At 43.4% G+C, this 144179-nt stretch overlaps 3 protein-coding genes, 1 non-coding gene and 1 pseudogene across 9 annotated transcripts; 4 read left to right on the top strand and 1 right to left on the bottom strand.

Annotated features, from left to right (window-relative positions):
- The first annotated feature begins 4990 nt into the window (after positions 1 to 4990).
- LOC121457242 lies at positions 4991 to 5098 on the top strand. Its single transcript, XR_005975735.1, has one exon. It is a non-coding gene; the product is annotated as a U6 spliceosomal RNA (small nuclear RNA).
- Positions 5099 to 5382: 284 nt separating this feature from the next.
- Positions 5383 to 5503, top strand: LOC121457190 (annotated as a pseudogene).
- Positions 5504 to 8500: 2997 nt separating this feature from the next.
- Cdkn2aipnl (CDKN2A interacting protein N-terminal like) lies at positions 8501 to 15928 on the top strand. Its single transcript, XM_041663899.1, has 3 exons — positions 8501 to 8799; positions 11150 to 11249; positions 15604 to 15928. The coding sequence occupies exons 1-3, from the start codon at positions 8561 to 8563 to the stop codon at positions 15613 to 15615; spliced, it is 351 nt and encodes a 116-aa protein (XP_041519833.1). The 5' UTR covers positions 8501 to 8560; the 3' UTR covers positions 15616 to 15928.
- Positions 15929 to 24099: 8171 nt separating this feature from the next.
- Ube2b (ubiquitin conjugating enzyme E2 B) lies at positions 24100 to 38537 on the bottom strand. Its single transcript, XM_041664311.1, has 7 exons — positions 38480 to 38537; positions 38094 to 38162; positions 35814 to 35894; positions 33285 to 33310; positions 29561 to 29650; positions 26722 to 26810; positions 24100 to 25366 (listed from the first exon to the last, which is right to left on the bottom strand). Exons 2-7 carry the CDS (start codon positions 38135 to 38137, stop codon positions 25238 to 25240), a joined length of 459 nt encoding a protein of 152 aa, XP_041520245.1. The 5' UTR covers positions 38138 to 38162; positions 38480 to 38537; the 3' UTR covers positions 24100 to 25237.
- Positions 38538 to 42294: 3757 nt separating this feature from the next.
- Cdkl3 (cyclin dependent kinase like 3) lies at positions 42295 to 138158 on the top strand. Of its 6 annotated transcripts, none has more exons than XM_041665080.1 (13): positions 42295 to 42442; positions 42916 to 43095; positions 49901 to 50095; positions 58165 to 58343; positions 59420 to 59532; positions 62568 to 62707; positions 66610 to 66698; positions 67688 to 67829; positions 67919 to 68247; positions 69955 to 70048; positions 72145 to 72307; positions 73343 to 73440; positions 137872 to 138158. In XM_041665080.1, exons 2-13 carry the CDS (start codon positions 42931 to 42933, stop codon positions 137935 to 137937), a joined length of 1773 nt encoding a protein of 590 aa, XP_041521014.1. In that variant the 5' UTR covers positions 42295 to 42442; positions 42916 to 42930; the 3' UTR covers positions 137938 to 138158. The 6 variants fall into 6 exon arrangements, with proteins under 6 accessions (XP_041521014.1, XP_041521017.1, XP_041521016.1 ...); XM_041665083.1 differs by having other exon boundaries at positions 42913 to 43095; XM_041665082.1 differs by having other exon boundaries at positions 42295 to 42537.
- Positions 138159 to 144179: the final 6021 nt, after the last annotated feature.

The raw sequence follows: 144179 nt of genomic DNA, 5'->3' as shown, positions 1-144179 counted from the left end.
AATCCTGTGGATTTGGCTGCTGGAGTAGAGGACAGAAGGTGGTGGCCCTCCATTTCTGTGCACCAGTGTAACTACAATTCATGACTGAAGTCCATGACTGGAGTCTCTCTGCTCTTCCAGAGGACTTGGATTCAATTCCCAGGACCTACATGATGGCTCACAGCTGTCTCTAGGTCCAGAGGATCTGATCCTCTCTCATTGTCTTTATGGGCAACAGACATAGTGCACATATACACACAGGTAAAACTCTCAGATACATAAAATAAAATGAATTTATAAAAATATGTGTATTTTTAAAGCTCATTTAAATGGGTCTGTCAATCACCCACACAGGAAAGCTGCCCATTCCATGACCATCACCACCATCACCATGACCATCATCATCACCATCACTATCATTATCACCTTGACCATCATCATTACCATCACCATGACCATCATCATCACCATGACCATCAACTTTGCTCTCACCTCTCACCACAGGCATTGGAGATCTGGCCCCAATAGCATGGGCTAGAAGAGGGTATCATATTCCATTATAGATGGTTGTGAGCCATCATGTGCTTGCTGGGAATTGAACTCAGGACCTCTGGAAGAGTAGCCAGTGCTCTTAACTGCTGAGTCATTTCTCCAGACCTGGCATCAGCCTTTTTAAAGCGGGATTTGTCAAAACATAGTAAAGGCTTTGAAAGTGTACACCTGCTCTTAAATGGAGAGAAACCAAATTTGTCAGGAGGAAAACACTCACTAGGTAACCATAGAAATGTAGTTGAAATTATGAATCACAGAGGTCTTGATAATGATGATGGTCATGGTCATGGTGATGACAATGATAATGGTGATGGTGATGATGATGATGGTCATGGTGATGGTCATATTCATGGTGATGGTAATGATGATGGTCATTAGTGATGGTGATGATTATGGTCATTAGTGATGGTGATGATGGTGGTCATTAGTGATGGTGATGATGATGGTTATGGTGATGATGGTCATATTCATGGTGATGATGATGGCTATGATGATGGTCATGTTGATGATGATGGTGATGATGATGATGGCGATGGTCATGGTGATGATGATCGTGATGGAATGGTTATAGTCTTGGTTATGATGATGATGGTGGTAGTAATTCCAATTATTACTGATAACATCATTATTGTCACTATTTTCTGCAGTACTAGGGGTTGGGCATAAGGCCTAGTCTATGAATCTCTGTTCCCAGTGGCTGGTGCAATTTTGAAGGCTGTGGAAACTTTAAGAAATGGAATCTAGCTGAAGGAAGCAGATCACTAGAGATACACTTTTGAAGGTTTTTTTTGTTTTGTTTTGTTTTTTTGTTTTTGTTTTTTTTTTTTTTGGCTTCTGGTTTGGTCAAGATGTGAAAAGTTGTTGCTACTACAAGCTACCACTGTCAAGAACCCATGTGTTATGCTTGGCTATCCCTGCCATAATGGACAATCCATGGCTCATGCAACCAAGAGCCAAAACAAACCACTCTTCCCAAGTTGGTTCTGATGAGTATTTTAACCATAAGGACAAGAAAATAAACCTATAAAAAGTTCTTTACAGACAAAAGAGGGTGGTCTTCCCTGACTCTGGCAGATCAGAGGGGCCCATTTTTCCCTGGGGCACCAAAACAAGGCAGGAGCTGGGCCTTAGTAGGACTGCTGCACACAGTTAAATAAGGCAGGGTTAATGGTAATGATAGACCTTCATTGTTAGCTTGTGGCTAGGGCAATTTGACTCTCTAATTGACAGTTGTAAGAAGCTTCCCTTCTGCCCTTGAGCACAGGCTCACTAGCCAAGCAGCCCCTATTTGGCAGCCAGCTGGACAGCTTCTTGCCAGCAGGCTGCTTTGAACACTTCACGGATGTCTTGAGAAAGCTACCCTGCGACCACAGCTGCTTGCTGCCAAAGTACTACTCCAGCTCCAAAAGGCACTGCTCCAGTTACTTCTGTTTCAGAGAGCTTGCACCAGATTCTTTGCCACAGCAAGCCTTGGTGAGGTTGTTTTTACCCAGGCTAGAGGGCCTAGAAGAAGGCTTGTGATTGGTATAGACATGGTCTTTTCATCTGAATTGACTGTAGTGTGATTGGTGCAAAGACAGTCTTTCATTTGCATGAAGGATTATGCCACACTGTGAACACTTACCTACCCCCTCTCTGGCAGAGTAAGTAGGCTGTTCAGTATACTTTTGAGTTAGCCAAGAGATCCCCTTCTGTGCTGCCCCCTGGTGTTGTGACATTAGGCCCATTAAAAGGCTTTTCTCTCTTTTTAAAATTATTTATTATTATTTTATGTATGCTGGTATTTTGCATGTCTGTATGTCTGTGTGAGGGTGTTGGATCTTGGAGTTATAGACAGTTGTTAAATGCGTGTGGGTGCTGGGAATTGAATCTGGGTCCTCTAGAAGAGTAGTCAATGCTATTAGCCATGGAGCCATCTCTCCAGGGTCTCACTATGTAGCTGACTGACCTGGAATTTACTATGTAGACCACGCTACCCTCATGGGCACTCATAGCGATCCATGTGCCTTTTCCTCATGAATGCTGGGATTAAAGGCATATGTCACCACACCCTGCTTATTATTTTTTAACTTTAAACAAATTTAATACATATTTACATGTATGTGTGTATATGTGCATGTGTGTTTATGCCATATATGTTCAGATGTCCTTAGAGGCCAGAAGAGCGCATCAGATACCGTGGAGCTGAAGTTAAAGGTGGTTGCAAGTGCACCGGCTTGGGTGCTGGAACTGAACTTAGGTCTTCTGAAAAAACAGCAAGTGCTTAACCACGGAGCCATCTCCATGTCTTCCACCTTTAAACTATTTTATTTATGTGCATATGGGTGTAAGAAGTAAGCCTTCAACCTGAACAGTCTCTAGCTGCTGAAGTCTGGAGCAGCAATAAGCCCCCCCTCCCCTTCGAGTCTTATGGTTTGGGGTTGCAACCCTCTGGGCTTGCCATTTCAGTTCCCTGGCTTTGGTTATTCAAGGACCTGGGAGTTTAAACATTAGGAGAGCTTTACATAACCTCTTCAATAAAAATTTTCATCCAGGTAGAGATAAAGGGACTCATCAGCCAGCACCTATCTATGTCTGCCCCGAACAGCGGGTCAACACCCATTAAACACTCAAAGGAAAGTGTGGGCCAAGGGTTCCACATGGTCAGTGTACCGTCAAGTGTGACAGCTATATACAAAGGCAAGTGTTTAATTCCCTGCACTCAGGAGGCGGCAGTAGGGGGATCTTTATGAGTTTAGGCTCAGCCTGATCTACATAGTGAGTTCCAGGTCATCCAGGGCTACATAGTGAGACCTTGTCTTAAATAAAACTTAAAAAAAAAACTTTTCTGTAATGCTAACACTTGAGAAGCTGAGGCGGGAGGATTTATAATAATAATAATAGCAGAATTTCATTAAGCATCATTACATTGACTTTTTTTTTTCTCTAGTCATATTTAGTTCAAAATACAAGTGACAGCTCATGCTGGAAAGGACGTGGAGCAAGGGAACACCCCTCCGTTGCTGGAGGGAGTGCAAACTTGTACAACCACTTTGGAAACCAATATGATGGTCTCTCAAAAAATTTGGGAACTGATCTACCTCAAGACCCAGCTATACCACTCTTGGGCATATAGCCAAAGGATGCTCAATCATATCATAGGGACATTTGCTAAACTGTTCATAGCAACTTTTTTCATAATAGCCAGAACCTGGGAAACAACCTAGATGTCCCTCAACTGAAGAATGGATAAAGAAAATGTGGTACATTCACACAATGGAGTAGTACTCAGCTGTTAAAAACAATGGTGTTATGAAATTTGCAGGCAAATGAATAAAACTAGAAAAAAAAAACATACTTAGTAAGGTAACCCAGACCCAGAAAGTTCAAAACTTTGTATTCTGAAGAAGCCTATGTGCAAAATGCCACCAAATGGCAAAACCAACAGTAAACAGTTTGACTGAGAGAGCAAGATGAGCTTCTAATGTGTCTCCTAGAATCAGTTCAGGGTTTTCATGCTTGCAACCCAAAGAGTTGGTGAGACTATTTCAGGAGATAATCTTGGGAGAAAGAGGAAGATGAAAAAGAAAAGGAGTAGGAAAAGGAAAAAAGAAACACAAAAAACAAAAACACAAAACACATGGTTGGTGAAGCCTAAAATTCAGTGGAAGACTACATAATCAAATGTGGTGGTATTTACCTGAACCCCCAGCTCTTGGGAGGTAGAGGTACCAGGATCAAAAGTTCAATATCATCCTTGACTATACAGTGTGTTAGGGATAACTTGGGCTATATAAGACCCTGTCTTAAAATAAAAAATTAAACTTAAGTTAGTAAAGGAAGTAGGAGTTATTATATTTTGTTTTTGAGACAGGATCTTACTAGAAACCCCTTTCTGGCTTAGAACTTCATGTGTAGATCAGGCTGCCTTGAACTCACAGAGATCCATCTGCCTCCACCTCGTGAGTGTTGTGATTAAAGGGATGTTTGCATATTAAATTTTCAAGTATAAATAAGACAAAACCAGCTGGGTGGTGATGGTCTATGCCTTTAATCCCAGGACTTGAGAGGCACGTGGATCTCTGTGAATTTGAGGCCAGTCTGATCTACAGAGCAAGTTCTAGGACAGTCAAGGCTATACAAAGAAACCCTCAAGAAGAAGAAGGAGGAGGAGGAGGAAGAAGAAGAAAAAGAAGAAGAAGAAGAAGAAGAAGAAGAAGAAGAAGAAGGAGAAGGAGAAGAAGAAGAAGAAGAAGAAGAAGAAGAAGAAGAAGAAGAAGAAGAAGAAGGCCGGGCGGTGGTGGTGCACACCTTTTATCCCAGCACGTGGGAGGCAGAGGCAGGCGGATCTCTGGGAGTTCAAGGCCAGCCTGGTCTACAAGAGCTAGTTCTGGGACAGGCACCAAAGCTACAGAGAAACCCTGTCTCGAAAAACAAAAAACAAAAAACAAAAAAAAAAGGAAGAAGAAGAAGAAACCATGTGTTGGCTTGGGCAGCACACTTGCTAAAATTGGAACAATTACGGAGATGATTAGCATGGCCCCTGTGCAAGGGTGGCATGCAAATTTGTGAAGTGTTCCATATTTTTGACTTGTTACTAAGGATGCTTCTTTCAAAGCTGATAATGCTGAACTATCTTAAGTGACATGTTAAGCCTACTTTGTTCGTTGATGTACTGGAACTTAAGATCATGTAAGAAAAAGATGTATTACTGCTTTTCCTACTTTGATCATTTCCAGTGAGTAAATAGATGTTTTGAATAATAAAAAAGACAATGAACCAGATGGTGTAAAAGATATATATGGAATAACAAACAAAATGGGAACAGGTATGTACGTCTAATGGCTCATGGGACATAAAAATACACTCCTTCTGCAGCCCACTGGGCCGACTAGGTTCTTCTCATGGAGCCCTGTGTTGCAAGCAGCAGCCTGCTTGGGAGTGTTCAGCTTGGACCTTGTTTGGGTTGCCCCGAGGGGCCTTTGAGATAGAGTTTTCTGGTGAATACGCACGTCTCTGAGCTCCTGTTGTTCCTACTCTACGCTCCAGACCTGATACAGGGGACAGTTTCACACAAGACAGGTCATCAGGTCCATCTGCTTAAGCTTCAGAATAAGGAACATGTGTTTGAGGCTCTGGGGAAGGCCAGGTTCAAGTTCCCTGGCCACCAGAAGAAGTAGGGCTTCACCCAGTTTAATACAGACAAATTTGAAGACATCGTAGCTGAGAAGCAGCACATCCCTGATGTCTGCGGGGCTAAATACATGCCTACATGTGATTCCCTGGACTAGTGGAGGCCCTGAACTCCTGAGGGCTACCGCTGTGCTGAGTTCCATATTCTGCCAATCATGTTTGCTAATAGCTCTCACATTCAAAACAGACAAAACAGACAAACCAACCAACCATAAAGCCAGATGTAGTGGCTCATGCCTGCAATTCTAGTACTTGGTGAGTGGAGGCAGAAGGATCAGTATTTCAAAACTAGCCTCGGCTACAAAGGGAGTTCAAGGCCATCCTAGACTACATAAGACCCTGTCTTTAAAAGTGTTCAAGAGCACACACACACACACACACACCACAACAGTCACACAACATTTAGGAAGCTAAGGCAAGAAGGTTGAGATTTCTAGGACACCCTGGGCTACAGAAAGAGAGCCTCATCTCAAAAACTCACTAAATAAAATAACAGCAAAACAAACTACACACATACAAAGCCTAAATAAATGGAGAGATACATTATTACCATGTTTGAAAATTAGGAGATTTAATATTGATAAAAATGTTAATTCTCCTCAAATTAATCTGAATATTTAACACAATCCCACATGAAATACTAATAGACTGTTTTTCTAGAAGTCAATGAATAGATGCTAAAATTTATATAAAAACTCAATGGCATAGAGGAGCACACTTAAAATATTAGCACTGGGGAGGCTGAGGCATAAGGATTTTTTTTTAATAGACTTTGATGTTTTGTCCCGCACATATGTCTGGGTGAGGGTGCTGAGTCCCCTGGAACTGGAGTTACAGACAGCTGTGAGCTGCCATGTGGGTGCTGGGAATTGAACCCGGGTCCTCTGGTAGAGCAGTCAGTGCTCTTAACTGCTGAGTCGTATCTCCAACACAGAGTTAGAAGAATCTTTTTTTTTTTTTTTTTGGTTTTTCGAGACAGGGTTTCTCTGTGGTTTTGGAGCCTGTCCTGGAACTAGCTCTTGTAGACCAGGCTGGTCTCGAACTCACAGAGATCCGCCTGCCTCTGCCTCCCGAGTGCTGGGATTAAAGGCGTGCGCCACCACCGCCCAGCTGAGTTAGAAGAATCTTAAGTCTGTGGCTTGTGTTGCTAAAAATGAAACATCAAAGCAGTTGTGGATGGTTGTAAGCCACCATTGGGTGCTGGGAACCAAGCCCAGTCTTCTAGAAGAGCAGCCAGTGCTCTCATCTGCCGAACCATCTCTCCAGGCTGTGTCCTAGTTTATAATCAATCACCTCAGTATACAATCAAGGGGCCAAGAATTTAGCTCAGCTACCCCTAAACAATGTTTTTAAGAGATGGGGGTCTCTGTGATAAGGATGATTGCAAACTTCCAGACTCAGGTAATTCTCCTGCTTCAACACATGGAGAAGCTGGGACAAAAGGTGTCTGCCATTATGACTGGCACACTGAATGTTTTCAAAGTCTGGTTTGCTGAAGTTAGAATCAGAATTTTCTGGAAGCTTGAATCTGAGTATCCAGGGTTGACCTGGGGATCACCATTGCAATAGGCTTGCCAGGCATGTCCCCTGCTCCGTGGGAACTCGGCTTTGGTTGCTGGCATCATTGGATCCCTGATGGCTGGGGAGAAACTGCTTCTGTCTCTGGGTTCTCATGTTTGGCTCAGGTGCTACTTGCCAGAGGGTGAGCAGCATGCCTTTTTGAGATGAATGGGATGTCACCCAGCATGGTACTGGTTCTTACGCTACCCTGGCATTCGTGGACTGTGTACGAGATGACATTTCTACTTGCTGGGGTCCTGACACTGAAACAGAAACTGCAGAAGGGAGGAAAGTTGTAGCCCAGACCGTGGTGGAGGGGAAGCATCTGTAATAGAAATATTATATAATGAACTCTTACTCTGGGGCCCATTCACCAAATTAAGACCTTCACTGGAGCTTGAGACCCTTGATTCTCGGCTTTCCTTTGTACCCAACTGCACATTTTATATTTTCACATTTATTTGTTTATTGTCTCTCTTCTCTTCTCTTCTCTTCTCTTCTCTTTATTCTGTCTCTGTCTCCCCCCCCCCCCCCGCCTCCCCCGTGTGTTTGTGTGCACGCGCGCGCACGAGTGTGTTGTGTAGATACCCACGTACCACAGCTTTCATGTGGCGGTCAAAGGACAATTTTCAGGAGTTGGTTTTCTCCTTCCCCATGAGATTGAACTCAGTGTTCTTCAGGGCTCCACCACCATTTCCATACCTCCAAGACTGGGGCAGTCCCTTGTTTCTTCAGATTTGTGGCAATCTGACTTCTTTTATGATTTGCCAAAGTCCCATTTACTTGGGCAATTCTTTCACTACCGTCTATCTCCCTCACAAAGACCTTTACAGCGGGACATCCTGGGCACCGAAGTGCCTGGCAGGTACTCACTGGGTGGATGGCTCTGCAGGAAGATAGGGCACAGCCTGAGACCACAGTGGATCCATAAAAGAGAGGCCATCACTCCCCAGGGAGATTAGTAGAATGAAGGGCAAGCCTCAGCTGTGGCTGAGGATAGAGTTGCCTTGGGAACACTCCAGGGCAAAAGGAGCATTGCAGGGCCCCAGGGGGCACCCAGTTGCCGCCTGGGTGCTTGTGGTCCTCAGTTTCCCCCCCGCAGTTGTCTGCAGCGGCCCTAGCAGCCCTGGGTCACACTAAGCCTCCGTGCCCCTCGAGGGCGCTCCAAGACAGACCTCCAGAGCAGTCGCGCTCGGTCGAGGCCGTTCTAGCCGCGCGGCAGCGGCAGGGGCGGCGCGGGGCGTGTCGGGAAGGCGGCGGGCTTGTGCGATCTTCGGTGGTGGCGGCGACGAGAGCCATGGTGGGTGGCGAGGCCGCCGCGTCAGTGGAGAAGCTAGTTTCCGGGGTGCGGCAGGCGGCCGACTTCGCCGAGCAGTTCCGCTCCTACTCGGAGAGCGAGAAGCAATGGAAAGCGCGCATGGAGTTCATCCTGCGCCATCTGCCTGACTACCGAGACCCACCCGACGGCGGCGGCCGTCTGGACCAGCTGCTGTCCCTCTCCATGGTCTGGGCCAACCACCTCTTTCTGGGCTGCAGGTGCGGACCTCCGCCAGCCGGCTGTCCCCGTCCCCATCTACGGACCCCACATGGGCCATACCCCACCCCACGCTGAACCCGGCCCAGCCTCCTACGGCCTTGGCTGCTTCCCGTCTTAGCAACCCCTCGGGGAAGACGTAGCTCTTCTCTGAGCCTCGCTCTCTTCTGGTGACTGGGTGGTTGTAATGACTGCAGCAGTTAAATGATGGAGAGTGCTATGCAGGTGGGCTCGAGGATGGCTGAATTGCTGGGGTCATTTTTTATTACTTTTTATTATCCCGGAAGATTGCCTTTGCAGAGTGTGTTTGAAGTCCATTAGTTCCTGTCACCCACTTAGCAAAAGTGCAGACCGAAGCTGAGACTTCCTCCTCCCCCTCTAGATGAAGACACTAGCAAGAGGATGTGATATATCGCACCATTGGCTGGTGGTTTTCACCGCTAAGACAGGATGTAATCTTTGCCTCTTCATTTTCCTCTTTGCTTTCCTTCTTAAGAAAGGAATGGTACTTTCTTATTGCTGTCCCAAAGCCCCCAGGACCTTTGCGATCACACCAGGAGGCCAAGAGCGAGGGGGGGGGGAAGCACTAGGTTTTTGCACTCCTTTATGGTTTTTTATTTAATTTTCATTTTTAAAAACTTTTTTTTTTTTAAATATTTATTTATTTATTGTGTATATAATATTCTGTCTGTGTGCATGTCTGCAGGCCAGAAGAGGGCACCAGACCTCTTTAAGGATGGTTGTAAGCCACCATGTGGTTGCTGGGAATTGAACTCAGGACCTTTGGAAGAGCAGGCAATGCTCTTAACCACTGAGCCATCTCTCCAGCCCTTTAAAAACTTTTTTAAGGCAGTCTCCTTTTAACTGAGGCTGACCCTTCAGTTTATTATATAACCCAGATAGTCCTGGAATTCCACATACTGAAATTATGCGTGCATCTCCAAGCTCTTATAAAGGCTTCTAAAGTTTCTTTAAGTTGTGTTAAAATAGGACCGCCTGACTCATCTGATTTTTGTATCCTCTAGCTGGTCACATGGCCCCTCCAGGACAAACCACTTGGTTTGCCTTTTGGGTTTTGTGCTAGGGATGAAGCCCAGGCCCTAGCACCAAATAGGTACTCTACCTCTGAGTACCTCCAGCCCTGAAGGTACTTGGTTTCTGATATTTGTTAGAAGGAGATGTGGGGAAGCTGTGCCCGACATGCACCACCCACGTATGCCCACCCTCGTATGCCCACCCTCCCTTTGCCTTGTAAGGTGCCCTCAGAAATCGTAGTTTACAGGAGCCAAGTTCAGACAGATAACTGAGCTGAACAAAGGAACGAATGCTGTTATTTTCATTAGACCAATACTCTCTGTGTTTTAAAAATAAGTTTTTGGTGGGCAGTAGTGGTGCTCGCCTTTAATCCCAGCACTTGAGAGGCAGGGACAGGCGGATCTCAGTGAGTTCGATACCAGCCTGGTCTACAAGAGCTAGTTCCAGGACAGGAACCAAAGCTACAGAGAAACCCTGTCTCAAAAAAGAAAAAAAAAAAAGTTTTTGGCTCTCAAATCTCATCCATGAATATGTACTACCACCAGATGTATGATGCTCTGTTTTTCTAATTTTATTTATTTACAGCTTTTTTTCAATTTTATATGGATGCGTGTTTTGTCCACACATGTGTCTGCCCCATGTGAGTAGCCTGGTGACAGTGGAGACCAGGAGAGCACTGGGTTCCGTGGATCTGTAGCTGCAGATGGTTGTGAGCCAGCATGTGGTTGCTGGGAATGGAAATGGATGGATCCTTTGGAAGAGCAGCAAGTGCTCTTAACTGCTCCTGTTTTGTAATTAAAATTTTTTTTTAAAAAAATTTATGTGTATAGATATGTACCGAGTATCCTCAGATGCCAGAAGAGGGCATCAGATCCCTGAGAACGGAAATTATAGCCATGTAGGAACTGAACCCAACTCCTCTGCAAGAGCCTTAAGTGTTCCTAGCTGCTAAGCCATCCTTCCAGTCCCTGTGTTTGTAATTCTTCAAACTTCGACCATCTTGGCAGTCTGCGGGCCTCGTTCTGTACCCACAGGCGGGGAGAGCCACTTGTTGACCGTGTGCTGAACATTGTAGTTTCCCCTGAAGTATCAAACCAGCACCTTGCAGATCATGGTGTGTATCTGGAGTCCCAGGTACTGAGAAAGCTGATAGGAGCATTGCTTAAACCTCAGATGCTGTAGTGTGATCTAACTAATGTACAGACAGTTCTGTAGTCTAGGAATTGCGTTTACAGTCTAAGAACCTACACTCTGTTAGCAGCCCCTAATGACAGTGCGTCTTCCCAGGTCTTCACCTTCCTGCTTTTTATTGTGCAGTTACAGTAAAGACCTTCTGGACAAGGTGATGGAAATGGCTGATGGGATTGAAGTGGAGGACCTGCCACAGTTTATAACCAGAAGTGAATTAATGAAAAAGGTAATGAGTAGGGGTGACAATCCCAGCTTTGACCCTGTGCTGTGTTTTGTGCACTCTTGTTTCCCGTTTCCTCGCAGGTTGGTCTAAACCTTTTCATAACTAGACAACAACTCAGCGTGATAGATTATGCGTTGTTGGTGGAGTAACACGCAGGCTCAATCTCTTTGCACTTTTCTCTTGGTGCCAGGGACTGAACCCAGGTCCTTTATACTAGATAAACTGGGAATCAGGAAGGCCAGGGACTGAACCCAGGTCCTTTATGCTAGATAAACTGGGAATCAGGAAGATCCTCATTCCTCCAGCTGTCCCACTCCTGAAGGACTAAGTGGACATAGCACAGAGATTTTACACACCTGTGTTTGTTGCTGCACTGTTCACAGTAAGCAGCCGAAGTATCCATCACTAGACGAGTGAATATGGAAATGCCGTCCACATACACAGTGAAATCCTAGTCAGCTGTGAAGAAAAATGAAATGGGATGTTCATGGATAGAAATGGAGGTCATTATGTTGAACAAAATAAGCTAGAACTCAGAAAAACAAACATGTTTTCTTTCATAGGTAAAATGTAGGTTTAAGGGCATGTATTGTTTTTGTGTTGATAAGAATGGAACCTAGAGCTTTGTGTGTGCTAGGCAAGTGCTCTACCCCGTGCCGTACAGACTCTTTCCACACAGGCTCCTGCCCAGGCTGACCTTGCCCTTTAGCTAGGCAGGCTTGAGCTTTCAGTTCTCTTGCCTCTGCCTCCCTGATGGCCTGGATGCCAGATTTCTGCCCCCAGGAACAAATGTTTTACTTGCTATTTATTTATTTATTTATTTATTTGTGATAGGATCTTGCTCTACAACCCTGGCTGGCTTGGAACTTGACATGCATACCAGGCTGTTGGCAAACTTCATACGATCCTCCTACCTCTGCCTCCCTAGCTCTGGGATTATAGGACTAAGTCCCCAGATTTGGCCTGTTTTGCTTTATATATATATATATGTATCTGGCTTAGAGTGCTAAAGTAAGAAGTACTTCATTGTAGACTAATTCATCCAGGATCTCTGCTTCAGCAGGTCAGGGCTGGACCAGGTTGTGGGGACTGTCTGATTTGCTGATGAGGAATGTGGTAGGGTAGTGTCCAGACAGCACAGCTGTGCTCTAGTCTTCAGGGCTTAGTCTTAGGGCTGTGGCCTTGTCCTCAGTGAGCTTTGTCCTAGAGTCTTAAGTCTGGATCCTGGATCCCTGGGGCCAGGAAGAGGCAAAAGGAACTTTGGAGATTGGGGCTGTCTGTCCCAGCTAAATGCCCCAGGATTCATTCTTCCCACATCTGTCCTGGTCTCTTCAGGCAGAATTGCTCCCTTGTTTTCTAAAGTCCCTTCGATATCTGTCTAGGCCTTTTATATACAATTTCAAATTACTTATTTGGGTAGAGTGTAAGATTTACTGCTAAGCATGATACAGAAAGTAGTATAGCCATGTAGGAGCCACGATGCAGGGCCTGCTGTGATATCACAGATTGGGTGATGACCTACCTTTCAGCCTCCAGATCTTCAGATTTACTTGCATTAAACTTGGTAAAGCCCCACTTCTGTGAAGTAATACGGGTTTTTTGGCAGCTAGTGAACTTGAACTTGATCTTACGCAGGGCTTCCATCACATGCTCCTTATTCTTAGCTTAGTGCAGAGGGACATGATGACCTAGCCAGTGTGAACCCAGGCCACTGTGTTCCGGGGTTTACCGGAGGCGGCTTAAGTATCTGTCTGGAGCCTGTGAGCCCCATTACAGAACAAGTCAACATCTTGTTGATACAAATAATGGGGAAAGGGTGGATTCATGTTCACACGTGAAAGCCATGTTTGTTCAAACATACTTGACACTCCATGGCTTTGAAGGAGACAATGTGTGGACACAAAATGGGAATTCTTTCACTTTTGTCTTCTGCCCTAAGTCACAGTCTTGGGCCTGTGAGGTGACTCAGCAGAAAAAGGTGTTTGCTGGCAAGCTTGATCACCCGAGTTCAGTACCTGGCACCGACATGGTGGAAGGAACGACCTGACCTCCTGAAAGTTGTCTGCTAACCTCCAATCATGTGCTGTGGCCTGCACGCATACATGAACACTCTTGTGGAAATAAATAATAGCAGTGTAAACTAAACAAGAGATTCCTCTTGGAGGTTGGGGATGTGGCTCAGTGGCAGAGTGCTTGCCTAGGTTTGGTACTCTCTAGGAACCCCAGCAAAATGAAAATTTCTGTAGATAAGTCATCCAGCAGCTGTGACTGGTTTGCATGCATTGAAAACCATCTCTGAGTCCTCTGTAGAGCTCCCCGGGGTCTTCCAAGTAGTATGTCCTTCTTTTCATATCAGATAAAGCTGAAGAGTAGTAGACCAGACAACTAGAAGCCCTGTCATTGTGCCAGCCAGAATTGATCCTCAGCTCTAAAATTAGAGTTTAGTTGGGTTTTAGAGTTCGCTGGCATGTGGAAATGAATCACTTAACATTGTTGGCACCTTGAGGCCAGATAGTGATGATGACTCTCTGGAGTAAAGTTTTAAAAATACATTTTACCCTCCTGCAGCTTTTGGCCAGGTGAACCTTTGCCTGTCCAACCCTCTTTTTTTATTCTGAGGAGTGAGTATGATAGGTGGGCTTTGCTCAACAGTTGGAATGTGTGCTCTTTTCTGAAAGAGGAGCATTCAGCATAGTATAGTGTGCAAACGCCGTGGCTATCTAATCACCAGCAGCCCCTGCCACTGAATCATCACGCCTTTAATCTCAGCACTCTGGAGGCAGAGGCAGGCAGATTTCTCAGAGTTTGAAGTGAGATTGGTCTACATATCTAGTTCCAGGTTAGCTAGGGCTACATAGAGAGACCCGGCCTGAAAAAGAACTAAACAAAACAAACCTAGAATGATTGACAAAGATGCTATCATTGTTGGTGCACAGACATTGTTAATGTCATAATTTGATTCTTCCCATGAGGAAAAACAGTTGTGTGAAAGTGACCACAGGTAGCAATGTGAAAATCGGAAAAGCGGGTGTGCCTGCATGTCACGAGGTTCTTCTGTGCTCTGTGCACAGTCGCAGCCAGCACTGAGGCCATATTTTCACGAAAGCCATAATCAGACATGGATGTCCATAGCTTTAATCCTAGCACTCAGGAGGTAGAGGTGAGATCAGGGGCTCAGGGTCATCCTTGGCTACAGAGCCAGTTGAAGACAAGCCTGGGCTATGCAGATCCTGTTCAGGGAGAGGGAGAAGGAAGAAAAACTAGATCTGATTCCAGGGGTCTAGTCTTGTAGTCCTGAGTCCAGGATAGTTGGATCACCTGACAGCACCCTCTGGAGAAGACAGTAGTCTAGGTCTATCCAGTTGAAAATCTGAGCAAGGGGCTGGAGAGATGGCTCAATGGATAAGAGCCCTGGTGACTCCTCCAGAGGATCCTGGTTCAATTCCCAGGACCTGCATGGTGGTTCATAATCTTCTAGAACCCTAATCCCAGAGGCTCTAACTCCCTCTCCTGACACCTCCTCGGGCACCAGGCATACACTGGTGCACAGACATGCAACACCTATCTATATACATGATAGAAAACCTGAGTGAGATGGCTTGGGATGTCACCCCTGGACTGCAGGTAGTTTCCTTGGTCATACTGCATTCTCCTGAGAGAAAGACTGGTATTTTATCTTTGCTGAGGATTTTTGGTTTAGCTAGAAAGTAGGTCATACCTTGAAATCTCTGATTACTAAAAAGACTTTGTTGATTCACTCACACTCTCAGTGTCAAGGGAACCCATTCAGACCCAGGGTGACAGTCAGTGCTTTCTTCACACCCTCCTTGAAAGGTTTCTAAAGCTAGGTTAAATTACCACAAGTGCTAGCGAGCACCTGGAAGGGATCTGTGGGCTCCGGGTCACCACTGTTTGCAGACTCACTTTGACAGTTTCTAATCGTGTGAACTCCAAAAATATGTAACCTTCACATCTCCTAAGTGCCCTGACTCAGTGTGGAGAGCTGCAAATTACTACCTGAATGTGGCCGTGTTGGATTTAGAACAGTGAGTGTCTGTGAGAGCAGAGGCCGGTGGCAGGAGTAGCATTTTAAGTATTTCTGTAATCACTTTAAATGGTGAACACTTAGAGACAGCAAGCCTCAAGTCGGGGAGGTGAGGTTCTGGTTTCCAAGTGGATCATGCGGTCAGTGTTTAGCTGCATTTTCTTAGGTAGTAAAATATTAATAATTTCTGAGTACACTTGCCATCTGGGTCGAGCATAAATATTCCATTGCTGCTTTATTTGAATGTGTGAAAATAAACTTGATTCATGGGACTCAATGGCTGTCTAACTTTCTCTTCTCTTTTTTCCCCAGCATCAAAGCTAAGGCAGATGTACCACATTTCCTCCCCTGGGGACAGACTTAGAAAGGAGACCAGGGTGGAGGTGAACCATGGCAGCTCTTGAGATTTCTGGTGTTTGCAGCACAGAAGCAGCTGGAATGGAAAGGGACGTGTCTACAAGTGCTTCAGAGAAGTCTTGGTTCTTCCAGAAGCTGTTGCTGTGAAGTGCAGTACATATGCATATTCGTGTGTTTATTAAATGGCGGACTCTCCGAAATTTTGTCTGCATTGTCCAAGCCAAACTTTATTTGAAATGCCTTTTATGTTGGTATAATAATGACAGTGATTTTTTTTTTTTTAGCAGAGTACCTTTAAATGTAATTCTGGGTTTTGCCCCACCCCCTTTTGTCCTTCTGAGGCAAGCCAGATTCTCCTTATTTCGATCTAACCCACTCTGTACTTGTTCCTCACTGCCAGTTGCCACCAAAGGACTGTGCATTAACCAGCTGTGTCACTGGAGCGCCCCACTGCTGGCCTCTCAGCAGTGTGCAAGAAAAGGGAATCGTGCGGCAGCCCTGAAGTAGCCGAGCTAGCTCATAGGAAAGAGGACACTTACACAAAAGCTTCTGATCTCATCTTAGACTTCACCGAGGGCCAGAGATGTAGCTCAGTGAGAAAGGGCTTGCTTAGCATGCTTGAGGTCCTGGGTTTGGTCTCCATTATTACAGAGAGACAGAAAAAAATAGCTAGATAAAAATTCCTGGAAGTTTATACAGCTTTGTCCCGCCAGCTAGCTGATTTCCAGACTTTCTAGGTCTCCCGGGCTGCTCGTGTGCTTATTTTCTCTGTTTCTGGAAGGCTTTCAGGATAAAAAAACTGCCTTGCACATTGCCTCTGGATTATATTACAGTCATACTTTGCTTAGATGATGGTGTTGATATTCTACCTGACAGCTGATATATCTGTTCCAAACCCCCTTCCAGATCCTTCTATTGAGTCTCACCATTAGATGAAAGATACCTGAACTGTGGGTAGCAGTGGAACAGTGTGCCAAGCAGGACTCATCAATGGCATGCCCATCATGGTCAGTAAGACAATGGGGTCTGCCTTGGCTTATCTACTGAGTACAGGAAATTGGACACCCAGACGCTGGGGCCAGTGGTGTCCAGCCCCAGAGCAGTGGGACAACATTCTTATTGGTGGCTTGAGATGAAGGCCACATCTTTGTGTGGTTCCTGGCTCCAGACCAAGTGACCAGGATGGATCAGGGGTCAAGATCATTGACTGAAACCTTGGAAAAACTCCAGGCACTGGAGACCAGGGTGCCAGTCACAGAGGCCTGGGCAAGGTAGTAACTATCAGAACTGAGCTATGTGCTCACTGACTTAGCTTTATCTCACCTCAAACTCAGCCTCACCTTCTTCCATTCAAATCATTTGTCAGATCTGTGAGGCTTAAAAACAAGATGAAAAATTGTGATAATTCACTTTAAAATGCACTTTCTATAGAGTGTTGATTTTATTTTCTGTATTCAATCCCCAATAAAACAGCTTTTCCACTGAATGAAGTTCGAGTTGTGTGGTTGTTCTCATGCCCTTCAATATACTTCCTTACACGGAGGTAGCTGGACACCCAGAATCTTGGCAAGTGGAGCTGGTTGCAGGCATAAAGTTTTGGGGTCAGCATAGCCTTCTGTTCTCTGTTCCTCCCTCCAACCTTCTCTGTTTTGCTTTTCTTTGTTTTTGGTGCTGATTACCAAGCCCAGAACCTCATATGCTAGGCAAGGGTTCCAACATTGAGCTAAGTCCCCAGGCCCCAGGTTAATGTTCTGATTGTAGTGAGTGAGTTTTCTCCCTTTCCTCAGCTAAGCTGCCTGCCTTTCTTCTCATCTTTTTACCACCCGTTGGCTGACTCACCTATAAAATTAACCTGTATTTTATCCTTTATGTATTTCTTCCCAAAACCTTGAAGTGAAAATGTGTGAGATTGTGCAGACCCTTCCTGGGAGAGGACTTTCCTGTGAGCTTGTATCAGGCTGGAAGAAATGAGCACTGACTACAGATGAGAGGTGCTCAGGTTGGTCGTTCTATACCCAGGAAATCGCTCTCTCCCATATTCCTGAGAAGCCTATGGTGCAGTACAAGCTAGGGATGTGACTCAGTAGTGGAAGCCCTGGGTTTGAACCCTTACACCACATGAACCGGATATGGTGGTGCATCCCCGTAATCTCAGCACTAGTGAGTTTAACTCCTGTTCAGGCCATTCTCAGCTGATACTGAGTTCAAGGCTAGCCTGGGTTGCATGTGACCTTGACTTAAAAAAAAATGCACCTGCTGATATTAAAGGTAAGGAAGGTAAGGATTCCCTCTGAGCTTTTCTAGGATTGACGTGGACTGGCTCACCTATCTGCGCAGTGGCAGAAATAACTGCCTACTGGCGAATTCTTTGCAACATGTTGTAATATGTTGCCCTGTCTGAAGTTAGATTCCTGTGCTGCCCACCTGAGCTCTGAAGGATCTTCTGGGCACTGGTGAAGATAACAAGGTGAGTGAGCCTGCTGTCTAGGGGACAGGCCTGTGTGCTTTCATGATAGCCAGCAGCCGGGCTACGAAGGCTAGGGCTTAGAAAGTCCTTCTCTGTGGCCTTCCAACCTCAGTTGCCTGGGGGAACGTCACCATTGTCACTAGGGGTTGAAGACCCATCTCGGTCCTTCTCTGGTTTAAAACTGTTATTTTTCTTTCGAGACAGTGATTCTCTGTGTAGCCCTGGCTGGCCTGGAACTCACCATATATACCAGGCTGGCCTCAAACTCACAGAGATCCACTTGCCTCTGCCTCCCGAATGCTGGGATTAAAGGCATGTGCCACCGCTGCCTGGCTTAAATTTTTTTATTTTATGTGTATGGGTATTTTGTCTGCATGTATGTCTGTATACCACTTGCATGACTGGTGATCTTGGAGGTCAGAAGAGGGTGCTGGATCCCTGGATCCAATCTCCTGGAATTGGAGTTACAGACAGATGTGAGCCATCATTGTGGGAGCTGGGAATTGAACCCAGGTCCTCTGGAAGAGCAGCAAGTTCTCTTAACCACTGAGCCAGCCCTACTTCCCTTTAGGGGCAATTAAGAGGTCATCCTTATGCTGTGTGGGGCTGGTGACAACAGCTTTGCTGTTAAAACCGACATCAAAATGTGTTCCTCTTGGGCTGGATTCTCTCTTCAGTCTGACCATTTTTGAGTCTTGCTATATGGCCTGGTATTCCATCTGCCTTAGCCTTCCATGAAGTAGGGAGACACAGGCGATTCCTAAAAGGTCCATTCGGTTCTCCACAGTGAGTGTGACGGCAGACACGTCCCATTGCCAGTGCCCTTGGTGGGGACATCTGGCAAATCGGACTCCCCTTATTGAAGGACTCTGTGAAACCACGTTTGCACATGCCTGGCACTGCTTCCGTCCTGTCCTGGGTTTCCATTGAGGACAAGCTGGAACATGTTGGAACCAAAGCTTTTGACAAACTTGGGTTCACACTAAAAAAAAAAAAAAAAGCAAGTTTCCACAGAGGCCCTGCTCTCCCACCCCATCCCAGGGCTGCAAGAGAAAGAACCTTTCTCTGGAGAGATAGTAGCATGCATGTATGTGGCCTCAGATACTTGAGAGGTGAGACGGACAAACGGTGGGTGGTACTGAGCAAGAGGCCAACAACCAAATACAAACCCCGGGAAGTGGCAGACCGTGGCTAAAGCTCTCTGGTGGCCACTTGCAGCCTCCAGCTCCTAACTTAGGCTTCTTGAGACCAGAAAGTCTGGGGTTTGAGCTCCTGCCCCACAGCATGCACTGCCTGAGACAGGGGGCCTGTCCCACACAGTGCTGCAAAACACCACATTCCCCTTCACTCTGGCTAGAGTTCTGGGCCGACCTGACTGTTCAACCACCGGTTTTCAGTATCTCAGGTGTTATGTTGGTGATTTGTGTTTCTCGCTCTTCTTTGTATTGATCTTTAGAACTTGTTAAATTTTGTTGTTGTACTGAGTTGGAGCCCCACTACATAGCCCAGGCTGGCTTGGGACTTGCTATATAGACCAGGCTGGCCTCAGAGAGATGTCTGCCTCTGCCTCCTGCGTGCTGGGATTACAGGTGGGTGTGCATCTTGAACCCCCCCAAAATCCTCTGCTGTCTTCTGTTTCCTGTACAGGCCTGTGCCTGCAGAGGCTAGCTGCAAAGTAAGCGATCCTCACTGTCCTTTGGTATTGCGTGTTGCTGCTCTTATCACCAGATCCTTGATGCTGGCTGTGGCAACTTCTCAAGCTGTTCCAAGATGAAGATCCAGTTTGCAAAAGAAATTATGTGGCTGGGAATGAGTGCCAGCCTAAACTGTATGAAGCCCTGGGTGCATCCCCACCAATGTGTAAGCCAGGTGTAGTGGTGCACACCTATAATTCTAGCACTTAGGAGAGGAGGGCAAGAGGATCAGACATTTACGGTCATCCTTGACTATACACTAAGTTCAAGGCCAGTCTGTGTTATCTAAGACTGTCTCAAAAAGCAACAAAAAAGGTGCCAGAAAGATGGCTCAGTGGTTAAGAGCACCGGCTGCTCTTTCAGAGGTCCTGGATCAATTCCCAGCACTCACATGGTGTACTGTTAATTGTAACTCCAGTTCAAGGGGCTCTGATGATCCCTTCTTGACCTCTGCAGGTATCAGTTGCACAGGCATTACAAAAACATCTGTGCAGGCAAAATACCCATACATAATGCATCATGATGGCACCGGCTATTACTGGCACTTGGAAGTTTGAGGCAGGAGGATTCTAACTCTGAGGCTATCTTGGACTATATAGAGTTCTAGGTGTGCCTGGGCTGTAGAAGACTGTTCCTAGCACACACAACCCAATAAATGTGTGATAACAAAGCCAGGAGTGAGCATTTTGCCATCAACCCCCAAGCATCAGTGTTGGTCATGCTTGTGACCCCAGGGAAGAGGCCTCTCTCTAAAGGAAGCCCTTCAGTTCTCATTCTGCCTGATACCCACATCTTTGTGTGCACACACGGGAACATTTCCAGGACAACGCTGGACACAGCTCAGTAGGATGACAGCTTTTCTTCTTTGTTTAGTTTTTTGAGATAGGGTTTTTGTGTAGCTTTTATTGTCCTGGAACTTGCTCTGCAGACCAGACTGGCCTTGAGCTCAGAGATCTGCCTGGCTCTCTCCCCCAAAGGACAGTGATGACAGATGCATGTAGCTGGAGCTGGTGACCGTAGTCTCTGCCAGTGTGTGAGTTATCAGGTCAAGCAAACACATCTTTTTCTATGGAAAGGGAGAGTATCTCTCAGGCTTGGAATGAGGTGGTAGGTGAGAGGTTTCCTGTTCCTTGTTTTCTCTGAACCAACTGTTACAAAACTTCCAATTATGTTTTCTAAAACTGACTTTATACGGACCAGCCAGAGCTCCAAGTCTCTTTATCTGACACTCTTTAGGAGCACCACTGTGCCAATTCAGCTGGTGGGCAGTGATATTCTTGGCCAAAGACCCTGTTTATAAAGGGGTAACTTTCTCCTCTGGGCTTCAGAAAGGCGGCAGGTGTGGGAGAGTCTTTGCTCCTCAGAGTTCTGCTGAAACAGCAATGTCTTCCTTCCAGCAGCTTTGAAGACACAGTGACGTCCTCCTCAGATGCTAAGGATGGTGACTAGTGAGCTCACAGACAGGCTCTGATCCATAGTTGAGGGATTCACTTCCATCTAAGCCATGAGGCATAGTGTGTGGGGGTGGCTGGGGATCAAACCCAGATCTGTGTACTTGCTCCAGCAGATGCTCTACCACTGAGCCACACACCCAGCCCAGAGGTGTGGTGTTGTGACCATGTAAGTTCTTTCTCTAGTAAGCTGGGCTACCTGCTCTCAGCAAGTCACTGTCTGGTAAGTGCCAGAGCGTCAGTTATGTAATAAATGGCAGTTAAGTTCATCCAAGTCTGAACCTTCTGTATACCAGAGAGGGTGCCTGGAGCGAATGCTGAACTGTGTGTACTGCTGACACACCCATTTGTAGAGGACACAACTAAAATCAATTCCCTAGCTATCCTATGAGCAGAAGCAGCTTTAAAACCTCAAGGCTTTACTATTTTTCAGTTATTGTAACGATGTGAAGAATTTACTAAAAATGGCACTTGTCTTCAGTGACGTCTTCTTTCCTCAAAGGGTAGAGGTGGAGGAAAGGCCAGTCTTTTCAGTCACATGATTTCTGGGATCTTTGCTGTCATATACTGACTGGGACAGAAAATTATCTCTACTGGTAGATAGGAGCTCATTTTCTCCCTAACTGGATGGGAACTAAGCTTAACCCCGGCACAAGTTTCTCTCCTACAATTTCGCACAACTTCTACAGCTTGAACTACTCGATTTCTATTCACACATCTAACCCATGTGACACATCCCATGGCTAGACACAATAGAAAGAATTGTGAGCCACACTGTCTGCTTCCAAACTTAGGAAAACTGAAACACCAAAGCATCCCAGGGCTAGGTAATACAGAGTTCATGGATAGAATACTTGCCTAGCATGCCCGAGGCCATTTTGATTCCCAGTACCTCAAAATTTGAGTTCAGATGATTCTTTCTGGAGACAGGGTCTCTGTGTAGCCCGGACAGCCTCAAACTCATGATAATGATCCTGCCTTAGTCTCCCAAATACTGAGCTATATACCCATGTTCTTTTAAATCTTCATGTGTGTATCTGTGTCCACGAGTGGTGGTGCCCACAGGTCAGAGGCTTCAGGACCCCTCAAGTTACAGGTGAGCTACTTGGCATGGGTGCCAGGAACTGAACTCAAGTCCTCTTCAAGAGCAGTGTGTTCTCTAACACTGGGCCACCTCTCCAGCCTCCGGTGTGCCACTCATTCATATAGTGCTCATCTGGCACTCAAGGACCCCAGTTTAAGCCTCGGTTCCCCTAGAACACAACATACTGAGTAGGTGGGCACTTCGTTTACTGAGCACAGACAGACCATTACTCTCAGCTTTATTACTTCCCACCCATGAGTTTGTTTACATCAGTCCTCAGACCTTAACCTGATTTTTTTGTGTTTGTGTGAGAGCACATGTACCAGGTTGTGGCTAGAGGTCAGAGGACAGTTTGTGGAAGTCAGTTCTCTTTCTGGGGTCCCTGAGAACTGACTCTGGCTTGGCATCAAGCACCTTCACCCCCTGAGCAATCGCACAGACAGCCTCTGGAAGGTACTTATATGAATGGAACCATTTTGTTGTGAAGGGGCTAAGGTTGAGGAGCTCCAGACAAGGGGATTTCCTGGAGGGGTAAACAGTTCATTGAGAAATTGGTTCTTTATAGAGAGACCAGGTAAGTTTCTCTAGCTAGACTTTTGACATGGGGTATGTGTATGAAGGTAGGAAATGACAAGGAAAACCTTTCCACTGCGAAGTCTCTGTGTAACTATTTATCAAGTTAAGTTTTTCCCCAAAAGTGAAATTCCCCTGGATTTTCCTTAATGGTTCCAGAGTCAAACTCCTCCAACAGCAGCTCATTTTCAGCTGCTGACCTGAATTGAGACACCTCATCTCTGTGTACTTAGGTCCCTGACCTGTAATGAAACGAAAGTTCAGGAACAGTGCCATAGGGACTGTTCTCTGCCAGCCATTATTGGAAATCCACATCACAAGTGCACCTAAACCCCTATGCAAATCTACATCAGTAGTAGTTCTAGCTCCTTGTTGTACAAACTATCTAGAGAGTAAAAACAAACATTTCTGTATGGTAAAGGCTTATCAGCCTGGCCATGGTGGCACACGCCTCTGATTCCAGCACTTAGGAGGCAGAGGCAGGTGGATCTCTGTGAGTTCGAGGCCAGCCTGGTTTCCAGAGAGAGTTCCAGGACAGGCTCCAAAGCCACACAGGCTCCTGGTCTTGAAAAACAAAACAAAACCAAAACCCTGCAGTGCTGACACAGTATCCAGGACAGTTTAGCTCAACAGGAGGATCCCTCACGCTACTGCTTATTTACAGTCTGGTCACTGGAGGAAAAGAATTTGTTTTAGAGCTAAATGGCAGAATTATCACACGTGGGGTGGCCTGGAACTCACTGCGTAGACCAGGCTCAAACCCATGATCCCTCCCCTCCCCCAACTCCTGAGTATATGTGCCACTACACTCTGCTTAATAGCTTGACATTCTTCTGTATTAATTTTAATCATGAGCTTTGGATCCTCCTGGAGCTGGAGTTACAGGCAGCTCGGAACTGTCTGAAGTGGGTGCAGGAAAACGAGTTCGAATTCTTGAGGAAACAGTACATGCTATTAACCACTGAACCATCAGCCCCACGGAGGAGTAACTTCTAAAGGGAAGAACCAGTTCTTATCCATCCCCGTTTTAAACTTTGCTCGTGAGCAGAAGACTTAGTCATTCTGCAACCCAATTTTCCAACGGAGAGGTTACCAGAGAACATCTCTAGAAGGCTGGTATGGATGACAAGAAACTCAGGCTCACTGCAATAGCTGTTTCAACTACTAGAGAGACTACACAAGTGGTTCAACAGAATTTACTTGTATATTTTCCATTTTCTATACTATTTGAAGGCATAGGATAGCTTTGTATTAGCTTTCTACAATACTGTGTTTTAAATCTATCCAGTAAACTAAGATGCAGTACAACTTGTATACAACTGAGGAGGTGAGAAGCAACTTGGCAGGCCCTGGTGCTCAACAGTTCCAGAATAAACAGGTAGCGCGCAGCTGCATTAAAAGGTAGTTTGCAAATATTCAAGTTACACCAAGATTCTTTCCAAATCTCTGCCTTGCTCAAACCAACACAACTGGCCATTGTTAATACTGCGGCCTGGCGTTTGGTAAATGGTGATGGCTTTACTTTCTTAATCAAAAGCCTGTGAAGGTGCTGCCACACTGCAGAGAACGTCAGCTCTGCTCGTGGGCTCGTGGGCGAGTGCCAATTGTGAAGTCACAATAGGTACAGTTTAACATGAGAAACGCACGTTAACAAGTGGCCCAAATACAGAGCTGGACAGAATCAGACCAGTAAGTCTATAATTAGTTAACTGAACTAACAGAAGTACATTCAAAATAAAGCCGGAGATCAGAATTGGTTTTAGAATCAAATTTGCAGACTTTCTTGATAAAATAGAAGTATGATCTTCTGCAGTTGGAAATGAAGCTCTCAACTGGCGGAGAGCTAGAGACTTCTCAGTCCCTCCTGCACAGATAAGGAAACAAGTGACAAAGTCTCTTGCACTGAAGTTATGTATTTTAACAGCTTTACATGTAATATTCATATATAAAAAACTTTAAGTGCTTTTCTCCAATTTAAAAATCTAAAGAATTCAAAAATAAGGCATTCAATATTTGAAAAAAGTACAGATTTACAAAATGTGTATATTCTGTCATGAAAACTCCACACCAACATTATACACTTGGAAAAAAATACAAACAGGATATATTACAAATTTATGCAGCAATAACTTAGTTCACACCATGCAATAAAAAGTACATTAATCAAGATACACAAGCTTTTGTAGGTTCTAAACTGAAGGACTTTTTCTTTTTTCTCTGCAGAATCCTTAAAACCCGTGGCACTTAAAACTGGCTAGCCTTTCTACTGGGAGGTAAATTATACACAACAACGATGAAAGATGAACAGACCAGGTGTCTATTATGAATCATTCCAGCTTTGCTCAACAATGGCCGAAACTCTCTTCTCATACTCCCGCTTGTTTTCCTGATAAAGCTGTGCTGCTTGGCTATTCGCTGGACTGTTTGGATTCGGTTCATCCAACAGAGACTAGAAGAAAGAAGAGAATGCCTTTCAGTTATGTGTTACATTAATAGGGATCAAATGAGGACAAAAAATTATTCAAAACAGAATTATTTGGAAGTTCCTAAGCCATCTTTTAGGCCTCAAAGCCATGAGAAATGGCATGAAACAGGTTTCTGCTGCTCAAGAACATAAGCTTCCAAAACATCTCCCAGTGCCTTGAGACCTCCCATTTCAAGGAAATCAGCCAAGTACAATATTCATTAGCATATAAGAACTTCCTCACCAGGAAATAAACTACAACACCCATAATACCTTAGTAACTGTTATTTTCATTATTTGTTTTTGGGTGTTGTTCAGGTCTCCAGCTTACTAGGTGCTTTACTACTAACCACACCCCCCAGGCCTAAACATTACTGTGGACACTCAGCAAATCTATAGGCAAGCCTTGTTCCTTTGATAAATGAAACACACTTAGCAAGAAGGGAATAGAATAGTAAAGGTGACCACAGCGGGAAGGGAAGAGCAGAGAGTAATAAGCAACTTAAGGTAATGGTTGCTCTTCTATGTAGAATATACCTTTAAATACATGGAACATGGAAACAGAAGTGGATTATGGTGGACAGCTGTGGGGGGAGGAGGATACAACATACAGGGATGGGACAGAAGGACAGAGGGTAAGCAGGACAGACAGGTAGTAGGGAAGTAGGTATGAACAAGGGTCAATGAAACATCATAATGATGTTCTCTAGAGATGAGAACTAACAGTAGAGGAAAAGGCTCAGGAAGATGGACATAAATCGAAAGATCTTTTGTTCCCCTCAAATCAGCACAGCTACAACAGCCTCCCCAGACTCACTGGTCAACAGCTACTACCCTTTTTACAAACAGACTTTCCTGGATGGGACAAAACAGGCCACAGTTCTTTCTTTGATTTGGCAGTTCCTAGAGGTCCCTATGGTTTTCTAAGCAATCATCTTTACTCCTCCCTCCCCAAGATACTATGTGGGCATGAGTAAGTCTGACCTGTGACAATGTATAGCATGATTAAAAACAGGTTGTGACTAGGCACGGTGGCACATAAGCCTGTACCTGCAGCACTCAGGAAGAGAGCCCAGAGGATCAGAGGTTAAAAGTCATCCATGGGTCAGTCAGCCTAGGCAACAAGAGACACCACCACCGCCAGAGCAAACAAGCTGTGGATTAGTCCTCATATGTCAACTAAGGAAAGTGCAGAACAGTCCAGGCCCTTGTCTGAGTGCTGCATTAAATCCTGGGCACAGGGTGGTGGTTTGCTTCCTTGGTTGTTAGTCTGCTCTAAGTAATTGGTTGTGACCCACAGACTGTGGAGAGGTTGTGATGCTTCTGCAACACACACTTACCTGAATTGAAGTTAAGATGGAAGAGACATCGTATGTGGGACTCCATCGGTTCTGCAGAATATCTAAACATATGCTACCATCAGCATACACTGCAAAGACAACACTCAAGTTAGTTACCACTGACTCATCCTAGTTAAGAGAACTTGTCAGCAAACACAAAACCGGACCAAGTCACAAGCTCTGAACATCAGGCAGTAACCAAAACTCTTCTGTCTTATAGGAAAATGTGTTCTGAAAAGTTATGTCATTATCTGGCTCACTTCAGAAGGCCGAAGAAGAGACTTTCTCAAAGCACAATATACACTAATCACTTCATTTCAGGTCCAAAGCTGTAGGTCAGTGGTCAAGTGCCTGTTTCACAGGTGCAGAGCCTGGGTTCACTAGCCAGCACCCACACAAAACTACCCCACCCTTCTTAAGTCTCAAACAGCGTTCTTTAAAACCCCATTCCTGGAGCGTATTCTCAGAAGATTACCAAAAATACCTAAAAGATTTATTTGTAGGATGTTCGCAATTACATTATCTATGAGAGAAAAACAGTAAATTCTCTTGTGGTACAAAAAAACGGTCTGGCTAAACAACAGCACACCTGCCTGGAGGTGGAGCATTTTACAGTCATAGGACAAAGTCCTGGGTTAGGTTTCTGGCATCATCAGAATAGTAAATGATGACACACGCATGGAACATTACTACTAGTACAGTCATCATAAACGGCATCTATATTGTGTTTGTAATGAAAACAATGGGTTTTTGTTTATAGACAGGTTCTTACTAAGTAGGCCTGGTTGGCCTTGAACTCACAGAGATTGGCCTGTCACTGCCTGAAGAAAAAAATAAAAATTACATCCAGTAGTTCCACATTTTGGTTTTTAAAAAAGTATATAAGTACCTTCACTTTGAGTAAATGAAGTAACAAGTATTTGTAAAATCATGTCAAATTATTAGCAGCTAAGGCTGATAGCTGACCTTTACTCTTGCTTGTAATACACCTCATCCCCCAACCCCTGGTCACACACAAGTAGAAGGCAGCGGTGGCAGGAAGTTAACCAAAAAACTTTTAACCACCTGGGATATACTTTCTACCCTCCTAGGCCAATGTTACAGATACTGCCAATGTACGGGATTTCATTCTTTTAGAAGAGTCTCATGTAGCCCAGGCCTGCTATGGAGCCTAGGAGAGCAGTGAGCTTCTGATCCTCCTGCCTCTCTCTACCTCCCAAGTGTTGAGATTATAAGCATGTTCTACTACTCCTGGCAGTATTGCCAAACTGAAATACCCCAGTGACCACAATATTCTCTATAGCAACAGGGTTAAGGAGTGTGAGTGGGTATGTATTTGTGTGTGCGCGCCTGCCTTTCCTCAGGGCTCCATCCTAGGGCTTCTCTTCTATCCCCATTATTCATCTCTAGGTAATCATATCTACTTTCCTGGCCTCACCTTGTTCTCTGTGTACTCAGTATTACTAACAGTTAAACTCAGTCCAGATCTTTTGGTCTAAAAGTAGAAGTCAGCCGCTTCTCATCAGCTCTATAGAAGCAAATGTCATACTCAGAACAACATTTGATAATTTTAAAGTTTTGAACTAGTTTTGATTTTTTTAAGATGCCAAAAGAAACTTGAATCCAAATGTCCATCAACTGATTAACAGGTAAACAGAATATATCTAAATAGTAAAATAGTAAAACATTATTCAAGCAACAGAGACAAATGACAGCTCAAAGGCTGGGGATACAGTTGAACCACAACAGACAAAAGGTTTATGTAGATGAAAAGTAAGTAAGGGTCATGTGTTAAGAATCCATTAACACAAAACATTCAGACTGTTATCTCACAAGAAAAAGGAAAATTGGTCATTTTGATGGTTTTACTGTGCCTGTGACTATATTAAAACCCCACTAAATTGTGTAATTAAAATGGACAAGTAGGCTGGGTATACTAGCACTCAGGTGGATCTCTGAATTCAAGACCAGCCTGATCTACAAAAAAAGTTCCTGTCTTGAAAAAACAAACAAATAAATAATAAATAAAAACGGGCAAATAGAATGGCAAACACTGTATGTATATCTGTCTGTCTGTCAACCCAGGACTGGAGATGTAGTTTAGTCTGTAGAGTGCTTGCCTACTGTGTAAACTTGGAGTTTGATCCCTAGTACCACTTAAACTGGGTGTGGTGGCATCTGTATGTGAGCACTCAGACCTGCAACCAGGAGATCCCGAGTTCCAAGTCATCCTTGAATATATACATCAAAATGAAGGCCAGCGTGGCTATGAGATCCCATCATTTATCATTTTACTCATTTGAGTGTGCACACGCAGAAATGAGTGTTCATCAAGTAACATGTGTGGAGGTCAGAAGATCTCTCTATCACGTGAGTCCTGGGGATTGAACTCAGGCTGACAGACTTGATGGCAAGGTACCCTTACCCACTGAGACGTTTTGAAGGCCCTAAAATCTGTATTTTTATTTTGGAAGACAGAGTCTCATTGAAGTCCAGGCTGACTGTGAAGTTGCTAAGTAGCTAAGGATGGCCTTGAACTCCTGATTGCCCACCCTCTGGCTTGAATGTGATGTTTTCAGAAGCCAAATTTCAGGGGAAGTTTATGTTCTTTAAGCAAATAGATGTTTAGTACTTTTAATTCAGATGTTATTAAAATTACTTTACCTCAGACATGGAACCTTGTTAGGATTCTAGCAACAAAACTGTGGCTAACACGGGCATGGAAGCAGTATCTGAAAACAGATTCTAACTCTAAGAATAAGCTATACCCAGGGGGAGGGACAAACCCTCCAGCACCCTTTTCCCATCACTGAAAAAAATCTAAGAAGCTGCTACTTACCATTTGGATGAAACATTTTGGATAAAAACCTAACGGTTGGTGGTTTATTTGGATATTCTTCAGAAAATTCTATTACTAGTTTAAAGGTACCTAGGTAGAAAACAAACCAAATTACAGTAAAGACAAACATTACTTTTAAATAAATCTTAATTCCATATCAGATTTTGCACAACCACACATTAGCTGGAGAACTCTTAGCATATAAAACATCTAACATACTTCTGTGTTAGACTGTGGACAAGTGATGCTGGCAAGCACTTGGAGGACATGCATTTTCATGGGCTACTACAGAAGTGTGGGAGTGGTAACGGTCACATTTAGCTGACTAACTGATTGGGGGTGCATGATTTGTGTGTGCAGATGGGCATCGCACCAGGTTATGTGTGTGTGGAGGTCAGAGGCCAAATTTGTTCTGAAGTTAGCTCTTTCCTCCCACTTAAGTAGCCGAGGATGGCCTTGAACTCCTGACTGACCACCCTCTGGGAGTAAACTCAGGTTGTCAGTTTGTGGGGCCAACTCCTTTACCCTCTGAGCTATCTCACCAGTCCCGAATGTCTTATTTTTGAAAGGCTACTGGGCCAACTACTAAAATTTTAAAAATTCACACTTAAGGAACTAGAAAGTTTACAGCTTAAAAGGAGGGTGCCAAAGGATTCTGAGAGCTGATTACCAACTGCAAAGGACAGCTTAGGCCTGGCTGCTGATAGGAAAGGTACTTCTGTCTCCTTTTTTTGAACATGCTAAAAACAAACTGGCTAGTTTACATCTTTACTCCTCATAGATTGGAACACAATCTCCATTTTGTTACTTTTTGTTTTGTGGTTGGCTGGAAATTTGGGTTAGAGACTAAAGATAGAAAGAAGTCAAATAAAGCTAAGCCTTATTTCTTATGTGCACATATATTAATAGGGGTAACTGAGACAGTTAATAAAGCTAGCCTTAACTACTATGCTGAGGATCAAACCAAGGGCCTCATATATATCTCAAGCATATACTCTTCACTGACCTACACCTCCAGCCCTTACATATTTGAAGTTTACATTTTAATTTTTGCAATTTATAAAAACAGCTAGACCATATACAATCTCAAGCACAAGTACGGGATAGTTAATCTTAAGGTTTTGGTCTCAAGACCACTCAGCAGTATTAATCCCACTACGGGCAAGGAGTGAATTCATGAAACTGAGGTGAACAGAACAGCATTCACTATGATAACTCACCATGGCAACAGATAAAAGAACTCTAAGAGGCAGACAGTACCGAGTGGTAGACAAATTAGAAAACAATTTGGTTTAACTATTACCACTTTCTGATTTCTAAAATTTGTTTTTTTTTTTTTGAGACAGGGTTTCTCTGTATAACAGTCCTGGAACTCAACCCTGGAGACCAGGCTGGTCTCAAACTCATAGAGACTCATCTGTCTCTGGTTCCTGAGCACTGGGATTGAAGACATGCATCACTACTGCCCAACTAAATGTTGTTTTTAAAAGCAGCATTTAATTAAAATAGTAACTGTAAAAATCTCTGAGATGTAAACAACCGGATCTTGTGTTTCTGCATAGACTGCCTCCAATAAGCCACTGGTGATACCTACTGGAGCTTGTACTAGAAACTGTGATTTGACAGTTGGGGACATGGCTCAGCGACAGAACCCTTGTCTAGTGAGCAGATTCAAGCCGGGGTGGGTCGGGTGCATGGGAAATACTGTAACCCTGGCTACACAGACAGCTGAGACAAGAGGACTTCAAGTTCTAGGCCAGCCTGAACAATTCTGCAGTACCTTGTCTCAACACAGAATGGGGTTGGAATAATGTCAGCTCAGTGACGAGAGCTAGCCTGACACACCTGGAGGGTCATTCTTAAGTTATCGAAACAGTAACTCAGAAAATCCTACAATTCATCAAAAAGAACTGAGCCTTAAAATTAACCTAAATATACTTACAGACATGCTAAATAACATACTTAAAAACATGCTAGCAATAGGTACATCATTATTTTTACATTTCTCTTTAAGATTTGGTTTAAAGAAGACAGCTGGGTTCTCTTATCTAAGTACAATCTGTTGCAATCTATTTTTTGATTGTAGCATAGTACATAAGAAAATCTGGCCTCATACAATATGTGATTTTTATAGCCCCTTTAGACTGGTTTGCTATTGCATAAGTTTTTTTTTTTAAAGGTTCATTGCGATGAACCACCTACAATCTTATCAATAAACATTCTGTACTCAATTACACTAAACTCTTTTGTACTTTGGATAAAGTTTTGGTTTTGTCAATCTTTGACAATGCTAGAGACTAGACCCAAGACCCAAGGCCATGGCAGCCACACTCCACCACCCAGCTATTTCTCCAGGTCTGTCAGTCATCCTTTCAAGTAAGCATGTTCCACGAACACACCAGCAGCCCAAGCTGTGACTGACTCAACTGCAGAAGTGGTTCTGTCATGTGTTGTCATCATGCACAACATCAAGGAGCAGACCGAGAGGTCACCAGCAACTCCCACTGTCACTAAGACATTTTACCATGCAAAGAACACAGCGACTGTTACGATAGTGTGGGTCAAGGTCTCAACTTGCTCTTAGATACTCAATTATTTAGGTACAGCTCTAGCTCAGACTGTTTCTATATCAGCAATGCAAAGGTCAACAATTAGTATTAAGATGGTCACAGAATCCTCCTGAAAGAGGACTCAGACACCAGAAAGGGTTTGTGGATTGAACGCAACTGAGACATCCTGAGATAGCTTAAAAACAAAAACAAAAACAGCTGCTACAGTCACTTGATACCTCCTTGGATTTCTTTTTTTTTTTAATATTTATTTATTATGTATACAATATTCTGTCTGTGTGTATGCCTGCTGGCCAGAAGAGGGCACCAGACCCCATTACAGATGGTTGTGAGCCACCATGTGGTTGCTGGGAATTGGACTCAGGACCTTTGGAAGAGCAGGCACTGCTCTTAACCTCTGAGCCATCTCTCCAGCCCCCCCTCCTTGGATTTCTTATCCCTACCTAGAAATAAGTACGGCAGTGTGGCACATATCTCTAACACATACATACATATTTAGTAAGAAAGAGGACAATCCCAGCACTCAGAAGGCAGAGGCAGGAGGATTTTCTCTGAGTCCCAGTCACCAGAAGGGGCTACAGTGAGATCCATCTCAAATACAGATCTAGATTATATTACAGCACTTCTGTCTAAGACTTATGCCTAGATCGGCCCTATTGTTCTTCAACAGGCAATATTTCAAAGTCCAAGTACTTGTTTATTAGACTTTCAGGTTATCCCCTGACAAATAGTTCACAGCCATTATTCTTGTCAAAAATGTTAATAGGATAAATTCTGAAGTCACTTTGATAATTACAGCAAAGCTGTTAATTTTTTAAGATCTACTATAATTAGAGAAAATCTGTAAGTACCTGCTTAAAATCAATTTAATAAATGTAATTTTGATTAGAGATTTGAACCATTCTCCCCCATATTCCTGGCTCCTGTTAGATATAACCAACTTGCAAAAGACTGCAGAATGCTTTGTGTGTTACACGTGCTAAGTAGTGAAGCTTGAAGCTACTGGTAACTATGGATTCAGGAGTCGGGCAGAGCTTGGCAGTGGAGTGCTTGCTTAGAACACTAAAGGCTTCAAATAGGTGTGTTGGTATTCGAATCTCTGACTTAAAAGCACCCATTTAATATCATAAAGAAAATAATTAACAATTACTCACCATCTTCAAAGGGTGTCCCTTCTGGTCTGAAAACAAGAAGATTTCTGATTAAAAGACATTTTTTTACTCTGCCTTTTCTGTCTTCAAGGAGGGGAAGAATAAACTGGGAAACTAGAAAAGGCTGCAGTCATCCCGCTACCCAGAGAGCTGTACACACACCTAGGCCAACGTACAGCCTCAGCTTTTTACTGACAAGAGAGAGCAGAAATAACTTTTAATGTTCAAGTTTCTTCTCCCCAAAGGATAATTTTACTCAAAAAACTTGTCTCTGATTTTGCTGCAAAATTGGGCCGTGGAGGCACATACCTTTAATCCCAGCAGAGAGACAGGTCTCTGAGTCCGAGGCCAGCCTGGTCTACAGAATAAGTTCTGGGACAGCTAGGCTGTTACACAGAGAAACCGTCTCGAAAAACCCCAAACCAAAACAACAGTATACAAGTGGGCATGATGCCATACACTTATAATCCCAGATACTCAGGAGCCTGAAGCAGGAGGATGTCAAGTTTGAGGTCTGCCTGGCATACAAAGGGAGAATTAGACCAGCCTGAGCAACCTGGTAATACCCTGTCTCAAACTAAAATTTTAAAAAGGGATGGTGTAACACACACAGAGAAAAAAACTGGGTATTAATGGTCAGGTCAGGCTGGCCTGACCCTGAAGCAATGCCCGTGCCTCAGACTCCTAAGTGCTAGGATTTATAAGTATGAGCCAGTACACCTAACTATTTTGATTTTCTTGACATAAGGTCTTGTTATGGGCTCTTAATTTGTGATCCTTCTGACTGTCTTCCAAGGGGTATGATTACAGATGGCTGAATCCAGGGCTTCGAGAATGCTGGACAAGCACTCCACCAACTGAGCTACATTCCCAGTCTCCCATCACTAAGATGGCTCAGTGATTAAGAGTATTTGAAACTCTTACAGGAGTTTGGTTCCTAGCACCCATTCAGGCAGCTCATAACTAACTACAGCTTCAGGAGCTATGATTCCCTACCCCTGCCTGCCTGTCTTACATGGGCACCTGCTCTCCTGTACCTCACATCCCCTTAAGTTCCCAGTTTTTAATCAATTACCTGGATTGACTATAAAACCATTCCACAGTCTGCTGTAGTGGCAAATTCCCACAATCCCATATATACCAACAGACACACATAATCAAAAAGGATATGCAGGGCTTGCAAGATGGTTCAGCAAGTAAAAGTGCTTGCTATGCTATCCCTGGAAGCCATGATGAAGGAGCAGAAGTGACTTAATAGTTGCCATCTTACACCTTTATATTGAGTGCTGTGGGTTACAGGCACCTACACTCACTCACACAGTCATATACACAGTCACACGGTCTCTCTCACACACATACACATACACAAAATAATAATAAATAGGAATTTAAGGATGTATTAAGTATGGTGGCCCATGCACTGGGAAGGTTGAGTCAAGAGGATTCTAAGTTTGAGGATAATCTGGGAAAATCATGTAGATCTTCTGCATTTTTTTTTTTTTTTTTTTGGTTTTTTGAGACAGGGTTTCTCTGTAGCTTTGGTGCCTGTCCCGGAACTAGCTCTTGTAGACCAGGCTGGCCTCGAACTCACAGAGATCCGCCTGTCTCTGCCTCCCGAGTGCTGGGATTAAAGGCAGATCTTCTGCATTTTTGTTTTGCTTTTTGTGAGCTGCTGGTTCCATTACGCAGTCTGGACTTTAGTCTTCAAGTGCTGAATCAAAGGGCTGCACGCTAACCCTGTCAACAGTCCACCTCAAAATACCATTTTAAGGGTCTGAGTGTAGCTTGGCAAAGGAGCATTTGTCTGCAATGTGGAAAGTGGCCTAGTTTAATGCCACCATCATGCATACTAACACATTCCTGCTCAGGACACAGATGATTTGTAGCTGAAACTCTTGTCACAGCAAAGGTCTCGGTATTTGATTCCAAGCCTTTTTACACCTCCAACAACATGAGCACAAACACTGAAATGAGATAATTTATTTCATCTCCTTCATCACTCCATTTAATTTAAAATATTTACTTATTTTTAGTGCTGGGGATCAAACCCAGGACTGTATTCATGGTAGGCAAGCTTCACTTAAAGCCTTTGAACCCTAGTTTTTATCAGTTACCTGGAGTGGCTGTTAATCCGTATCATAGGCAGTACAGTGTCTGTCCTACTCCCACAATCCCAGGGCCTAAAGCAAGAGATCACTGGAGCCCAGTTCAAAATCACCCTGGGCAACATTTCAACACCCTGGCTCAAATGAAAGAAAATCTCATAAAACTATATATAACAGCAAGAAGCAAAGCAATTTTATATAACTGTCCCAGACTCAATAAAATGTTTCAGGGGTTGGGCATACAGCGTAGTGATGGAGCACTAGTAAGCAAGCACACGAGGCCCTGGGTCCAACCACAGCTTCTTAAAAGAAGTGATAATGCCCCCACCCAGGAGAATTTCTACTTCAACCTCTTTCCTTAGTGCTTATGTACTTACTTTTCTCAAGGAGGCCCACACAGCTATCCTGGATAACTAGTTCAACTCACCCAAATATAACTGCATTCCACTGCATGATGTTGTTTTCAGATGGTGCACCACTGACCCCCACAGGCGGGTCCTCTTGCAATCTGGAAATCCAGAGTGGTCATTTTCACAGTTGAACATAAAGGTCAGTGAGGTCAAATTCTACTGAACCTATTGAGAGACTGGCTAGAATGACCTTGTTATTGTTGGAGTGGGAATGAACCACAACTTAAATGAGTCAACCAGGTTAATACACGCATTAATACTAAAGTGATCTTTAACTACAAAGGCCTAAGAGATCATCCCTCTTCACACAGCGAGATTTAAGATACGGGCTCTTGAAGAACTCATGTTTCCAGACTGCACTCTTAACCCATTGAGAGCTTACAATCTCAACAGTAAAAACTACTGCTAGAGAACCAGCAGCTTATGCCAGGGGGTGGTGGTACACACCTTTAAACCCAGCACTTGGGAGGTGTAGGCAGAGGCAGGTATCGGGTATCTTGTGAATTGGAGGCGAGCCTGGTCTACAGAGTGAGTTCCAGGACAGCCAGGGCTACACTGACAAACCCTGTCTCGAAAAACAAAAACAACAAAACAGAGAACCTACACCTTTCCTACCATCCAAGGCTCACCAGTCCTAACCACAGACACTGTACAACACAAAAACATAGCAAATCTCTGTATATGCTAAATGACTAAAAACCACATTCAGTGTAACTAGAAAGCAAGTTTTACTTCACACCTTGTGCTTCAGACACTGGCTTTCTAAAGAAGCCAGAAGCTCCAGCTAGCTTTTCCAGCAGCCTCTATTTTCAAGGCTGTTTGAAGGCAAAATCTACCTCTAAGACCAGGAGACTTCACCAGACGTCATCATCAAATTTTTTTAACCTGAAGATCCTTGGAAAACCACCAAAGGCAAGGTGTATTCAACTTAGAATCAAGTACAGGAATTGCAAAAAATGGACAAGAGATAACAATGGATGTAACTGGGGAGTTTTATTTGCGTTTCAGTCAGGGAGCTAATCAAACACAGTGACTTCAAGCCCTGGCTGACTTTTGCACCAAAAAAGGGCATCCTTGCCCGTCAGATTAAAAACAAACAAAACCTCTCCATTAAGCACACACGTTAAGCGCTACACCATCTTCAGGTGGTAGGGCACTTGGCAACAAAAAGTGTATTGTTTGATCAACCTCAAGCAGATTAGGCCACTGACAGGAACTGCGTACTGCTTGACTCCCCACTTTTAAGTGGCTAAAAGCAGCAGCGAATTAATTAAACGATGAAGTTGTCAAGGGCCCAAGACAAAGGCTTCCAAACGCCTCACACGGGGCTCTATAATGGCGAAGTGAAGGTTACTTCCTGAGCGGCAAATCTAAGTTTTTATATTACAGATTTGTCTCAATCACGGCAGGTCTGACCAGAAAAGAAAACTTTAAAGAATATCTTGACGCTGGACTTGGGGTACTGTTCTGCACTCGTACGTTTTCACGGAAAGAAACAACTGGAAGAGGAGGGAAGAGGTCATCTTCTTCCTCCAAGCCCTGTATTTCCTAACAAACCCCTATTTTCCAAAAGGAGGCCCAGGTGGAGTATCAGATGAGCTCCCGGCTGATGGGAGGCATTTCTCCAGGCTCGGGAGGCTATAGATAGGCCTTTATTCGGCAGCCAGATCTCAGTTCCAGAAGGCACTGGCAGCCACTGGAGTGGCCATCTCTCGGCCCAGGTTTCCCGAGCCAGTTCTCAAGGTCCTTCCAGGTGGGCGGGGGCAGAGTCGGGTTTCGGGGGATGGGCTAACCACCTCCGGCCCCCGCGCGGCAGACCCCACCCTCTTCGCAGCAGAAAGGGAAGGGACGTGGGGCAGGATTCACCCTAACCCCGCTCCAAACGGGAGTCCGCGGGGCGCTGGAACAAAGCTGGACTGGTCGGCCAGGCGAGGCCCGAGCCTCAGGCGGAGCTCGCTCGCACCGGCTGGGGAGGGGACGCCGCAGGGTGCAGAGGCGGGCTCGGAGGCGTCGGCATCTGGCCTTGATGGGCCTTGGGGACACATAGGCCCAGCGATGGCCACCTTCCTACTTTGGGGGGAGGGGGAAGGCAGAGGGCAGTAGTACTGACCATCCTCACGCAAAGGGAGGCAGCAGGCGAGGGAGTGGGAACCGCCGGTAAGCCGAGGCTGCCGCGGATCCCGCAGGCCCACAGTCCGTCAGGGTCACTAAGGGGAAGATGTCCCGGATCCCCGCCCTGCAGTCCCGCGGGTTCAGGAAGGGGCCGTCATATTGGACTATAAGGCGAGGGCCCTTACCGCTTGAAATCCCGCATGAGCCTCCTACGGGCCGGGGTCGACATGCTCCGCAGCTGCCCCGCGGTCAGTCTGAAAGAAAAAGAGTCCCGTTCGGCCCCCCCACCCCCCGGCGCAGCGGCCGAATCACTGTGGGTCGCCGCCGCCGCCGAGACTGCACAAACAACCCTGCAATGACGTCTCCCTCCGCCGCCTCCAGATCCCTCCGCCCTCCGCCAGTACCACCGCGGGAGGAGGGGGGAGGGGGCGGGGCGAGCGGGCGCGCGCGCGGCCGCGGCCCGCGCCAGGGTCCGTCTTCCGGGTTGATTTCCTGTGGGGAGCCGCGCCGAGCCCGCTCCCTGTTCACGCCGGGCGCGACGGGCCCGTGGCCGCCGGCGGCCACACGCTACCTTGCCTCTCTCCCCCCGTCGCTAGTTTCAGGTTCGGCCGGACGGGGAGAGACGGGCGCATCCGGAGCCTGAGATTTCAGGGAAAGGAGGTGGGGGTGACGTCAGGTCACGTGACCGCTGGCGGCGTTGTCAACAATCCACCCCTGAGGGGGAGGGAGCGAAGTATCTAGAACCACGTGTCCCTGTGACGTCATTAAACAGGTCACGTGACGGCGTCGCCTGGCTCCTGGTTTTAGGTCTAATGAGGCAGGTCGCTGAGTTTAAGAGCGAGCTTGACACCTCTAGTCGTATCTTGTTCTTTTGGCCCCAAGTACTGGAACTTTGCCGAAGGAGATGTTGTGGAAGGAGCCGCTTGCCTTCTAAGTCTTTAACACGGAACAAAAAAAAATCTGAATTTTCTATTTTAAGTGACTTAGCAACTTTGGTACGTGGGGCAGGTGCTGAAACGGTCGCGTACACTTGTAAGAATCAGCTTTGAATGCTAAGGCCAGCGCAAATGAGATGGCTCACAGGCTTTGGGACCAATAACCTGTTCCCACTAGTGGGATTTTTATACGGAAATGAGCATGGACTAGATTGTCCAAGCCTTTAAAGACGGCACAGAGCTAAAAAAATTGGAATCTGAATTTGCCTGCGTTTGAGGCACAATTGTATTTTTCAAGAAATGTGGAGGTGTGATTTTAGAGCATATCAATGGGCTGCTGGTTGTCAAAGAAACATACAGAAGTGATTCAGATGGGGGGAGAGATGGTGCAGACGTGAGTGGGAGATATTTCTTGAGTCTGAGATAACTCATTACAGCTCATTACAGGCTTTGGATAATTGCAAGGAGGGTGCCAAGAGGACCGGAAGTGCCCCGTCGCGGGTGCTGATGCACAGCAGGCTGTCCTCCTTTGCTGAGTCACGGAATACCCACCCTCAGCTTCCATCTCCAGTTGTGAAGATTTGTTAATCGGGTACAGAACATTTTAGAAGACGCGGAATTCTTAATTCTAGCAGGAGGAAGGGAATGAAAATCCACTGCTCCGCTCCTGCCCATGTTTTCAGGAAACCAGGAAGGCTTTATGTTTCCCACTGCCCTTACCCCTCTCTTCAAACTCTGAATTCTCTTGGTTTAAAGGAACCTTGAGAACCCAATGGCTTGGTGTACTCTGCTGATCCCACCATTCAGGTAGTGGAAAGGATCAGGAGTTGAAGGGTAAGCCTCAGTGACAGTGAGACAGTCTCATCCTCCTATCCCCCTCTACCCCCAGAAAAGTAACCTTGAGGTTTGCCAGGTAGGTCTAAGTTACCCTAGCCGCTGCTCTGCACTCGCAGAGTGACTCAGCTAAAAGTTAAATACTTCTTAACTTTTTAAGTTTTTTTCTCCTTTTTGAGGTATATGATAGAACCACAGGGTCTTATATAGTCCTTTTTTTGTTTTTCAAGACATGGTTTCTCGGTGTAGCTTTGGATCCTGTACTGAAACTCACTCTGTAGACCAGGCTGGCCTCGAACTCACAGACATCCGCCTGCCTCTGCCTCCCGAGTGCTGGGATTAAAGGCCCTTTAACTTTTTATTGAGCGGGAAGTGACAGTGCACAGATGCAGCCTCAGCACTAAATAGGTGGGGACAGGAGGGCTGCAAATTCCATGCTGCGTTGAGCTGCGTGGAGAGATACTGGCTCTAAGGTTCCCTGGGCTGGCTTCAACTCCCATTGAGTAGCTGGCATAGGTAACAAGTAACTTGCCTTTCCTTGTCTTCTTTTTTTTTGTTGTTGTTGTTTTGTTTTTTTGTTTTTCGAGACAGGGTTTCTCTGTGGTTTTGGAGCCTGTCCTGGAACTAGCTCTTGTAGACCAGGATGGTCTCGAACTCACAGAGATCCGCCTGCCTCTGCCTCCCAAGTGCTGGGATTAAAGGTTTTATGTTTTTTTTTTTTAATTTGCCATCCAGCCATACCATTCCTAATCTTCCTCATGGGTTAAGAACAAAGGCAGATAAATATGTGGGATTATATGCAGTGAAATGCTAAAGAGATTTTTTTTAAAAAAATCTCATTTTGTCCCTTATCTAGTAATTTAACTTAGAAATGGATGGGATAGTTTGATTTTTTTTCCAAAATGAAATGTTTTGACAAATTCCTTGTACTTCCTTAAGTATTAGAGAGCAGAATATTAACAAACCCACACAATTTCTTGGTCAGGCTGCTTGCTGGAAACTTACAACTATGGTCTTAGAACTTAGTTTTTGTTTTTAAAAACAGGGTATGTGTAGCTCAGGCTGGCCTGGAACTTGCTATGTCAACCAGGCTTCCTCAGTCTCAATAGACCTCTGCCTCTCCCCAGAGTACTGGGATTAGAATGGGTACCAGTGACTTGGCAGCTTTGTGAGTTAAGTGATGCCAGGAACTCAGTCTGATTCATGCTTTGCTCTTTGCAAATATTTAGTTCATAACAAATAGAAAATTAACATACAGCAGGTCTCGTAGTGTTGGAAGACTTAACTATGACATTTTGTTTGTTTTTTTCAAGACAGGGTTTCTCTCTGCTACTGCCCTGGCTGTCCTGGAACTCGCTCTGCTGACCAGGCTGGCCTCGAACCTAGAGATCTACCTCTGCCTCCCCATCCCTGAGCACTGGTGCTATAAAGGCTTGTGTTACCACTGCCACATGGCTGACACTTTTATTGTGTGGGGTAGGACAGACCGATGAGGATGTCGATGATACAGACACATGGCAAACCCAAACCAGGTACCCATCCCTCCTCGCTCTCGAGCTCCGAAATCCAGCCCTAACTGGATAGACAGGAGAAGATGCTCTAACCTGTTTTTAAATAAGCAGACTAGTTTCTCTTTTTTGCATACACCCCTTAGCACCCTTCCTGTGTGCATTCATTTATTTTTGTGTGCAGGCCAGAGGACAAGTTGGAGGAATTGGTTCTCTGTCCACCAAGCAGACCCAAGGGATTGCTCTCAAGTTGTCAGCTTCCTAGCCTTTCTCCTGAGCTATCTTATTGAACTAGCTTTACTACTATTCCAGTTGAATCAGGATCTCAAGGTGGAGCCCTTCAACACCTCTTCGGGTTATTAAATGTACATTCCCAAGTGTCCTTGTATAGCACTCCGTTTTGCATTTCACATGTAGTGAGAAAACTTTGTAAAAGGACTGCGAGGGCCTTTAGCACAGCACTCAAAGCAGACAGATGAACTCTTGGGAGTTCAAGGCCAGCCTGGACTACAAGTAAGTCCCAGGCCAGCCAGAGCTACAAAGGAGACCCTGCCTCAAAACAAGTAAAAAAGGAGTACCAGTAGTTGGAAAACACGAAGGAATATCGAGAATCTTAAAGAACATTAGAAATACCGTTAGAAATAAATTAGGGGTCCAGTGAATGCGGAGTTAGGAATAAGTCAAGGGTGTAATGAATGCTGAGTTTGTGGCTTACCACTGGGCTATGCCCTCTGCCTAAGAACCATCTTGTCCCTGTTTAAGGATCGATGTCGACTTTGAAGTCGGATTCAGGTGTATGGAATATTAATGTAGTACTGGCAAACCAGTCACAAAGGCTTCCTTGGGTCAGTTGTCTTTAATAATAATCAGCCTCTTAGGACGGGGCACAAGCGGGTGACCAGTCACCCTGGCGACAAAATGCTCTTTTCCCCTGGCAGAAAGAGCCCTCGAGGGCGTTCAATCTGCGACAAAAACCGCCTTCCCCCATTCTGCAAGCACACTGGGCTACTGCACCATCTAGCTTCCGCTTCGCGTCACTTTCCCTTCCGGGTCGGGACCCCAGCGATTTCCAGTCTTGCGTACTGCTGTTCGAACGCCGGCCCCGCCCCCACCCCGTTGCCAGGGCGTCGGGCGGCCCAGAGCCGGCAAAGTCGGCCTGGAGAGGAGGCGTGGTGTCCCGCGGCCGGCTGGGACTTCGCGGAGCCGGGCCTGCGGGACTACAGGATGGGCTGAGTCGGCGGCGGCTCTCAGGACGAGGTGGACAGCCCGGCCGGAGGCGTGACCCGGGTTGTGGCTGTTTAGGCTGTGGGCTTCAGGAGAGGGCGGGCCGCGTGGGCAAATGCGGTACCGAGGTGGGGATGTAGCCGGTCACAAGAAACCCGCAGTGTTTGTTAGAGGGACTTTTTAACCTGCCTTCCTTCGTCTTTGCTGTTTTTTGAAAAGGGAACTTGTTTTCTAAATCCCATATTCTAAAATGATTCCTGAATTAAGCGCGAATCAGACCTCCCTTAGTCCCAAAATGCTAGATTAATGCAGGACACCCATGTGTTGTGGTGAAAGTTGGAACTTCTCCGACAACCTAAGAGTTCCCACGAACAGGCTGTGCTGTAGCCAGCTCTCCTAGATTTTGTTCTTATATTTGAAAGTAGGGGGTTATCGACTCTATACATTATCCAGCTTGAAAATTTAAAGCATGAACTTATAACATTTTCCTTATTTCTGTGAAGCAGAAGCCCGGCTTGAAAATGGAGATGTATGAAACTCTTGGAAAAGTGGGAGAGGGAAGTTATGGAACGGTCATGAAATGCAAACATAAGGATACTGGGCGGATAGTGGCCATTAAGATATTCTATGAGAAACCAGAAAAATCTGTCAACAAAATTGCAACGAGAGAAATAAAGTTTCTAAAGGTTTGTTTCTTTTGCCTTTTATTGTATATATAATTTTTTCCCATTGGAATTCATCTTGCTATGAAGTCCAGACTGGCCTGGAACACTTATTTTTTCCAGTGCTGAGATTTACAGGCTACGTTACAACACCGGGCTTCTTTTGCCTTGATTGTGTAAGTCAAGCGAGAAATTGTTGTAGAATGAAGATAAAATGTATGAAAGAACATTTCCATTAACAATATACTGCATAGAGAAATTCTCATTACCTATAGTTTGTAATTTTTAGTGATAAAAGATCTGCATTCTTGTGTATAGCAGAATTATGATAATATTGTGAAGCTGTTCAAAACTACTCAGTTATAATGCTTAAAGACGTCTGCTTTGTACAAAGGACTGTGGAAGAAGCTGAGACTAGAAAGAAGTAAAAATTTGTTCCTTAATGACTTATGACTAGACAGGAGGTGTACAAAAGATAATCCTAATAAGAGTGACTCATGCTAAGCCAGAGAGATGGCTCTGTGATTCAGAGCGCTTGCTGCCCTTGGAGAGGACTAGAGTCAGTCCCCGGGATCCATATCAGAAGGCTCACAACAGCCTGTACCTCCAGCTCCTGGGGGACACCTGCAGGCTTGTGTGCGGAACCACATAGCCACACAGGTTTTTTGTTTTGTTTTGTGTTTTTTAATGGTTACTATTAAATTCCACACACTTCTGTTTGGCTGGGAAGGGTTCTTGCAGAAAATATGCTGTGTTCTTGGCTTTGAAGGATGTGTAGCATTTGGGTGAAGTGGAGCTACTGCTGAGTTCCAGAACAACATAAGCGTAGAAAGACAAGAACAAACAGCAAGAGTGGAAAGGAAAAGAACAAATACTTGTCTATGAGTTTCTTGTATAGAATTAGAATTCTAATTAGTGCTGTAAATTGGAAGTAGATTTTAAAGCGTTTTAGGCTAAGAAGTCAAAACTTGGTTTGGGTTTGATCTGGAGTAGCTCCATTGGTAGACTGCTGGCCAAGCATGTCCGAAGCCCTGGGTTTGGTCCCCAGAACCACATAAAACTGAGTGTGTGCAATCCTCTGCTATATATTAAGTTCCAAGCCAGCTTGGGGTACGTGACACCCTGACTCAAAGACACAAACCTGATTTTTTTAGGAGATGGAAAATGAAGGTTTGAGTTAATTGTAAAGAATCCCTGTTAGGTAGTCAGGTGGTGATGGCGCGTGCCTTTAATCCCAGCACTTGGGAGGCAGAGGAAGGCAGATATCTGTGAGTTTGAGACCAACCTAGTCTACAAGAGCTAGTTCCAGGACAGGCTCCAAAGCTACAGAAAAACCCTGTCTTTAAAAACTAAAAGAATAAAAAAAATTCTGTTAGGTATTAATCTATCAATACTTTGTAGAATGTATTAGAAGACTGAAATCTAAAGGGGTCTGATGGAAATTTAATTCAGAAATCCTGCTAATATCATGAGGCCTTTTTTAGACTCCAGCAGTGTAAATGGCATGCAGAAAGGAGTCGGAGATGTCCTTGAAGTTCAGAGAATACTGCAGTTGATGTAAAGTGGAGAATTTGAGAGCTAGTTCAGTTCTGGGACTGTTGACTTAGAGATGACAGGGATATTTAACTAAAGACTATTAGGCTTCTGCAAACAGCAAGTGTCAGGAGAGATGAGGGCACTGTATGTGTGACAGGCAAAGAACGGAGGAGGTAAAGAGTGTGAACATTCTTTGGGGACTGGGTCCAAAACTAGACACCGACACAGGAAGCAGTGCCTCCAGGTACAGGTGTTCTATCTTACTGTGCTTTCGGGGCTCTCACCTCGACAGTGGAGTCCAGATGTTTTACATGTGATGAAGAGTACAGCTGCTCTTGCCCATCTTTGTAGGTACAAAAGAAACGTTTTCTTTCTTTTTCTTTTTGGTTTTTCAAGACAGGGTTTCTCTGTGTAACAGCCTGGTTGTCCTGGACTAGCTCTTATAGACCAGGCTGGCTTCGAACTCACAGAGATCTGTCTGCCTCTGCCTCCTGAGTGCTAGGATTGAAGGCATGTGTCACCATCGCCCAGCATTTTCTTTCTTTTTGTCTGTATTAGATAATATAAATCTAAATAGAATTCCATGTTAGCACCTGTGGACAGTTGGAACTGCTATATTTCTAGACCGTATAAAGGAAAAGTAAAAGCTAGTAAAGACATTATGATTTTTTTTTTTAATGAAAGACACCAGTCCTTGCCTGATGAAATGAAACAGCACTGTCAGGCAGTTTGTGCTCCTTAAGTGAGAAATCAAATTAGGAAATAATGGCTTTGAACTTCTGAACCTTCTGCCTCCACCTCCATAGTGCTGACATTGCATACACCATACCTGTTGTTTTTAATTTTTAAATTACATTTTGCCATTTATTCTGGTGTGTGCGTGATGCACATTGACAGTGCACATGTGGAGACCACAGGGTAACTTGGGAAGTTGGAGGGCTCTCGGTTGTCAGGCTTGACAGCAAGTGCCTTTACCCTTTGAGCCATGTAGCCTCGCAGTTTCATGTGTTGTTAGGGATCACACTCAGGGCTTTGTGCACGCTAGACAGCACTCCACCAGCTGAGTGCTAGCTCCAGCCCTATTTAGTGATACTATAACACTAACCAGTAGTGACAAGAACATGGAGATGAGCTTGAAAACATATTTTGTTATAACTATAGGCAAATAACTTATTTGAGACAGGGTTTCATTATGCATCCTTGGGTGATTTGGAATTTGCTATGTAGGCCAGGCTGGCCTCAAACTCACTAATCTGCCTATCTCTGCCTGCTGAATGCTGAGACTAAAGGTATGTGGGACCATGTCTGGTATATGCAAATTGTTTTAAGACACTTTGTTTCTTTTTTAAGACAGGGTCTCCCTATGTAGTCCAAGCTGCACTGGAACTTCCTATGTAGAACAGACTAGCCTCTGATTTACCGAGAGAGAGAGATCTGCTTCTCTCCACCTTACTAGTATTGGAATTAAAGGCCTGTGACACCATTGGCACTCTAAACTATTCTCGCTGACTTTGTATGGGATGTCCCACCTGCTTTCCCTCTCTTCCTACCTTTCTTCCTTTAAAATATTTCTTTCTTTCTTTGGTTGGTTGGGTTTTCAAGACAGGGTTTCTCTGTATAACAGCCCTGACTGTCCTGGAACTCGATGTGTAGATCAGGCTGACTTCAAACTCACAGAGATCCACCTGCCACTGCCTTCCAAGTGCTGGGATTAAAGGCATGCACCATCACCTCACCTAGCTGAAATACTTTTTAAACTTAGAAGAGTTTTATTTTATGTGTATAGGTCTTTAGTCTGTATGTGTTTGTACCGTGTTGGTGCATCCCAACAGAGGCCAGAAGAGGGTGTCACAGCTCTGAGCATGAGGGTTCAGGATCAGAGACTTATGGGCTGGAGAGTTGACTTGGCAGTTAAGAGTGCTTGTTGCTCTTCCAGAGGACCTAGGTTCGATTCCTGTAGCCCACAAGGTGGGATCTGATTTTCCTTTCTCACCTCCCTGGGCACCAGTCATGCATCTGATGTACAGACATAAATGTAAAATATATATCTGTACATATATGTACATGTATTTTACTATTTTATACACATGAAATTGTAAGAGAAATAAACCTAAAAGAACCAGAGTCCTCTGGAAGATGTGCCAGTTCTCTTAATCACCATTTTATCTCTCCAGGCCCCTTCTTTTTACACCAAATTTTATTGCATAGTCCAAACTAGCGTGGAACTCATTGTATAGCTCAGGCTGGCCTCAAATTCTTTCTCATTCTGCTTCAGCTTCTGTAGTCCTGGGATTACAGGCACGTGCCACTGCATACCACTTTTCAATTTAGCATAATCTAATAAGAGAGCTCTTGCATTTGCTAATATTCTTAACCTCAAATGATTTCCCAAATAACTCAATTTTAACTAAATTTTAATGGTAGAATCTGATTAAATTACTGACACAGCAGTTAGAATATCTGTGAAAGGTTGTCTAGTAATAGAGAAAAATATAATTAAATATACACAAAGAAAGAAGACCCCTACTGTTTTTGTTTGTTCCTTACTTCCTCCACTATTTTGCCTTTAAAATAAAGACTAAGGGCTGGAGAGATGGCTCGGCTGTTAAGAGCTTTTGTTCTTGCAGAGGACCTGGATTTGGTTCCCATCACACACATGGTGACTCACAACCATCTGTAACTTCATTTCCAGGGGTGAGCACCAGGCATGCACTTGTGTACGGACATACATGCAGATCAGACACCTATACTCATAAATAAGCCTATAGGAATATAAATTAGAGGTTGTACAGAAAGCCGGCAGTTTTCCCTAGGTGGGCCATTTGTGTGGTGTCTGTAAGCACTGACCCTCCCCTGTCCCTTCACTGCTGCCAGTGTGTCATTGCCGCGGCCGCACCACAGCATCTTACTAAACAGGGAAATGGAGAGCAAAAATAGGAAAGAAGCCAGGCGGTGGTGGCACACTTTAATCCCAGCACTCGGGAGGCAGAGGCAGGTGGATCTCTGTGAGTTCGAGGCCAGCCTGGTCTGTAAGAGCTAGTTCCAGGACAGGCTTCAAAGCTACAGAGAAACCCTGTCTTCAAAAAAACCAAAAATTTAGGAATCTGGAATTGTATTTTGGCAAAAATTTCTACCAGTCATGTTTCACGGATTTTAGTCTCTGCTAGTCGCAGGAAAGTAGAAAACTTGACGTTATACCACTAGATTAAAAGCATTTTCTTAAAAAAATTATAGTTTGCGGGGCTGGCTCAGCGCTTAGGAGCCCTCGCTGCTTTTCCAGAGGACCCAAGTTCAGCCCAGTAGCCATATAGTGGCTCACAACCATCCATATTGAGACCTGGTGCCCTCTTCTGGCCTGCAGGCAGACATAGGCACAACACTGTATACATCATAAATGAATAAATTTTTAAAATAAATTATAGTTTACTAGTGAATCTAATAATGAAATACACTCATTTTAAATCCAAATTTATAAATATTTTCGTTAATTTAAAAAGTGGTTAAATATTTCAAAATTGATTGTAGCAAGGACAATAGTCGAAAAATAGAATAAGTTACTTAAATATTAAGCTTTATTTGTCTTCTACGCTGCTACATGGCAATTATTTAAAAGCACTTATTTGATGTATTTGTTTGTTTGAAGTGCATGTGTACCTGAATGTCAGAGATCAGGTTGGGTGTCTGCCTCTTACCACATTCTACCTTATTTTTGGAAACAGAATCTGTCATTGAATTTGAAGCTATCAGTTGAGCTCGAAATAGCTGAGCAGTGAGCTTCCCCTCTATCCACCCAACTTTACCTCACCCAGTGCTAGTTACAGGCGCCTGCTGCTATGTCTGGTTATCTGTGGTTGCTAGGGATTGAACTCAGGTACTTGTGTACATACCAAGCATTTTCCCACTAAGCCATCTTTCCAACTCCTTAAAATTATTTTTGAAAATGGTTGTTAGGAGCACACAAAAAAAGAATTTTTGTTTTAAAAATTACTTACTTAATTTTTGTTTGCATGAAATGAAGATCTCGCTGTGTTTATTGCCCAGACTGGCCTCAGATTTATCTTCCTGTCTCAGCCTCCTGAGTATCTGAGATAAAGGGTGTTTTGTTTCTTAGTAGAATTGTAGAATAAAAAATGAATTAAAAAAACAAATATTTGCATATTTATGCTATTTCCATGGTTATAAATTATTTCATATATTTGAAGATTTTTAAAACATATTTTGATATTCTTTTGATTATCAAGTGAATTAAAAATGACCCTTAGAACTTATGGTTTAGTTTCTACAACTTAGGACCAAAATTAGAGAATACATTATATAAATTTATAACATATGCTCAATGATGTTGAAATATACGTGTGGGCTGGAGAGATGGCTCAGTGGCTAAGAGCACTTGTTCTTGCAGAAGACCCAGGTTTGCTTCCTGCACCCACATGGTGATTCACAACCATTCTTAACTCCAGTTTCAGGGGATCCAACATCACCCTCTTCTGACCTCTGGGTACCAGGAATGCACATGATGCACATGTATGCGTATAGACCAGCACACATACATAAATTGTAAAAGTGTAAAAATCCATGCTCATCTGAAATATGAGGACCTTAAGGGCTAGGTACACTTAGCTCAGCATGTGAAAGATCCCAAGTTCAGTTTCCAAAAAATAAAACACCTGCTGATAAATGTGGTGGTTTATGTCTTTAATCCCAGCACCCAGCACTCCAGAAGCTGAGACAGAAAAGTTGTGAGTTTTGGTCTAGCCTGGGATACATAGCAAGCCCTTGTCTCTAAAAATGAAAAGAAAGAACAACAACAAAATTAGCAAATATGAAACAAGGTTCATTTTATTTTATTTATTTATTTTTATTTGTTTTGTTTTGAGACCATCTCACTCTGTAGCTCTGCCTAGCCTAGAACTCCCTGTGTAAACTAGACTAGCGTTGAACTCAGAGATTGGCCCGCCTCTGCCTTCCAAGTGCTGGATGCAGTCCTCTTAAATTTCATGTGTTAAGTACAAAACAAATTAAAAGATAGCAAAACAGTTCTCATTGTATTGTAGTACTTTAGTGCTAAATTTTTTTAATAAGCAATCTTGTCAACATGTCTCACCTTTTTCTAGAGAGCAAGAAATCACAGTAATTTTTACACATTAAGAATGTGCCAGATCACTTGAGACGTTCCTGTTAAAAGAAAAGAAGTTGAAACTGTTCCTGGTTTTTTTTTTCTCCAAAATTATATAGGTGTTTGAATTACTGCTTGAAACAATTTTATTTTAAACTCTGTTTCTTTTGTTAATAGCAATTTCGGCATGAAAACCTGGTCAATCTGATTGAAGTTTTTAGACAAAAAAAGAAAATTCATTTGGTATTTGAATTTATTGACCACACAGTCTTAGATGAGTTGCAACATTACTGTCACGGACTAGAGAGTAAGCGACTGAGAAAGTACCTGTTCCAGATTCTTCGAGCGATTGAGTATCTTCACAATAATAATGTAAGTGCTTCAGAGGGAGCCCAGCTGGGACGGCTATGACTCACAAGTGCCATTTGAATAGTTCTGTTTTTAATGGAGGTTAAGATTTTTCTGTGTATAATACTAATAGACTTCCTGAAAATGAAAAGGGGGAGATTGCTTTTTAGCTTATTTGCAGAACCCAAAAACATTTATTGAGTACTTAGTAATTGGAATGATAAGGTGGGCCGAGTCTGAGTACTGTTAGTTTCCCATAGGCTGTGATGAAAACAACTGTGAGGATAACTTAGAGAGGAAATCCTGCTTTGCCTCATGACTTCAGAGGTTTCAGCCCATGATTCTCTTCAAGCATCATGCCTTCAGGAGCATGGGACAGTGTGCTTGTCTCATGGTAGACAAGCAACAGAAAGAGAAAGGGTCCCAGACAAGGTGTATTCCCTCAAGGACATGCCCTGGTGACCCATTTCTTGCTAGACACCCCCCTGAAGTTTCCCGAGCCTCCTCCACCAGCAGCAGTGGGGATTGCTCTTCAATGAAAAGAGCCTTTTTGAAGGGGACACTTCACATCCAATCAATGGCAGATGCTAAAAGCAGTATCAATGATTTGGTTTAAAGGACTCATCATTGAACTGAAGAATATCTCTGAGAAGATGCATCAAAATGTTGAAAGTCAGAGCTGTGCTTTCATGAAGATTCCTTTAAATGAAGGGAGGTTTGGGGCCAGGGGATGGCTATTAGGTAAAGGAATGGTAAGTCAGGTGATCTGTGGAAGGCAGAGCAGGTGTCCATCACTCAATCTGTAAAAAAAATATTGAGAAAAAAGCCCAGCTGATTTCTAGTACTGACTTCAGTGTTAAGTAGTAATGTTGCTCATCAGGTTTTTGGAGACATGGCCTTTATGTAGTCCTTGCTTCCCTGAAACCTGCTTTGTTGACCAGGCTGGCCTTGAACTCACAGATCGTCCTGTCTCTGTCTCCTGAAGGCTGGGATTAAAGGCATATGCTGCCAAAGCCCAGCCTAGCTTAGCAGTTTTTGTGACACTTTATTTTTTTCAGATGCCTGACTTTCTGGAAAGTAGTCAGGAAATAGCGATACATTATATATTCAGAAAAAATAGTAAAGTCCTCAAAAATATTTTGTTTTTGTCTTAGGAAACAAGGTTCTCAATGGGTAGCCCAGGCTAATGCCAAACTCAGTATGCATCTCAGGTTAGCCTCAAGCTCCAGGTCTTTTTGCCTTAGCCTTCAGAGTACTGAGATCATAGTGGGAGCCACCCACTATTGCATCAGCAATCATTTTGTCTAGTTGATACTGGTACAGCTGTATACTCCAGGATTTCTCTAATGGCTTTTACTGCTTTGATTTGCTAATAATGCCACATATTTCATGGCTTTGAAAACTGTTGTGGGGCTGGAGAGATGACTCAGAGGTTAAGAGCACTGACTGCTTTTCCAGATGTCCTGAATTCAATTCCCAGCAACCATATGGTGGCTCACAACCATCAGTAATGAGATCTGGTGCCCTCTTCTGGCCTGAAGGCATACATGCAGGAAGAACCCTGTATATATAATTAATAAATAAGTCTTTATTTAAAAAAGAAAAAAACTATTGTGATAGCAATTGGAGTTGACGTGGTAATGTCCTTGCCAGCTAGATCCAAGATGAGGTAGTTGTGAGACCATCAGGTGCATATAGCGCTGGGCATGTGGTGCAGACTTACTCAGCAGGCCAAGGCAGGAGGGTCACTGCAAGTTCAGGCCAGCAGTGCTGCTTGATCAGACCCTGTCTTAAAAATGAAGCACACTAACCAATCTTCACCACAAGTTATCTCTGAAAACCTACATGATTTGTGGAACCAGAGCTGACAGCACCATGATTCCATATCCTGGAGATTTAACATTCTTTGTTTGATTCATTTGTTTTGAGACATGGTCTCTCACATAGTTCTGGCTGTCCTGGAACTCACTGTGCAGACCAGGCTGGCCTCAAACTCACAGAGAGATGCCTGCCTGCCTTTGCTTCCTGAGTGCTGGCACTGAAGGGCAGCACCACCTTTGTGGGGACAACCTTCTCAAGCTTCCCTTTATTGTCTGTAAAATAGCATGACCTTATGCCACTGACCTTAAATACCAAATAACCCACCAGGTGGTGGTGGTGGCACATGCCTTTAATCCCAGCACTCAGGAGGCAAGAAGCAGGTGGATCTCTGCATTCAAGGCCAGCCTGGTCAGGACTACACGGAGAAACCTTGTCTTAAAAAAACAAAAAAGAAAAAAGAAAATACCAAATAGGGTGTAGATAGAATGTGTCCCCTCCCACACACACATCCTTCAGGCAAATTGAAAATAGTGCATGATGTCTGCAGGGAGTGTGGGCCAAACAGTAAAAGTCTGAGGAAGAGGTAAAGTAAGTTGGATTGAAATGTAGCTAGGATTTGTTAGAGAAGTGCACACAGGCTGCTGCTGTAGGATGGACATCAACTTGAGCAGGAGACTGTTTTTTTTTTTAAATTTATTTATTTATTAAAGATTTCTGACTCTTCCCCACCACTGCCTCCCATTTACCTCCCCTCCCCCAATCAAGTCCCCCTCCTTCGTCAGCCCAAAGAGCAATCAGGGTTCCCTGCCCTGTGGGAAGTCCAAGGACCACCCACCTCCATCCAGGTCTAGTAAGGTGAGCATCCAAACTGCCTAGGCTCCCACAAAGTCAGTACGTGCAGTAGGATCAAAACCCATTGCCATTGTTCTTGAGTTCTCAGTATTCCTCATTGTCCGCTATGTTCAGCGAGTCCGGTTTTATCCCAGGCTTTTACAGACCCAGGCCAGCTGGCCTTGGTGAGTTCCCGATAGAACATCCCCATTCTCTCAGTGTGTGGGTGCACCCCTCGCGGTCCTGAGTTCCTTGCTCGTGCTCTCTCTCCTTCTGCTCCTGATTTGGACCTTGAGATTTCTGTCCGGGAGCAGGGGTCTTTGGAGAGTGGTGATAAATCAGGGAGGAGGAGATGTGATTTGCAGAGTTGCTCTGGACAGGCTTTTTCCCAGAGCACGCACATACAAAATCAAATGTATAAGCATTTCGGAGAAGCCACAAGGGACAGTGAGGATGGCTCAGTAGGTAGCACTTGCTGCCAAGGCTGACAGCACTGCTCCTGCTGGTCTCTCACACACTGGCACACATGCACCCTCCCACACAGAGAGACTCACTAAGAAAGGAGTGTTGTGGTGCTCTCCTTTAATCCCAGTGCTCCAGAGGCAGAGGCAGGCAGACCACAGCCTGGTCTATGTAGGGAGTCCCAGGACAGCCAGCGCTTCAAAGTGAACCCGTCTCAGAAAGGAATGTCAAAATGAGACCCACTGTATTATACAAGTACTATATGCTTACCAAAAAGGAATAAGTAAGTAACCTGATTTAAAGGTTGCTCACCAAGGACTGTGTTGGCTTCTTGGAAGCATAGCTACTGAGTTACTGAGAGCTCTGTTTCCTGTTTCTTTTCTTTTTTGCGTGCCCCTTAGTTTTTGTTGAAAACAGGATATTTAAAATAATGTGACAATTACAGAAATCGGAGTTTTCCATCCCTGTCTGGGCTTATCTCCTCACCCTACACACACCTGCTAAGTAGGTGTGGCTGGTCTGGAACTCATGGTGATGATCAAGTGGCCTGTCACTTGCTGAGGTTCTCCTGCCTTTGTCTGTCCAAGCGCAGGCATGATGGGAAGGTGTGAGTCGCAATACTCACTTTTTTTTTTTAGTTAATTTTCCTGTACTTTAAATAAGAATTGTATTTATATCTTATGTATGACTGTTCTGCATGTACACCTGCAGGCCAGAAGAGGGCATTAGATCTTACTATATAGATGGTTGTGAGCCACCAAGTAGCTGATGGGAATGGAACTGAGGACCTCTGGAAGAATAGCCAGTGCTCTTAACCCCTGAGCCGTCTCTCCATGCCCCACTTTAAAGTTCTGAGTCTGCAATCTTTGTCATGTCTGCTCAGTTCAGTGGTCGGCTAGTGAATGGACGGAGTTTTAAAATGAACTCACTTCCTTTTCCTCAGTCCTAGTTTCTACCCTCAGCTCCAGGAAACCGGTAACTCTTATAGATAGGCTATATAGATAGGCTCTTATATGGATAGGCAATATAGATTATAGAGAGGCTCTTGCTGAAAATTTCTCATAAATGAACAGTCTTACACATGGTTTCCTTCACCTTAGCGTAATTTGCACTGGGACATGTATTGGTACTTTGTTCTGTTTAGATGTTGAGTGCTTCTCTAGTGAAGATACAGCATACACCAGCTGCTGGACTTTTAGCTTGTTTCTAGTTCAGGCCTTATGAATAATATTGCTGTCAACAGCTTTGTTTTATTTATTTTGGTGGTAGTAGTTTTAAATAAACTGCCACTGGGCAGTGGTGGCGCATGCCAACTCTCAGCACTCAGGAGACAGAGGTAGGCAGATCTCTCTGAGTTCAAGATTAGCCTAGTCTACAAAGCGATTTCCAGAGAAACCCTGTCTCCAAAAACTAAAAAGAAAGGAAGAAGCCGGGTGGTGGTGGCGCACACCTTTAATCCCAACACTCAGGAGGCAGAGGCAGGCGGATCTCTGTGAGTTTGAGGCCAGCTTGGTCTACAAGAGCTAGTTCCAGGACAGGCTCCAAAAGCTACAGAGAAACCCTGTCCTGGAAAGAAAGAAAGAGAGAGAGAAAGCAAGAAAGAGCCAAACTGTTTTCCTAAGTGACAGTATCAACTTGGAGTCTTGTGAATGCTGAGCAGGGTCTGTGCCCCTGAGGTACACTCCCAGCCCTGTGACTGTTACTTTTATTGTAGCTAGTGTAATAGTTATACCATGGCATTATTTTTGAATTGGGTGAAGCATACTGTCTTTATTCACAGATAACATGTTATTTACATAGAAAATTCCCACAGCAAAGAAGATCATTTCTAAATCCTTTTTTTTTTTCTTTTTGTTCTTTTTTGGTTTCTCAAGACAGGGTTTCTCTGTGTATCCCTGGCTGTCCTGGAACTCACTTTCCAGACCAGGCTGGCTTCAAACTCAGAGACCCTACTGCCTCTGCTTTCCAGGACCTGGGATTAAAGCTGTGCACCACCACCATCCAGATGCTTTTCTATACATTAGCAACAAATAATCAGAAATTAGACTTTTTAGGGTACAGTTAGGGTCTGGTAATGTAGATTAATTGGTAGAGTGCTTGTATGTGCTTGGTTTCATCCCCCCACACTACATAGAACTGAGCGTGGTGGCACACTCCTGAAATCCCAGCACTTGGGAGCTGGAGGCTGGAGAGTCAAAAACATGTGGGCGGAATACAGGAAACCCTGCCTGAAGTAAAATGAAATGCCATTCATAGCATCAAAATAACATATAACCTAATAAACCTTGACAAAAGATGTGTGAGATCTGGACGCTGGAAGGTAAACTTGTAGAGAAGTACTGACGCAGTCTGACCGGTGGAAAGACAGTTTTTAATGGACTGTGTGACAGCGACAGGCCAGAGTGTCTCAAGTCCACGAACCACATTCAGACGTCAGCTCCAGAAAGACTAAAGACGCTAATGTGAGGCCCGAGGCTAAGGCTAAAAGAGAACGGTTGTGTGACAGATGAGACCAAGCTGAAGAGCTTGAATGTAGTCAAGGGAAAATGTATAGCACGAGGAAACAGCTTCCAGAATGGGAGAAAATGGAAACCAATGAAGAGCTCAGATAACTCAATAAGTAAATAGAATAACTAAAGATGAGCGAAGGAAAGAAGTAGGCCAGGCATGTAGGCAGACAGGTATATGAAGAAGTACTCAAAATCTGTCATCATCAGAGAAATTTAAACGATGGAAGTCACTGCTCGAACGGTCATTGCAGAAGTGGCAATTAGAATGTGGAGAAAAGGAAACCTGTGCAGATGCCAGTGTAGTGTAAATTCCTTGGACACTACAGTGTCCTCAGTGTTTAAAGCAGGAACTTGTGGGTAACCACAGTTTCTCTTCTGGGTGTGTATGAAAAGGAAACATTAGTTGGTCCAAGATACCTGCATTTGCTTTCACCGTAGCACATTCACAGCAAGCAAGTGTGCCGTGCATCTAAGTGTCCGGCTGTAGGTGAGTGGGCGCAGAGAATGCAGTGCGGTACTGAGACTTGATGATAGGGCGCAGTAACATCTGGGACAGTGTGGGTAAATTGAGGATATTATGTCACACGTAAAATCTTAAAAAGGAGGCTGAGAGAGATTCCTGTCAAAGCCTACCAAATTTCAGATAGAAGTAAGTTCACAAGATTTTTTTTTTTACAACATGGTTGCTCTAGTAAGTGACTATCATGTTATTGAAATTGCTAAGAATAGATTTGAAGGTCTTTTGTGCAAAGATTAGGTGAGAGGTTTGTCTAATTTAGTCACTCCTTGGTGGACTTTTTGTTTTTTTGTTTTTTTTTGAGACAGGATATCTCTATTTAGTTTTGGCTGTCCTGGAACTCACTATGTAGACCAGGCTGACTCTAATTCACAGTGATCCTCCTGTCTTGAACTTCCAAGTGCCAGGATTAAAGGCATGTGCCACCATGCCCAACTTTTTTGGTATATTTTAATAAAGTATATGCAACTTATATATGTAATTTATGTCAGTTAAAATATTCTCTTATTCTGTAAAACATTATTAAAAAGAGAGGTGCTGAGACTGAAATGGGTCAGTCAGTATTTGGAAAGAAACACATGAGTTTGTGGTCTCCAGAACCAAGTGATGGAAATGGTCCGCAGGGAGAGACAGAGCCTAGTGGAGTGCAAAGTTATGCTTGCCTACATAGTGAGTTGAAGGATAGCCTGGGTTCCATGAGACACTGTCTAAAAACAAAAGCAAAAACAAAAACACAACAGGAAGCCAGAGGAGTGAGATGGAAGAGGGGAGAAAGGAGAGAGAAGAGCATGATATTGCGAATGGAAAGTGGGAGACAGTCCTACATTTAAGGGACAGAGAAAGAAAGTTCTAGTCACAGAAGAGACTTTTTGGTCCCAGGACTGCAGAGTAGAAGAGTGTTTGATAATATACTCACACTAAGAAATGAGTAAGGTAAAGGATTGAGAGGGGTCCATCAGTGTGGAAATAGTGTCAATGACTTTGTCCAGAGCAGTTGAGTACAGCATGGTCAGCAGAGGACAGGGTAGTGCACAGTATTCTTCCGAGAACTGGCTGTGAAGACAGTGGGTACCAACTGGGTCAAAGCAAAGCTCAACTTTGTCTCACCAAGTCCCTTTCATTCTTAGAGTGGGATTTATGTAGCAGACTTTCTTGGACTGCCAGCCCCCAAATCATGACACAGAGATGACTTATTAGTTATGAATATTCGGCCTTAGCTTAGGCTTGTTCTGCTAGCTCTTACAACTTAGTTTTATCTGCTTCTCTTCAGCTATGTTTTGCCTCAGGGCTTTTTTAGTTTTCTTTCATTCTGTGTGTCCTACTTTTTCTGCTTTTCCATGGGAGTCTGGCTGGCAGCTGCCTGGCTGCCCCCAAGTGTCTCCCTTTCTCCCTTGTTCTCTCCTTTTCTCTCTAGAGCCTAGATTCCTCCTCCTACTTATTGTCTTTGCCCGATAGCCCTGCCTATCCCTTTCCTGCCTAGCTATTGGCCATTTAACTTTTTATTAGACCAATCAGGTGCCTTAGGCAGGCACGGTAAAACAGCAACACATCTTTACGTAATTAAATCAGTGCAGTATAAATAAATGCAACACATCTTTACATAATTAAATCAGTGCAGTATAAACAAATGCAACAAATCTTTACATAATTAAATCAGTGCAGTATAAACAAATGCAACACATCTTTACATAATTAAATCAGTGCAGTATAAAAAAATGCAACACATCTTTACACAGTTAAAGTAATGCTGCACAACAGATTTACCTCTTCTGTGTCTGTTTTCGCTCCATTTTGTTTGGAAGTGATGGATGGAGAATATGTAACGTTTTTTTCCATGATTAGGAAATGTCTACCCTATCTTAGCTGTGAGCTAGACTTGTCTTTGAAGAGTTTTGGATTCTATATAAAATGAAACCCCGTTTTAATATATCAAATTTTCTGTTTGTTTTTAGATTATCCATCGAGATATAAAGCCTGAGAATATTTTAGTCTCCCAGTCAGGGATTACTAAACTCTGTGATTTTGGGTTTGCAAGGACATTAGCAGCTCCTGGGGATGTCTACACAGACTATGTGGCCACTCGCTGGTACAGAGCTCCAGAACTGGTGTTAAAAGATACCTCTTACGGAAAGTACGTATACTTTGGGAACTCGCCTGGCTTCTCCCAGGTGTGTCATTTTTCCCTCTGCTATTCACTCCCTGCCATCTGTGTCTGGCTTTGGTCAAGGAAGAGGGATACCTTTAAAGGCACCCAGAGGACGCTGTGGGCACCTGTGCTGCTGGTGACTTTGTCTGTACTTACACTGGAGGGTTTAAATGGTGGCAGCTGCTGGAGGCCTGGGCAGTTCTTGCACTGTTTCCAGGCTTGCGTTAGTCTGTGCCAACACTTCTAGCAGTGTTGTCTCCTCTCTTGATGTTCTGCTTCTGTGTTCTGCAACGGTTAAAAGAAATTATATATTTTTTATTTATAGGTGGGGCCCTTGGTATGCATATGGGGGTTAGAGGACAACTTGCAGGACTTAGTTCTTTCCAACTGTGTGGGATCCAGCTCAGGTTTTCAGACCCAGTGGCAGGTATCTTTGCCTGCTGAGCCCCTCCAAAGATTCTTCAATCATTTACCATAATTCTGTGTTGAAACAGGATCTACCAAGTTTCCTCTTTCTTGGAAAAAGTGACACCTTCCTTATGAAGACTGGAAGTAATGCTTTTTAAAAATTGTGCTATTCTAGATGACTCATAAAGGAGCACAGTCCCTCAGTCAATATCCTACAGTGAAAAATTGTTTGTAAATAATACCACTTAAACATTATCCCTCCCCATTCCATCCCTTGGTTTTGAAACAGGGCCTCACTGTGTAGCTTTGGATGGCCTTGAACTCAATATGTAGACTAAACTGGCCTCCAAACCACAGATACCTGCCCATTTGTGCCTCCCCAGTGCTGGGATTAAAGACATACACCATCACTGTGGCTTTCCCCCTTTGTGGGTTTATTAATCAGATAAAATAATGGCATCTATTGGGACGTTTTCTTGCATGTACACACTTTGGTTGTGTTCATCTGTCCTTAGTTTCTCTTCTCTTTCTCCACTTCTGCTGGCAAACATTCTTTCTTTTTAGCTTTGATCTGATATAAACGTCTTTAGAGTAGTTGTTATACATATTTGTTCCTGACAAAGTAATTTACTCTGTGGTAAATTTTTTTCCAGACCAGTAGACATCTGGGCTTTGGGCTGTATGATCATTGAGATGGCCACTGGCAATCCCTACCTTCCTAGCAGTTCAGATTTGGATTTGCTCCACAAGATTGTTTTAAAAGTAGGTAGGTATTACTGAAATACTCTGCTACCTGTCTAAGTAACTGCTTCCAGATCAGCCATGCCTGATGCCCATATTTAGGGAATGAACACTAAGGAAGTGCCTTGTGAGACAGGTGATGGCAGATGGGTTTCCATGCTGATATAGAAGGCAGAAAATTGTTTTGACAAATAATAACTTCTTTGCAGGGACTCAAAGGCACATGTTAATCATTGCTGCTAAGAAAAGTATATGGTGTAGTATACTTCACCAAGTTAGCTCTCCAGCCCCAGTACTATATATTTTTTAAAGTTGTGCTGTTCACCAGGCAGTGGTAGCTCACGCCTTTAATCCCAGCACTTGGGAGAAAGAGGCAGGAAGATCTCTGTGAGTTTGAGGCCAGCCTGGTCTACAGAGAGAGTGCCAGGTCGGTTTCCAAAGCTACACAGAGAAACCCTGTCTCAAAAAACAAAGCAAAAAAAAAGTTGTTCTGTTCTAGAACTAAAAGATGTTGGCCTCTGCAAACAGCTTCTCTTCTGGACAGGGACTTTAAATAGTAAAGTGTAGACGGACATTTCTGTCCCACCTGGTCCCACAGTCATTCAGTCCCAAAGAAACACACAGAGGCTTATATTAATTATAAACTATTTGGCTTATTGATCAGAATTATTACTAACTACCTTTTACAACTTAAATTAACCTATATTTCTTATTTATATTTAGCCCTGTGGCTTGGTGCCTTTTATCAGTGCAGCATTCTCATCCTGCTTCCTCTGCATCTGGCTGCTAACTGCATCTCTGCCTTTCCTCTTCCCAGAATTCTCCTGGTCTGCCACACCACCTATACTTCCTGCCTGGCTTCTGGCCAATCAGTGTTTTATTAAACCAGTACAAGTGACAAATCTTTACAGTGTACAAGAGCATTATCCCACAGCAGTAAAGTTTAGTCAGATGCTTTTTTAAAGTATTGTTGATAGAAAATCAATTATTTGCTAATAATCCTTTTAATAAGATCTATTTTGTTTTAATTATGTGTGCATCTCTGTGTGGGTGTGTGGGTATGTGCATTTAAGTGCTGGTGCCCAGAGACCAAAAGTGTGTTGGATCCCCTGGAGTTGGAGTTATAGCAGTCAACTGTAAACCACCAGAGGTGGGCGCTGGAAACCAAATCTGGGTCCTCTGGAAGAGCAGAGTGTCCTTAGCCTCTGATCCATCTCTTCCAGTCCCTTTAAATCATCCTCTTTATCATCAAACCCACAGTAGAAACCATGTAGCTAAATAATGTGTTCAATGATATAATTGATGAAAAATAAAATTTAAAAGTATACTTGATAAGAGTTTAATTATCTTACAATCTGTTTTAACTACTGTCTTAGATACTTTCCTGTTGCTCTGCAATATCTGATAAAGCAATTTAGGAGACATCTGTTTTATTTTGACTCAAAGCCCTGGGTTACAGTCCATCAAAGAGCAGAAGTCCCAGCAGGAGCTTGAGGGTCTGATTACATCATACCCACAATCAGGAACAGAGACTAACAAATGCTTTCAAGTTGCTTGACTCCCTTCCTCCATTTCTACAATCCTGGACCCAGCCAGGGAACATTGCCATCCATAATAGGGGGTCAATTAATGTAATCAAGATATTTCCCCAGGACATCCCCAGAGGCTTCCTGGTAGTTGGCAGTTAACACTGATCACCATAACTACCTACACATTTGGAAGTTAGCTTTGCACACAGTATTTTAATCTGAAGGAGGAACTTGAGGAGCCCCAAGTGTGTTGGAGAAACTCTTCATAAACACATCATTGCAGGATTCTGAGGAAGAAGGTGCTGGGAACAGTCATCAAAGCAGTAAAACCTGGATTAACATTGATTGAAGATGATTTAAGATTAATAAAAGACAGAGTCTTGAAGCATCCACTTTATGTGCCTTTTTAAAGTCCTGTTATGAGACTGTGCTAGAAGAGAGCTGTCGCCGGGCGGCGGTGGCGCACGCCTTTAATCCCAGCACTCGGGAGGCAGAGGCAGGCGGATCTCTGTGAGTTCGAGGCCAGCCTGGTCTACAAGAGCTAGTTCCAGGACAGGAACCAAAAGCTATGGAGAAACCCTGTCTTAAAAATCCAAAAGAAAAAAGAAAAAAAAAAAAAGAAAGGAGAGCTGTCTGCCTCTGCTTCCTGAGTGCTGGGATTAAAGATGTATGTTACCACCACCTGGCTTTATTGTTCTAGCTATTTTTTTTAAATATTTATTTATTTATTATGTATACAATATTCTGTCAGTGTGTATGCCTGCAGGCCAGAAGACCCCATTACAGATTGTTGTGAGCCACCATGTGGTTGCTGGGAATTGAACTCAGGACCCTTGGAAGAGCAGGCAATGCTCTTAACCTCTGAGCCATCTTTCCAGCCCCTTGTTCTAGCTATTTTGAGTATGGTTTTGGTTCAAAAGCTGCTGAACATCTGACAGTTAAACCATTAAGATACAAACAGAGAAGCATGTCAAGATGGGTGGTGGTGGCACATGCCTTTATTAATCCCAGTATTTGGATGGCAGAGGCAGGTGGATCTCTATGAGTTCGAGGCTAGTCTGGCTTACAGAGCAAGTTCCAGGACAGCCAAGAACAGGTAAGGCTATAGAGAAACCCTGTCTCGAAAAGCCAAAAAGAAATAAATAAAGAGAAACATGTTAAATTTTAAAGAACTTTTGCTGGTAATTATATATTATGTCTTAGAGTTTGGTGTAAAAGAACCACACTGTTTTATGTGTTTTGCTGCCTCTCAACAGCTTCCTGGAGGAAACCTCAATTTTTAAAACTTACTATTTTTTTTTATAGAGTTGGAGATTGAACCTAGGACTCCACACTTCCAGATAAGCACTCTACTGCAGAGCTGTGTCCCTAACCTAGAACCTCTGTTTTTATGACATGTTTAGATATTTTCTTTCAACTGTAAAATAAAAACTGTGCTTTTCCTTTTCTCCCCATTCATAACTGAGAGCACATCATGTGGGATTTCCACTGGGAGCAGTTTTGTGACTCAGACACTTGGTTCTCGTTTCAGGCAACCTGACCCCGCACCTGCACAATATCTTTTCCAAGAGTCCTATCTTTGCCGGGGTGGTTCTTCCTCAAGTTCAACACCCAAAAAATGCAAGAAAGAAATACCCAAAGCTCAACGGATTGCTGGCAGATATAGTTCATGTATGTTAAGACATTAAGAATGACTTAAGAATTTGAAGAAATTATAATAACATGGAGTCTTTTCTTCTCTTTGGTGTTAGAAATGGAGCCCACAGCTGGGCAAGCATTTACCACTGAGCCGCATTCCCAGCAATAATACAGCTTTAAAGTGTTACTTGAGATTCCAGAAAGACTCCTAAAGTGATATTTATGTTACATATTACATAGAAATTAATAGAAAGAAATTAAAATTTAAGACATTGAGGGATAAATTGGGAACACTTGAAGGACTTTCCATGTTTCTCACCACCTTTGGCATCTGGTCTACTAGGCTAGGGCTGTTCTTTGTCCTGTGCTGTCCTGACTGTCTACGGAGGCATCTGTTGGCAGTTATATGAATGTTGCTGAGGGTGCACCAGTACCCAATTCACAAATTGGAGAAAACAAAAACATTTTAAGAGGGGTGTGTGTGTGTGGTATACATACTTGACAGTACGTAGTATGAGTGTGTGTGCACATAGATTCATCTTGTATGCATGTATTTCTAGAAGCCAAAACTTGATATCAGGTGTCTTTCTTTAAAGTTCTCCATGCTTTGTGGTTGTTATCTGAACAGAATCTCTTTCTGGAGTATAGTTCAGTGACACAATACACAACTAACATTTACAGGGTCCTGAGTTCAGTATCCAGCTTGGGGGAGGGGTAGAGGGAGGAAGACAGGAAGGAGAGAGGGAGATATCCCTTTCAGTGAACCTAGTATAGCTATAGTATAGGTATAGTATAGTATAGCTGCTGACCAATGAGCTTAATCCACGTGTCTCCTCCTCACTGGTGCTGGATTACAAGTCATGCAGCCATGGCATCTAAACTCAGGTCCTTAGGCTTACTGGCACTTTACCAAGTCAGCCATCTCCCTAACCCTTGTTTCTTACCTTAAGTTTAAATTGTATTTAAACTAAGTAGCATGTGAACACAGTACATAGGTGGGTTTATTATGAATCTTCTTGTATTTCTCTAACCAGCTGGTTTCTTATACCAAGAGGAGTGAAGATGCTTATTTCTAGATGAGGGTTGTATGACTGTTGTTGTAGAAAATTAGTTTAAGATGTGTTACATTTGTTTATGCTGTGAAATATTTGTTTAATGATGCAAAGATGTGTTGCATTCTTTTATGTTGCGTTTGTTTGACTCTGGAAAGCTGTGTTACTTTGCCTGCCTCAAACACCTGATTGGTCTTAATAAAGAGCTGAATGGCCAATAGCTAGGCAGGAGAGGGAGGATGGGTGGGACTAGTGGGCAGAGAGAATAAGTAGAAGAAAAAGAAGAAAGGAGCAAGAAAAGGAGGAGAGGAGGATGCCAGGGTTCAGTCACACAGCCATACAACCAGCCACGGAGTAAGAAAGAAAGATATAGAATAAAGAAAGGTAAAAATACAAGGCCCAGAGACAGAATGTAGAAGAGAATTGGGATAATTTGAGTTAGAAAAGCTGGCTAGAAACAAGCCAAACAGGTCGGGCATTCATAAGTAAGAGTAAGTCTGTCTATTTATTTGGGAGTTTGGGTGGTAGGCCTCCAAAAAGTAAAAACAAAAGCAAAACCTACCCCCCCCAAAAAAAAACAATTAAAGACTGCAGTAAAGACATTTCTCTAACATACAGCTCTTTTTTTTATTTTTAAATTTATAGGTGTGACTGTTTTGCCTGCATGTATGCCTGTGTACCGCGTGTGGACCTGGTGTCCACATGGGCCAGAAGAGGGTGTTGGGTGTGATGGGATTGGAGGGATTGGAGGGATTGGAGTTCCAGATAGTATCCATTTGCCTCTGCCTTCAGAGTGTTGCAATCAAAGACTGTACCATCACCACCTTGCCTGGCTCTTAATCCCTGAGCCGTCTCTCCAGCCCAATGTACAGTTCTTACACATGATTTCTGGAATTTCAGAACAAGTATAATGAAGTATCTTCTAAAAAGAGGCTCTTGGTTCACATGGTAGTTGTTTGTTTTATAGACATGGGGGACTGAATTCTGTCCCCCAGAACCTAGGTAAAAAGTTGGGGCACTGGTATGCACCAGTGATCTCAGTATTGAGGAGGTGGAAAAAAAGAGGATCCCGAGGCTTGTTGACTGAGTTGGCCAACTTCTGGTTCAGTGAGAGGCACTCTCAAAAAATGAAGGTGAAGAGTGATGGAAAACACCTGACATCAACCTCTGGTCTTCACACATGAGTACATGACTGCACATATGAACATGTACACCACACAGACATACACTCAGTTTCATTTGGTGAATTTCTGTATGTGTGTACACTCTCCCATCTCACCAGTACTTCCAGTGCTGTGTACACTGTTGTGTAGCAGAGCCATAGAATTGTTAGTTCATACTATACATTTTGAAGATAATAGAAGCACCTTTCTATAGTTTAACTCTGGTCCTTCCACCTTGACAAGGGCCAGCAAGATGGGTCAGGAAGTCAAAGGGCTTGTTGTGCAAGCCTGGTACCCAGAGTTCTTCCCAGGAAGCCACATAAAGGTGGAAGAGAAAGCCAAGTTCACGGTGTTGTCCTCTGACTTCCACACATGTGTTGTGGCATGCGTCCTCCACAAAATGAAATTAAAGTTTTGGAAGATGTTAGGTGATTTAGCATCTATGGGGCTTGGTCTCCTTGAGCGTACACAGGTAAGAGTCCTGTGATGTGAACTGTAGGGATGACCCGGGAAGTAGGCAGCAGGCATTGGAAAGAGCAGGTACCTTTCATTCACATCCTGTCTTCACTGTTTGTTTGGTTTTTCGAGACAGGATTCCCCTGTGTAGCTTTGAAGCACGTCCTGGAACTCACTCTGTAGACCAGGCTGGCCCCAAACTCACGGAGATCTGCCGGCCTCTGCCTCATTGTTTGAAAGAATGGTTCTCTGCAACAGCCCAAGTCTTTAGTGACATGTGGATCATTGTGTGCAGCTCCCTTTTCACAACTTGTCCCATAAGTTGCCTTTGGGCTTTGGTCCTTTCCTCAGCTGAGGTCGTCCCAGGGCAGAGAAGAGCAGTTCATTGACTTTTAAATTTTTTTTAATTGTATCTTTGTTGGTGTTTGCCTGCCTGTATGTGTGCGCGGTATCTGAAGAGGACAGAGAGGGAATTGGAGCCCCTGGAACTGGAGGTATAGATGACTGTGAACTGCCATTTGAGTGCTGGGAATTGAAGCCAGCTCTTCTGGAAGAGCATCTAGTGCTCTTACTACTGAGCTCTCTCCAGCCCCGGAAGAGAGTGGCTTTAAGACTGGGCTTTTGGAGGGCTGAAAGCTTCAGGATTAACTGAGTTGCCTTATGCCACAAAGGGAGCAAGCAGCATTTGGAGTCAGCTGATACGATGGGCTAAAATCCCCATTAGGCAAATCCCTGATCATGCTTCTGGATCTGCACAGTATAAATTATTGCCCGTGAGCTTCTCCTTCATACAGGGCTGACAGAAGGAACTAAAGAAACTAAATGATTTCTGTTAACCTAATGCAACCTTATGATTTTATTACAATTTTTGTGTAAGAGAAATGCTGGGGATTGAACCCAGAGCCTTGCGTGTGCTAGGCTAGGACACTACTAAACTGTACCCTGTATTCCTAATTTCTGCTAATTACAGCATGAGCAGGCTGATTTTATTTTGACTACAAACATGTAACTTTTAACCTGTAATAAAATTTTCACTAACTGGTGAGATGGTAGCTGGTAGAGACACAGCAACATCGAGAGAGAGAGAGAGAAAGAGAGAGAGAGAGAGAGAGAGAGAGGAGAGAGAAATTTGCCTATTTTCAAACTCTGTTAGCTCTGGTTAATTACTTTGTCATGTGACAAATCAACTTCTTATCCTGTTAAAGACTTAATTTTAGAGACAGAGCCCATACTTCATCTTTTATTAATCCTTTCTATTCTCTAGGCTTGTTTACAAATTGACCCTGCGGAGAGGATATCGTCTACTGATCTTTTGCGTCACGATTACTTTACTAGAGATGGATTTATTGAGAAGTAAGTATGTGTGGTCTTTCCTACTAGACGGGGAATCGCTAGATAGGAAAATGTTACAGAACAAAAGTATTCAACATAACAGAATCCTAACAGAGTTACTATGCCAGGCATTGATCAGGTGTATGGTAGTCTGGCGGGTGACATGGGTGAAGATTCACTGCAGTAACTGCAGCTAGCATTCGTTGCAGGGACACAAGGTTGTAGGCCGAGTACCAAGATCCCATTCTACAGACTGCAGCCTCATCTCAGGACAGAGGTCATATTTAATATAAGAATTAAGGATTTATTTTATTTTGATTTATGTGTATGTGCACATGTGTGTGGGTACCTATAGAAGTTAGAAGAACAATAGACTTCTTGGAGGTGGAGTTACAGGCAGTTGCGAGCTAGTTAACATGAGTGCTAAGTAACAAATTCTGTGTAAGTCCAGAGACACAAACAGCTTCTGTATCAAAACTCAAGTGGACATTTTATTAAATCCACATCTCAAAGGGAATCTAATGTAAGTCTGTTTTGTAAGGTTTTTTATTTGTTAGCTTTTTGGGATAGGGTTTCTTTATGTAACCCTGGCTGTCCTGGAACTAGCTCTGTAGACCAGGTGGGCCTGGAACTCACAGAGATCCACCTGCTTGGTTGTCTTTGTTTTGTGTTTTGTTTTTGTTCTTTTGAGATAGGGTTTCTCTGTGTAACCCTAGCTGTCCTGGAACTCCTTTGGGGACCAGATTGGCCTTGAACTTGGACACTTGTCTTCCTAGCACTCAGGAAGCTGAAGCAAGAGAATTTTATGCTTGACACCAGCTTGGGCTACACAGTGATAGCCTGTCTCACACACACACACACACACACACACACACACACACAAAATCAAAATAATGCCATCTCTTGGTATCAGTTACTTTTTTAGCATTGTTTATGCTTGATTGAATAGTTCTATTGAGATAAACCATATAAGTAAAACGACAGTTGGAAAATATTGCTTGATTCATCAGATTTATACCAGAGCTGAGAGCTAAATTATTACAAGAAGCAAAGGTTAATTCCTTCATAAAGCCAAGAGAGAATTTTAAAGAAAATGAACCTGTGAGAGACGAACGGAAACCAGCTTTTACCAACACGCTGCTTTATGCAAAGGTGAGCTGACCTTGCTTTCTGCTTCCGCCTTTGTGGTTGTATCATAGTCGGGGCTCTCATGACTTGGATTCTCAACACACCTATTTCAGGAAACGGACAAAGACAGAAGACCCAAGGAGGTCAAAGTCAGAGTTCTTAAGGCCAAAGGAGGGAAAGGCGATGTCCCAGACCTGAAAAAGATAGAGTGTGAAGGTGAACACCGCCAGCAGGGCCCAGCCGATGACATGCACGCCTTGTCTCAGGATAGAAAGCCCGCCATTGCTGAAGTGCCAAACCCTGTCAATCCCAGCATGCACCCTGATGGTGTCAAAGAAGACCCATATGCTGGAGGTTGTATGATAATGCCACCCATCAACCTGACAAGCAGTAATTTGATGGCTGCAAATCTCAATGCAAACCTCTCCCACCCTAATTCACGGTGAGCTGGGGCAGAAGGGAGGCCTAAGTACAACATTTTTCTGTAGGATGGCATTTCAAAGGCTTACTTCAATAGTGTCAATGTAGACTGAATTTGAAGATCTGTTAAAATGATAGTCATGTAGTCGGCATTCACTGAGTAGATTCTGGAAATGTCACATGAAAAGTTTTTTCTTCTTTGTTATGTAGGTATTTAATTTCTTTTGAGACAAATTGCCACAGATCCCAGACTAGCCTAGAACTGGACTTTGTAACCCAAGCTGGCCCCCTACACATGGTCGGCCAGCCTCAGCCTCCTCAGGAATTCGACTACAGATGTGTACCACCACAGCCAACTTAGCTGTCTAATTGTTCGCTGGTGTATTTGGGGATAGCTTTAAAATATTTATTTTATGTATGTTTTCCTGAGTATATTCATTTGTACCACATTTATTCAGTGTCTGTGCAGGCCACAGGTCATCAGATCCCCTGGAGCTGGAGTTGTAGGCAGTTGTGAGCCAACTAGTATGGATGCTGGGAACTGAACCCAGGTCCTCTTCATGGACAATACTGACTTTTAACTGCTAAACCAAGAATATGTTTTTTAATAATTTATTTTTTAGCAGGCATATGGTGTCACTGCATAAGAGAGGAGGAGGCAGGAAACTGGCCACATGTAGGAATGACATACATGCAAACAAGGGAGAGAGATTTCAGGGCAGGCGCCAGGTTCCTTTCTGAAGACGCTCTTTTCTGGAGTGGCCTTCAAGTGTAAGAATGTGTCCTAAGGAGGAAAATCATCGGTCTGGCTTGAGATTTAGTCACCTCCTTTCTGAGAGTCCTCACCACTTACAGGCTCCACCCCTCTCAATCCTACTTGCTGGGAATAAGCTTCCAGTCTGGACCATTGGAGGACAAACCGTAGTAACCACAGCACTCAGTACTGCAAAGTAAGATTTAGTTCTGCCTCACACAGAGTCTCTCAGTGAAAAAAGAATAGTCCAAAATTAGTTCTTCATAGCAGATAGCCTTTCAATATTAAGTATTTTGGTAGGAAAATGGTATATCAGGTCAGTTTTAGATTTAACTTGTGCTGTAGGTTGAGAGACTGATGTTGTGTTTAACGTGGGAAGTGGTAATGAACAGTGCAGACAATTGGCCTCTTTGCAAACCTACACTGTGAGGTGCAGTAACTCAGCTAGATTTTCACAGACTGATTTAGGCTGCAGGTTGTGAGGAAGAGGGCTTGTCTGTGTAGTCTAAAGGCTCATCAGACCATTGGCTGCAATAATCCCAGGTGTTCTTGAGGTGACCCCGGGTAGCCATGGTTGTAAGTCACTCTCAGGCCATAATTGAGAACTTGAAAGGTTAAGTTATCCACGGTTAGAACAGATCCAAGGGAGCAGATGGCCACAAGAGGAACTTCATGACATGTTTTCACCAGCAGTTAGCCATGCGCTGCTTCTGTCCCTGCAGTTCTCAGAACTCAAGAACTGACGATTGCTTTTGACACTCAGTGTTCTAACAGTACCAGTTTTGTTTTATAAGCCAGGCTCGGGTTATGTTGCCCAGGCTATACTGAAGTTAACAGCCCTGAACCAGCCACTTGAGTGTCAGGGTTATAGGTGTTTGCAGCCAGGTCCACCTATTATAACTTACTTGTTCTTCAAACTAAAGCAAGGGCAATTCTTGGGGTTCTAATAACTTCTCCTTTATCTTTAATTGATAGGTTAACTGAAAGAGCAAAAAAGAGACGCACTTCTTCACAAACCATTGGACAGACTTTGTCTAATAGCAGACAGGAGGACACAGGTCCCACGCAAGTAAGGCAAGATGCTAGTCATTAAAATATGGTCTCTTGAGGCTAGGGAGAGGTCTCAGTCAGTAAAGTGCTAGATGAGCAAGCATGAGGATCAGAGTTTGGATCCACAGCATCCATGTGCCAAGCTGGGCACAGTGGTCCATGCCTGTAAGCCTAACACTGGGGAGTCAGAGAGGAGGATCCTTAGGGCTTTGCTGGCATTCCAGTCTAGCCAAATTGTAAGCTACAGGTGTAATGAGAAACCATCTTCAAAATAAGGTGGAGTTATCCAGAAAGACATGCATATATACCCTTGCACACATATGAACATGTACACACATACATGGAATGAATACATTAATAAAATATGACTTCTTTCAGGAATTTCTACCTTTTTTTCTTAAGTTCTCACATTAAAAATCTTCCTTCCTACCTACCCTTTCTCTCTTTCTTCTTTTCCTATGCTGGGACAAGTCTGAGGCTTTGCATGTGCTAAAGGAGTCCCCACAGAGAGTCGCACCACCCACACATGCTTCCCTCCTGCTTCGTGATTGCACTTTGTTTGGTTATCTTTTTTCTTTTCTTTTTCTTTCGTATTTTTGGTTTTTCGAGGCAGGCTTTCTCTGTAGCTTTGGAGCCTGTCCTGGAACTAGCTCTTGTAGACCAGGCTGGCCTCGAACTCACAGAGATCCACCTGCCTCTGCCTCCCAAGTGCTGGAATTAAAGGCATGCGCCACCACCACCCAGCTTGGTTATCTTTTTTAAAAAGTCTTTTAGATTTATCTATTTTATTTATTTATTTTTTAAAAATGTTTATTTATTATGTATACAATATTCTGTCTGTGTGTATGCCTGCAGGCCTGAAGAGAGCACCAGACCCCATTACAGATGGTTGTGAGCCACCATGTGGTTGCTGGGAATTGAACTCAGGACCTTTGGAAGAGCAGGCAGTGCTCTTAACCACTGAGCCATCTCTCCATCCCTTATCTATTTTATTTTGTATGTGAATTCTTGCTGGTGACTGTGGAGACCAGAAGAGAGCATTGGTTCCCCTGGATCTGGAGTTAGGCATGGCTGTGAGCCTGAGAACTGAACTCAGGTCCTCTGCAAGAGCAGTAACTGTTCCTAGCCGTGGAACCGCCTCCCCAGCCCCGTTCCTTTCTCTAGTTTGTGTACTAATGTGTTCCCTTGACCTTTACAAATCACAGAACTTGTGTTTTCTCTTCCAAAAATACCTTTATGGATCAAAAACACTGCCAAATAGATGCAGTTTCCTTGCTCTAGAAATGCTAACCATGTCTTTTTTTTTTGCTCATCATTTCTTTACATAGTATAACCAGTTTATTACATTTGAGGCACAGCATTATTCATAATAATAGAAGATTGAAAACAGCCGGGTGTGGTGGCACATGCCTTTAATCCCAGCACTCAGGAGGCAGAGGCAGGCCTAGTCTACAATTCAAGTTCCAGGACTGCCAGCACTAGATAGTGAGACCCTGACTCAAAATAAAGGAAATATGGCAAACAACACAACCCTGTGTAAGAGCTGATAGTTTCTGAAGTACACTGGGGTTCATTTGCGTGATGTGTTGCTGTGTGTTACATTGTGGAAAAGTGTTCACTGTTCTACAGAAGCTTTTTATTGCATTTATTTATTTTGGGAGACACGCCAGTTCCAGGACAGCCAAGGCTACACAAAGAAACCTTGTCTCAAAAAACAACAAACAAGAAAACAAACAAACAAAAGATTGTGGTTCTCAAAATGAAGACTAGTAAGGACTCAAAGCCTTGCTTGGGAAACTTCCCTGGGAGTCTGGTCTGCTTGCATGTAGTGGTGCTCTGTTCTTTGGCTTGTGTGTTTATTTTTGCTTCTGTTTTTTTTTTTTTTGAAACAGGTTCTCACTATTGTCTTAGGCTGGCCTTGAACTTGAGATCCTTCTGCCTGTCTCCCAAATGTTAGAAATATAAAGCATGACTACCATACTTAGTTCTGTTCTACTTCTGAATCATTAGGATAATCTCCAGAACTTTTCCATCATTCAGATGGCAAGCCTAGGTTTGTGATTCTGTGGTTAGTTTCACATGGTTCCTCATGCTAACTGGTACTTGTTTGTCTAGAGCCAAGCAGAGAAAGGTGTATTTAACGACCGAACAAGTCAGAGTGACCAAATGGCAAGTGGAAACAAAAGAAAGCTGAATTTTCCCAGATGCGACAGGAAAGAATTCCATTTCCCTGAACTGCCATTCACAATACAGGCGAAGGAAACGAAAGGAATGGAAGGTGGGTCCCTTGTGGTGCACAGCTCCCCAGCACTGCAGATGACACAAGTCAGGGATGGGACTTTTGTGAGGGAACTTACGTGACATCTTTGTAGAAAGTAGTAAATTGCTTTGAAAAAGTAAATTCCATTGAGAAGATTTTTTTTCTTGTAGAATTAAGGAAAGGGTTAGATGTTGGCTTTGTTTTGTTTTAGACGGTCTCACTATGTATCTCTGCTGTCCTGGAACTCACTACGTAGACCAGGCTGGCCTCGATTGAACTCACAGAGATTCCCCCTGCCTCTGCCTCCCGAGTGCTGGAACTAAAGGGCCACTGCTGCCTGACTTCATAGAGATATTTTTAAAAAAGGTAAAGACAGTTCCAAAGGGTAAATGATTTATTAGCTTGAAGTTGAGACGCTGGGGCAGAATTTGAGAAAGGTGAGTTTGATGTAGTGTATAACCTGTGGTAAAGTGCCTGCCCTGGTTGTTTGCCCAGAAGTGTTACAGATGCGTTGGGCACGCTGGGATTTGGTAGATTTTATAAATTTCAAATTCATCATAACCCTAAAATGTAATTTTAGGGCTGGTGAGATGACTCTGCAGGTAAAAGCATTTGATACTAAGCTTTGACGACCTGAGTTTGATCATGAGATTTACATTGTAGATGGAGTGGATTGGCCACACCCCAATAAAAAAATGAATAAACAAATAGAATGTAATGAAAATTAAACATATTTATCTTAGAGTGAATGCATTGACATGAGCAAATGTTCTTTCCTTTCCTTGGAAGACAGAGACCTTGTAAATGTGACACAGTGGCCAGGTATAGAACATGTGCCATGTGAGGATCACCTTTGTGAGATCATCAAATAAAGCGAACCGTATTTACAGCGCAATTACTCGGCTCCTTTGCAGCTAACTTCAGAAGGGGCTCGCTGGCTGTGAGGACGCCTACCTGAGCTCCTTCAGAGGGCAGTTTCTAGGCAGGCCAGCAGGGCCAACAAATTATTCTTTTCCCTTTTTTTCTTCTTCCCCCGCCCCTTTTTTGCAAAAGTTAAACAGGTGAAAGTGCTGAAGAGAGAGGCAAAGAAAACAGATTCACCTAAAATACCAACTTTACTCACTGCGGACCCAAATCAAGAACAACAAGAGGTAAACATTTTTTACTACTCATAGATGTTGTTCGGTGCTTGCATTTAGTTGTTGCTGGAAAGTTCTGTAAACATTAAAATCTTTATAATCCTTAAACTCTAGAAACAGGTTTGTTTTTATTTTATCATACATATATATATGATAAAATATATCACATATATATACATTTTTTTCTTTGCTTTTTTAGGCAGGGTCTCACTATGTACCTCTGACTGACTGGAACTCACTATGTAGATGTGATGTAGATGTCTCAAACTCACAGAGATCTGCCTGCCTCTGCCTGTTCTGGGATTAAAGGCTTATAACATTGTACCCAATTATTTATGTTCTAAATGTTAGTTTTCGAAGTAGTAAACACCAACTGTTGTTTGAACTTTTAATGATTAGAATACACAGCATTCAGGACAAAGAGTAGCGATGTGATATTTATCATTCAGCCTTGTTCAGGTGACCCATGCCATGGACAGGTTGTGACTGACTGCCCCGGCTGTGTTTGCCTTTGACTTTTCCCCTTCTGTTTTCTTCTCGTTTACACTCTTTGTTCCCCAAATGTTGTCCTATTTTCACAAATATCTGCTTCAGCTCCAACTCCCATCCACCATAGCGATTCTTGGATTTTATTTGGAAATCTTTAGTTGTCAACATCCATTTGAATGCTTTCTCTTGGGTGAAGGAGCCTGAACTGACACTCACTGAGTCTCAGCAGGCGTGTGGCCTTGGATTCCTAGTGAAGTCATCGCTATGCATAGTTTATCAATTTTATTATCTCCATTACAAATGAAACTGACTACATTTTAATTCATGGTAAAGTTATTCCTGTTTTATTAAAGAAAATTGAGTAAATTAAAAACATGGAAGGCTGGGGGAGGGACTGTGGCTCTGCTGGTAGTGTGCTGGCCTAGTGTTCACAAGGCCCTAGCTCCTCAGGAACCAGGTGTCGGCCATCTTCAGTGACTTGGAGGCTCTCCGGGGCTGTGAGCCTTTATCTCAGAAAAACAAACGAATAAACCTTATAGGCGTATATATGTAAAGGTTTTTCTGAAGCCCTGTAAGAAGGCATTTTAATTGTGACATTTAGCTTTATTTTGACAGTTCCAGGACTATTTATGTATGTCACAATCTACTTTCAGAGCCAGCGCTGTTATTGAAAGGAAAACCATTAATGGCTGTCTTTCAGTTTATTATAAGTCACAAGATCCTTTAAGCTTGTGCATTTGAGGATGTACTCATGCCCGGGAAGCCTGCATAGCATACCATTTGCAGAAAGGTTGACTAATTGGGTGCATTGGGGCACCTGGGTTGAAGAGAGTTGTGATGTGCCACCAGTATTCACCCTGCTATTTCAGAGAGACCCAGAAACCCAAACCACATATACGTGCAGGGAAAAATGAATCAAACCAGCGCTCTCAGGTATTTACATGGTGTGGAATTCCTGAAAAGGCTGCCTTGAAAAGAGAGTCACTGAAACCAGTACAGTTATTAGAAACACAGAGGAGCTGTCAGTGCTGCTCAGAGCTTCTCTGTGCAGTCAGACACGGCACGTGTGTAGCTGAGACTGAGGTGACGCTAGGACGAACACAGTTTAGTGAGTTGATGTCAGAGTTAAGAAAATTTCTGAGCTGCTGAGATGACCCAGTGAGTAAAGATGCTTGTTGCCAAGACTGAAGACCTGAGGTCCAGCCCCAGCCCCAGAACTGACATCACAGAAAAAGAACCAGGCCCCACAAGTCGGCCCCTGAACATCATGACACACATTTGTGTACACACAAAATAAATATATGTAAAATTTAAAAACTTCCTTAGCCATGCATGGTTTCACATGCCTTTAATCCCAGTACTTGGGAGGCAAAGAACACTTGAGAGGCAGAGGCAGGTGGATCACTATGTGTTCAAGGACAGCCTGGTCTATACATTGAGTTCCAGGCCAGCCAGAACTTCAGAGTGAGACCCTATCTTAAAATCTTTTCTTCTAAATTTTCAGTCTGTGGTTGTTCTTTTTTATATATAGTTGGAGAGAATATTGAAACAGGGCATAGGGGCTAGGAGTGTCACTGCTAGTGCTCATCCAGCATGGGCTTGGTCTACAGAACCCTAAAACAAACAGAAATCAGAAGACAGGGAATAGAAGCTTACATGTTCCAGTGTTGACTCTTCCATTGGCTTGGTTTTCTAATTACTTCACCAGATCCAAGTACTCTTTAGATGTGTATGTAACCCTTTCAGGAGGCTTAGCAGTACATTGGCATAATGTAGGTGCACACTGAAGGGGCTCTGGCCAGAAAGAACCCTATGTGGCTATGAATGGGTAGCCTGAGCAAGAGAGAAGAGCCCAGAGGGAGACCGCTAGTAAGTGGTTCTGTTTGATGAGTGGATTTCTTTCCCACCAGTCTCCCTGTGTCCTTACAAAGCAACCTCTAGGGCAGAGTGCAGGTATTTTATCTCAGTGACTCACCACTTCCTGTTTGTTTTTAGAACACAAGGTGCATCAGCTAAAAGGAGAGGAACCTGTTAGCTGCAGAATAGAAAATAGGGCAGATGAACATTCAGGGAGTCCCAGACTCGTGCGTGGTTAAAACAACACTTTTTTGTTAATTTACATGCACAGAAGTGCTGACTAGCAGTGAAGCCTGGATAACTGGGTGTAGTCTCCTATTTTTGCTTTTAAATTTATAATATTGTTCCTGTTTTGTTCATTTGAACATCAAGTTCACAAATGCCTGTTAATAGAACTACATCTCACATCAAGTCATGTGGTTTTATTTAATCATCTGTTATTTATGGCATGTTGATTAGTGCTTGTTTCTAAGTTTTGTTCAGAGCTTTATAAGTATACAAGGGAAAGTTACTAAATATACAACACAGAGTCTGGTGTAAATACATAACACAGAGAGTCCCAATGTGAAAATATAATATAGAGTCCCAATGTAAATAAGGAAATAAGAGTCTGATGTAAATATATAGAGTTCCAATGTAAATATATAATACATGGTTTCAATGTAAAAGTGTAACACAGAGTCCCAATATAATATATAGTACAGAGTTCCAATGTAAATATGTAATACATAGAATTCTAATATAAATATGTAATACAGAGAGTTCAGTGTAAATGTATAAGACAGAGAGTCTCAATGTAAATATATAATACAGAGTCCCAATGTAAATATGTAATACAGAAGATCCCAGTGTAACTATATAATAATATGGAGAATCCCAGTGTAAATATTAAGAGTTCCAATGTAAATGTGTAATACAGAGTCCCAATGTAGATATATAATATAGAGGCCCAATGTAAATGTGTAACACAGAGAATCCCTATGTAAATATAAAATAATACAGAGTCCCAGTGTAAATATGTAATAGAGTCCAGATGTAAATATGTAATACAGAGAGTCCTAGTGTAAATGTATAATATACAGAGTCCTAGTGTAAATGTATAATACAGAGTCCTAGTGTAAATGTATAATACAGAGTCCTAGTGTAAATGTATAATACAGAGTACCAGTGTAAATGTATAATACAGAGTCCTAGTGTAAATGTATAATACAGAGTCCTAGTGTAAATGTATAATACAGAGTCCTAGTGTAAATGTATAATACAGAGTCCTAGTGTAAATGTATAATACAGAGTCCTAGTGTAAATGTATAATACAGAGTCCTAGTGTAAATGTATAATACAGAGTCCTAGTGTAAATGTATAATACAGAGTCCTAGTGTAAATGTATAATACAGAGTCCTAGTGTAAATGTATAATACAGAGTCCTAGTGTAAATGTATAATACAGAGTCCTAGTGTAAATGTATAATACAGAGTCCTAGTGTAAATGTATAATACAGAGTCCTAGTGTAAATGTATAATACAGAGTCCTAGTGTAAATGTATAATACAGAGTCCTAGTGTAAATGTATAATACAGAGTCCTAGTGTAAATGTATAATACAGAGTCCTAGTGTAAATGTATAATACAGAGTCCTAGTGTAAATGTATAATACAGAGTCCTAGTGTAAATGTATAATACAGAGTCCTAGTGTAAATGTATAATACAGAGAGTCCTAGTGTAAATGTATAATACAGAGTCCTAGTGTAAATGTATAATACAGAGAGTCCCATGTAAATATGTAATACAGAGTCCAGATATAAATATGTAATACAGAGAAAGGGTCCCAATTTCTAGGTGCCAAAGATTCCTGAGCAAGGAAGATAAGCATAAGCAGATGTTGGGTTCCACGGTGGACATGCTGGCCAAACATTGAGTCGTGTCCCGTAGATTGATTGAAAGAATGGGACTTAAACGGAGCAGCTCTTACCACTCAGTAGATCACCTGTAGTGTAACATTAGTACAGCCATGGCTTTGACAGCAGATTTCTTATCCCTGATTCTTACTGGCTTGATTTTTAATTTTAGGGTGGAGATGGCGATTGTGAGGGGAAGAATTTGAAGAGGAACAGATTTTTTTTTCCCCGATAGTGTTTGTCTTTTAAGTAATCTTAAAAATACAAGCTTGACAACTCTTCCCTTTTTATTTTATACACAACAGAATGTAACATAGGTTGCTGTTAAGATAGCCATTCATCCCGTCTGCATCAGCATCATCTACATTTTTTTTAGCAGAATTTTAACAATTTTTCTCTTCTAAAAACTGGTATTTTGATGCTGCAGTCTGGAATTATAACATCACCTTCCCTCTGACTGCTCCTTCCTTGCCATGATTACTGAGTGGGTAGTACAACATCACATGATGTGCCCTGCTCCCCTGCTCTCTGCCTGCTGAGAGTCAGGCCTCCAAGCAGTTGTCTCCTGGAAAGCGCTGGCTTCTTCAAGTGAATGCTCTATGAACCTCCTGTCTGTTGTCTTAGTAACTATCCATTACCATCGCTTGACGAAAGACGTTCTGTTGGTCAGCAGTGAAGCATTTATAATACTTATGTAACATTTACAGTGATGTGATATTCCAGGGTTAAATTCCTGTAAATCAATCAATTGCGAGCATTCTCCCAGTTCCCTAGACTAATAGTGCCTTCCATTTAGCTGGGAGAATTTTCCTAAAGAAACTATGCACAACCTGGGAAAGGTTTACTTTCTCTGCTGGGCTGTTTTCTGTTGCTGAATAATACAGACTGGGTAGTTAACATAAAACAAATAGAGATTATTTAGCTCGTGGTTCTGGAGGCTAGAAGTCCACTGCCACAGGCTGACTTCTTTCGGCATCTGAGAGGGCCTTGCTACAGTCAAGCATGGTGGAGGTCACCACGTAGAGAGGGAGAGCAAGCCACTAATACCTGGAGGTACCAGTTCATGTCCTCATCTATTCTGCGTTACCTCCTAACGGCCCCAGCTGCCTAAGGCCACTGACATATTAGCTTGGGGTTAAGTTTATAGCACATTAACTCCTCGTCCCCGCCCCCTGCCCCTGCTCTTGGGAATGCTGAGAAATGAATTCAGGATGCATACATGAGAGGGCAGCTCTCCACCCCTGAGCTAGAATATGGACCTTTTGTTGTTTTGTTTTAAGACAGTTTCTTATTAAATACAGCCTAAACTGATCTAGTACCTTATATGTAGCCCAGGCTAGTCTCAGACTTGGAGCAATCCTCCTGCCTTCATCTCCTGAATGCTCAGAGTGTAGCATGTTCCACACATGAACTTTTGAAGGTATTTTTAAACCAAAGTACTACCAAAATTCTACATTTTTTCACTCTGTAAAAATTATGAAATTGTCTTAGTTGGCATTTTACCAAGCGTCTAATCTAGTTTTCTAGTTATTAAATAAACATGAAAAGGAAAACACATTTTTTTGAGACAGCGTTTCTCTGTGTAGCTCTGACTGTCCTGGAACTCCCTCTGTAGACCAGGCTGCCTACCTGCCTCTGCTTTCTGAGTGCTGGGATTAAAGGCACATGCTATCACACCCAGCGAGAAAACACTAGTTAGTATACTGCTGTGCTGTATTTTTAATTTAGGAAAGTCTTTTAATCTATTTATCTGTTTGTCTGTCTGTGTGTCTGTCTATCAGTCCATCTATCCATTTATCCATCTATCTATCTATTTTGGTTTTTCAAGATGGGATTTCTGTGGTGTAGCCCTAGCTGGCCTTGAACTCTCTCTGTAGACCAGGCTGGCCTTGAACTCTCTCTGTAGACCAGGCTGACCTCAAACTCACAGAGATCCACCTGCCTCTGCCTCTGCCTCTGCCTCCTGAGTGCTGGGATTAAAGGCTTGGCTTGCGCCACCACCTCCCAGCCAGGGAATTATTTCTACTGTATTATTTTTATTCCTTGAGAATTTCACACAGTGTGTTTTGATCATACTCACTCACTATTCATTTCCATAACTCCTTCCAGATCCACCCCACCTTCCTATCCCACTCCAAATTTCATGTCAAATATTTATTTTATTTTCAATAATCTATCAGGTTCAATTTGTGCTACCTGTGTTCTCCTGGGTTATAGGGTCATCCACTGGAGAATGAACAACTCACCAGGGGCCACACCCTTAAAGAAACTGACTCCTTTCCCCCAGAAGCCTCCAGTTGTCCAAAGCTACACAGCTAGGGTAAGGACTTGGGGGCCCTCTTAGCCTCCATGCTAGAATGACTGGCTTGATCCTGTACAGACATCCATAGCTGCCCAAGTTCTTGAGAGCAGAGATTCTGACATGTCTAGGAGATACTGTTTCTCTCCAGTCCTTCCTGACCTCTGGCTCCTGCAATCTTTCTACCCCTTCTTTCATAATGTTCTCTGAGCCCTGCAAGAGGCTGGGTGATACAGATGTGTCTTATTTGTGGCTGAACACTCCACTGACCTATTCTCTGCTGTGGGTTCTGCATCAGCCTCCATCCACAGCACAAAGCAACTTCTCAGATAACTTCTGAGAGCCACACTAATCTATGGGTATAAAGGCATGAATTTAGAGGGCGATTTGATACTATGTCCATTTAGGAGAATAATAGTAGGGCCATCTTGGGGTCGATGAACTCCCCAGTTGTGGATTCCTAGCACATTTGCAGCACCAGGTATACATTTCCTCCTTTACAGGCCTTCTGTGCGATCAGAAGGCAGTTGCTGTTTATCCCCATAACATCCATGCTGCTGTTGCACTCACTGGCTTATCTTCCCATGCCAGTCTTTCTTTATTGTAGTGCACTGGCTTCATACCTAGGTGAAACTGCTGATGACTTTTTCCCCCAGCAGCCTACATAACACCTTCTAGTTCTGTAGTAACTAGCCAGCTTGAAAGAAACTTCCTTGGAAAGTCCCAGCTTGAATTTTCCATGGCCTGGGACAAAAGTGTATGATGTCTTTAGCAAATTAGGAGCTTATCATTAAGTTCTAGTGTGCAACCAAGAACAGTGACAATAGCTTGTATGGTTTTGGGAGTCTTAGAAAAGTTTTGATTCAGAGATAGGGATGTAGTGCAGTTGGGTGAGTGCTTGACTGGCATGTATGAGACGCTGGGTCCATGTGGCACACATGAGGCCCTATCTAAAAAACATACCTCTCACTCCGTAAAAGACTGGATGATGTCTTAGTAATTAAGAGCATTTGCTGTTCTTGCAAAAAATCTGGGTTTGGTTCCTACCACCTACACAGAGATTCACAATTGCCTGTTCCAAATCTGACCCCTTCTTCTGGCCTGCATCAGTGCACAGACGTAGGAATATATTATATCAGTGCACGGACATAGGAGCACGCTATATCAGTGCACAAACATAGGAGCACACTGCATCAGTGCACAGACATAGGAGCACACTGCATCAGTGCAAGGACATAGGAACACAGTATATCAGTGCACAGATAGAGGAGCACTCTACATCAGTGCACAGACATAGGAGCACACTGCATCAGTGCATAGATGTAGGAGCACACTGCATCAGTGTACCAGCATAGGAACACACTGCATCAGTGCACAGAAGTAGGAGCACACTACACCAGTGTATAGAAAAGCTGCCCAAATTGAGGACCACACTGTGCAAATTAAAGGGTCCTAAATGGAAATTGGACCATGTTAGTAAAACAGTCAACAGAATTGTATAGGGAAATAATCAAGAAATCTTAGGTGACACAAGAACTGTGGTTTAAGATGATTAAAAACAAGAAAGCATTCTTTAAAACATTTAAAAATCTGTTTTTAAAAACAGACTACACATAAAAACACAAACACTAATGCGCTGCTGTGTAATTTCAAGAAAGCACTCTTTGGATTATCAAAGGCAAAGCACAGAAAGAAAATATTCTCTGTTACCAATCTGCTACTCCCCAGCTGTCTTTACCTGCAGAGGTGGGAAAGCTGATGACCTGACCATGGAGATGTCTACAGCACTTCTCTTCCAAAAAAGTCATTCTGAGGTCAGATAACCAGGCGTGTGCATCATGACAGGTTACACGCAGGCCATGCTAACAAGAAAACTACTCAGCAAGCCCTTCAGACTTGCTTAGGCTCATCCAGTATGTTAGTTTTTAATTTTAGAATTGGTAAAAACAAGTTGTTATAGATTAGTTTTCATTTCTTCTCTGGGTGTTGTTGTTGTCATTGTTTTTATTTTGTTTTGTTTTTGAGACAGATTCTCATGTATGCCTGTAGTTTAAAATTTTTATTAGGGAACATTTCAGGGGCAAGCTAGCATATCACTCTTCTTAAAAATGTGTTAGATCACTGGGCGGTGATGGTGGTGCACACCTTTAATCCCAGCACTCAGAATGTAAGAGGCAGGGAAGTCAGTGTGAGTTAGAGTTCAGCCTGGTCTACAGAGTGAGTTCCAGGACAGCCAGGATACAGAGAAACCCTGTCTCAACAAACCAAAAAAAAAAAAAAAAAAAAAAAAAAAAAGTCTTAGCTCACAAAAAGAACAAAAGAACAAATTTCTTCCTCTCTAGCCTAAGTGATCCCAAAACTGCGCATTCAGATTTTCAGCTGTCTGGCAGCACTATGAGACATGTAAGAGGCAGAAGGTCTCTGATCACGTTCCTCAGTCCCTCAGAGATTTTCACATCTCAGTTGACATCAGCTCCTTTCTTTTTGTTGCTCAGGAGAAAAACTGTGAAGTAAATTTCTACTCCTCTCCTGCTTCGCGCCTCCATCCTTGAGGTCTGTTTCTAAAGTATTTCCAGGGTCTAACCACTTAGCTCCTGATTGCTTGTCATGCCGTCTCTTGCCCAGGCTTAGTAGAAATACCCCAAGAGGTCTTCATGCTTTTATCCTTGTTCAGCCTTCAGTTTCTTCCCGGCGCATTGCCAGGATGTTCCTAAAAACCCACGTCAAATGTGTTGCTTTGTCAGAACTTCCTTTCTTAGCGTAAACCTGCAGCATTTGAGGGCTCCCGGTCCCTTTGGACTGGACAAAGCTATGAAGATTGGTACCTAATGCATCAATGCTTTTTGCTCAAAATTCCCTAAATGAGGATACAATAAAAGGCAAGCTTTGGGATTGGTTTCCTCAGCTGAATGATCCCTAATCTTGGGATATTTCAAACCAAGCCCTAGAACAACTTATATGCAGTTCAGACTGTGTTTACACTTGGGCGGCTCCTTTGGGTAATTTCTTTGTGGTTACTAATTACTACATTGAAATGTGTTATTATCATGCTAAAAGCGTCTGATGCCCCATGAAAAGCAAGATTTATCATATAATCATTTTGCCATCAATAGCCTTGGATTATTGTCCAGTTTAGAAGATCATTTCCTTTCTTCTTTCTATCTTCTCCAAAGAAACGATTTAGCAAGATCAGAATAGTCATTGAAACTATACCTATACAGTGCTGAAGATCCTTTCATTGAAAAATCCTATTGAACCAATGCTTCATTTTTATTAAAAGCCATAAAAAGTATAATTTTCAGAGTCTAGATGACTATCAGAATGACTGAGTAAAAAGTGGTCAGCACCTTTGCCATTTCTTTAAATTTTATGTGTGTAGGTATTTGGCTGTATTTGTGTCTGTGTACCACATGTGTACCCAATGCCCACAAAGCTGCAGGAGGACATCTGATCTAGAACTGGAGTTACGGATGATAATCAACCACCATGTAGGTGTTGTGAATTGAACCCTAGATCCTCAGGAAGAGCAGCCAGTGCTTTTAACTGCTGAGCCATCTCTCCAGCACTCTTTACCATTTCTTCACTGGGAATTGTGTGTGTGTGTGTTGTGTGTGTATTGTGTTGCCTCAGATTTCCCAGTTGGAAAAGGGGACAATAGTTTGTTTACACACATACACACATAATAATAAATAAATTAACATACAAAGAATAGATTTTTCCCTGGGAATATTATGCATTGGTTTTTATTTTAGTGTATGTGAGTGTTTTGCCTACATGTATGTATGTGCACCATATGCTGGCCTCGTGCAGAAGCCAGAAAGGGCATCAGATCCCCTGGGGCCTGAGTTGCAGGCAGTTATGCGCTGACATGCGAGTGTTGAGAACTGAACCTGGGTCCATTGGAAGAGCAGCACTGAGCTTTATTTCTTGGAGCTGTTGTGAGGATTCCTGAGTGAAGGCTTGACAGACATAAGGCATAGTAGGCTTGCACCAATCAAAGTCAGTTATTCGCAGGGCCTGCAGGATTTCCTTCAAGATGGTGGAACTGTGTTTGGTCTTTATTTTATTTTGGTTTTGTTCTGATGTCTAAGTTGTCAGTACATTTTACTTTGGGGATAAATTCAGTCCAGAAGTGCCCTCTGTTCTGTTCCATTGGCTTTAGACATGAAGCTGGCACAAGTGATAACATACCTACTATCTGTTCTGTGTATGTACAGTGTTTAATTAAATATAAGAAGAAACTGTTTTCAGAGAGGGAGTGTTTGTTTAGTTGATTGGTTAATTTTGTTTTCAGAGTCTTATTATGTCCAGGCTGACTTCAGACTCAATGTGTAGCTCAGGCTGGTCTCTAACTCACAGTCCTCCTGCCTCACCTTCCCATGTGTTTGAGAGCACAGGTGTGAAGACAGACACTAAAAAGAAATCCTACACTAGTTCAGAATTGAGTATAATAAAGGGTTATTTGTTTAGGGCTAGACTCACAGATCACAGTTCTCTGTTCATACGGGGAATAGGAACTGAATCCAGCAGCCAGAAGAGGGAGGGACTGCATGCTTTACATCAGCATTTATAGTACCAAGTGGGTGGGTAAGTTAAAGGCTGCTGGCTGTAGGATTTCCTAAAGCACCTCCCCTTTTTGTTTAAATAAGAGAGTTCTAAGTCTAATACAAAATTATATAAATAAGAACAAATATCAGATATAAAAATTAGAATTACAACCAGCATAAACAATAGCAAGTAAGAAACATGTGATAAATGTTTCAATAATTATCCTATCCTAAGGAGTCTAAGTCTTGTATTATAAATAACTTAGCCAAGTCATGAGAGGAAAGTAACTATAACTATCTAGTCTTCAACCCCATTGAAGACCCGAGAAGGGAAATAATATTACTTGAGTAAGCAGGAAGTGCAATCAAGCAACTTCTAAAATGTGCAATAATGGACAGAGACAACTGGCTACTTGGGCAATCACCCAAAGTCTCATTTGCAGTGTTGGAGCAACCAACTTTGACTAAGGCCTAGAGTAACTGACAGACCATTGTCAGAGGCAGGAAATTTTTCAAAAGCATCTTACCCTGTCTTGGCAAGATTTGACACTCTTTTTTATTATATCCTTCTTGTCCTGTCTGGACATTGTACATTTTGTCAATGGTTGATGCATGGGCAGTTCCTTGCCCAAAGGCCAGTTTTGTCAAGAAGAAAACAAGCTCCAAGTGGAGTGTCTTTGGTGCTCAACATTCTCTTGGAAATATATTGGTGCTTCCAGGAGCAATTGTGTCTCACGTCAACAGAACCCAAAGTTATTTAAATGTCATATTCTACAGCTCTTTGAAGTGGTTGAAGGTTACCTATCTATGCAGAATACAATCTCTGTGTATCTAAAGTACCTGATTAGTCTAACTAATAATAAGTATGACAAACATGGATGACTATTGACCTATAATTCTTAATAACTATATAACTTAAAGACTAAGACTTCATATTAGAATATTAAACACTCTTCAAACAACTGTGCAACAAATGAAGACAATGGTTTCAAAATGTAAACAATGTATAAGTATCTTGATCAGAGGTAGAAATGTACATTGCAATATGATAAATATATCCTAAAATTGTATCAATATACAAAATGTCTTAAGCAGAGGTAGAAGCATGCATGCATACAATATGACTAAATAACTTTGCCTAGGTATGCAAATATTGTAGACAAAAATAGGAACATATTTAATATAATTTAAGTTTATATCAATATACAATAATCTATATCAATGTAAATTGCCTATAAATAATAGCTCACAAGTATTAACTCTATTACTATTATTATTAGTGTGAATAAGTTCACACTAATAATTTCTCCCATCCAATTTCCCCTTTTTTCCCCAAAGAGATCCCTGAGCCTACATAATTTTCCCCCAACCTCCAACCCTATACCAATTATAATCAACCCCTAAATGATGTCCCTAACCCTGAGGACAAACTTTGTTCAGAGAAGGGATGTCATCTTCTAGAATTGCTTCCAGCTGTCATGGGGGCGATGTTTTTTCTATGAGATCCTGTGAAAGTAAAATGATGGTTAAGTTTCAAGATTACTGTCTGGTATAATTGCAGTTTCTGAGTATTCAGTAGGGTTTTTCTGAGGTTCCTATTTTGTGTTCTGGCCAGGACGTTGTAAAAAAAAAAGTGCACCATTTCAGCTAACCAAGTTGAAACCATCTTGAGCATCTGGTACCCAAAACAGGTCTTATAGTAGCACTATCAGCATCATGATGTCATATCAACCAGGTGAAGTCGTTGTTGTGGGGCCCCATTTTCTTCCTGGAAACTTCAAAGATTACTGCAGGAAAATTCATTGTTCATTGTGGAAAACTTAAAACATTATTTATACAGACATGTATTTAATGAAAGGGACAATGGAGACAAAAATAGGCATGAAGAAAAGTAAATTTTTTTTTCTAAATTCTTTCTTCTTTCTGTCCCATACCAGATGGCTCCTGACATGAGACAGAAATTCTGAATTTTTCTTTTTTTTTTTTTTTTTTTTTGGTTTGGTTTTTCGAGACAGGGCTTCTCTGTGGTTTTGGAGCCTGTCCTGGAACTAGCTCTTGTAGATCAGGCTGGTCTTGAACTCACAGAGATCCGCCTGCCTCTGCCTCCCGAGTACTGGGATTAAAGGCGTGCGCCACCACTGCCCAGCCTGAATTTTTCTTTTAACAACATGCTTGGATTTAGAGAAGGAGAGAGCCATTGTCCAACTCCAAAGCCAGCTTTGATTTTTAAGTGAATCATGACTATTATTCTAGTTTAAATTTAGATATTCTTTTTTAAAATATTTATTTATTCATTTATTTATTATGTATACAGCAGACCTCATTACAGATGGTTGTGAGCCACCATGTGGTTGCTGCGAATTGAACTCAGGACCTTTGGAAGAGCAGGCAATGCTCTTAACCACTGAGCCAACTCTCCAGCCCCAAATTTAGATATTCTTACCCTCAGATGACCTATCCTCATAAGTCATAATTCTCTTTGCTTGGTGATCCTATCTGGATAATTATCTTTTCCTCTTTAGGTATCTAGATGTCCAAGGTCTCTTGATTTTTTTTTTTAAAAAAGATTTATTTATTTATTATGTATGCAACATTCTGCCTCCATGTATGCCTACACACCAGAGGAGGGCTCCAGATCTCATTACAGATTGTTGTGAGCCACCATGTGGTTGCTGGGAATTGAACTCAGGACCTCTGGAAGAACAGCCAGTGCTCTTACCCACTGAGCCATCTCTCCGGCCTTGGTATCTTGACTTTTTGAAGATGAGTATTTTCCTGCAGAGACAAGAACAGAACCCTGCCCCAATTCTTATTAGGCTTCCTTACCATCTGTGTGGTTGTTACCTCTGTGGATGAGCCGTCATTTCTTTTTTTTTCTTTTTTTTTTTTTTTGATTTTTCGAGACAGGGTTTCTCCGTAGCTTTTTTGGTTCCTGTCCTGGTACTAGCTCTTGTAGACCAGGCTGGCCTTGAACTCACAGAGATCCGCCTGCCTCTGCCTCCCGAGTGCTGGGATTAAAGGCGTGCGCCACCACCACCCAGCTGAGCCGTCGTTTCTTTTTCTCAAGAGATTTCTCTTTTTCAAACCAAATCTTTATTAATTTTAATGGTATCCATAACTTTTCTTCTCCTGTTGACACAAGAGCAAAATCCCTTCCCTAACGTAGCACATCTCCTGGCTTCCATTGTGAGGTCAATATATCTTTGAAATACACCAGCTGATTTAATTTGGAAGACTTTGCTATTATCCAGTGTCTCTCTGTTGCTGTTGTTCCTTTCTCATTAGCATTAAGAAAATTCAAAGTTAATAAAGCATTATGTAATCTATTTTGGGGGGTATTTTCCATCCCTTTGTTTAACACATCCTTTATAGTTTGATTTGATTTTTCTACAACTGCCTGACTTGTAGGATTGTTTGGTATACCTGTAATATGCTTTATATTTTAATAAACAAAAACTGTTTCATTTTCTTAGAGACATATACTGCACCATTATCTGCCTTTATTTGTGCAGGTAGACTCATGATGGCCAGAACTTCTAATAAATGCATGATTACTGAATCAGCCTTTTCTGAGCTCAAAACAGTTGCCCATTGAAAACCTGAATAAATGTCAGTGGTGTGGTGTACATACTTTAATTTTCCAAGATCTGCAAAGTGGAACACATCCATCTGTCAGATCATTCCTTTGAGTACCCTTTGGTTCCTGCAGGTAGTGGTGTTTGGTTATAGAAAGAGCAAGTAGGACATCTCTTTATAATCTGCTTAGCTTGTTGCCATGTAATAGAAAACTCTTTCTTTAATCCTTTTCTATTGACATGTTTTTAATGAATTTCTGGGGCCTACAACTTGCTTCTAATTAGTAATTCATCAATTTCTGCCTTACCTTGTACTAGAGGACCTGGCAGACCCGTATGGGATCAGATGTGTGTTATGTATATGGAACAAAGCCTACTGCTGATTATATCTTGAACCTGTATGAATAATGAAGTTAATTCTGTATCATCTGGTATAAATTCAGCAGTTTCAATATGCAAAACAACTCTTTCTGCATATTGTGAATCAGTAACTATATTAAGAGGTTCTTTAAAATCCCTTAGTACCATGAGAATAGAATATAATTTTGCCTTTTGGACAGAATTATAAGGGCTTTGTTCCACCTTACTTAAATCTTCTGATTTGTAACCTGCCTTTCCTGTTTTATTTGCATCAGTATAGAACGTTCGGGCTTTAGTTATTGGTGTGTCCTGTACAATGTGGGGAAGGATCCAAGTAGTTCTCTTTATAAGGTTAATTCTATCACTTTTGGGATAAATGCTATTAATCTCTTCTAAAAAATAGCACAAGCTCTTTCCCAAGGGTCATTATCTTCCCATAATTTTTTAATTTCATCAGTAGTAAAAGTCGCTATAATCTCTGCTGGGTCTTTACCTGCCAGTTGATGAAGTCTCAATTTTCCTTTTATAATTAATTCAGAGACTTTTTCCATATAAGTTTTTTAATTTTTCACTTGATTTATATGGTAAAAAGATTTATTCCAAGATAATATCTTCCCTTTTTATTAAAATTCCTGTATGGGAAATTCTGGAAGGCAATATGACTAGAATGCAATTAGAATTTAGATTCAACCTATCCACATGTGCCTCCTATAATTTTTCTTCAACGACAATCAGTTCCTTTTCTGCTTCAGCTGTTAAATTTCTGGGACTATTTAAGTCTTTGTCACCATCTAAGATTTTGTTTAAATGAACTATTAGATCAGGTATTATCCCAACAGCTGGTTGTGGACTGGAAATGTCTCCTAACAATCTTTGAAATTCATTAAGGGTCCACAATTGGTCTCTCCTAATTTGTGCCTTTTGTGTTCTAATTTTCTGTAAACCTATTTTATAACCAAGGTAGTTGACAGAATCTCCTCTCTGTATTTTTTAAGAAGTAATTTATAATCCCCATTTTGGTAAAACTTTCTTTACTTTTTCAAACATTCTTTCTAAAGTTTCTATGCTTGAATCAGCTAGCAAAATGTCATCCATGTAATGGTAAATTATAGATTTAGGAATTTTTTATGAATTATTTCCAATGGCTGAATTACCAAGTATTGGCATAGGCTGGGGCTATTGAACATTTACTGTGAAAGGATAGTCCACTAGTATCTCCTAGTAGGCTGAGAATTATTTTAAGTAGGCACTGTGGAGGCAAATTTTTCTCTCTCTTTTTTTTGTAAAGATATAGTGAAGAAACAATCTTCTAAATCAATAACTATAAGAGGCCATCTGTTTGGTAGTAGAGAAGGCAGAGGAATTCCAGATTGTAGAGGACCCATAAGTTGAATTATCTTGTTGACAGCACTTAGATCTACAACCATTCTCTGTTTACCAGTTTTCTTTTTAACAACAAATACAGGAGAATTCCAAGGGCTTGTTGATTCTTCAGTATGGTGAGCATCTAGTTGCTCCTGTACCAGCTGTTCAAAAGCCTGCAGTTTGTCTTCTGTTAAAGGCCACTGTTTAACCCATATTGGTTTCTCAGTTAACCATTTTAAAGGTAGGGCTGTTGGTACCTCTAAAGGTTTGCTAGTTGCTTTGTTTTCTTGTACAGCCTGAATGGCCTGTGACCTTTGTGTATCCTGTCTTATAATACCTTTTCCAGAAATTTGAGTTTCTGGGACTGTAAGAATGTTAATCTGGGTATTACATTGCTGCAGCAGGTCATGACCCCATAAATTCAATATTAGCCACATACAGCTTCAGCCTTCTTCTTTGTCCTTCTGGCCCTATTCATTCAACCCATCTTGTGCTTTTGACATAGGGTCCCAATTTCTAGGAATTGAGCATCTGCCTCTTGAAGAGGCCAGTTTTGATGCCAAGATTCTGGAGTAGTGATACTTACGTCTGTACCTATGTCTATCAAACCCACAATTACAATGCCATTTATATGCACTCTTAGCTTTGGTTTTTGATCATTTATAGAAGTCTTCTAGAATATAGATCTCCTGTTTCCTGTTAGAATTTTTGATTCATTCTCCATGTTTATTCCATCATCCAGAATAGTATAGTTATTATAGAAGGCTCTGGATTTTTTTTTTTTTTTTGGTTTTTTGAGACAGGGTTTCTCTGTGGCTTTGGAGCCTGTCCTGGAACTAGCTCTGTAGACCAGGCTGGTCTTGAACTCCCAGAGATCTGCCTGCCTCTGCCTCCCGAGTGCTGGGATTAAAGGCGTGCACCACCATCTCCCAGCATGGATTTTTAAATTTTCCTGGTGAGACATGTCTTCCATAGTGACTGAAAATGACTGCACCACTTTTGACTTGGGAGCCTGCAAGAGGCCCCCCCAGGAAGTTCCCCAATGGTATCAGGTTGCCTTGTTTGTCTTTTGTTGATCTGCATTCATTGGTCCAATGTCACCTTTGCCACACCTTCTACATAATCCAGAAGGTTGATACTTTTTATTTTTGCCATTCCCAGAGGAGACATTATTTATAGGAATTCCTTGTCTGCAATCCCTTCTCATATGTCCTATTCTACCACAAATGAAACATTTGGCATTTTGATGTCTCCTCATACCTTTGGAAATCGCTTCTCCTACCCAAGATTCAGTATTATAGTGAAATGTCTCAACGTTATTCTATGCAGGATCCATTTGTGCTGATATAACCTTTAAAAGCCCAAGTATCTTTTTGCATTCTAAGTTGGCATTTTCAATAAGTACTCATCTAGCATCTGGGTCTGTTACTCCTATTTGTGTAGCCTTAGTTAATCTTTGTAAAAAGTCACTAAACAGTTCTCTCCAGCCCTGTTTAACCATGGTATATGATTCAATTCATTTTCCCTATTCTTAAATCCTGTCCCAAGCATTTAAGGCTGCTTTGTGGCATAGGAACATTTGTTCATCGTAAAGAGCTTGAGCCTGTGGGTCAGCATAAGTACCCTCACCAAGAATTTGATCTTGGAAAGTCTCAATTCCTTTTGCTTTTCCCTGTTGTTCTAAAATTTTTGCATCTTCTCTGAAATAACATCTCCACAGCAATTGGGGCCTATCATCCTGAACTGCTGAAACTAACTGAAGCCAGTCGTGTGGGGTGGCCTTAATGCTTGAGGCCCATGACTTTACCATTTCCCTAACAAATGTGCAATGCAAGCCATAAGTTACTACTGCTTGCTTAATTTCTTTTAGGTCATTCATTCCTATAGATATCTATTTACCTTCTTTGGATCCTTTTGTACATTTAGAACTTGGTGCTTTGTCAAAGTAGATTACAGGGTAGGAAGCTAAAACCCTGGGTAAGTCATGTCTGACAGGTTCCAGTGATGTTAAATCCTGTCCTTGTACTTTCTTTCTCTGCTCATCAGCTCCAATAATTTCCTCAATCGTTTCAAATCTTTTTACTATTGTCTTTTGTAAAGCCTGAATCTCCTGGCCTGTATATATTTCTAGTGATTTAATTGAGGCACATAGCCTCTGGTCCTCATTCTGCTCATATGATTCCAAGGTCTGAAGTTTTTCCTTTAAAGATAACATCTCATCCTTGGACGTTATTTGGATAGTGTGCAGATTGCCTTCCTGGAGAGATAGTCTATCTGCTAACCTATCTTAACTTTTTAACAGATTTTGATTGTCAAATTCAACAGTATGAATTCTTTCAGATAATATCTCAGTACCTTTTGACATGGATTGAATTTTGTCTGTCAAATTAATGTTATCCTTTTCAATATTATGAATTTTTCAGGTAACTTTTGATTTTTTATGGTATTAATCCTGTCAGCTAGCTGTTCATTATTAGTCTGTAAAGACTGTATCATTTCTAAAGTACCTCATTTTTGGCTCGATTATCAAACCATTTTCATAAGGATATAATATGAAGAAAAAATTGAGTCCCAACATCCAATAAATGGATGTATCACAATAACCATATAAGCCTTGCAGAATACAATCAATAGTATCAGCAAAAAAGTTACCAAAATTTTCCATGTAATGTGTCTATCATTATATAACTTTCAAATTTATTGATTTAGGGCTGGAGAGATGGCTCAGTGGTTAAGAGCATTGCCTGCTCTTCCAAAGGTCCTGAGTTCAATTCCCAGCAACCACATGGTGGCTCACAACCATCTGTATTGAGATCTGGTGCCCTTTTCTGGCCTGCAAGCATATACACAGACAGAATATTGTATACATAATAAATAAATAAAAAAAAGAAAGAAAAAACAAATTTATTGATTTATTAATTAATAAAATACCTGTGTTATGAGGTCCGGTAAATTGTTTTAGGTGTAATAATCTTTATTGTCCAGCAGGTGTCATGGTTGCAGAGTTGTGACCAGCAGCACAACCAGTGGCACTATGAACATTCCTGTGCCTCTTTGGTTTTCTGCCTTGGTACTGGTTAAATACTGACAAATATGCTTTGCTCGACAAATTAAAAGTAATTTAATCAACTCTGTACACAGAGCAAGGAGCGCAGAACTCAGGATCAGGGAGCACAAACCAGAAGCTGTGCAAGTTTCTGCATGGCAGGGAACACGGCAGTGTGTGTGGGGAATGTGCCTGAGCTTGGGAAATTGCCAAGTTGCTGGGTGCACTTAGCTCTGCTGTGGTGGGGTTTTACAAAAAACTCCTTAGTAGGTGAAAGCAAGCTAAGTAGGCAGGGGTGGGAAACCTGGGCTCTGGACCGTTTGCGCCTTTTAGACTGGTCCACCAAGTAGGTGTGGAGTTCAGATCCACATGGGGCACCAGATGAAGATGGACGCTAAAAAGAAATCCCACAGTAGCTCAGAACTGAGTATAATAAAGGCTTATTTATTTAGGGGTAGACTCACAGATCACAGTCCTCAGCATGAACAAGGAACAGGAACTGAATCCAGCAGCTGGAAGAGAGGGAACACACGCTTTATATCAGCATTTATAATATAAAAGGCCATGCCCAAGTGGGCAGGTAACTTAAAGGCTACTGGCTGAAGGATTTCTTACAGCGTAGGTCTGAGCTACTCTACCCATATGAATTTAGAATTTTAAAAGACGGGGCTGGAGAGATGACTCAGAGGTTAAGAGCACTAGTTAAATTCCCAGAACCCATATGGTGGCTCACAACCACCTGTAATTCCAGTTTCAGGGAAATCTAACAGCCTCTCCTGTTCTCTGTCAGCACCAAGCATGCAAGTGGTACACAGGTCAAACACCTGTATGCATAAATAATAACAGTCCTAAAGATTAATGTGCAAGTCTCCTACTGTTCTTGGAAAGAAAGTCAGTGTGAAGAGACAGTGGCTCTTCAGTGGTGTGCCTCCTCTCACAGGGAAGATGTTAGTGCTGTAGTTATTTTCCATTAAAACCACGGATCGTAGTTTTTCTTTTTTTGAATTTGCATTGTTTTGTTTTTTTTTTTCCTTCAGAAGTTTTGTCCATTCATGGAGTTCATTGCTGTTCCTTGTTTGCTTGTTTTACAGGGTCTCACCCTGGCTGTCCCGAACCTCACAGAATCCACCTGCCTGTGCCTCCAGAGCACTGGGATTAAAGGTGTGCGCCACCACCCTGCTCATGGAGTTCTTAAGGTGGAACAGGGCTATGGCTAGTGAGTTACCACTTAATTTAGGCATCTCCGGGCCTTATAGAGTTTGAAGCTTTTAAAGGAGAGTTCTTTTTTGAAGAGAATTTCACATTTAAAAGTTCTGTGCTGCTTCTGTGACCCTGGAAGACGTGTGGGCAGGCAGGGGTTACATGGTCTCTCAGCAGGTAGGGCTCTACTGACAGGATTGCTGCCACTTGAGTCTCTGGCCACCAGCTCATTCCTGCCAGCATGCTGTCTCAGTGCAGCAGAACCCATAACTGTGTGCTTGGATTTGAAATCTGTGGGGCAGGCATTCACAGGATGAAGGCAGAAGTCCTGGCTACAGTCCTTTGCCCAGAGTTGTCACAGGCAGAAAGGGTGACAAATGATGCCACACAACACAAAAGTGTTGCTGTGTGGTACCCACTTCCTTTTAAAAAGAAACAGAGGCTGTAGTGGAGAGGACAGGGCACGCCCTGCTGCACTAACCCTTACAGAATGAGATTTGTCTGCTGAATGAGTGGGTCTGACTCCTGTTTCACCCGGCATGAAACCCCGCTTTGGCTGTGCTCCAGTTACCTCATAAATCATTCAGTCAGTGGCTTTCTTCATGACTTTCCCTCTGACCTCTGTGTCATGTTTGACACGTGAATCATCCTCCCTCTCTGGAACCATTCTCTTCTCTTCTGTCACATGTCACCATCCTCTTCTCACCTCCTAATGCTTTCCTGCTAGTTTTCTTCCCACCTGTTTCCCTGCCAGCATTTTCTGGAGTACAGGTCTTCAGGTTTTGTTCTTCCCATTTCCTGAGAGCATAGCTCGGTTGCCACGTCTCAGGTTCCCAGAGCAGCACTTTGTGTTCTCACGCTGACTGTGAAGCCCTGATCTCTGTCTGTTTGCTAACGTGTCCACTTCATCTTGAGGTCACCACAGATGTGCAGTTCTAAGCAGGACTGATCTATCCATACACCATGTTTTCCTTCTAGCTTTTCTTTTTTGGAACTGATGTGGATTTCTTGAGTGTGAGGGGACCTGTCTCCTTCCGAGCAGCCTAACCTAGGAAACGTGGATGCTGGACAGTCACCAGTCACCAAAGCTGCCCAGCCCCTGGCTTCTGCTTTTCTTTGTTATGTTTTTATCTTATGCCTGAGAGTAATAAGGAATCATGAACAGAAAGTGAGTAGAGGGAATTACTAAGGCAAATGAGAGTGACCCCTGAGAATGGACGGGGACGGGGTCCAACAGGGTACTGCTGCGGACCTGCCTAGTGCTTTCCTGTTATATGGTAGGAATTGGGTGGAGACCTAGGTGATCTTTTCTGAGATTGGTTATTTTTGGTTGGTCATTTGTATCATGGGCTGCACCTGTGAGGAGTCTATACACCCTACGCATGTTCCCTTGGTTCAACTAGAGAGATGATCATGTAGTACTTGTCCAGTCAGGGGAATGGTTGTGAATGGTGACCATTTTTTTGTTTCCGGGCTGCTTGACAAGCCCTGCCCCTTCCCTTCCCATGGGAGCTGACTCCTGTCTCAGTCCCAGGGCTCTCCCTAGCCTGGAACTTGGCATTAGCTTCAGCTTTATACTTTTCAGTCTGTGTGTCTAATAGTTGTATAGGCAGCTGGCCTGCTTAATTTATTCTTGCTGTCACATTCTGACTCTCCTAAATGATAAAGTTTTCCACATTTCCACAAAAGAGATAAATATGTAGTCTCTTTTTCCTCTAGATTTTCACTTTATAAAACTTTTTAACTGATTTACAACCTGTCTTGTTACACGAGCTGCGTCTTAATTTATGTCTGTCCTCAACCAAACCAGCCTTGAATTGCCTGCTTTAAAACCTGTCCATGTGAGATAAGCACCTATTATTCTGCTTAGTTTTTTTATTAGAGACCTCTAGAGAATCAGAACGAATAGAATAACAGGAGTAACAGAATATGGGTGCAGGAGGAGGGTTATTAGATTGACTTGTATCATCAGAGACTGACCAATTGCACAGTGGTCATCTGTGCACCAGAAGCCAGGGAAAACTGGTGGCTCTCAGTCTAGGAAGCTGGAAGCCTCAGCACACAAGACAGGATGTAGCCCTAGTCTAAGGCCAGATGCCTGAGAGTCCCTGAGGAGCCACTGGTACAGATCTGTTCTTAGAGACTGAAGATTCTGATGTCCATGGGAGACAGTAATGACAAAAACCACATCCATTCATAAGGATTGAGCATGCCATTGTCAGCTCCCCGCTTCTGCCTCGTGTTTGCTTGTCTGCCTATTGGAGATCCCCCGTGTTCATTCATTGTCAGACTTCTCATGTCACCAACCGGCACACCAATCGTCTCTAGAAAGAACTTCACTCCACCCCAGCTCTGCTTTCCCAGTCTTCTAGATGTCACTCTATCAAGTCAGATTGACAACCATATTAGCCATCAACATTTCCCGAAGAGCCAGGTGGTGGTGGTGCATGCCTTTAATCCTAGCACTCGGGAAGCAGAGGCAGATGAATCCCTGTGAGTTTGAGGCCAACCTGGTCTACAGAGAGAGTTCCAGGACAGACTCCAAAGCTACAGCCAAACCCTGTCTCAAAAAAGCTAAAAAAAAAAAATCCCAAAGAAAGGATAAAATTACAAAAAAAGAGAAAGATATAGAAAATGGATGGATCACACAAAATAGTGGCATAAATTAATTCAATATGTCAGTAAATAAAAAAAATTATCTAGGGCTGGTGAGATGTCTCAGCAGATAAAGGTACTTGCTGCCAATCTGACAACCTGAGTCTGATTCCTGGGAGCCACATGGTGAGAGGAGAGAATGGACTCCCACAAGTTTTCGTCTGATCTCCACATACACACTGGGACATACATGTGTGCACATGCAGACACACACACACACACACACACACAATGATAGATAGATACATACATAGATGAGATAAAAAATTTGCAACTAGATAAGGTGTGAATATAAAATGCAAGGTATTAATAGATAGCTACTGCCCAATTCATGAAATACTAGGACACAAAAATAGAGAAAACAGCCGGGTAGTGATGCAACACCGTTAATTCCAGCACTCAGGAGGCAGAGGCAGGCAGATCTCTCTAAATTTGAGTCCAGCCTGGTCTACAGAGTGAGTTCCAAGATAACCAGGGCTAAGAATCCTATCTCAAAAAAAAAAAAAACTAGAGAGAGAAAGAGAGGAGAAAGAGAGAAACATTTTTTAAAAAATACAGGGCAAATACTGAGGAAAGTAGGCTTTTTTTTTCTAAGTTATTGTGGAACTTGCTTTGTAGACCAGGCTGACCTTGAACTCAGAGACTTACCAGCCTCTGTCTCCTGAGTGCTGGGATTAAAGGTTCATTATCTTTTTAACAATACTATGCTGAATTGACTACATTGCCAACTGTGGAGGCTTTGTCTCTGATCCTACCCTTTATTGGCTTACCATCACATCAGAGACATACATCAGGGACTGTAGGGCACATACTCAAGTCCCACAGACAGTGTAGTTGGAGAATACATGTTCAGAAGTCATAAATGAGGCAGTCAGACTTAAGGGCGGTGAGGTTGTATCTGTTTTCTGTTCAAGTTAACAGTTGCTGAGGAGTTAGCCACTTAGCTGGACACAGGAAGGTATTTTAGACCCAACTTACCTTTGCCTGATTGGGTGCCTATGTCATTCCATTTTTACAAGATTGGGTATTAGTCTGTTGCCTAGGCTGACTCCAATTCCCCGTCTACCTGGCTTAGCCTTGAGTATCTGCTTCCTGTAATGTTTTTTAAAGCAATGAGTAAGCTTTAATTTAATTTAATTTTTCATTTTGAAACTATGTTGGACTTTTAAAATGTTATAAAAGGTCAGTGAGGTGGCTTAGCAGGTAAAGGGGTTTGTCACTGTGCCTGACCACCTGTCTTGATCCCCAGAACCCACATAGTAAAAGAAGACTTGAGTCCCACAAGTCATCTCTTACCTCTACCTCCTCTACCTTTGTACTGTGGTGCATGGACTCATATGCACACATAAACATGCACACACAAAAAAACCCTAAAACAAAATTCCCTGGTAGTGATGGGTCCTTGATATATCCAGCCCTGTTGTACATGAGAGCTGCCACATGTGATACCAGCCTGGGTCACTGTTTTTAGGTGGGACCTTCAGACCCTTCTGGGTATCAAGATAGCAAATACCACATTTCCCATCGTTCTTTTTTTTTCATCAGTTTAAACAACCTGGCTGCTTCTTACCTGGCGCAGCAGACACTGTGGGACTTGTCCAGTGACAGTTTTGCTTGCATTGCTTTGCAGAGGGTGACAGATGTCTTTACAGAAGGGCCTGTCCTTCTTCCCCGGGAGTTCTTGTCACCTCTGTGTGTGTAATGTGACTTCGTGGAGCATCTTCCATTCACCGCTGCTTTGTACCCACATAGTTTCTGTACAAATCGAAATCTGTCTTTTTTTGGGTGAGGTCTCACTTTGGGTACCTCCAGGTATTCTACCCTCTGGCACACACCCTGCACAGTCCTGGAATTAGCCATTTTTGCAGAATGCCTGAGTTCTCTATGAAAATAAATATGAGAAATTAAATATCAGCTGGCAGTGTTGGCACACGCCTTTAATCCCAGCACTTGGGAGGCAGAGGCAGGCAGACTCTGTGAGTTCGAGGCCAGCCTGGTCTACAGAGTGAGTTCCAGGACAACCAGGGTTACATAGAGAAATCCTGTCTTGGGAAAAGAAAAAGAAAAAGAAAAAAATTGAGGGCTGGAGAGATGGCTCAGCGGTTAAGAGCACTGACTGCTCTTCCAAAGGTCCTGAATTCAATTCCCAGCAACCACATGGTGGCTCACAACCATCTATAATGAGATTTGGTGCCCTCTTCTGGCCTGCAGGCATACACACAGACAGAATATTGTATACATAATAAATAAATAAATAAATAAATAAATGTTTAAAAAAAAAGAAAAGAAAAAGAAAAAATTGAGATCAGAAAGATGAATCAGTAGGTAAGGGCACTTGCTACCAAGTTTGCCTAGCTGAGGATGAATGAACCAATTGTGGAAAGAGAGAACAGATTCCTGCCAGCTGACTCCACATACACACACATGCACACACTCTGAAAAATAAATAAGCATAAAAATTATAAAGAAAAAAACTGAGTCTACATAAGACAGATGCTATATGATTGAGTGCTAAAGAGCTTTGCACCTACCATCTGGAGGGGTAGCTCAGTGGCAGAGCACATACATGGCATGAAGAAGGCCCCAGGTTGCATCTCCAACAATTCTAAAAAGGTCTTGTCTAACAGCATATTCTCAGAATATGTAAAAGTAAAATTTAGTGAGCTCAAGGAGAACTTTCAAAGACTGTGATCAAAATATGAGATTCTTGTTCATTTGTTTGTTTGCTTGCTTGCTTGAGGGTCTCCTTCCATAGCTCTGACTGTCCTGGAACTCATTACACAGGGCAGGCTGAGTGCAGACACACAGAGACCTGCTGCTGCCTCTGCCAGAGCAAACATCAAAATGAAACAGCAAACCAAACAAAACATGGATATGGATTTGAGTAATGCAGTGTTTAACTTTGCAGTAATGGACATGTAGGAAAATTCTTATTCAAAAACGAAAAATAATCCATATATAGGAAACTTTAAATATATATTTAAAATGTGTCAAGAAATAAATAATTAAGAAAATCAGAAAACAAAAAAAGTACATTAATGAAAGTAGAATCTCGACACAGGATATACCTGTACTCTTGGGTGGACCTCAGTGGCTTAAACAGAATTAACAGCCAGCTGGACAAAAGAAGCTTGTTGTTCAAAGGTAACCTGGGCATGGTGTCCTCTACCATATCCTCAGCACTTAGGAGGCAGAGACGGCATCAAGTTCAAGATCATCCTCCTTGCTGTATAGCAGGTTTATGATCAGTGTGGGATACCTGAGACCCTGCCTCAGATCAGAACCCAGACAAAGAGCTGAGTGAGCAAAAGCTTGAGGGAATTATTTCAGAGGCATTGCATGACAACCCACGCTCCCCAGTTTTGAGGACTGTATATTGATTTTGAAACAGGAAACAACTGAGCCTTCCACCTTCTTGAAAGAGGGACATACAGAGAAACCGATGGCATGGGTTAGGCTTGTTAGAGTGACATCATCACCCCAGTTTCCCTTTCAAAACCATATCTGAACAAAAGTATAAGAAGGACTTCACAAGGACCAGAGAGGTGAAAATCAGATTAAAGAGCTGATGCCCTGCACCGCTCCCAAACTGACGGACAAGCAGTCTGTATCACAGACACCCTGGGATCCCACAAGGGAAACATACAGAAAACGCAACAGATGAACACTGTAGGAAGACTTCAGACACAGTATAAAGCAGGAGAACAAACCACACACAACGTGATTCCTGCAAAGGTGCGTGCCCGACAGCGGTGGGCACAAAGTGCTGAGAGAAGAGAGCTGGCAGCTGAGGTTCTTCATCAGTGAGGTTTGCCTCGAAGATGAGGGGAAGATAACGATTGTCTGTACCAACAGTCTGGCCTTAAGACAAAGCTTAAGGAATTCTTTTAATTTTTTCCCATTTTTGTTAATTTAAAAAATTTAAAAAACTATGTATGTCTGTGTGAATATATGCCACATGCTGGGGTTGCCCATGAAGGCCAGAAGAAGGCAGCAGGTCTCTGGAGCCAGAGTTAGGTGGCTGAGGGTTTTCCAGGAATAATCACAACTATACTAGTAGTTATATGAAATGGAACAAATACTCCAAGTAAATACTAGGATAGTACATTATCAGGGTAGATAAAAAACTATCCACCCCCTGCTCCTTCTGAAAAACGCTTTGCATAAGAGACACTGAATTGTCGAAAATAAAAAATGGAGAAATCTAGTGTCTAGCATAAGCCAAAGAAAACTGACAGTATATCTTAAGGCAAGAATGAGGGGACACAAGGGATATTTTGTCACCGCGATAAAGGCATCTGCCAAATGGATATATCGATTTAAATCCTAAGTTCATGTTCACTGGATAGCATGGCTTCAGAACATAGAATGCAGAAATAGAACTGGAAGGAGACAACAGACCTGTCTGCAGTGATAAAAGTCAACACACTTCTCCCAGTAACTTATAAGACAAGCACACATGAATCAGCAATGGCATGCAAGGCAGAACTAGCAGCTGATGAGCGAGCCCCTATCAACACAGCAGAGCACTGCATACAGGATCAGAACAGCATGTGGCCAGTTAATCAAAACTGAAGTCTCAAAACATCCAAATGTGTTATCTGACCACACTAGGATTAAGATAGAAATTAATAACTATAAAAAGTGGTTTAACCAGTGCACTTAAAAATAACCCACATGGTCCTGAAGGGATGGCTCAGCTGTTAAAGGCTAGGCTTACAACCAAAAATATGAGTTCGCTTCCCAGCACCCACAGCTGTCCCTCCAGGTACCAATAAAGTTAAAAAAAACCCCACATGTTCAAAGAGTAGAACTTAGGAAGCGCTTGCAACACAGCCAATGGAGATGGGATGAAGAGACGTACTTGGGATTTCCTGGAACATTTGCCTGCAACGCACAAACTTTCCTGGTGGCAGCCTCCCAGGATGCTTTTCAAAGGCATCCCCATGAGTTAGTTTCATCTCATCAGGCCCTAACTAGTGGGAACCCACACCCACCCACCTCCTGCACAATAGTTGAAGACCAAGCCTTTAACACATAGGCCTTTAGGGGTGCTTACTGAATCCAAGGCTGTAACAGGAGGAGGGGGCTGCTTGTCGTCCCAACCGCCCAGCTAGCTTACACCCGAAATAATCACATGGAAACTGTATTTATTAAAACACTGCTTGGCCATTAGCTCTAACTTCTTATTGGCTACACTACAAGGCAACCAACCAGGGACCTAAGTTTGTACCTCAAGAAGCCAGTCAAAAACAGTAAACTCTAAAAGAAACTGAACAAGAAAACAAGATAAATATATTCCTAAATTAAGAAAACACATATTTTCCTGAGAACACTAAGGAACCTTGTTTCGACCACAAAGGAGCGACTGTGTGACACTTAGTCTTGCTTGGTAACAAACTGACCTGAGGAGTATCTGACATGAGTATCTCAGGCAACGAGTGGAGAGTCAGCCAGAGGCCTGCCTCAGGGCAGAGGTTAGCCTTCCGGTCACAGATGGGTTCTACTTAGAAGCAGCTGCTGAACCACAATGGTGACCCAAAGAAAGCCTGGGTGTTTGCTGAGGTGAAGTATGGATAGAAGCTTGAAAGAGGCCTAGGTAGCAAGAGTTGACAAGACCGTGCTAACCAAGGGAGAATTCTGCAGAGAATAGAGGGATGCTGAAACAGGCCTGTCAGTGCAGTACTGCAGACAATAGAGGGGTGCTGAGACAGGCCTGTTGGGCAGTACTGCAGACAATAGAGGGGTGCTGAGACAGGCCTGTGGGGCAGTACTGCAGAGAATAGAGGGGTGCTGAGACAGGCCTGTTGGGCAGTACTGCAGAGAATAGAGGGGTGCTGAGACAGGCCTGTGGGGCAGTACTGCAGAGAATAGAGGGGTGCTGAGACAGGCCTGTGGGGCAGTACTGCAGACAATAGAGGGGTGCTGAGACAGGCCTGTTGGGCAGTACTGCAGAGAATAGAGGGGTGCTGAGACAGGCCTGTGGGGCAGTACTGCAGAGAATAGAGGGGTGCTGAGACAGGCCTGTTGGGCAGTACTGCAGAGAATAGAGGGGTGCTGAGACAGGCCTGTCATGCAGTACTGCAGACAATAGAGGGGTGCTGAGACAGGCCTGTGGGGCAGTACTGCAGACAATAGAGGGGTGCTGAGACAGGCCTGTGGGACAGTACTGCAGACAATAGAGGGGTGCTGAGGCAGGCCTGTGGGGCAGTACTGCAGACAATAGAGGGGTGCTGAGACAGGCCTGTTGGGCAGTACTGCAGAGAATAGAGGGGTGCTGAGACAGGCCTGTCATGCAGTACTGCAGAGAATAGAGGGGTGCTGAGACAGGCCTGTCATGCAGTACTGCAGAGAATAGAGGGGTGCTGAGACAGGCCTGTGGGGCAGTACTGCAGAGAATAGAGGGGTGCTGAGACAGGCCTGTTGGGCAGTACTGCAGAGAATAGAGGGGTGCTGAGACAGGCCTGTCATGCAGTACTGCAGACAATAGAGGGGTGCTGAGACAGGCCTGTGGGGCAGTACTGCAGAGAATAGAGGGGTGCTGAGACAGGCCTGTGGGGCAGTACTGCAGACAATAGAGGGGTGCTGAGGCAGGCCTGTGGGGCAGTACTGCAGACAATAGAGGGGTGCTGAGACAGGCCTGTTGGGCAGTACTGCAGACAATAGAGGGGTGCTGAGACAGGCCTGTTGGGCAGTACTGCAGACAATAGAGGGGTGCTGAGACAGGCCTGTTGGGCAGTACTGCAGAGAATGGAGGGGTGCTGAGACAGGCCTGTGGGGCAGTACTGCAGACAATAGAGGGGTGCTGAGACAGGCCTGTTGGGCAGTACTGCAGACAATAGAGGGGTGCTGAGACAGGCCTGTGGGGCAGTACTGCAGAGAATAGAGGGGTGCTGAGGCAGGCCTGTTGGGCAGTACTGCAGAGAATAGAGGGGTGCTGAGGCAGGCCTGTTGGGCAGTACTGCAGACAATAGAGGGGTGCTGAGGCAGGCCTGTTGGGCAGTATTGCAGAATCTTGGCCAGAAGCTTCCTTGTCAGCTTCGTCAGTCTTCCTTAAAATTGCCCCACAGTCCAAGTCTCTGCCCTTCCACTTTTCTTTCTCTCACAAAGCCCAACATATTTTGCAGTGTGTTGCCTCTGCCTGACAGCCCGGCTCCTTTCCCAGTTTTTGTTACAGGTATTTCCCCTGGCAACTCTCCCGAATTCCTAATTCTTTCTTTTGATCTATTCCTCAGACTATTTGGGCCAACACAATGGTGCCAAGACACAAATGTTAGTTAAGCTAGGTTCTGAGACTAACTGTCATACCTCTGTTAGGCAGCAAGGACATCATTTTGATGGTCACATGAACCATAAATAGATCCTGGCACAAACTGGAGCTCAACAACTATTTCATAGTGGATAGCCTAAAGGGTGTTCTGTTAGATTCTCTGTCTGTGTGATGAGGAAGGCCTGCAAAAGACGGGGGGAGAGGGAGAATGCTACAGGGACGGCGTTGACTGCTCACTGCGCTGTGTTGACCCTGGCATAGGGGCAGAGACCGAAAGCTCTTCTGAAGATTTGTGTGGGCACATTGCATGAGGGGGCTCACAGAAGCTAGAATCGGGCATCAGACTCCCTAGATCTGGAGTTACAGGTGGTTTTGAGCCATCCAATATGGGTGCTAGGAACTGAACTCAGGTCCCCTGCAAAGAGCAGAAAATGTCCTTAAAAGTGCCGAGGTGGCTTCCAGTCCCAGACTTAGTCCTTACAGAACTGAGGCTGGATGTCAGCCCCAGCGGCCTCGGGGTCAGAAACACAGAACGGTACGCTAAGCATGGTAGCTCACACCTTTAATCCCAGCACTCAGAGAGGCAGAGGCAGGTGGATCTCTGAGAGTTCGAGGTTGGCTTGGTCTACAAAGCAAGTTCCAGGACAACCAATGCTATTACACAGAGAAACCCTGTCCCAACCTTATCACCAAATAAATAAATAAAAGGAAGAGAAACAGAATGGAAACATCTGGGTGGATGCGCATAAGGATGCTGGTGCTGGTTTCTGTGGGCTTGCAGAGATGGCTGTTTTACAGACTAATTCTTCCACCTTGCTGGGTGCTGCAGATTCGCTTTAGTTGTTGCCCTGACTTCATACTGCTGTGTCAATGGCTTCATCCTGGGCCTGATGGGGAAGGAGACAACCAAAGAATCGAGAGAGGTAGCTTGCATGCGGCAGGAGCCATGGGAGAAAGAACTCTTGGAATTGGTTTTTTAGGGTCTTTCATTAGGGACTGTACCCCTAGATAAAGACAATTCATTGATTTTGAGACATTTTCTCAGGATATGGGTTATAAGCCACTGAAGTGGCTCTAAGAAGCTTGGGAAAAGATCTCAGCACTCAGGGAGATGGAGAGGCCTGAGTTGCATTTATAAATGGCAGACGAAGGCATAAAGAGTAGGCATGCTGGAATAAATGCTCTGGCTAAAGCATGCCAAACAGAACTGTGTTCCACATGAGGCTACAGAAGCCAGAATCCTCTCACCACAGCCTTTAAGGAAGCAACGGCACCGAGCCACAAGCAACTGAGCAACGGCATAAGCCTCATATGCTGAAAAGCATAGCAACAAATGCTGATGCTTTCCCAGAGAAGACCAACCAAGTCCTATGTGTCAGCCTTCTCTGTCCTGGGAGAACTTGAATTTCGTACTCATAGAAACCACATAGATCCTGTGTGTGCATGTGGATTCTTGCCTGGATATGGAACACAGCACCCAGCCTCTTCCCGGTGAAGGAGGTAGGGAGTGCTCTTGGTCATGTGTTCACTGGTACAGTCACATAGAGTCCCATGCTAAGGCATCCAGCCTTGTGGAATGCTGGACCAGTCTTTATACATCAGAGGAAATACATGAAAAGAACGGGCTATTCTGTGGGCTGTGTGTTAAGTCAGAGACCTTTTAGAGTGCCGGGTCCCCAGCAGGCAAGATACTTGAGTCTGGAACTCTAGACATGGGTCCAAAAGTAGTGCCACTCCTCATTTCTCCCAACATAGGCATTCACACCCCATTTAGAGGGCTTTGTGCTCCCATTCCTGTAATCTTGGCCTTTGGAGACTTGCAATTACTTACCTCCAAAAAACCATGCTCCTTCCTGTAAGGTTAGCAAGAGTCCCATTTAAAGTTACAACTGCCAACGCATTCCTTGTGTCGGGACTAGCAGACAGGAAGAAAGTCACCATTCTGATAGAACAAGAGCACGCTGCTGTGGTCCGCAGGATGAGGCAGGACTACTGTGACATGAAGAAGACAGAAAGGCGTATGTGCTGAACCCAGTAGCCACGCCAGTGCCTCTTGCTATTACCCCACACCTCCGTTAGCCTCCAAGTGGGAAGACGGACTTGCCAAGAGGGTCAGGCTACCTAGAAATGGAGGTTTCCACACCATCACATTTTCCTTGAGAGCTGCTAAGGACACAGCTGAGTTAGAGCATTCACCTGCTGGCCTGAGATCAGGTGTCACTTTCCTGAGTTCCCCTCAAGAAGAAAGGGTAATAGGAACCATGGAAACGCCCCTCTCCAAATTTGGAGTAGATGTATTTTGGTGGATATTTGGAGGCCTCTAAAATGTGCCTCTTAGATTCTGGCGTAGAACATTGCTGCCTGACGGCCTCAGGTGCTGCACTCTGCAGATCATCTCTACGCTTTCACCGAGGCCACACTGCCCGTGATCATTTCTGCCTGGCTTCTCTGAGAGGAGAAGGTTGTCTTCCTTTGGATGGATGCTTGTTGGTGTCCTCCACTCAGCCTTCCTTCCTTCCTTTCTCGAGGGTTGGATCTGTGTTGCAGCCATACCCTTTCAGCTGCCCCTGGCCCCTTCCTCATTGTCTTACTGTAGCTCCTTTGACAAATGTCTTATATGTCAAGTCCTCTTCTTGCCATATGGCATTTTGTGCGCTCAAGCTGACAAACTCTACCAAGGGTGGAATTTACAAAATCGAATCAAAGACTGTGCTTGTCTTGTATGCTCAAGACTCTGGGCTGATATCCCCCAACACCCCACAAACCAAATGAAGCTTGTTAGAGCTAAAGATGCAGTACCTTAATACAAAAGAAGAATGTATTTCCTAAAGATTGTGGTAGAAAGCAGCCAAATTAAGTGATAAAAATTGAAATTAAACAAAATGGAATAACAATACTGGGGGGGAGTGAAGTTGGAACAATATTTAAGTAACATGCTCTTGTATTGCAGAAAAATGAGAAAGGGCACAAAAAATAATGGCTGGACTGTTTCCAAATGTGAGGAAAACTAACTCCTCATATCTGGAGAGACTAAAATTGCTAAGAATTAGAATATTAAAATGAGCACAAATCACAAGTCACTCATCTGTGACCACGTCAGTCTGAATGTGCCATATCTCAGAAGCTGAGCAGCGTCGGCCCTCGAAGATATTTGGACGGATGAAGGGGATATCCTGCCATGCCACAGGAGGCATGCGGTGGACACCAGGGCTGACCAGGAGGTCTGCTGCATGAAGGGAAACCAGGCCGGACTGTTTACTGTGGCATCTGAGGAAGGGACAGGAGAGATGGGGGTGAGATGTTTTAGGATGGCAGTTTGTTTTTGTTTTAAGACAGGGCCTTGCTATTGCTGTTCTGGCTTGATACTTAATACACAGCCCAGGTTGGCCTTGGACTCATGATCCTCTTTGTGCTAGCTTCCTGAGTGATGCTGGGAATAGAGATGTGTGCAGTCATGTTGGCTAGAACTGGCTGTTTGGTCACTTTGGTAGATTTGGGTTGAAGGGGCTCCTGCATTGTCCCCTGACTGGTGCTGGTTGGTGAGAGTGGTAGAAGATGCTCTGATGTATGAGGCTGGAGAAGAGGTGTCTGTGGATCAGCTGCGGATGGGTCATTGGCCTGCAAATGGCAGCTTCAAGTGACACGTATACTGTTTCTAGGACTTGCCTCTTGCAGGAGTCAGGCAACAGTCCCTTAAGGATAAGAAAGACTCCATCATGTCAAAACATCAAAAAATACAGAAAATAGAAAGATAGAGTCTGCTGAGAGGGCTGTGGAAAAGGTTTAAAGTAGTGGAAAGCGGCTTAGAAAATGGGAACACACATCTGCAAATCATGTACCTGGTAAGAGACTGGTGTCTTCATAGAATAGATGAAGAGATCCATAACTAATGTGATTACTGTGTTAGTTGGTTTTCACTTTGAAGAGGAAACCTCAGTGAGGAATTTCCTGAATCACATTGGCGTATGGCTCCCTTTATGAGGCTGTCTTGACTGATGATTGATGTGGGAGGACCAACCCATTGTGGGCAGCACCATCCGTAGGCTTTTAAGAAACCTAACTGAGTCAGTTAACAACAAACACCAGTGAGACCCTGGAGAAACTGGAATCTTCATACACACAGCAGGTGGGTTATAGAATGATTCAAATGTTTTTGGAAAAAAATGTCTGGTAAGTCCTCAACTGCTTGCATAGAAGTTCTACTCCTGAGTGGGGTGCTGGTGGCACACATCTTTAATCCCAGCACTTAGGAGGCAGAGGTGGGCAGATCTCTGTGTGTTCGAGACCAGCCTGGTTTACAAGAGCTAGTTCCAGGACAGGCTCCAAAACTACAGAGAAACCCTGTCTTGAAAAGCAAAACAAACAAACAAAAAAATCAAACTCCCCAAACAACAACAAAAGAACAGAAGTTCTACTCCTGTGCATGCCCAGCAGAAGTGAAAGCGTGGTCTACAAAGAAATGTGAGCAAAACTGTGTCATATCCGTGGAATAGAATAATATTTGCTCATAAAAAGGAATGAAGGGCCTTTGTCAGTTGCGAGGTTGGTGAAGATCTTCTGCCAGTCAGTGGGTTGCCTTTTTGTCTTAGTGACAGTGTCCTTTGTTTTACAGAAGCTTCTCAGTTTCAGGAGGTCCCATTTCTTCAATGTTGCCCTTAATGTCTGTGCTGCTGGGGTTATACGTAGGAAGTAGTCTCCTGTGCCCATGTGTTGTAGAGTACTTCGCACTTTCTCTTCTATCAGGTTCAATGTGTTCGGACTGATAATGGCACTGGGTTTTGATCCTACTGCACGTACTGGCTTTGTGGGAGCCTAGGCAGTTTGGATGCTCACCTTACTAGACCTGGAAGGAGGTGGGAGGTCCTTGGACTTCCCACAGGGCAGGGAACCCTCACTGCTCTTTGGGCTGATGAGGGAGGGGGACTTGATTGGGGGAGGGGGAGGGAAATAGGCGGTGGCGGGGAGGAGGCAGAAATCTTTAATAAATAAATTAATTAATAAAAAAGATAATATCCCATGCATAACAATTATCTTAAAAAAATCAGCTCCACTGGTTCATAGATACAATATTGTTTATCCCATACTAAGCAAAAATATCTTGATTGTTTCCAATTGGGTTTCTAATGCATATTTAAATCAACAAACTAAATATTGGTAAAAACTCAAAAAAAAAAAAGGAATGAAGGGGCAGCAAGATGGCTCATCAGGTAAAGATGTGTGCTATGCAAGCCTGGTGACCTGAGTGTGATCCCCAGAGGATGAGAATCAACTCTGCAGTTGTCTTCTGATCCCCAAATGTGTACTGTGGTCATGCACCAGCCTTCTACATCATATTGTGTTCACACACACGGTATGATAATAATAGCTTTTTAAGGCATTTACTGATTCATGATACAACATGGAATAACCTCAAAATAAAAAAAAAGTGAAAGAGAGCCAGGTTTCGTGGTGCACACCTTTAATCCCATCACTCAGGAGGCCAAAGCAGGTGGGTCTCTGAACGGGGCCAAATTGGTCTACATAGTGAGTCCCAAAGCTTGCAAGGCTACCTAGTGAGACCTTGTCTCAGAAAACCAAAAAAGAAAAAAAGAAAGAAAGAAAGAAAAAAGAGAAAGAAAGAAAAAAGAGAGAAAAAGCTACAGGAGCCACTTACTATTACAACTCTGTTCATGTGAAGTGTCCAGTTTAGGGAAATGTACCAGGGCAGAATATAGGTTAGCATTTGTTTTGGGCTCAGTATAAATGTGGTGTATGTGGGAACTGATGTTCCAACCACGTAAATAGTTACTGTAGGCGGAGGCTGCTCGTTTATTTCCTGGCCTCCCAGACCCAAAATAATCATACAGAAACTGTATTAATTAAAACACTGCTCAGCCTACTAGCTTAGGCTTCTTATTAATTAAACCTTACATCTTAAATTAACCTGTTTCTATTATTTTATATTTTACCATGAGGCTTGTGGTTTACTGGCAAGGCTCTGGCGTGTCTGTCTCCTTTGGAAGCTACATGACATCTCCCTGACTCTGCCTTCTTTTCTCCTGTATCTCTGCTTGGAATTACTGCCTTGCTCTATTCTGTCCTGCTGTGGGCCCAAAGCAGCTTCTTTACTAACCAATGGTAATAAAACATATTCATAGCATACAGAGGGGAATCCCACATCAAGTTACAATAGATATAAATGGTTCAGGAAGGAAAAGAGTATGATCAAAATAGTATGTAAAAATTTAAAATATAGCCGGGCGGTGGTGGCGCACGCCTTTAATCCCAGCACTCGGGAGGCAGAGGCAGGAGGATCTCTGTGAGTTTGAGGCCAGCCTGGTCTACAAGAGCTAGTTCCAGGACAGGAACCAAAAAGCTACAGAGAAACCCAGTCTCAAAAATCAAAAAAAAAAATTAAAAATATATAAATGGTTCAAATACTCCAGTTACAAAACCATAAATTGTCCAGCTGAAAAAGAGTACTGTTCACCAGTAGTTATGAGAAAGATGCTTCAGTGTGAAGATGCATCATAAAAGGAGAAGGAAGGGGACAGCATGCTAACAGTAATCATGAGAGAACTGGTGTTTACCTGACAGAGTCAAGTCCTGAAATGCAGGGATAGAGATCCGCAGTGATAAACGGTCCATTCTTAAAATGCATTTCAAATGCAAATGTACTGCATAAGAGAGCCTTAGGGTACACAAAGCAGCTGCTGAAGACAAGCTCATAAGCAGAAGTGTCAGTCCCTTGTCGTGTTCCCACGACTAAACCCTGGCCTCACATATGCTGGAGAAGTACTCTGCCAAGCAGTGACAACCCAGGCCCTCTTTTTTTTCTGTTTTCTTTTTTTTTAACCTTTTATTTTGAAACAGAATTTCATTAAGTGCTAAGGCTGTCCTTGAACTTACGCCTAGACAGGCTTGTGCTCCTGTCTCAGCCTCTCAGGTAGCTAGGATTACAGCTACATCTTCGGCACTCTTGCAAATAAGTGACAAAAGAAGTAGTAGGAAAGTCAGTAGGGACATAGTGATCTGAATAAACTAGCCAGCTTAAGTAGCAGACGCCTCTAAGATGCTACACTCAAGACAGCTGAAATACACATTTAAATATTGCTTTTATTTATATGCACTTTGTATGTCTGCGTACGTGTATGCTTGCATGTGAGTGCCCAAGTAGCCGGAAGAGGGCATCAGATCCCTTGGAACTGGAGTTAGAGGTGCTTGTGAGTCACCAAATGTGTGTGAACAGAATCCCAGTCTTCTGCAAGAATAGCCAGTGTTCTTAACCACTGAGCCATCTCTCCAGCCCCAAGAAATACACGTTTAAAAGTGTGAATCTAACCTTTACTACATGGACCGTTGTGCTGGCTAGTTTATACCAACTTGATACCAGCTAGAGTCATTTTGAAAGAGGGAACCACAGTTAAGAAATGCCCCCACTTGATTGGCCTGTGGATAAGCCTATGGGACATTTACTTGATTGATGATTAATGTGGTAGGGCCAAGCTCACTGTGCATGAGGAAATCTCTGGATGCTATAGGAAGGCAAGCTGAGCAAGCCAGGAAGAACCAGCCAGTAAGCAGCACCCCTCCATGGCCCCTGCATCAGCTCCTGCCTTCAGGTTCCTGCCCTGACTTCCCTCAGTAATGAACTATTGCCTGGAAGTGTAAACAAAGTAAACCCATTCCTCCTCAAGTTGCCTTTGGCCATGGTGTTCATGACAGCATCAGAAACCCTTAACCGAGACAACCATATACGGAAACATAACAAATCTCAAGACATTTGCTGCCATACAACTGCTTTTAAAGGAATTAACTAAATAAAGTGGAAGAGAGAAGGCCAGCCAGATGGCTCAGCAGGTGAAGGCCCTTGTAGCCATCCTGACAATCTAAGTTCAATCCCTGGGACCCACATGGTGGGTTATCCTCAGAATACATCTGAGCACATAACCACACATACAAAATAATAAATGTCATTTAAAAAAGAAACTGGGGGAGGCAGAAATACGGTTCACTGTTTAAGAGCACTGGCTGCTCTTCTAGAGGCTGGATTCCCAACTCCCATACAGCATTCCACAACCCTCTGTAAGTCCAGTTCCAGGAGGTCAATGCCCTCTTCTAAATTCTGTTAGCCTGAGCCACATGTGGGGCACAGACATACATGCAAGCAACGCATCCATACACATAAAAATAAAAAAAAAATTCTAAAAGAAGAAAAAGAAAAGGTGAGAGAAAAGAAAAAAGAGAGGGAGGAGAGATTCAGCAGTATGTGGAATGAAGGAAGGAAGCTGCAGACTCCACAGACAAGAGGACTTGAAGGTGACCAGACATCCACGTGATGCAGACACACTGCAGGCAAAATGCTGCGCACAAAGCATGGTGTTAAAAACATAAAGGTGTCTAATAAACTTTGTGCCAATAAAGTTGACCCCAAATGGGAACATATCCCCCTTGAAGAAACAACACCGGCAGAAGACTCAGACAATCCAAGGAACTTTGTCTGCTCTAAGTGTTGTAAGGAGCTTTCCATTAGGCCAGCGAGCTGGAGCTGTGCGCAAAGGCACTTGCCACTGAGCCAGATGGCCTCAGAAACCACGTGGTGGAAGGACAGAGCTGACTTCTGCAGTCGTCCTCTGATTTACACACACACACACACACACACACACACACACACACACACACACTAACCGACTGAAAATAAATGCCTTAAACACATTTCTTAGAGCCAGACGTTGGTAGCACACACCTTTAATCCCAGCACTTGGGAGGCAGAGTGAATTCAAGGCCAGCCTGATCTACAGTTCCAGGACAGCCAAAACTGTTACACAGAGAAACCCTCAAAAACACACACACACACACACACACTGTTTCTTAGGCCAGGCATGGTGGTGCATACACTTACCCTGATCACTCGGAAGGCAGAGGCAAGTAGATCTCTATGATTTTGAAGCCAACTTGGTCTATATAGTGAGTTCTAGGCCAGCCAGAGATACATAGATACCCTCCCCTCCCCACAAAGTTTTTAGATATAATTCCTAAATCTTTTAAAATGCTTTTTCATGCTTTTTATAAATGTATGCATGTGAACCCACATGAGGGCATCCACGTCTGCGTGACAAGAGGTCCTGAGTCAGTGTCTTCTTGTAGAGCACTCCAGCTAACTTCACAGCAAGGCCATGCTGATTGACCAGGGCCAACTGGGTAATGGTTGTGTGTTGCTATTCACACATATTCACTCTTTCATCCAAAAATGATTGTATATGTCTACCTTCCATCGCGTGATTGGCAGAAATGCTTCTGGAGGAAGAAACACCCCTGTCCCAACAGGCTAAGATTTGGCCAGTGGTTTCCTTGGCCACTGGTAGGTAGACGGATGTGACAAGCACCTCATCTCAGCAGCAGTTGTGAAGGCCACTGTGCCTTTGCTAACTCCTTGGTCTTGATCCTTTGATGGTAGAACCTGAGAACAGAGAGTCCCAGGCAGAGGCTGCTCCTTCATCTTGGGTCCTAGCCATAGCTGCCCTCAGCCCAGAGAAGAACCACAGCAAATTCCTGGCTGACATGTGAGAAAACAAAAGAATCTCGTCTTGAGTTACTGCAACCTGAGGCTTATATGTGTCCACAACACAAAGTAGTCAAATTGTTGATAAGATTTATTTGAGACAAGGTCTCATTGTATAGCCCAAGCTGGCCTGGAGCTTTTGATCCTCCTGCCTCAGCCTCCCGAATGCTACAATATAGGTATGTGCTACCACACTCAGTTGCAAAGTTCAGCTGACACTGAAAATATTCCTTTGGCTTGGGAGTATTTCTCAGTGATAGCGTGCTTGCCTAGCATGTGGGAGTCCCTAGGTTCAGGTCCAGTACTAAATAATGTGTCCTTTTCTTAAAAAAAAAAAACACTACACAAAAATCACTAGGTGGCAAGAACCTTTAATCCCAGCATTCAGGAGGCAGAGGCAGACAGATCACTGTGAGTTCGAGTCCAACCTTGTTGCGGGAGCTCCGACCTTCCCACATCACAACCTGGCCTACATAGTGAGTTCCAAGACAGCCAGGGCTGTTACACGGAGAAACCCTGTCTGTCTCTGTTACATGAAGAAACCCTGTCTGTCTCTGATGGAGGGGGGTCATTTGATAAAGTGAAAGCCTTTCTTTTTTGTTTAAACAGAAAAAGGGGAAATGATGGGGGGGAGGGTCATTTGTCTGTGTGTTGCTTTCATTGGTTAATAAAGAAACTGCCTTGGCTTTTGATAGGACAGCAGATTAGATAGGCAGAGTAGACAGAACAGAATGCTGGGAGGAAGAAGACAGTGAGACAGACGCTAAAGCTCTCCTCTCCAAGATGGACGCAGGTTAAGATCCTTCCCAGTAAGACACCACTTCGTGGTGCTACACAGATTATTAGAAATGGGTTAATCAAGATATGAGAATTAGCCAATAAGAAGCTAGAACTAATGGGCCAGGCAGTGTTTAAAAGAATACAGTTTCCGTGTAATTATTTTGGGTAAAGCTAGCCAGGTGGTGGGAAGTGGCCCGCTGCTCCTACTACTACTTGTCTCTGAGGGCCTGGAGAGGAGAGTCGGCTCAGCTAGTCAGAGCATGCGCTGCTTCTACAGAGGGCAAGGCTGTTTTTCCGCATCCATACCAGGCTAGCCCTCTTCTGACCTCCAAGGGCACTTACATGTGCATGTACACACACAGGAACATAATCAAAAGTAAAACTCTTTTAAGAACAATTATCTGAAAATTTTGTGTAACTTTGGTTTCATCTCTTATTTCCATGATTAAGAACTCATCAATGAAGTGGCATTCTCTTGGTGAGAGTTCACTCCCTTCCCCTCCTCCCCGTCTCTCCATTCTTTCTTCCCCATCCCTGTCTCCTTCCCTCTCCCCATCCTCTTCCCTCTCATTTCTGCTTTTATCTCCTTCTTCCTCATTTCCTTCCCTCCCTCCCTCCCTTTTTTCTTTAATTTCTTTTACTTTTTTTCTTAAAGAATTTTTGTTTTCAGTGTATGAGTATTTTGCCTGCACATATGTGTGTATACCACATGCATACCTGGTGCCTATGGAGGCCAAAAGAGGGCATCAGGTCCCCTGGGACTGAAGTTACCTATGATTGTGAGCTGCCATGTGGGTGCTGGGTACTGAAGCTGGGTCCTCTGGAAGAACAGACAGTGCTCTTGACTGTCGAGCCATCTCTCCAACCCTTTATAAGCTGTTTTGAAGGTTAAGCACCTCTATACCAGAAAGATTTATTTTCTGGACTGTGAAGCATCTGCTGCTTTTTCATTTGTTCTTTTGGTTTTTAGACAAATACATAGGGACATCTTAACTACCCCTAAAACTTTTCTAAAGCTTGTGCTAATACCACATAAACTTGTAGAATGCAGCGATACTCTGTAATACTTGGGTGTCAGTAGCCACACTGCTCACATAGCTCTGCTAGTGGGTTGGAGCATCCAGGGACTGTGAATTATGTCGAGTAGAGAAGAGAGCAGAAACTAATGTGGTCAAGTGAGTCAGCTAATTGGAGAGGACGTGCCTGGATGTGTCTTCGGTCAGTCGATGCTGTCTTCTGGTTTCCATGGGCACCAGGTACACCTGTGGGACACATACATACATGCAAGTAAAACACCCACACAGATGAAAATAAAGAAAAATTAACAGCATGTGATTATTCAAAATATACCGGGCAGTGGGTGGTGCATGCCTTTAATTACAGCACTCAGGAGGCAGAGGCAGGCGGGTCTTTGTGAGTTCGAGGCTAACCTGGTCTACAAAGTGAGTTCTAGGACAGCCATGGCTGTTACACAGAGACACCCTGTCTTGAAAAGCCAAATCAAAACAAAAATTATTCACAATGTTCTCTCACTATTTTATAAAAGTCTGTAGGACTTAAGTGATATTTCCTTTCTATTTATTGGTAATTGATTTGCTGTTTGATGTTAAAACCTGAAACTTGAGTCTGAGGCCAGCCTGGTCTATAGTTTCAGGGCTGCACAGAGAAACCCTGTCTCAAAAACAAAACAAACAGGCAAACACCAGAATCTTTTAATTTGTGAATTTTCTAACTTTTCTTTATCACATTTTGAGTAGCGATGATCTCTGCTGTGTGTCTGTTTTCTACACCTCAGTGTCTGCCATACTTTATTATTTTCTCTACGCTGTTTTAATTCTTTCTCTCTTCCTCTCCCTCTTCTCTCTTGGCTTACTTTTATAGCCTAGGCCGACCTTTAATTGGGCGTGTAACCCAGGTTGGCCTTCAGCTGGAGTGCTAAGTGCTGAAATCAAAGGTCCATGCCAGCACACCGGCTGATTCTGCTGATTCAAGCACAGCTCATTGAATAACAGCTGCTACTCATTTCTGTTCATCAGAAACATGGCGATACCACGAATTTGCCTCTAGGGCCATCTCCAGCTCCGTCAGACAAGGTCTAATATGTGTTATTTTCATTGTTACTCAGTGAAAATATTTCCATTTTCCACCACAGTGACCTCTCAGAACCGTGCATTCTTTAGAAACCCATTTCCCAATCTACAGGCACACAGGCACTTGAAGTTGATATTTAGTGTAGTTAGAGCGTGGTCAGAGACTGCTCTGTAGTATTTGGACCCTTTGAAATGTATTGGATGTGGTTTAAATACCAGGATACAGCAAGTGCTTGAACTTAGGCTTGAAAAGCACATGCAATCTAGGTTCAATATCCATCTGGTCAAGAGTGGAATTGCTGTCTTTGGGTCTCCAGATCACTTTTTGATCATTTGACATGTACCTAGGCTGACAGTTTTGAGGGGTATATGTTAAAATTTCCAAGTTTGATTATGAGATTGTTTCTTTTCAATTTTTTCACATTTTTAATTTTTATGTTGTGTGTGTGTGTGTGTGTGTGTGTGTGTGTGTGAGTGTGTGTGTGTGCATATGGAGATCAGAGGACAACTTGTGGGAGCTGGTTGTCCTGGGGATTGAACTAAGGTCACTAGGTTGGTGGCAAGTCCCTTTCTCCATTGATCCATCTTGCCATCCCTGTTTCTTTTAAAGTTTCATTAAGACTTTCATATTAGGTGCATAAATTTACATTTGTTATATTTCCTTGTTGAACTGTACCTCTTGACATGTGTCTTTGACTTATCAGGGCTTGATAAATTGGCGTTTTTACTCTTCAGGCACAGTGAAATGGCTTAGATCACCTTCACCCATCCCTCTCCCTACTCTGATAATAAATCCATTCAAGTTATGTTTTTCTGAAACACCGTTATGATGTGTCCCTGCCTGCTCCCCAGCACTTGCTGTGGTTTGCTCCTTTGATGGCAGAGGTTGTTAATGGGGTGGGGGGGTGTCTCACTGTGGTTTTGAAATGTGCTCATCTTCCTAACCATGGGCGATATTGTGCAGTTGCCATGCCTTTAACCTTCACTTAAAAATGTGTATCTATGAGCCTAGGGAGATCATATCTCAAGAGAATAAGGTAGAAAGTGATAGAGGAAGACAGCCAGCCAGTCATGTCCCTCCAGATCTGCATGTGTGCATGGACACATATGTGACCAGCACACACAACACAGACTGTTCTGCTGCTGAACTGACATGCACCAGGCATGTGTTTATTTGTGTGGTAGGAAAAGACTCCACACAGAATACCAGTAGTAACAAATTAACCAAATCGTTGACTAACATAGCCATGCTGAAAAGAATAAGACCAATCTTAGCCATGCAGTGGTGGTGCACGCCTTTAATCCCAGCACTTGGGAGGCAGAGGCCGGCAGATCTCTGTGACTTCGAGGTCAGCCTGATCTACAAGAGCTAGTTCCAGGACAGGCTCCAAAGCTACAGAGAAACCCTTCCTCGAAAAAGAAAAAAAAAAAAAAGAAAAGAGAAAAAGACCAATCTTTTTTCATTTATTACACTTTAGTGTGTGTGTTGTGTGAGAGGAAATTAGATGCAGCATTTTATCTTATTTTGTGTGTGCACACGTGTGTGTTGTGGGCATGCCCATGTCACAACATTCATTTGGAAGTCAGAGGACAACTTGCAGGAGACAGTTCCCTCCGTCCACTATATGGGACCAGGGGATTAATAACTCAGGTCATCAGGCTTGGCAGCGCCTTTACCCACTGCACTGTTTAGCTGGCCCAAAAGAGACTAAGATAAGTGAGTTTGAAAAAGAAAAATTTGCCAATGTACTATAAGGCTAAAAACAAAAAGAATAGTGTGTCACTATTGCACTCTAGTTGGTAAATTTGTTTCACACCAGTATGCGTTAGTAACTCTGAAATTACTAAATAATATATTACAGTGCATGCAATATATTACTATAATTGCATATATATTCTAGGTAAGGATTGGGCAAATATATTGTGGAATAAAGGCATGCTTTTATTAGGTGTAGTGGAAATGTTTTATGCCAGAAAGAATGAGTAACTAAATAAATTATGCAGGCATATCAAAAGGACACAGAAGCCAACCAGAAGGAGCTTCTAACGGCCAAATATGGGGCACTAAAGCAATTATAGTGACGAAACTAGAGTAGATTGGCTTCCACATAACAGGGAGCATCTGATTCTATACACGAAATGGGTGGTTTGTGCTGAGAGAGTATTCGAAGGCATCTGTAACTCCATCAAAGTAAGCGAGCCTAGAATAAGGTGAACCAGGGGCTAGAGAGATGCCCGCTGGCTAAGAACACTCCCTTCCTGCAGAGGATCTGACTGTACCTGTGGACCCCCTCTTCTGGTCACCATCATGATGTGAGTGCGACAGACACACATGTAAATAAAAATAAAACACGCTATTACATTGAACAGTCTGCAGCAAGGAGAACATTATAGCATCATTTCACTGGTGTTCCTGCCAAAGAAGTAAGTGATTCGACTCTAAATATGAGAAAGTGTTAGGTGAAGACATTGTAATGATGGTGACTTGTAACACTCTAAGAAGCAAGGCCACAAATAGTAAGGAAAGACCAAAGAATGATCCAGGATGTAGGGGTATAGCTCAGTGGAATGCTTGCCTAGAATGTATGAGGCCTTGGTGGTTTGGATACCTAATACTCCGTAAACCCGGGGTATACACCATAATCTGAGTCCTCAGGAGGTGGAGGCAGGATGATCAAAAGTTTAAAGTCATCTTTGGCCTTTTCCAGGCCAGCCTGGGCTTCAGAAGAAACTATCCCAAGAGAGGGAGGGAGGGAAAGAGGGAAAGGAAAGGCACATTTATATTAGTCACTGCAGAAAAAAGTATTTAATTCAATATCTATTCCTGATTAAAAGGAAAAACACTTAAATAAAAATGGAAGGAAGCCTCATGAATCTGAAAAGGGATCTACACTAAAACCCACTGAGATATCATACATACACAAGGGATCAGCAAGAAGACAAGGGTTCTCTGAGCAACCTCTCTCCTCCTTCAACAGGAACTCATTGTCAAAAAGGAGTCAGCCTATCACAGGGCATGTTATTTTTTTTTTTTGTCCTCTAGGTTACATTTTATTTCAGTTATAACAAGAATGGGACACGTGTCATTTGTGGCTCAGAATAAACACCAGTAACTCCTCAGGATCCTTTCAAAGTTACTACAGTTTCAAAGAAAATATTTTTTCTTCAATATAAAATTAAACAGAAAATCAAAATACTTTCAAAGAAACATATTAAGGAAAACAATGAGTGCTTTTCATGTCATAAGAGTTAAACAGCAAATAAGCAAACAGACCACCCTATCAATAATGTTGACACTGGTTTACAAAGCAAACATCTGGGATCAAAACTCAGTATTGGTGGAGTGTTTATGGCATACTCTCAAGTTTCACCTAGAGCCTGCCTAATAAGGTATGCCATTTTGGATGCACCCAGCCTCCCATCACTCTTGATGTTAATGTGCCAGCAGCATCCTCTGTGGAGAATGTTCATAAGCTCTGGGGTGGGGTGGGGTAGCAGTTTCACTCAGGCAGTGATGAGGGCAGCTCTTCAGAAGGATCAGGGTATAGACGCCATGATGTAGGGTCACTTTGCCTTTGGGCCTGACAGGCTCTGGTTCATATGAAGACCCCAGGCTCCCTAGGGTGATGGTTAACACTCATTTCCAGTCTTCCTTCTCTCCTCCCTGTCCTCTGTTCACTCCCTAGTCTTCGCCCATAGTCCTTAAGCCTGGTGACTTTCAGGGCATCTCAGGTTACATTGTCTCTCAGGTGAGTCAGCAGCCAGTCTTATTTTTACAATAGATATGAGAACAGAAAGGTCCGGAGTCTAAGCAACTTGTCAGTTTGCCCAAGGAATGACATTAGATGGTCAATGGTTCCTATATGGCATGTTCCCATTTCCACACTAGGGCTATCGCCCAGGGCAACAACCCCGCCTCCCAAATGCTATGGCTATCATTCGTCATCAGACAGCTCATGTGTATTTACCTACTGTATATTATAAGTCAAAACAATCCATTTTGAAACAAAAATTCTATTTCTACAGGATAAGATATTAAGGCGGGTGCTTAACTGAGGATTTTGTCTGTCTTTAGAAACATCACTTTATTATCGTTTTTGAATTAGCTCATTACCTTCTGCTTTAGGGGACATGTGTGTGTATATGTATGTGTGTGGTGTGAGGGTATTAAACCCAGCAGTTTACATGGGGAACTTGACTACTTTAAAACTCACACAGAGCAGCCAAGGACTGAGATCTGCCAGCACATCGTAAAAACCAGAGTAGAAGAACTTGTTTAACTGGACCGAAGACAGTTGTGAGGCTGTAATTAAGACATTGCTGAAGTGATGAAAGGGTGGACAATGAGCCAGTGTAGCTGATGAAGAGCCTGGAAACAGGCCCGTTCATGCTCAGAAGCTCAGCCATTGATAAACCCGGTCACCAGGGAGAAGACACACCCTTAAAAGTGGGACTGGACGATGGGAAAAGGACAGAGGAATTGGGCTCTTTCCTCATTACAAACACCAAATATGTATTAAAAATTGTGAGTGAAGAAAATTGAAAACTTTAAAATGAAAATCTAGACCACCTAGACGTGTGTGTGTGTGTGTGTGTAGATCAGAGGTAGACCACCTAGACGTGTGTGTGTGTGTGTGTGTAGATCAGAGGTAGACCACCTAGACGTGTGTGTGTGTGTGTGTGTGTGTAGATCAGAGGTAGACCACCTAGACGTGTGTGTGTGTGTATGTATGTGTGTGTATGTGTATGTGTGTATGTGTGTGTGTATGTGTGTGTATGTGTGTATGTGTGTATGTGTGTGTATGTGTGTATGTGTGTGTGTATGTGTGTATGTGTGTGTATGTGTGTGTATGTGTGTATGTGTGTGTATGTGTGTGTATGTGTGTATGTGTGTGTATGTGTGTGTGTGTATGTGTGTGTGTATGTGTGTATGTGTGTGTGTGTGTTTGTGTGTGTGTGTGTGTGTAGATCAGAGGTAGACCACCTAGATGTGTGTATGTGTGTATGTGTGTGTATGTGTGTATGTGTGTGTGTATGTGTGTGTGTATGTGTGTGTGTATGTGTGTGTATGTGTGTGTATGTGTGTGTATGTGTGTGTATGTGTGTGTATGTGTGTGTGTATGTGTGTGTATGTGTGTGTGTATGTGTGTATGTGTGTGTTTGTGTATGTGTGTGTGTGTGTAGATCAGAGGTAGACCCTTCAAGAGTCGCCTTCCATAATGGGTTCCAGGTGAAACTCAAGCAGAAAATCAGGCTTGCTTAGGAAGTGCCTTTAACTGGTCTTAAAATATATTTAATACTTTGGGGTAGATACATACTTCCTAAAAGAGAAGAAAAAAGGAGAGGGGAAAAATGATGGACAAATTGAACTGTTAAAATTTATGGTTATCACTTCTGCATTGCTGGTGGGAATGCAAGCTGTTACAGCCTCTTTGGATGTCAGTGTGGCGATTTCTCAGAAAATTAGGAAACAACCTTCCTCAAGACCCAGTAATACCACTTTTGGGTATATATCCAAAGGATGCTCAATTGTGCCACAAGGACATGTGCTCAACTATGTTCATAGCACCTTTGTTTGTCATAGCCAGAACCTGGAAACAACCTAAATGCCCCTCTACCAAAAATGGATAAGGAAAATGTGGTGCATTTACACAATGGAGTACTACACAGCAGAAAAAACTAACAACAGCTTGAATTTTGTAGGAAAATGGATGGAGCTAGAAAACACTACTTTGGGTGAGGTAACCCAGACACAGAAAGACAACTATAACATGTACTCACTCATAAGTGGTTTTTAAACATAAAGCAAAGAAAACCAGCCTACAAACCACAGTCCCAGAGAACTTAGGCAACAATGAGGACACTAAGAGAGACTTACATAGATCTAATGTACATGGGAAGTAGAAAAAGACAAAATCTCCTGAGTAAATTGGGAACATGGGGATCTCGGAGGAAGATTGAAGGAGGAAGGGGAGAGGCAGGGAGGGGAGCAGAGAAAAATGTAGAGCTCAATAAAAATCAATGAAAAACAAACAAAAAAGAAAACAAACTCCATAATTCTATATGGAGTGTCTTCATTGCCCATCATCCTCTTTTGAAGCAACTTGGTGCTGTTAGGAGTAAACATGTCTAACTGTCATGTAAAGCCTTAGGTTATTAAACATGTTAAATGCCATATTCTGTAGGTCCTTGAAGTATTTGAAGACCATCTACCTATCTAAATATATCTGTTTTGCTTTGAAAACATACCTAATATGACTATAAGTTTAAAAAAATTGCAGTTATCTGCCACCAGTGGTGGCACACACCTTTAGTCCCAGGACTCAGGAGGTAGAGGCAGGCAGATTCTGTAACTTTGAAGCCAGTCTGGTCCACAAAACAAGTTCTAGGACAACTAGGGCTCCACAGAGAAACCCTACCTCGAAAAAGAAAAAACAAACAAACAAACAAAAAACCCAAAGCAAAACCAAAACAAACAGAAAAACTTTATGATTATATATGGGCCCAATGTTAGAAGCACCGATTGCTCTTGGAGAGAGGCCTCGGTACCCAAATGATAGCTCACAGCTGTCTGTAACTCCAGTCCCAGAGGATCCCTCTGCAGATAAATGGTGCAGACAAAACATGTCTACAATTTTAAAAAATCTCCAAAAACTCTTTAAAGTATATGGTTATTCTTCATTGCAGAACAATAAAGAGAATGGAAAAGTCACTGCTCGAAACTTAGAGTTAATACATTTATCTCTAGCATATAGTAAATACCTAAAATCTCTTTACCAACACAGCAGAAAAGGAGAGCAGATAAGCTGGGCAGGGTGGCCATCACAGTGTTCAATGGCAAAAGCTGGCAGATCTCCAAGTTCCAGGCCTATGGTCTGTATATCAAGTTTGGTCAAGAGCTACACAGGAGACCCTTTCTTTCAAGAAAAGACTATTAGAAAGTAGAAAGGTGGAAAGGAAAATTGTAGCTTCCACGTTTCATGCTCACCCATTTGGCAGGACTAATCTTTGGCACCCTATGTCAGTGAGGATGGCACAGAGCAGCTGGAAGCGGGGTGCTGCTGGTGGGCGTGGAATGTGGGCCCGCCTCTCTGGAACACAGCCCAGCATTCTCTGCCGAAGTCTGTACCTTTCAGGAAAGCCTTGCACATGGGCTCAGATGAGTGTGATGATGTTCCCAGCCGTGTTTATTACAGCAACATCTGTAAATATTGCAGCAGCTTATCAACAAATGTATTAATGAATGGTCATTTCCCCACAGTGAAATGAACTGCAATTACAGCCGTTCACATGCATAAAGCTTAGTTTTTTATAGAAATGTAGTTATGAGAAGGGAGAGCTGTGTGAAAGTTGAGGGTAGTGGAGGATCTCATCAAAAATGTATTTTACTTGCAGAGAAATGGGCTTGTATAAGTCAGTGTAAACTATTAAAATAATCTAGAGGAGCCAGGCAGTGATGGTGCACATCTTTAATCCCAGCACTGAGGAGGCAGAGGCGGGCTGATCTCTGAGTTTGAGGCCAGACTGATCTACAGAACAAGTTCTATGACATCCAGGGCTACACAGAGAAACCCTATCGAAAAAAAAAAAATCTAGTGCACTAGAGAGATGGCTCAGTGGGTAACACCTGTTTCTCGAAATCCTCTTCTGACCTCCGATGGTACCAGGCACACACACATGTTGTACAGACAGATGCAAGCAAAACACTCATATACATGAAAATTTAAATATATACTCTGGAGCAGCAGCACGGTGTTTGCCACCAACCCTGACAACCTTCGTTCAATCACTGAGGCCCCACATGGGACGAAAGAACTGATTCTGAGTTGTCCTCTGACCTTCATATGTGTCCTTTGCCAAGTGCATGTGTGCATACACACAATAAATAAAATGCAATAAAGGTTTTTAAATTAAAAATAAGGGGCTGGAGGGATGGCTCAGTGGTTAAGAGCATTGCCTGTTCTTCCAAAGGTCCTGAGTTCAATTCCCAACAACCACATGGTGGCTCACAACCATCTGGAATGAGGTCTGGTGCCCTCTTCTGGACTGCAGACATACACACAGACAGAATATTGTATACATAATAAATAAATAAATAAAAAGATTTAAATTAAAAATAAAGGAACAACAAAAACAAGTCATATTACGATATCATGTGTCTAAGTCAAATGCATTTTAACTAAATTTTTTGAACCAGGGTCTCACTGTGAAGCCGTGACTGGCTGGAACTTGGGCAGCATCACTGTGTTTGGATCTCAGATTACATATATATTGTTTGGCATATTTGTCATTTTATGTGTGTGTATCTGTGCATCTGTGTGTGTGCGTTAGGTGCTCAAATTAGACAGAAGAGGGCATTAGATCCCCTGGAACTGATGTTATGGGTGGTTGTGAGCCACCCAATGTTGAATCTGGGAACTAAAACCAGGTCCTCTGTGAGAAGAGCTGGTGTTTTTAAACACCAAGCTGTGTATAGCATTTTTCTGTTTTTGTTTTGAGACAGGGTTTCTCTGTGTAGCCCTGCCTGTTGTGGAACTCTCTCTGTAGACCAGGTTGGCATTTTAATAATGGTATAACATGGGACATTTTCAACTCCTTTGTGTGTGTGTGTGTGTGTGTGTGTGTATGAGTGAGTGGGGGGGATATGACAGGATTCTTTGTATCCAGTTTTAATTTTTGCATCCAATCCTCCAAGATTTAAAAAACTTTTTACTATGGGTAGAATCTCATAGTGATCCATCCCATGTACTTATTGTAAACCTTTTAAAAAATGTTTTACATACTTCTATTCACTATATGTAATAATGGATTTCACTATGAAATTCTCATACATGTCCATAATACAGTTCCATCATATTCTCCCCATTAGCCATGTTTGATAACTGCCTTCCTCTTCCTACCTGACCCTGCTTCTATTTCCGTGTCTGTGTATGCCTGTGTGGTCTGGTGAACTTTGCTCAGGTTCTTCGTAGGAACATGTGCACCTTACTAGTGGACACACCACTGAAGAAAATGTTTCTTTGGCATATAATGTCCTCAGGAAGCAGAACTGGTAGGCCCTGTGAACCCTCCCCGCCCATGGCAGGGTGTTGACAGGGCCAACTCTGCAGCTCTTAGGCAGGCGGTCACAGCTTCTGTGGGTTGAGAGTGTCACAGTCACAGCAGGCCTGGAGACCAGCGTGTCCTGTCCCGTTTCCTACGTTCTTCCCACCCCTCCTGCCACCATGCCTCCTCAGCTTTGGGAGGGGTTCTACCCATGTCCCATTTTTATGTATTCTCCGTGCTTTTAACCAGTTTTGAGCCTCTGCAGACTCCCTGCTGCAGGGAAAAGAAAGAAGCTTCTCTGACTAAAGGTGACAGGAGCATTATCCTGTGGTCAGAAAATGGTTATTTAGAAGGCATATCATGCCTACCTAAAAAACCAACTATAGCCCCTTCCCCATAGGGCCTAAGATGTCCCCAGTCAGAGGATTTTGACTGGATTTCCAACTCCAGGCATGAATGACTCCTACGGAGGGGCCTCCAGCCCATCAGAAAGCCCTTGGCTATCCTATAACAGGCTTGCCACTATTGCTCTGGTAACGTCACCCCGCCTGGTGCTTAGTGACCTTTACACAGGGTCCACAGCTGACTGAGACCATTGATGACAGACAGGTCTCCCAGCCATGTGCGTCACACCTTCCAGCACTAGGAGCCAGCAAGGAGGAAGCTTCCAGTACATTTAAATCGAATTTTTCTTAAGTTCTGTGACCAAAGCATGTGGCGTCATCAGTGGTAAAGTCTAGTTCTGGTGGTCAGTCAACAGCTGTAGCAAATTTTTATATTGTTTTGGGGAATCTTAGGGGCTCTCCTGACCAACAACTCATCGGGAGGTAGCCCACCCACCCCTTCACCATGTAGCTTTAACAATGTTCAACACATGGTCAGTTTTTGTCCCCTATATTCTCTCAGGCATTTCCTTCTCTCTTGCATTATTTTGAGGTACATCCTAGGTATTGTGTAGTTCTTCCCTAAATATTTTTAAATGTATCTGTAAAAGTTAAGTGTGTCTTTTAAAATTTGTAATCGCGCCGGGCGGTGGTGGCGCACGCCTTTAATCCCAGCACTCGGGAGGCAGAGGCAGGCGGATCTCTGGGAGTTCGAGGCCAGCCTGGTCTACAAGAGCTAGTTCCAGGACAGGAACCAAAAGCTACGGAGAAACCCTGTCTCGAAAAATAAAAAAAAAAAAAAAAAATTTGTAATCGCTTATCACAGCTACAAGTCATTTTAAGCCATCAAAATTCTAGTCAACCTTCAAGCTTCCAAGTTTCTCATGTGTCATGTTTTGCATTCTGTTGGAATCAAGTGGCATTTAATTTTTTAAATTGGTAAGGGGCTATTCCATGAAGGTACTGAGTGAGGTTCTGGTGGCCATAGCTGGTGCCGAAGATGTCACTGTAGGCACAGAGGAGCTTGTTCAGCCCGTGGGATAGGTTGTGATTCTAGACTTCACATGGCTTGTGGGAACCAACAGTCATTTCCGCAGGTTCCTGGTTTGTATAGTTCTGATGTGATGCATATCAGATACTGTGGTTTGTTTTTCCTTCTTTGGTCTTGTAAAAATGCCCTTTAATGTCTTTCTTGTTCCCATCTCATTAAATGTCTGTAGTTTCTTATTTATTGTATCAAGTAATATAAATGATACTTGTTTACTAATAATTCATGCTAAACAAATACCAATTTGCACGGTCTTACCGTCCTTGTTCTTCCATGAAACTAAGAAGGGTATGGGTTGAGAGGGAAGACTGAGGTGCTGAGCAAACGAGATAAGGCACTGAAAGTGAATCATGGCCCGCACATCCTGCACAAAGGTGTTTAGCAGAACAGGCAGCCTCATCGCTCAGCCCTTTAGATTTGGTACTAACTGTAAGGAGACTTCCCTGTTTACTCATCAGGGACTGTTCAGGCTCTCCCCTACCATCTGGGCTGTTGCAGTGGGTCATCCTCTGCCAGGTCCCTGATGCAGTCTTGCTGATTTGATCCCACTGTAAGCCCTGTGATGCTTTGTGGCAGTTGGATTTTTGCTCCCTCTTGTTTGAGAAGAACAGAAATGAACAGAACAGGAGGGGACCAAGGCCATTGCAGGTGCAGCTAGAAGCAGCATCCACAGCAATGCCGTACTATTCACAAAGGCTCACCCTTTCAAAGCACCGAGATCAGGGACCTAAAGGCCCAGCTCAACTCTTGGTCACGTGCTGTTCCTTCCGTATTCCACCGCAGAGTATAATAAAATGAAAACAGTCTAAAAAAACATAGGAAATACACTGTTTGAGGCTGTAGATGTGGCTAAGTTTGTAGAATACTTGACTAGCATGCAGGAGAAACCCTGGGATTGACTTGCAGCACCCCAATTGGTTACAGTGTCATACACCTGTAATCCTGGCCCCGGAGAATCAAGGTCACCCTTAGGTACTCAGTTCTAAGCCAGACTGGGCTACCTAAGAGAAAGTGGGGGGAGGGAGGAGGAGAGAAGAGGAGAGAATGAAAGAGGAAGGAAAGGAGGAAGAAGAGAGGGAAGGAGAGAGGGAAGGAAGGAAAGCTGGCTATTGCTTGATACTGTGGTTAGAACGTGAGATGTAGTGGGACCCCTCGTGGAGTCTGGCTTTCTGAGAATGACCTGTCCTTATTGTTTGACTTCCATGTTTTAGAAACATACTGCTTTCAATGTGCCCAGCAGGCAAGCCAGTTCCCTGCCAGCCCAGCGAAGTCACTTCATGAGAAGTCACTTTGATGACATGCACTCAGTTCACACGGTCAAAATATGCTGCCCAGGTGCATGGCTTCCTCTTGTGGTAGGCGTTGTGGGTGTCATCTTCTGGTATTTGGGTGAGGCGGAGCTTCAACAGCCTTGCTTGCTGTCTTGATGACAGTGAGCAGCCGGCAGTGACGAGGTGTCGTTTAGTGTAAGGTGCATGACTCCTGCAGCAGGTAGGGTTACTGGCGTGCTGTAGCCGAAGCCCAGGGTAGCACCCTTTGCCTCATAACTCTAGTGTCTGTAGACAGGCTATGGGGGTGTGAGGTGCAGCGTAGCCTTGCAGATGACACCACCTGGTCTCAATGTCATGTGTACACCAACAAAACAACGTCACAGCCGTATCATCAGGCAAGAGAGACTGGTAGTGATTTCAGCCCTGTGCTGTGCTGTAACTCCAACACTCTGTATTTCTTATAGTGAACACTTTGGGAATGGGAAAGACAGTTGATGGGCTCCTTTGGACCTGATGTCACTTTTCCCTTGACAGCCCACGAAGCTTCTCGCTGGCCAACTGTAGTTTACTGGTTTTATTCTGGGGAATAAACTCCGCCCAGCAGGAGGAGAACCAGTCCCTTTCTGGAATTTAACTCTAGCGAAGATTGTGTCACAAAGAGAATTTCAGGACAACTAAGTGTCACAGAGATGGCAGGGAGCCACTGCTTCATTCAGCCCGAGTTGCTGCTGTCTGTCTGTTAGTTAGGTTTTCCACAATTAGGGATCAAAGTTTCCTCAACTCTCATTCTTGGAGCATGTTGTAAAGTTGTGTGTAGATGGAGTTTATCGTCAGGACTCCTTGTCCGCTCTGTTCCACCAGCCACTCCCAAATAACCGCATGGAGACTTTATTAATTATGAAAGCTCGACCAATAGCTTAGACTTGTTTTTAGCCAGCTCTTACAATTTAAACTAAGCCATGTCTGTTAATCTATGTGCTGCCCCATGGCCCATTTACCTCGTCTATGTACTTCTATGCTGCTGCTTCTGGGTCTGGCTGGCGACTCCTGGGATGCCACCTTTCTTCTTCCCAGCGTCCTCCTAGTCTGGCTCTCCTGCCCAGGTACAGGCTAGTCAGTTCTTTTTTTTTTTTTTTTTTTTTTTTTTGGTTTTTTCGAGACAGGGTTTCTCTGTGGTTTTGAAGCCTGTCCTGGTACTAGCTCTTGTAGACCAGGCTGGTCTCAAACTCACAGAGATCCGCCTGCCTCTGCCTCCCAAGTGCTGGGATTAAAGGCGTGCGCCACCACTGCCCGGTGGCTAGTCAGTTCTTCATCAACCAATGAGAGTGGTATATATTTGCAGTGTGCAAAGACTGTTCCACAGCAGTTGTGTCTGTGACTAATTATAGCACAGTAGGAAGCACACTGAGAATAGTCAGGAGAGCCGCGAGGTTCTGGGGGCTCCATGGTGGAGTCCTCTGAGCTGAAGCTTGAGCAGCAGATGGATTTAACACAGGTAATGAGTCACTGTAGGTTGGATGTTCATGTGTGGGGCTGTTGGGCTGAGCATGTTCTTGCCTGCTCCGACTGAACCCTCCTGGCAACCCAATGAGATGTATGCTATCGTTTATCATTCTCCCAGGTTAGAGCTGGAGAAATTGCTGTTACATTAAATGGTTTTTCTCAGAGGCACACAGTTGGTGAATGACACAGGCAGGTTCAAGCCAGTCTGACCAGAAGGGTAGCTTTTAATACTGGGCTATCCTGTTCTTTGTTCTAGGAGTGAGTTCAGTGGTTCACTTCCGTGGGAAAACATGGCTCTATTGTGAAAGCTTTGCTTGTCAGGGGGATAGAGTATGCGGTGGGCAGGGAGTGGTGGGCAGTGAGCGGTGGGCAGGGAGCGGTGGGCAGGGAGTGGTGGGCAGGGAGCGGTGGGCTCTTTTCTAAGTCAGGGTGAATCATGGAACTTTGGCTGCCATGCTGAGGAAGTGAGGAATCATAGAAGGCAATGGACGCTTTAGATGCCTATTGATGAAGCAATAGGACCAGCTATGTGCTTTGGGTGGGAAGGGCAGGACAGGAGCCATGAAACCCAGCAGCTGCTCTACTCTACAACTTTAGAACTAGAATTTAGACAGATGTGACCCATTCCTGCAATCCCAGCACTCAGGAGGAGTTTCATGAGTTCAAGGCCAGTCTGAGTTACATCCTGAGTTCCAGAGAAGCCTAGATTACAGCGAGACCCTGTCTTAAAATGAACAGAGTCAAATGGGAGTTTGTTTTAGAGAAATTTTTGCACATGGATCTTCAGGAATTTTGTGAACAGACCTGTTTATGTGGTATTCTTTAGGGCCTACCCACCAATCCTTCTAAAGAATATGGATAACATACACACATGCATCATTTAAACCAAAACCCTTTATTGCCTTTCTTCTATCCCCCTTGAATGGCACTGTGTTATTACATGCCAAATAAGCGTGTGTTCCTAGTTCCAAGGAGACAGAAACCAGCAAAACTGGACTCTGCCAAGCTCTCACAGACTGCTGCTTCTTGCCTGTGTTCTGGATGCACTTGTGCCTCCCTCGCCCTTTGTGCTGCCGCACATTCCTGAGCTGTGTGTGTCACTAACGTGTGTCACCATGGCATGGAGTCACAAAGGGATTGCTCATGAAGAGACAGACTCTCTAATATTTTTGTGGTGAGTGTGTCCCCATGACTTCCCACCCCAAGTGTAGACTGTAACACACATTGGACTTCTTGAAATCTCATAGCCCACCCTGGGGTCCTAGCAACAGATTTGACAATGCCCTTCATTGAAATAAATGCCCAGGGGTTTGTGGCACAGTTGAACATCCCTCATCTCAAAGCGAAACTAGAACATTTGTGAGTTTTAGATCGGAGATGATCAACCTGAAAAGTCTATACAAAGTTTTCAGGTTTTGAAAACCTCTGAAATCTTAAGTAGTCGGGTTTCATCCATATGGGGTAAGGGCCGTCTGACTGCACTCTACATACAGCTCTCCCTTCACCAGTGTTTCATTTGTTGCCTCAGATTAAGACAGCTGGGTATTATGGAGCTGCTAACTTAAGTACAGCAGCGATCAGATTGAAATTGTATATTTTATCTTTTTTCTTTTTTTTTTTTTTGTTTTGGTTTTTCGAGACAGGGTTTCTCTGTAGCTTTGGTGCCTATCCTGGAACTAGCTCTTGTAGACCAGGCTGGTCTTAAACTCTCAGGGATCCGCCTACCTCTGCCTCCCGAGTGCTGGGATTAAAGGCATGCACCACCACCACCCAGATCTTTTGTTTTTAGGGTTTTTTGTTTTGTTTTGTTTTGTTTTTTTTTTGAGACAGGATTTCTGTATGTATCCTTGGCTGTCCTGGAACTCATTCTATAGACCATGCTGGCCTCAAACTCAGAGATCCTCCTGCCTCTGCCTCCCAAGGACTGAGATTAAAGGTGTTGTCCCACTGTCTGGCAAATTTTTTCTTTTAGGGACAGATATTGAATATCAAGTGAGATTTCAATGCATGGAATTTACTTGAGAACAGCCCAGGGTGAGCGTCATAGAGAATGCAGGAAAGTAATAATGGCTTTGAGTTGATGATTGTGGAGGCAGATTATGGGGCCTTGCCTGGGGAAGTGAAGTCATTATACTGTTCGCTCTGTTACATACATTAGTGAGTGATTATGACCTTTATAGATGTTTGAAATTATACATGTCACATTTGTTTAATTATATATATACATATTATACATGTTTGAAAATATATGCAATTTTTCAGTGATCACTCTGTAGGTAGAGGGCAGGGTTAGTCGTGTCTGGATCTCACAGCAGTGCTGTAGGAAAAAGAACTACTGGTGATTGTTCCTAGTAGCACTTCATCTTCATGCATGCATCCAATTAAGCTAAGCTGACAGAGTGGTGTCCAGTTATGTGTGCCTTTGTCTGCAACTTCTGTCTGTGTTCTCAGGGCTTTTTCACTTCAGGCTTCTCTTGTTCTTTACACGGCTTCTACCTAACCAGCCACTCATCCTTGATCCTGACTAAATATTATGGTGTCTTGAAGATTATAAAATGATATATTAAGGATAAGACATCAAACAATATAAGCTAATATTCTCAAAATGGTGATTATCTGGTGCTAGGTTCGGTGTCCAGAATGCCTGAGTTCATATCGACACTGACAGCATCCTCTCTGAAACTCGGGGATCACAGCATGATTTTTTTTCCCTGCAAAATAGGAATAATCTAAAGGCAGCGTTTTAGAGTTTCTATTTCTGTGAAAAACACCACGACCAAAGGCAAATTGAGGAAAAAGGTTTATTTCATCCTACAGCTTGTCATCCATGGAAGTCAGGCAGAAACTCAAGGAAGGAACATGGGAGCAGGAACTGATGCAGAGGCCATGGAAGAGCTGCTTACCGGATTACTCTTTATGCTTTGCTTGGCCTGCCTTCTTACACCCCAGGACCACCAGCCCAGGAGTGGCATCACTCGCAATGGGCTGGGCCCTCCCACATTAATTCCTATTAAGAAATGCAGCACAGGCCAGTCTGGTATGGGCATTTTCTCAATTGAGATTCCCTCTTCCCAAATGACTCCAGTTTTTGTCAAGTTGGCATAAAACTAGCTAGCATAGATAACCATGGGGTCAAACACCTGGAGAGTTAGAGGCAGGAGGATTAGAAGTTCAGGCTGCATAGTAAATTTGAGGCCAGACTGGGCTACACACACACACACACACACAAAAATGTTAAAAAGCCAAAGAGGGGTGGGATAATCTGGTCTTGGGTGGAAGAAAAAGGAGAGGGAGGTGATCCGGCTATTCCAACAATTCTAAATCCTCTTTTATCATAAAGTTATAGACAATACTATAGCTAACGTCATAGCATTTTCTTAAATATGATCCAAAGTCCTTTACTTGAGGTCATGCCAGGTCTCCTCCACAGTATATTACCACAGCCAACCTCAGCCTTATCTTTTTAGAGGCTCTGGGGAATCAAGTGATTGGTTGGTTACTAGGGTGACAAATTTTGAGAACTATGATCTCTAGTTTGGCCTTCCAAATAGTGTTTTGGGGAGTAACTTGTCTTTCAAGCAAGCTGTTGAGACAACCAAATGAGTCACTGTGGGGAGTGGGTGATACTGTCAGCCCTTCCTGCTTCCAGCCTGCAACTGAACTATGCTGGTGGTAAGGAAGTAGAGGAGGAAGCAGAGCTGACTCATCAAGGCCTCAGAAGTCCAGTATGTGGACCTAGGAGTCCTTGGTTGTTGCCAAGACAACAGCAGAAAACTTTCTCACCCCAGGGTTTAACCCAAGGGGAGGGGGCCTGCTGGTGCTGGATGGACACTCATCTGTGCCCTCTGAGACTGACAGAACTGTAGGGATGTCAGGTGTCCTCTCTGGTGTTCAGTTCTCCAGCACGCTGCATTAGACTGTGAGTGCAAGTGTCCCTGTCGTCTAGAAGGAGGCATTGATCGCCTGGAGCTGGACTTATAGGTTGTTGCGATGTGCCCAGTGTGGGTGCTAGGAACCAAACTCAGATCCTCTATCAGGAAAGGACAAAGCTATGCTGCAGCCATCCCCTTAGGAAGGATAAATCACGCTTGTAATACTAGCACTGGGTATGCTGAGAATGAGGACCCTGAATTCTGGGCCAGCCTGGGCTACAGAGTAAAATCTTATCTCAAAAAGCCAAAATAAGCCAGGCTGTAGTAATAGGTTGTAGTGATAGGAGCGGCGGGGCTGCGTCCCGAACACCCCAGCCGCCTGCTAGCTTATGCCCCGAAATAACAACACACAAACTGTATTCATTTAAACACTGCTTGGCCCATTTCTATCTAGCCTCTTCTAGGCTAACTCTCGCACCTGGACTAGCCCATTTCTAATATTCTATGTAGCACAGCTAGGTGCACTTACCGGGAAGATTCTAGCCTACATCCATCCTGGGTTGGAGCTTCATCGTGTGTGTCTGCCCAGGAGCCTGGAGCATGGCCTCTCTCTGAGGCATCTGCTCCCGAGAGGAGAGCTGTCGAGTCTGAGCTCACTTCCTCTTCCTCCCAGCATTCTGTTCTGTTTACTCCACCCACCTATGTTCTAAGCTATGAGCCCAAGCAGTTTGTTTATTACTTAACCAATGAAATCAACAGATTGATATATGACACTCCCACCGGGCGGTAGTGGCGCACGCCTTTAATCCCAGCACTCGGGAGGCAGAGGCAGGCAGATCTCTGTGAGTTCGAGGCCAGCCTGGTCTACAAGAGCTAGTTCCGGGACAGGCACCAAAGCTACAGAGAAACCTTGTCTCGAAAACCAAAAAAAAAAAAAAAAAATTTATTAAAAACTAAATTAACCTAGTCTCGAAACCCCTCCAAAAAAAAAGCCAGAATAAATCAATAAAAATATAAAATAAGCAATGGCTTCTTTCTTTATATCTATATATTTCTTTTCCACATACAGTCATTTTTAAGAGGGCTTAAATGTGTCTGTACAGTCACTAAGAGCTTCTGCTGGATCTCAATCCTGGCCAGTTTTAAAAGTTCAACAGATGGCTATAGCCAAGCCTATTCTTTGATATCCTTAGGTGGAAACCACCCTCATTTATTTCTATCAAAAGGCTTTTACCAAGGGGCAAATATGGATGGCTGGGGCCAGGTCTCCACACTATGGCAAAAGCTACTGTTGTTTCCTGTGTCCACACAAGGGAGTGCAACAGTGGTAAGGGGAGCAGGTCTCTCTACCATCAAGACAGCATGAGGCAGTACTGTCCCTAAGCCCTTTGTTTCAGTCCAGGGGATCTAGAGCAAGGGGCTAATAAGGAGAAGCCTTCACCTGCAGCCTCCGGAGTATAGACCCTGCCTCAGCCAAATGGAAGGAGAGAGCGAACTCCTGGAAGCTGTCCTTTGACCTCCACATGCTTTGTCTGCATGCCTGCATGTGTGAACACACACACAAGCATGCGCACACACAATCACACAACACACATGCTCACACATGAACATGCATACATGATAATAATGATAAGTTAGAAAAATGTAACTAAAATAAGAGAGAGAGATTCCCGTGTGAGTCTGATATGGGTCACTGAGATGACTGCTTCTGGCAGCATTGGTTTGGGAAGAGGAGCTGTAGGCACTGGGGTACCCATGACTAGGGAAACAGAGATGACAGATGTCTTGGGTGTATACTACAGAATGCTGTTCAGCAGTTGGTCTGATATATGAAATGTACAGGTAGAAACATGGGCAGGCCTAGAAAATATCACTGATGAGTGAAAAGAAAGGAAGACAGAATGAAAATACATGCAAACCATAGCACACACCTCACGTGAACACATATAAGCCAGGAAGCATCAAGTGGATTAGAATGTTTGCTTGAAAGAGAAGACCAGAGAGAGGAATGGGACAAATACATGTGAGCATGCTTATGTACACAGATGCATCCATATGTGCATACTACTACTTAATACTTAAACACATACATGCATACATACACAGATATATGCATATGCACATACTACTACATACATACACAGATTGATGCATACATACATACTAATGTATGCACACATACATACATACTAATACTCGAAAGAAGAGAGGAGCCTTGCATGGACTGATTAGGGTAGAATGTGCTGTGTACTGGTAAAATGTAGTGATGTTCTCTATCTGAGGTTTAATGAGTTAGAAAAACATTAAAATCCTAAAGAAAATAAAAATTAAGTATCTAGACCATGCCATTTGAGGCTTTCCTTACACAGATGTTTATCCCCATCTTTATTGACTTTATCAGTATCATCACTGAATTTTGATAATCTTATTGAAAGAAATTTGTTATTTGTTTGTTTATTGAGATAGAATTTCTTTCTATAACTCAGGCTGTCCTGGAACTTGCTCTGTATGTAGACCAGGCTAGTCTCGAACTCACAGAGATCTACCTACCTCTGCCTCTGGAGTGCTGGGATTAAAAGTGTGTGCCACCTTAAAAGTGTCTGCAGACTTCTTTGAGAAGACTTTAGATGGCTTCTGTGGGAGTGTTTTGGTACCCACCTGCCCTTGTCAGGTGTGGGAGTCTAATGCTCTATAAGGTGCTTAGGAATTGGGTTGCGGAGATGGCTCAGTGGTTAAGAGCATGTACTGTTCTTGCAGAGAATCTGAACTGGAAAGTTCACAACAGTCTATAATTCCAGCTTCAGGGGATCTGAAACCTTTGTCTGGACTCTGAGGGACTGACATTCACACATTCACATAATTAAAAACATATTTTAAGGCATGGAAATGTATTTATTTTTAAATTAAATAATTTATTTATGGGTATTTTGTCTGCATGTCTGTGCACCACATGCATGCCTGGTTCCTGCAGAGGCCAGAAGATGGATCCCCTAGGACTAGGACTGAAATTACAGAAAGTTGTGAGCTGCCACGTGGTGCTGGAAATCTGACCCAGCTTCTCCAGCAGAGCGGCCAGTTCTCTTAACCATTAAGCCACCTCTCAGCCCCCAGGAAATTACTTTATATATTAGCTCCCTGACATCCAGAGTGAAATGTAAGTATTTACTCTTGTATTTATCCCAAATACTAAAGCTACGCTAACAAGTATTAAGGACTGAAAATTTTAATAAGAAAAAGGAAAGAAAAGCCTCAGTTATGTTTGGCTTGGTTTCCTAGAAATTCTATGTCCATATTTTGTGTCTAGCTGTTATAGGAGCTGTGGGCTGTGCTCCGCCACCCCAGCTCCTGGTTGCCTGGCTAGCTTATGCCCCAAAATAGCAACACACAAACTGTATTCTTTTAAAGACTGCTTGGCCCATTATATCTAGCCTCTTCTCGGCTAACTCTTACACCTGGACTAGCCCATTTCTAATAATGTGTGTAGCACCCCAAGGTGCGCTTACCGGGAAAGATTCAGCATGTTTGACCTGGCAGCTTGCTTCATGGAGTCTGGCTCTGAGAGGAGCTGCGTGACATCTGAGCTCACTTCCTCTTCCTCCCAGCATTCTGTTCTGTTTACTCCGCCTATCTAAATTTTAACTATCAGGGCCAAGGCAATTTCTTTATTTAACCAATGACCTTCCTCCATCATTTAGCAAAGCCTGATGGCAGAGGGGTCAGGTCGGGGGCAGGGTCCCTGTATGTTAGGACATGTTGTCTCAACTTCTGAGACAGTGCCATAGCATTCTAGATCAATACAGCGATAACAAGTGAGAGACCTATAAGCTAAAAGTGCATGCTATTTAAAAAAAATGTTTGAGGGCTGGGAGATGACTCAGAGGCTAAAGGCACTTGTTGCTCTTGTATAGGACCTGGGTTCAGTTCTCAGCACCCATACTGAGTGGCTTACAACCCCCTGTAACTTTAGTTCTCAAGGATGTGATGGTCTCTTCTGGATTCCGGGCACTTACACTCATGCACAAGCACACACACGTAATTTAAAACAATGTTTAAGCTTCAAATTTTATGGTTAACTAGTGGGTCTAGCTTCATGCACAAAAGACTTAATATGCTCCACAGCAACCTGTGTCCAGTGGTTTCTGAGTGTCAGGAGGACACATGCCTCAAACGGCTGCAGTCCATCAGGTACCTGCCGTGCTGTCTTGGCTAACATGGAGTGGGGAATACCCTTGTTCCTACGGGAGATGTGGACACAGTTGGTACCGAGTTTCAGCTCAGCCAGCCCCTCAGTCATCATGGGTGCAGTGTGTACAACTGTGGGGTGTGCCTGACTTCCTCTTCTCTCCTCCACCAGGGTTCCTCCGTTTACAACATCTTTCCTGGCTGGTACAAGAAAGGCAACCTCCACTGGCCATCCTGACCTCCCACTCGGTCATCCCCCATGCTCTGCTGGGGTCTTTCCTACTCTAAAGGTAGAATCTGACCCATCCCACCTAAGAGGGCTCAGGACTTTTACCCATTAGAGCACAGCAAGATTGACACTAAGCTCTGAGATGTGGTCATAAAGAACGATACAGCCTCTGGCTTGTTGACTGGAATGCTTTGATCCGCATAAAACATAATCAAACACAAAGTCTGAGTCTCTCGAATCCACCCTGCTGCCAGCAAACTGAGCCATAGAGAGCATGCATGTCAGGGCTCCCGCTGCAGTCCTATATAGGGGTCACCTGACCTTCAGGTATTGCTAGATCTCAGATGTGACATCATTGCAGACACTGACCCTTCCCAGAGGAGTCCCCAAATGAGCATGGGACAGAGAGAGACCATCTCCACAGTGCCACCTTTGAATTCCTGCCGGTTGGCTCCAGTGTGTCCGATAAACTGCTGGTTGTTTTCTACTACTAGACTGGAGTAGTCTGTCAAATAGCCATAGCAAGTAAAACACCTGTTGTCTTCAATCCTCCCAGAAAGTGGACAGTAAGAAAGAGCAACTAGCCAGGCCTGGTGGCCCCTACCTGTGATCCCAGGACTCAGGAGACTGAGGCAAGAAGTTTATTCATGAATTGGAGGTCAACTTGGATTGCAGAGTAAGACAGTTTCAAAAAGGAAAAACAAACAAACAAAAGACAAATAAGTAAAGGCAAGGGTGGAGGATGCTGTTACAAATAAAAGTTTTAAAAAAATTATAAACTAAAACTGTGAACAAAGACTAGAAGCCTGCTCTCTGCTTGGCCCTGGTGATGAGCCACATCAACAAATAATGCGAGTGGTAGTCTTATGTTTTTACAGTTAGTTAGTTAGTCAGTTAGTTAGTGTTGGGATGTGGAAGTCAGAGGTCTCTCCTTCCATTGTGTGAGTTCCTGGGCTTGGCAGCAAGTGTCCACAAGCTAAATCACTTTGTAGGACTATTTCTTATTTTAATTTTATATGTATTTGTTTGAGATAGATCTCAAGTAGCCCAGTCTGGTCTGGGACTTGTTGTGTATAACAGAGGATGGCCTTGAACTCCTAATCCTCCTGCCTCTACCTCCAAAGTGCTGCAGTCACAGGCAGTACCACTCCAGCTGCTCAAGTGACATTGCTTTGCTCTGAGTCAGACCACACTATTGCAGGAAGTCAGTGAAGAACAAGGAGCACTAAGTCAGCTTAACCTCTGACCCAAGATGACACTAATCATCATTGTTTCAACCTCTATACAGTAATTGTTTAAAAAAAAAGTCTGTTTTCCTACAGGTACATATAAAGTACAAAAAGATGAAAAGGACTCTAATTTTTTTTAAAATGGATATGTGGGGGCGTGGTTGGGTATAGATGGGATGAGATTGACATATGTTTATAATCGCTGAAACCAGAATACCTAATAGAGCCGATCTCATTGCCATCTGTCCTTCTGAACACACTTGAAGCTTCAAATAAGAGGAATGTTAACAGGAGAGAGTGACGGGACCAGCCTTTGCTGCCCGGTTCTTCCAGACCTGGGTTTGTGCTAACTGGTGCCAGGCTTAGATAGATCTGAACGTGCCTTTTTTTCTGGAAGCCTGATTCTTCTGGAGATCCCTACCCAAGTGTGGTGGGTTTCTCACACAGAAGCAGACTAGGAGAACGCTCCTAAATTAGCATCATTTTGTGTGTGTGTGTGACTACAAATCCCCTGAGGAAAGAACTGTCTTCTTTGACAGTGCATTTTGAGTGCTAGGGACACAGGGAACATCAGCAAATTCTTGCATTTGACTAAGAAATCCAAACTGAGCATGGTGGCTCATGGTGCCTGTAAATCTCAGGATTGGGGTGGTCGAGGCAGGAGGATCAGGAATTGGAGGTTAGCCTTGACTACAGGAGACACTTTCAAGAAGGGTGGAGGGGAACTGTCAGTTCAGGGTTAATCCCCCAGTTTACTTTGAATGTTAAGTAGTGTTTAGTTTTCAGTCTTGAAATACATCTGTCAGCAAAAAGACAAATGGGCTGCGTGTTGCTATGCAGAAGACATGCTTTGGAAGATTCTCTTTTTGCTTGTGGATCCTCTCTCTCCTAAAGAAAGCTATTAACTCATGCTGCAGCCTGCTGCTCTTGCTTGGTTTTGGCTATGTCACCGAGCCCAAAATAGAAAGTTCTTTTACTGCAGAGCAAAGCAGGAGGTTTAAATTTATCAATTCAAGAACAAAGGGTAGCATTATGCTGGCTTTTCTAGGATAGCGAGTAGGGAGAGAGAAAGCCTGTTTCATCAGGAGTGATCGGACACTGGCAGGGGCTGGGACCAGGAGACAATCTTCCACTGTGGGAAGCTGGGCACGTCTCCCACCCTGGTTCCCCCACAGCCTCCTCCCAACAGTGTCACTTCTTTCTGTACACGGGAAAGCAGCTGAGCCATTGGGAAATGTGTTCCAGAAATCACTGACGTTATCAGACTGGGAACAATTCTCAGAATCAAAAACCTGTTCTCAGCTTCAAGAGGAATCAGTACCTGGCCACAGAGCCAGGAAGGGTCACCTTTTGTCTGTGAAATGGTCAAAATGCCTTAACTGATTCTGTCATTAGGAAGAGTGTGGGAAGGTGCACATTGTGTTACTAGGGGAGGAGCAAACTGTGCTGTCAGTCTGGAGAGTCGCCTGACAACATGGCTCTCAGATCAGAGAAGCATGAACACCAGAGAGTGAGTATCCAGAGGGTCGAGGGTCTCTGGCTGGTGCGAGTGCAGGAGCTGTTGATGACATCACAGATGTTCTGTGTGGAAGAGCAAAGCCTTGAAGATGGTGTTGGTCATCCATGGGAGAGAGAGGGGATGAGAGACCATGGTACATTTATGGTTTGGATGTATCCATCAGTGCGAGTAACCCACAGCAATGTGCAGTGATGTGGTTAGACGTTAGTTAATATTAAACACAGAAAAAGTCCTAAACAATTACATGCAACCAGTACCCTATTTGTAAAGCTAAACATATTTTTTTGAAAACGTACTCTTTAGGAATATATATATAGAAACAATGAAACAACATGAAAAGAAAAGCAAGGGAATGAGCATAGATCAAGATGGTACCCTTGGAGGGGGGGAGAGGGAGATGACAGGCTGTGGTTAGATATTGATTACTGATTACATTATTAAAATAATAAATGTATTAACTATACAATAAGATTGGACCATCCACTTTCCAACTATGAGACTGTGTCATGAGCCAGGGATTATGGTGCGATTCTGCATCCCTAATGTTAGCAAAGCAGCAGCCGAGTAGAGATGCACCGCTCCTAAGCACCTGTCCTGAGATCAAGCCAGAGTCACAAACTTATGAGCGAGGACATTTACCACAGCACTGCATAAAGACACGAAAATAGGAGGCAATTTAAGGACCAAGATAATGCACTATGAATTGTGTGAATGAATATCAACATGTTAGAAAGCAAGGCAGTAGCTGAACATATAATTGTCACATAGTACCTAAGTACATGAGGCAGTACTCATGGTCCATTAAATGAATAAAACTGCCACAAAAATATGAACTCAGCTTTCACTTTCCTCTAAGATATGGGCACATGCAAGCACACACACAAGCCGGAGAGGTAGGCACGTGGCACATACCTGTCATCCCAGCATTTGAGAGGCTGAGATGGGACAATTAAAAGTTTGAGACCAGCCTTAAAAGAAACAAAACAAAACCCCAGAAAGAAGGCACAACTGTTTATGTATGTGTGTGGTATGAATTGTGTGATGTGTATGTGTATGTTTTTTTTCTGAGACTCCATCTCAAAATAATGTTAATAACAGCTTAATAATTAGCCTGCCAACCACAGGCTAAGACCTTCACATGGGCATTTTTTTGTGTGTTTTAAGACAGGGCTTCTCTGTAGCTTTGGAGCAGTCCTGGAACTCGCTCTACATAGCTGGCCTTAAACTCACAGAGATCCGCCTGCCTCCGCCACCTGAGTGTTGGGATTAATGGTGTGCACCATTATCCCCCAGCTATATGGGTCTTTCTAAAATTTTTATTTTTTATTATATGTGTTTCTTTATGTGGATATATGCAGGTGCCCTCAGTGTCCAGATCTCTAAGAAATGGACTTATAGGCAATTGTGAGCCCTCTGATATGGGTTCTGGAAATCAAACTGGGGTTTTCTGAAAAAGTAGTATGTGCTTTTAACCACCGAACCACCTCTCTGAAATAGGCTGTTTGTTTGTTTATTTGGGACTAGGTCTCACAGTGTAACTTTCGCTGTCTCCAGACTCACTAAGTAGACAAACTGGCCTTGATCAGATCTACTTCCCTCTGGCTCATGAGAATTGGGATTAAAGGTGTGCGCCACCACACCCAGCCAGGTCATTTATTTAAAGAGTAAACTAACCCTGTGAGAATGGTGCTACGGAAGAAGTGCTGAAGTTTGGGGTTAAATAACCCGTAAAACACAGAGATCAGTTTTTAAAAGTGCCTTGAACATGGCTTCCAGGGGCTGTTCAAAGTGTGGGTCTCCTAGGAGTCCGTGTCCCAGACTCAGAGATGGCTATAGAACAAAGTGCAGTCTCTGAGAACAGAACTGAGAACTGAGCAGCCTTATGGGGAACCTAAAGCACACACAGAAATCCCAGGGGTATCTGAGCCAGAGTACACACAAGGTAGCTAACCAGCAAAGACAGAGAACAGGGACCCCCATGCCTCCAGGGGTTCTGATGAGCCCTTGATGAAAGGAAAGCTCAGTAATTAGAGGGCTAAGATGCTTTATTCATGGTTTGACCAACCTTGACTCCCAGAGTCTTCAGTAGAGAGGAGGAGGGTGGTGCAGCCATGAGACAGAGCCAAGGGCATAGCTGCGATCTTTTCTCATCTCTCATGTTTTAAATATAAGCTCTGATGTGATCAAAGCACCAGAGATAAAATGCCTTTCTCAGACTAAGCAGATAGGATCTGGTGTCCAGTTTGGACAAGATAGTGGAAAACAGACTCAAGGGGGAAAAAATCTCTTGGCCTCAGCACTTGTACACAGGGTTTGAAGAATTTGACACCTTAATATTGTAAACAAATGTAGACATGGTTTCCTGTGTTCTCTCCAGGCACTGAGAATAGACTAGTTATGCTTTTAAGAAGAAATGGTGGCCGGGCGGTGGTGGCACACGCCTTTAATCCCAGCACTCGGGAGGCAGAGGCAGGCGGATCTCTGTGAGTTCGAGACCAGCCTGGTCTACAGAGCTAGTTCCAGGACAGGCTCCAAAGCCACAGAGAAACCCTGTCTCAAAAAACCAAAAAAAAAAAAAAAAAAAAAAAAAAAAAAAAAGAAGAAGAAATGGTTTCTAACAGTTCTTTTCTTCTCAGCTAAAGAATCCCGGGTTTTCCTTCAGGATGACGCTCAAGCCTCAGCTTCTGCAGAAAGACTTTCCCAATGTCACCAAGCAATGTCCTCTTTCTTGGGCGCATGATTAATAAATGATCTGTTTTCCTATTGGACTGCCTGCCACCCTGCGGGAACCTGTGCTCAATGGACTGTGTCATAGTTACACGTCTTAGCACCGGGATACGATACCTGATAGGGAGGAACAGTTCATCTGGGCTCATGGTTTCAGAAGTTGCATCTCTTGTAATGGAGAAGGCATGTGGCTGGGCAGGCGCAGCTAGAACCAGCGTCTGGGCTGTTACTGCGTAAGGCCTGCCCCTTGTGAACTATACTAGCCTGGCCCACCATCTAAGGGTCCTAAAGTCTCCCTGAATAATACCTAGAGCTAGGGAACAAACACTGCGATTGACCAGGCATGGTGATGTGTGCTTATAATGCAAGCACTTTGGAAAACAACAATAACAACAAATTTTAAGAGCCTGCAGGACACATCTCAGACGTAAATGATAACGTTCTGTCATGGCCCCACAAAGGGTTATGGCCATCTCTTAATGCAAAGTGCTTTTAGTTCAACCTGAATATTCCACATAGTATAACAACCCACCCACCACTGTTCAGAAATTCAAAGTTTCTTCTGGGACTCAAGGCAATCTCTCACCTGTGAGACCTCGTGGAACACAAAAGTAAGTACTGCCAACACACAGTGGCACAGAGCGGGAAGAGCAGGAATATAGCAGCACTCTGTAGCAAATCAAGACCCAAAGTGAGCAGGAGAACAAGTCCCGCGGCTTCAGGGCCATGTGGTGGCATCACATGAGCTCCTGAGGCTGGGTTGTCATTGCCCCATT

The sequence above is a fragment of the Microtus oregoni genome, unplaced genomic scaffold, assembly GCF_018167655.1.
Source record: "Microtus oregoni isolate MIOR12 unplaced genomic scaffold, Mior012 000015F_ref0000493, whole genome shotgun sequence".
In the NCBI taxonomy this organism is placed as follows: domain Eukaryota; kingdom Metazoa; phylum Chordata; class Mammalia; order Rodentia; family Cricetidae; genus Microtus; species Microtus oregoni.
The sequence above is the reverse complement of the archived record's forward strand: the minus strand, read 5'-3'. Positions and strand labels throughout refer to the sequence as shown.

Bases quoted from the DNA above. Each gene is read 5' to 3' on its own strand.
- Cdkn2aipnl (XM_041663899.1), top strand. From the start codon at position 8,561: ATGGTGGGTGGCGAGGCCGCCGCGTCAGTGGAGAAGCTAGTTTCCGGG. The intron at 8,800-11,149 runs GTGCGGACCTCC...TTTATTGTGCAG, and splicing joins CACCTCTTTCTGGGCTGCAG to TTACAGTAAAGACCTTCTGG.
- Ube2b (XM_041664311.1), bottom strand. From the start codon at position 38,137: ATGTCGACCCCGGCCCGTAGGAGGCTCATGCGGGATTTCAAGCG. The intron at 33,311-35,813 runs GTGAGTTGAACT...TCTTGTTTTCAG, and splicing joins TGGAATGCAGTTATATTTGG to ACCAGAAGGGACACCCTTTG. The intron at 26,811-29,560 runs GTAAGTAGCAGC...TTGTCTTTGCAG, and splicing joins CAAAATGTTTCATCCAAATG to TGTATGCTGATGGTAGCATA.
- Cdkl3 (XM_041665080.1), top strand. From the start codon at position 42,931: ATGGAGATGTATGAAACTCTTGGAAAAGTGGGAGAGGGAAGTTATGGA. The intron at 58,344-59,419 runs GTACGTATACTT...ATTTTTTTCCAG, and splicing joins AAAGATACCTCTTACGGAAA to ACCAGTAGACATCTGGGCTT. The intron at 59,533-62,567 runs GTAGGTATTACT...TTCTCGTTTCAG, and splicing joins CAAGATTGTTTTAAAAGTAG to GCAACCTGACCCCGCACCTG.